We start from the raw sequence: 139,924 nt of genomic DNA on the forward strand, positions 1-139,924 counted from the left end.
AGTTAAACATATAAACCCTGAAATTAAAATTCCAATATGGGACCTGGATAATAGAATAGACGTGACTGAAGACTCCATTAGGGATCCAGAAGACAAATTAAAGAAATCTAGAAAAATGTACAAGAGATTAACAAATATGAGAAGAAAGTTAAAAGATAGTAAAGGATCAATTAAAGAAGTCCAACATCCATCTAAAAAGGAATCCAAGAAGAGGAGAATAGAGAAAATGAAAGGGAAGAAACAGTTAATAAAATCATAGAAGAAAGATGTCCCCAAGTTCAAAAAAGGCATAAGACACTTCTTGGTAAAATTTCACAAATTCAGGTATAAAAAAAAACATAAAAGAAAACATACCAGAGAGAGAGAGAAAACAAACACATATACATTTATTTATATCAGTGACCTTGGACACTGAAAGACAATGAGAGCAAAAACATCAACATTCTGATGAGCAATAATTTGTATAAGAATTCTATACACATCCTGGCTGGTGTTTCTCAGTGGTTAGAGTGTCGGCCCACACACCAAGGGTCGCAGGTTGGATTCCTGGTTAAGGGCACATACCGTGTTTTCAGGTTCAATCCCCAGCCCTGCTTGGGGCTTGTGAGGGAGGCAAACAATCAATGTCTCTCTCACATTGATGTTTCTCTCTCTCTCCCCCTCCTCCCCTCCCTCCAAGGCTCTCTATAATTCAATGGAAAAAAATATCCTCAGGTGAGGATTAACAATAACAAAAAGAATTCTATACACAAGCGAATAAATATTCAAGTGTGAGGACAAAATAAAAGCTTCTTGTATATGTATGTATGCAGAGACACTACCTACCACCCTCTCTAAAGGAATTACTCAAAGACATATTGAATCAAAAGATAAAGGAATCTAAGGATAAGGAGAGTTTGAATATATTAAAGGAATAAAGTCATATGAACATCTCCATAAATGCCAAAAACACATTTGATAAAATTCAACACTCACTCACAATAAAAACTTTCAGTAAGCTAGAAATGGGAGAGAGCTGCCTTGCCTTGATTAACAACATCTCCCAGTAACTACGGCAAATATTTCACTAAATGGGGAGAAATGCACAATCATCCCCATTAAAATAAGAAACACCACAAAAGTACCCATTATAAACACTACTATGAAATGCTATTCTAAACATACAATAAAACTGGGGGGAAAATAAGGTATAAACATTTTTAAAAGAAGGCGTGGCGGATGCTGCGTTTCAAAGTTGGCCCTGATGGTAGCCCCCGTCCCTCACACGATCCACAGAGAGAAGTTGTCACATCACGAGTTGGAGTCCATTTCTCCAACCCTGGAATCTGAGCCTGTCCTGGGACTGCTCTGACCAGTAGAATGATGGTAGAAGTTATGATGGGTCAGAAAAGAATCAGTGAAAAAGCTCTCAGAGCTAATAAGAGCCTTCAAAAAGCTGGTTGAATACAAGAATACAAAATTAGTAGTCTTCCCACATATCAAAATAAACATTTTAAAAGTACATTGAAAACAGTGTGTCTATTCACAATACCCAGAAAAATAAAAAAGTAAAAACATGTAGAAATAAATCCTAAATGTCCAGGATTGTGTTGGAGAGGGTCCCAGCAGGAAACAGATGGTATGTTCAAATGAGCATAACTGGAGTTTAACAAAGGGACCATTTACAAGGAGGGGGCAGGATGCAGAGAAACCAGTAGCAATGATGTAGCAGCAACTGCAAGCTATTACCACCCTCATGAGAGGTACTGGTTGCTGGAATCCCGTAAGAGTCATGGAGAAGAGGCTGCCTTGAAAAGATGAGGGAATTCAGCAGAGACCAGCCCGAGGCAGCCCAATCTCACTTTCCTCCCTTCCTCTCCTCAGGGTTCACCATTGGTCAAACCCAACTGGAGCCAAAGGACAAAGCACCCAGGATGCTGCCCATCAGGTTAGACTTCCTGGGACAGAACAAGCTAGAGAAAGGCAGGGAGTGAACCTGCAGGGGTAAACAGTATCCAGCACACACAGCCTGTATGAACAAAGCCACAAAAGTTTTCTGAAGGTCCTAGCTAGTCTGGCTCAGTGGCTGCTAGAGCAACAGCCTGCGGACTGAAGGGTCCCAGCTTTGATTCCAGGCAAGGGCACATGCCTGGGTTGTGGCCTCGATCCCCAGTCAGGGGCGTGAAGGAGGCAGCCAATCAGTGATTCTCTCTCATCATTGATGTTTCTCTCTCTCTCTCTCTCTCTCTCTCTCTCTCTCTCTCTCTCTCTCTCTCCCTTTCACTCTGAAATCAATAAAAAAATATATATTAAGAAGTTTTCCAAAGAACCCAAAAGAATTCAACCACACCACAACAAAAATAGAAAAAGCTATGTTCCTACAAGAAGCCCCTCAATATTTTATTTGTCAATTCTTCCTAAATTGTTCTATAAAATCTACATAAATATAAATAAATTCATAGTAAGTATTACAAGGTTTATCTGGAAGAGAAAATATCAAAGTAAAACCGTTAAAATTTAGGAGAAAAGACAAATGAGAGAAAACTCCCCCATCAGATAGCAAAGCACAGAATAATGCAATAGATACCAACAAATAAATCCATGGAACAGAATAGACAGTGAAAATATATGCAGACACATGGAAACTTAATAATATAAAGGCAGCATTTTAAATCAGTAGGGCAAAAATGGACTACCAAGTAGTAAGTACTTTGGAGTAACTGACTGTACACTTGGAAAACATAAATTCAGATGTCCACTTGACAAAACAGACGCTCGCACGTGTGCACACTCACGCACACACACAGCATGTAAACAAGTGTGAGGAAAAATGTTGGGAGAGACAAATGCCTAACTCTCAATAGTAGTAACCCTTCAGGAAGAGCAGTGGGATTCTTTTTTGCTGGTGGTGGAAGATTATGTGAATTTTTAGAATGTGAATGTGTTCATGTACTCTTTGTAATATTTTAAACACCTTTGAACTGAAAAAGTGAAAATTTAAGAGGCTGTCAAGTGGGATGCAAGGAATAAGAGGCATTCATATTAAACAAGTAAAAATGAAACTTCAAAAGAGGTATTGTGTGCTACTTCATGAAATAAAGAGGCACAATCAAGGAAATTAATACCCATTCCACAATTTACCATTTCGTCTCTGATCACTGCAATGCCAACTACTTGTTTTGCCACATCAGCTACAAATGCCCGCAGTGGTGTTCCATCCTGAAAAGATGAACATATTTTTAAGACCCTTGAAAATATTGCCATCAATGTTTCTGAAAGCAGTAAATAGTAGGTTTGAACCATGATCACACAATGGTCAGAACCACAATCTATCACCACTTACCTTTGGGCCATGTAGCAAGTTACATGGCCACCCTGTGTTCATTTCATCTTCACTCAACCCTATATGTATTATCATTACTAGTATATCTGCCTCATTTAGGAGAAAAGAGGTGTGAGAGGCTGAGTAACTTTCCAAGCTCTCCCGCTAGTAAAGAATGACTCTACGATTCAAATGGCATTCCCTTGACTCAGAATCTTTCTTTAACTCTACATCAGCGGTTCTCGAATATTGTGACCTCAGGACCCCTATGCCCAGAGGACCCCAGAGAGCTTTGGTTTATATGTATATGTCACTGTTTTTTGTATGAGTAATTAAACCTGAGACCATTTTGAATTTTTGTGTAACCTATTAATCGAAACAATTTTTTTTAATTTGACAAAAATATTTATAGAACAAGAAGTAGCATTGTTTCATATTTTTGCAACTCTCTGATGTCTGGCTTAATGGAAGACAGTTGGAGTCTCATATCTGCTTCTGCATTCAATATGTTACAACATGTTATTTTGGTTGAAATACATGAAAAAAAATAACTATCTTCACAAAGATACATAGTTGGAAAAGGGAGAAGTATTTAAATAATCTTTGCAGATAATTATGGATTTTCTTTTTTGATGCTCTACCCGAACTCAACAAGTGGTAGTGTTTTAAAGAGTAAAATCTTTAAATGTGGAATCTGAAACCGTATCAATGAACTTTGTGTGTACTACTACCTTAACACTACTACCTTGAGGCCATTTTACACTTTGAATGATTCTTTTATATCTACTCATGATTTTGTAGCATCATGTACTGTTTATCTAGAAAATACTGGTTCACACCAAGCTCATTCAGATTTTCCAAATGTTGACCTATTTCATCACAAAATATCAAAACATCACATTTGGTATCATCTCCACCAGGCTTATCAGAAAAAGTCTGTTAAGTATTGGGAAGCTGTCAAAGTCACAATGGCAGAGACTGATTTTTCAAAATTCAAATTTTTTCTTGAAAGCTTGAATTTTAACACAGGGGACAAGTGTTGTCAGTTGTTTTCTTGGAGTGACAAGCTCACCCTTTTTAAAACAAAATGTCTGCCAACTACCTGAGACTGAATAACCGTATTGTGTCTACTAATTGTTCCTTCAAGTACAAATGGTGTTCTGTGAAAATGCTGGCCGGGCCAGCATGCAACTCAGGCTACTGCAGAACTGCCTTTCCCTTGAAACAGCCAACAAACTTCAGTCTGCAGCCAAAGAGCTGTGTGAGCACCTCCCATTTCCCAAACAGAACACTAAAAATACATGCACGCGAGGATGAGGACTTAATAAAGTTAACGGTTTTTACTGTTTCAAGTGAAACTGACTTTCTCTGGGTGTTTTTTTGGGGGGAGTGGTTTCTTTGTGTTTTTTTTTTTTTTAACTGAAATGTCTATTGAGATAGATGTAGACTCACAAGCAGTTGTTTAAGAAAAATACGGAGAGATTCCTTTTACACTTTGCCCAGTATGCCCTACTGGGAACATTTTGCAAAATACTAGTATAATACAACAAGCAGGGAACACACACTTATGCGACTGTGTGCATGTGTGTGTGTTAAGTTCTACCCAATTGTATCCCCTGTATCGGTTCATGCATGTACCACCACAGTCTGGGGGCCACCAGTGAGGAGAACGGCCTCACTTCCTTAAACCTCAGTTTCCTTCTCTTTCTCTTCTTCCTGCCATCTGCCAACACCACGCTGCTCCCCACCACACAATTCTCCCATGGAGGTCCAAGGAAATTTCAGGTTGACCCTCCATGGATCACAATGGTCCCATAACATGATGAAAAGGAAGCCAACCTGGTCATAGCAGGTACTTACAGGGTCTCTGAGAGCCTCATAGTATTGCCTTAAATCGTCCAAGATGCGTTTACTGAGTTTGAGGCTACTGACGAGATTTTGAACACCAGGAGAATCCAATAAATTGGCTAATCTTATCTTAATCGTCCTAGGTAAAGAGAAATACATTTTTTTAGGTAAAGTACCAAACATGTATTCTCCCCCAGATGGACACAGAATTATAACATATTTATGAAAGACAACAGTAGTAAATTATCTTTATATGACATTGGGGTTTGATTAATTATAAAAGTAACTCTTTCACTGTAAGAAACCTGGAAAACACATGAACAAAAAAGTGCAAAGAATAAGGTGAAAATTACTGATAATGTCATTAACCAGAGACCACACAAAGTTACCCTTTAGATTCATAGAATTAAAAATGTTCGCGCCATGCTTTATTTCATATGTAATTCATACACAAAGCCAAATTCTTCTTCAAATTTTTTAAGTACGTTAAGATGTTAATAAATTACTTTGAACCTAGGCTGGCTTCATGAATCTTAATTGTTTTATTTTGTTTTTTGTATTGTTTTGTTAATTCTCACCCAATGGTATTTTTTCCATTGATTTTTAGAGAGCATGAAAGGGAGAAATGATGAAGCCCTTGCTTGCTGGGTCTTGAAAATTCACCCACTTCACAAGAGTTTCTCTCTACCATTTTTGATGGACTCTGCCTCAAAGGGCAGAATTTATAGTATTTACTGAGACTTCACACATAACAAAACAGAAAATTTTATGTAAAAGTAGAAAAAAAAGACTTAACAGTGCAATTTAAACCCCAAATGGAATGAATGAATTGTTTTAGACACCTAGAAGTATATGTATAGTCAGCCTTGCAGAATATAAGGCAATTTTGTTGTAGTTGTTTTGTTAATCCTCACGTGAGGATATTTTCTCCATTGATTTTTTTGAGAAAGTGGAAGGGAGGGAGCGGGAGAGAGAGAGAGGAGAGAGAGAAACATTGATGTAAGAGAGACACATCTATTAGTTGCCTTCCACACTCGCCTTGACTGGGGCCAGGGAACACACATGCAACTCAGGTACGTGCCCTTGACTGGGAATCAAACCCGTAACCTTTTGGTGTGCGGGCTGATGCTCGACCACTGTGCCACACCAGCCAGGGCGATAGGTCAATTTTTTGATGCCCATGAATCAAAACAACATTATGGAAAGAAGAAACGGTAATTTGAGTCTTTCCAAATTCCAAAGGAGTGATCTGTGTAACAGATCGTAACACAATTCAACAGTCACAGTTTAAAAAAAAACAACAAAACAAAACAATAACGATAACATGAAGTGTTCCATCAGGCTCTATTCGAGGAGGCTGATTAAAAGCACCAGAAGGACTGATATCACGAAAACACTCTCAATAATGACACAGGCCTGAAATGGTATAATGGTGACCTGCTAGGAAAAGTGATGCAGGGCATCGGTGACTCACCCTCGGAAAAGCAAACAGAACGCACACACTGAGGGGAGAAACCATTTAGAAGCGAGCTGCCAAAGGGCATTTTTATTTACCAAGCAAAATTGAACATTGGTGGTATGATCTAATGTCGCGGTAAATATTTATTCATAGAAAATAATTTCTAGCACAATACATTTTAGTTGGATAAAAAAAAAAGTTTGAAACATATTCCCCAAAATTAAAAAATGGCAAATTCCAGAAAAGCCTGGTTTGGAAGGGCAGGCAGGTGGACAGAGCGCTCTCCATTCGTGAATAAACAAGAAGGAAAAGCCAGTGTGAAGGTTCAGATGGGCAAGCAGGGCAAAAAGGAAGAATAATAATTGATACCACATCCTAATCTCATATTAAGTTTGAAAGCATCCTAGAAATCATGATATAAAGTAAAAAATGTGAAAACAGCAAGGCCCTGGCCGGTGGCTCAAAGGTTAGAGCCTGCACACCGAGGGGTAGCAGATTAGATTCCCGGTCAAGGGCTGGGGTTTGCTCCCTGCCCTAGGTCGGGGCATGTGCAGGAGGCAACCAGTTGATATGTCTCTCTCACATCGATATTTCTCTCTCCCTCTCTCTCTATTTCCCTTTCTCTCTCCCTCCCTCCCTCCACACTTTGAAAAGCAATGGGAAAAATATCCTCAGGTGAAGATTCAAACAAACAAACAAACAAACAAACAAACAACGAAAAAGTCTTCAGCTTGTACAAATTTAAAATGAACAAGTATTAGAATTTGTCCTTTCCTCAAAGACCAGCAGTGGTAAGTGAAATGAGAGGGAGCCTGGCGGCCTTTGTTGGCAGAAGAGGTAGAGGCAGCTTACAGTTGGATGAATGATGAGTCCCGGCCTCACCAGAACGGCCAGAGGCCAGGTGACAAACACAAATATAATTTCCCCAGGGAAGGAACATAAGAATGGGTGGGAGACCAGAACAGGAGGTCATGAAATTTAAAGTAAGCAAACTTAAGACCAAGGACAATTCATCCCAAATGTCAAGAGAAATGAAGCGAAAAATGGAAGAAAACAGTGTACTTGAAAACCATGGTATAAAAAAAGCAGATGCGGATGTCCTGTGCCCTGGCTGTGCCCATGTGGCTTCCTCCCTCAGCTCTTTCCCCGAGGGGCCTTCCCCTCGCACCCCTGCGTCCCAGCATCTCTTCTCCCCTCACCTGCTGTACTCTTTACATTCCCCCACATCGCTTACACGCTATTATATTTTATCTCTCCCCTTTACTTATGGCTTCCTCCTCTAACTAGAATGCAGGCCCATGAGAGTGAGGATTTCTGTCTGCTTCCCCAGCACCTGGAATGGGGCTGGCACACTCTGCAACGTCAATAGTCTGTATGGGTGTGTGCCGGGCCCTCTGGGAAAGGAAGCCTGTGCCTTCGGCCAGCTCTCCCTCTCTGTAGGGGTGCACGGACTGCAGCCCGGAGGCAGCAATCTCTTGCCAAGATGATGGAAGCCAACACCAGGCTATACTGACACCAGGGAGAGCTGAGTGGAAAAAGGGAAGAGTCCAAGACCCCAAAGATTCAAACCCTAAAGCCCTGCTTACCTCCAAGTTATTTGAGTCAATACATGCCCTGTGGTTTGAAGGTATTGTGAATTGGATTTTCTTTTATTTCCAACTGAAAGCATTCCCACTACTAATCTAAGTTTTAGAAATTTATAAAAATGGCTTTAGAAAACCACAGGTTAAAGGGAGGGTTTGTATGAAAAGACAAAAACTAGAGAGAGATTAGAGAAATTAAGGCATTACTTGGTATAAGTAGATAAAAATCGGTACGACTGCCATAGTTCATATGTGCGTTCTTATAAAATCTAGCCCAGGAGTCTATTTATGCAAAGCAGAAGGAAGGGCCTTAGCACCCCAAGAGATAACAAAAGGCTTAAAGTGGGTGTGGCTCACATGGTTACAGAAAATCTGTATTTGGAGGGGAGATAGAATCACAATTCTTTTTTGTGTATTTTTTTGTTTTTTATTAATCCTCATGGGAGGATATTTTTTTCATTAATTTTTAGAGAAAGTGGAAGGGTAGGGGAGAGACAGAGAGAAACACTGATGTGAGTGAGACACACTAATTGGTTACCTCCCATGTGTGCCCCGGATGGAGCCTACAACCGAGGTACATGCCCTTGACTGGAATCAAACCCGTGACCCTACAGTCTGCGGGCCAATGCTCTAACCACTGAGAAAACTGGCTAGGGCTCACAATCTACTAAAGGATGTACCCATATTCATAAAAATGATATATTCACCTCCAGTGCTTTTCAATCCTCAATGTGCATACAAAGCAAGTGGAGCACTTGTTAATAGCAGAGCTGTGGGGAGTGGCTCAATTGCCCATTTCTCCAGGAATGTCTCCAGATTTGTGTTGGGCAGTACACTCCTCCCCACCCAACCTCCGAGCTTTGGGAACAGACCTAGCTGATGCCAACCAGCAGCCTCTGGTCCAGTGATGAGTTCCAGATCAGCACAGGACCCAATCTGAGCCAATGAGATGCAAATAGGCTTTTGTACTAGGGCTCCTGGAAGGAGGCATACCACCACTCTTTTCCTGTTGGCCTTGGTGTGATTAAAGGTCTAAAGCCACCTCCCCGATCCTGCAACCGCTGAGGAAGCACCAGTCTGAGAAAGGGTCAAGACGGAAGAGACAAATCAAACAGGGTCAGTTTTCTGATTGAGCAGCATTGCCCTTGAATTCTTACTTTGCTCTGGGCACCAATATATTCTCTAGTTACAGAGGCCAATTTGATGGGTTTCTACCACTTGTCAGTGGAAGAATCCTAGCCAATATTCATGTTTGGTGTGGAAAAATTCCAAAATTTAGGCAACATAAAGAAGAACATTAAAAATCATGTATGAAGCTCCTAATAGCACCCAGAGGCAACCACTGACCATCTCTTGTGTTACAAGAGCAGCCTCACACAGAGATCTGCATACTGGGGTCTATTAGGGTGAGCTCATGGCACCCTCCACACGAGGTGGGCCTGGGTGAGCATCACAGCGTCCATTACATCTGCACGTCTTCTTTTCGTCCATTTAATTTACATGTTTTCTCTTTCTTTGAAAATTTAGGTCATATTTAAGTGCTGTTTTACATATTGGTATGTTTCATTGGCTAATATTACATTATGAGCATTTTCATCATTAAATATTCTTTAAATGAATCACAAACATAGTTTTAGATTCCTTCATATAGGTACCATAATGTATTTAAGCACTCTCTTACTATTGGATAAGAGTATTTCCAATATTTTTCCATCTTCATACATAAATTTTTGTTTACATCTCAGCAACAAGTTTCATAGGACATATTTCTGGGAGTGGAATTAAAGAGTAACGGGATATGAACTACTTTAGCATTCTGGCCAAATTGCCCTTTGAAATTTCATGTTAATTTACATTCTGACTGGTGCTATATTTGTCTCATTAAGAACTAAATGTTTCTGCTGAAACCGGTTTGGCTCAGTGGATAGAGCGTTGGCCTGCGGACTCAAGGGTGCCAGGTTCGATTCCGGTCAAGGGCATGTACCTTGGTTGCGGGCACATCCCCAGTGGGAGATGTGCAGGAGGCAGCTGATCGATGTTTCTCTCTCATCGATGTTTCTAACTCTCTATCTCTCTCCCTTCCTCTCTGTAAAAAAATCAATAAAATCTATTAAAAAAAAAGAATTAAATGTTTCTAAATTTTATTTCTTACCAATTGACCAAAATGATCTCATTTTTGCTTTGGTTTCTTCTCCCTAATTACAGATAAGTTCAAAGATTTTAAAACACCCATTGATTTTACTTTTTGTTTTTCTTCATATGCAAATAGTCCGGTCTTTGTTAGTTTTTCTATTCAGATATTAAATTGTCATCTTATTGATTTATTAAAGCTCTTTATATATTAAATATACCAACACTGTGTATGGCATATTCGTTTAAAATATCCTTCTATTAGTCAGTTGCATTTTAATTAAATTAGGGCGATTCAAAAAACATTATATACTAAAAAAAAAAATCTTAATTTTTTTCTTCCATGTTCTAAAAAGAACTTTCCCATCATGTAACATGATAAAGATCCATCTTCACTCACACTACTTATCTAGCACTCAACCTTCTTCCTCAGGAAAGCTTCCTCGGACTGGGCCAAACCTCCCAATGATACATACGTACAGAACCACGTACCCATTGCTGGTACACCCATCACATCTGCAGGTTTACCTTTATGCGAGTGTTTATGGGCTTTGAAAGGATCAGGGACATGTCTGTATGTTGCTCACTGTTGTATTCTCAGAATCTGGCACAGAACCTAGCACTAGATTTATTATCTAATTTTGTATGACTTTAATATTTACATTTAATTCTTCAATCACCTGGGAATCTATTTTCCTGTGGACTATGAAGAACATTTTAATCTTTATTTTGTACCACCATTTATAGAATTAACATTCCTTTTCCCACTGTTTTGACAAAAATGTTGTCATACACCTATGTCTAGACATACCTTTACTAACACACACACACACACACACACACACTCTAAATTCTTACTATATTGTGGCCTATGGTGGAACTTTCTTATGTTACATTGTTTTATCCATAGAATCTACCAACATGGCATCACTTTGATTATTGTAGAGTTACCTATTTTTTAATATCTGACTGGATATGTAACTTCTTGATATGGCTCTGTCCCGAAATGTAGTAGTTAAAATCACTTAATCAAGCCCTCTGCTGCCAATCAGACAATTTTAAAAATAAATCATTAAGTTGAAATGGTAGGGAGCTCCTTATTCCATTCTCTTTTTTTTTAACTTAATGGATATTCTTTTGGCCAAAGGCGCGTGCCCTTACTTGAGCAATCCCGCCCGGTGGAAGACGTAGAGATCCTGGTCCAGGGTGCAGTTGTTGAAGGGGACCACCTTCACAAAGTTCTGGATGAGGACAAACTCAGGGGTGAGATGCGGCAGAGAGATGAGGCAGAAGTTCTTGTCCTAACATGATGGGAGCAGAACACAAGGAAAGACAATCAGAAATCATTTATCACCACACTGAACAAAATTCCTGCTGTAAAACACTAAAGAAAACAGGAGTAAAATGTGTAAAGGAGAGGGTATGCAAATTAAACTTTCCTATTATTTGGAAAGTAATCATATAAAACTGAGCGGGTAAGCAACCGCCAGCGCCTGACTGAACCCTGGATGAATGAATATTATGAACGCTGGAACCCATTCGGCCTGGCTCCTTTGTGGAAGTAGATTGTTAGGACATTTGCCCTTTCAGACTCAACTGCTGCCAGGAATGAACGAGGGAGTGTGGTGTCACAGCAAAGGGCCGGGGCTTACGAGGTGGTATTGTACCAGTCTGGTCCCCTCCTCTGTGAGAGGCCATTTCTCTTCTGAAATCCTGTGATTATACATGAAGAGATGTCTGTGTATGTTATCATGACATGATCCCCTTTGGGTGAACAGATCTAAGGACATGTTTAACCTGGGCAGTGGGCTTAGTTAGTCGACACAGAAGGGTCCACATATCCTGACAGCTGCCACTCACCTTCTAGATCTGCACAGTCCAACATGGTAGCCAGTAGCCACATCTGACCACTGAGCATTTTAAATGTGGCTGCTGAGACCCGGGAACTAAATTTTTAATTGAACTGAATTTTAATTTAAAAACTGATACTGAACTCAGTTATTGGAAACGTTTTATGTATGTTTGCAACAACTTGGTAATCCGAATCTACTATTCAACTGTAAATTTTATAAAATCTAAATGCAGATCAAGTGTTTCTGATGAAAAAATTACTACTTGTATTGAATGGGCTATAAGTGTAAAATATACATTGAATTTCAAAAATGGAGAAAAAGTGTAAAGTATCTCATTCATAACTTTTCATACTGATTACATGTTGAAATGATTAGATTTTGGACATACGGAGTTAAATAAAATACATTGTTAAAGCTGAGTTCACCTGTATCTTTTTATATTTTTTAATGTGTCTGCTGGAACATTTATGCAGCTCGAATTTGCTGTCCCCGACCACCTACCACCAACCCCGGTGCCCTGCATATCCATTTAACCCTCGGCCAGCTGCCTGTAGGAATAGCCTGCTCTTCCCAGAGCTAATTTGTCCCTTTGGGATCTTGCCTCCTCCTGAACTCTGTGAAGGTATTACTTATGTTAATCCAAAACCCTGGGGACATTTGTGCAACCCAAAGGAGTGAACCATTGTTTGACCTAATCTTCCTTTTTTCTAGCAAAATAACACAGCTCCTTTTGGGGACATTACAGTCAAGTTGTTAAATGCGAGGAACTGCAAATAAGCATTGGGTGCCAAGTCTCGGTGGGCTTCCTCCAAGAGGAGGAGACGCTAATGAGTTGCTGTGACTTGGATCTGAAGGACTCAGAATGAAGTAATGAAGGTATCTTATTTCTGTCTCCCCAACTCCTGAAATAAGATAGAATGAAAAAGTAAACATGCCTTGCCCTGGCCAGGTGGCTCGGCTGATTTTAGCGTCATCCCATGTACCCAAAGGCTGAGGGTTCGATTCCCAGTCAGGGCACATACCTAGGTTTCAGGTTTGATCCCTGGTCAGGGTGCATAAGGGAGGCAACCAACTGATGTTTCTCTCTCATCAATGTCTGTCTGTCTCTCTCTCTCTCTCTCTCTCTCTCTCAATAAATACAAACATATCCTCTGGTGGAGGATTAAAAAACCCAAAAAGTAAATATTTCTCTTACCTTTTTAAATCCATCATTGTTTTTGTGATACCAAAACATCTGCCTTTACATGGACTTCAAAATAGGAATGAATTAAGTTTAGTGAAATTACTTTGGGGCACCTGGCTGGTGTGGCTCAATGGTTGAGCACTGACTCATGAACCAAGAGGTCACTAGTTCGATTCCCAGTTAGGGCACATGCCCAGGTTGTGGGCTGGATCCCCAGTAGGAGTTGTGCAGGAGGCAGCCGATCAATTGATGATACTCTTCACCACTAATGTTTCTATCTCTCCCTCTCCCTTTCTCTCTCTTTAAAACTCAATCAAAACAAAGAAAAAAATTATTTTGGGGCATCTCTGAAGCAAACCAACTTTGTAAGTCCTATTTTAGGATAATCTACATTGCTTTATAAGCTTCGAAATGCCTTAAAATTAATTTAAAAAATATATATGGTGGAGAACATTATTGCAAAGCTTCATTATATTAACAAAATGAGGACATACAATACATGATCACAAAGCTTTCAGGCAACATAATCCAACTGTATTTGTTTTTTGCTTCACTATAAAGAATACCAAGGAAAAAATGAAGCAGTAGATACTCTGCTTGTAATTGGCCAACTGAAGAAGTACAGTTGTTAACTTTTCTTAACTTAAAAGCCAGTATGGAAAAAGTCTTTATCAAAACCCATGTGTCCCTCAGTTATCTCCCTTCCCCACTTTCTTTCTCCAATAAAGTGATAAAACGTTGGTTAGAACCTCCGTCCCTGACAAGAATGAAACAAAAACGGAGAAAGAGGCCAGACACCCTGAGGTGCAGCATCTTGTTTGCACTTGGATGTGTGCCTGGGGGAGCCCCTCCCACACGCCAGGCACCCAGTCAGGCAGGACCAAGCTGGAAATGAACCACAAGTACCCACTTTCCTAGCCGCAGAAAAGCAATATAATGGTCTCAGAATTCCTTGAGCTAATGTAAGCTATATAGTAATACAATAGTCTAATCACTTCGGTGTAATTTCTGACATTTGTATGTACATGCCAGCATTCTATTAATGATTTGATTATTTAAAAAAAAAAAAAACACTGGTCATGCTAGCTCTAAAAGAAATTGTGCACTGAAAGAAAAATTATTGAAACAGCATGACAGAAAAAATATCAAAAAATGACAATATTTTCTTTTTTTTTTTTAACACTGTCTAAGTCTATACAATGGCCTGTCTCATAGAGGAGAGCACCGGAATAGGTTAGACTTTGTTGCTGTAGCAAGCTCAATATATTTTCTATTTTTAAGAGTTCATATTATCTCAGTTAACCTTATTATCAGAACACAGAAGCAGCTGAAACCTCTACATTCAGAGCATTTTAAATGTTTGGACAAGAATATGGCATTTCACTTTTCTAACTTACAAAGCCAATTATGGTACTCAAAATTCAGCATGTACTTACAGGAAAAAGGCTGAAAACAAATTCCATAAAGTCCAATGACCTGTAAACAAAACAGCAGCACGGTCACTGGCCTGCAAGCAAACGCAGCCTCGGTGTACCTTTACAGAGACGGAGGCTCTCTCCCCCTCAGGCCGCGATTAGCCAACCACCAGGCAGAATCTGTGTCTAGCTGAACATTAAGCGGTTGCAGAAGCTGTACGCTTCATACATCAGCAATAAAGTGCTTTTCTAGAACTGAAGGTATATTATAGCAATTAATCATCTCTGTACATTCAAAAAGCAAGCTAGTCACTCTTGGACCTGATCCCTTCCCGCCTTTGCGGAAGAGCTGAGGGGAGATGTGGGCATATGATAAGCTACTCTGATCTTTTTCTCTTTTACATGCAAAAGACTTTCTGACCAGCTGCGGGTGACATACATTGACAGGCAAACCATCATGGGGTCATCAGATTTCTGTTTGAAAATTCAAAAATCACATTCCAAGCACAACCGTATATGAATGCACAGGGGGAAATAAACATATGCAACAAATCTAGGAGGGTTTATGGGCTTTTTAGATGCTACAATATAATTAAAATAAAAGGATTTCCCTTTTCAACCTTCCAGATGACCAAAGAGACTGAAAACGTAAGAGGAAAAAAGTGTAAGTAAAAGATAGTTCTAAGCGAGGCTAGGAGACTGGGAATGTGTTAAAATACAATCTTTCAAAAGGAAATGCCCAGCAGTGCTCTTGGTCACCTAAAAGTTATTCCAGAACCTTCCTATCAGAATGGACCAGTCTGTTCCTCTTCGAGATGGTTCTGTGGACCAAACGGTGCCGTAGGTGGGCAGCCTACAGATGCGGAATCTAGGCATCGAGGGCAGGAGCCCACATCCCAACTACAGGGGGCAGCAGGCCCAGGACATGCGGGTGCTCTGGAGGGGCAGGGAGTGGGTGACAGTCGCCTGCGTGGCACCATGACTCCTTCTTCCCACAGCTGCCCTAGATTGTTGTTCCGCGTCCCACTAACCCCCTTCTCAGACTACCACTGGGTGAGGCTCCAGCCCCAGATTCCGGAGAGAGCTTGAAGCAAGGGACTCAGCCGCTCAGCCCAGCCACTCCATCAGCTCAGGAATGAGCACACAGCCCGATGGGGCCAAAGGGGCTTTAGCTGGAGAGCTAGGCCCAGACCAGGCTCCTGCTCACGAGCTTTTGGTGCAGAGCCCGAGCCCACCATCCACTTGTTTAGCCCCCGATGGAGCCACTGCTCTGAGAATGGGGCCAGCAGCAGGGAACCAGAGCCAGGAGGTGGGGAGAGAAAGTTGGCCCTCGATGGGGTGATCTAAGTCCTGAATCAAGGCCCCCTGAGATTCAGTCCTGCCCCTGCACTTACCCTTCATCATGGGAGGCCATTATTCCATATTTTCAAAGCTAGTTTGAGTTGAAGATTCTGTTGCTTGCAACCAAAAAAACTCCAGTCAAGCAGAAACCTAAATCCCAAGTTTCCCCCAAATAAAAACTTTAGAGGATGGGGAGCAGCACAAGGTTACATAAATGATCATTTTCCAGATCCCCAACTGTTACATAGGCGAGCCAGACCCCGGGCCACCTAGCGCTGAGGGCCTTACCCACATTTTATGGACTGGAATCTCTGGGAATGGGGCCAAGGAGTCTGTGCTTTTAAAAGAGCTTGCCAGGAGATCAGGATTAGGTGTGGCCAGGTTTGGAAACCATTGGCTCTGCAAGATTCAAATGTCAGGCCACCAACACGCTAAGAGCATCTTACCATAACAGACAACCTGTGGCTCAGTACTCGCCTTGCTTCATACTTCTCATCAATGCAAAACAGCTGGATGCAGAAGGCGGAAGGGGCTCCCTTGTAGACAGGGCGGAAGAGGGTGGTGTCCCCAAGCAGTGAGGATGCCATGCTCACACGACTGAAGCAGTAACTCTTAGCATCTTCAGGACATGACCCTTCCATCTGAAACACATCCCGAGCCAAGCCTCGTGTCAAGGAGATGTTCTTAATAAGACATTAAAAAAACATTAAAAATGTATAAAAGGACTGAGACAGGTTCTCACATGAAGGCCAGAAAAACAAAGGGTTTCAGTTGGCCGTTGATACAGGAGGCACATTTTAACTGCATCCCTGGGTAGAGGTTAGAGCATGGTCGTACTCCATACATGTTAACTCCATACGCAGAACACCTCTGTCCTCAAAAAAGGAAGTGTTTTCATTGTGATTTTGTGCTACAAGAATTTGTGGATCTTGGGACTATTCAGGTGGCTTGATGGTAAGGTGGAGCCTGGGAGGTCCGACTGCCCATAGGCACCTGGAAGCTTAGCTCTGAGTCCTTCTGGTCTCATTTTAGGGCAGTGATGGAGCACCTTTTGAGCTCGGCGTGTCAGCATTTTGAAAAACCCTAACTTAACTCTGGTGCCCTGTCACATATAGAAATTTTTTGATATATGCAACCATAGTAAAACAAAGACTTATATTTTTGATATTTATTTTATATATTTAAATGCCATTTAACAAAGAAAAATCAACAAAAGAAATGAGTTTGCGTGTCACCTCTGACACGCGTGTCACCTCTGACACATGTGTCACAGGTTCGCCATCACTGTTTTAGGGGATCTAAGAAGGCATGACAACTCAGTTAGTGGGAAAGGATTCCTTCTGAGATCCTTCTCGTAGTTCTTTTAAGTCAAAGTAATACATGCATATAGTAAAAATTAAAATAATACTTATACTAAAGACATAATCAGGAGTCCCCTGTCCCCCCAAGTGCCTCTCCCCTTGGCTAGCATTTCCAAATTTCTCATTTCTTTTGGTATTTACCTCTATATTTCTGAATATGTGCTCACACTGTTATTTCTCAATGTGTCAGTTTTTGAAGTTCCCTTTTTGATATTAGTGTGATGGGTAGATGTAACCCTCTCACACTACCTGCTTCCCTTTATCCTAACCCCTCCCCCATAATTATAGCTTAATTCGTGGTTAAAGCAGTTAGTATTTACATTATAATAAATATGTAGGTATCACTGTTACTGAGTGAGGAATGTAATATGACTGTGCTCGCCTCTGTGTACTTTGATTTGATCCTCTTCGTTTCCTAATGTTTTTCACAGGCTTTGTCAGATTTGCCACATGTTTGTCAATATTTTCCATAACAACCAAGCGTTTGGGATCATCTAAGGCTTCTTCTTTCCTCCTCCTCTGACCTCGCCTTGTGCCGGGAGCCGGTCCATGCTTGCTGTTTCAAGGGACCCGGCATATATGGCATACTGTTCTTAATATGTTTGCTCACCTTCTTGGCACTATGTGTTTTAACCAAGGTCTCCTCTCTGAGAAAGGTTGTTTCCCCAGGTAGGGATTTTCCCCTGAAGTTAGGGAGGGAATAAAACCTCTTAACTAAGTGCCAGGCGGGTAATTAATCACTTTAACTACGAACAATCATGCTTAAGCTACATAATCTTTACTTCCTGGAATGGAGATAAGGAACGCCCTAACCTTTGGAATAGAGATTGATAGGATTGGAATCAACTGGTATAAATACAGATGTAACAACACAGAACTTAGAAGACAGAACCTACACAGAACCTAGAGACAGAAGAACTTTGCTGGAGAGAACATGGCAAAAGATCCTGGACTGAACCTGACTACAGAAATTGGCAAGAGAACCTGACTAGAACCTGGTGACTGAACCCAGCTGGAGAACCTGGACAGAACCTGGCTGGAGAACCTAGCGAGGGAACATGGCTACAGAACCTGGCTGGAGAACCTGGAGAACCTAGCAAGAGAACATGGACACAGAACCTGGCTGGAGATCCTAACCAGAACTTCGCTGGAGATCCTAACCAGAACTTCGCTAGAGATCCTGGCTAGGCTGCTGATCAACTGAACGCTGTCTCTGTGTCATTCCTTCTTCGCCGACTCCGTCTACGCCTTTGGGAACCCCTGGACCTGCTGGGGTTGGACCCCGGCAGCCTTGCTCACCTGCCTGCTGAACCACCTGCTTTCTTGTTTATAGCTCCTGTTCCAGTTGCAGGTCTTTTCGTTGTCTTCTTTGTCATGGTTTACGCCCATTATCCCTGCAGCACTTTCCTAGCTTCCTAAATGCAACGGTTCTTGGTAGGTAGCAAAACTCAACAACTGACTGGGTACTTCGTGGGGTGATCAAGCACAAACCTGGCATTTTATTGGGTGACCACCTCCAGGGACATTACCAGGAGGCCTTTTCTTTGGGCCTGTCAGTTTTTGAGGGGAATTAAATTCTCCAATCGCCTGCATGAAGGACTTGGTAGGCAGAACAGTGGTCCCCAAAGATGTGCATGGCCTAATCCCCAGAACCTGTGGAAGCATGTGGCTCACTGGCCGCGAGTTTGACATGCTTGCTTTACAGGGTAAAAGACACTTTGTACATGTCATTAAGTTAAGGACTTGATACAAGGAGGTTATCTTGGATGATCTGGGTGGGCCCAAATCATAAGAGTCCTTGTAAGAGAAAGTCATGAGGGTCAGAGTAGATGCCATGCTACCAGCTTTGAAGATGGAGGAAGGGCTACATGCCAAGGAACGCAAGTGGGTTTTAGAAGTTGGTAAAGGATGACTTCTCCCCTCCAGCCTCCAGGAGGAATAGGGCCCTGTTTGCACCTGGATCGTAGCACAGGAAGACCTGTTTGGGGTGTCTTAGATCTAGAACTGCAAGATAACACATTTATGTTGTGCATGAAGCCACTAAGTTTGTGGTAATTTGTTGCCGTAGCAATAAAACACTAATACAAAGACCTGACATTTGGGGAAGACAGCAGGAGGAGAATTCAGGGCTTCCTCCATTGGAAATGGAAAAATCCCACTTATTCTTCTATTCTCTGTGTTTCCCGATTCCACAGGCTGAACCTGAATTTGGAGCCGCTTCTGTTCAGTCTCTCCAGAGAGAGGTCATCTGGTCGTTTCGCTTGGGGGCTAGACGACAAGTGAGGTGCTGTCTGCAAGGAGCCTGTGTCCCCGAAACACTATAACAGACCCAGGCCAGTCCTGGCCCCACCTTCCACAGCAGACTAAGCCAGTGTGAACGCCACTGCTGATTTTCCTCATGCCAAACATTTTCAAGTGCTCATCTTCCAACACCTCTCCCAGTCTCATAGTCTTCGTAAATGTGGGCCTTTCTTATTCCTTTACTGTTATTTCAGTGGTTGTGGTTATGTATGTGTGTGTGTGTGTGTGTGTGTGTGTGTGTTTCCCCAAAAGGTAGAGGCAATAAACATGGGAGATCAATCCACCTTGTTGGCCGGATGCCCTCCGGGTTCCAGAACTTCTGAGGCAGTGGGGACCATCCTGTGCCCCACCACACCCTTGTTTGGGTTCCTAAAGGAATGGCTACCCTCTTAGAAACATAGAAGAGAAAATTGCTCCCGGGTGCGGCATGCCTGACTCTCTCCTCCCCAAGGCATGGGGAGCGAGTGCCCTACAGTGGGTCTCCCCAGAAGCAAACTCTGACCTAGGTTTATTTGGGGAGTGAAGCCAGGAGATCCTGGGAGGGGAGTGGGAAAGTGAGGCAAGGAAGGGAAAGGACAACAATGCAGAGTGTTTAATGAGTGGGTTACCTACTCAAGATCCCAGACTGGCAACCAACTGATCTCTCTCTCTCTCTCTCTCTCTCTCTCTCGCTCTCGCTCTCGCTCTCGCTCTCGCTCTCTCTCTCTCTCTCCCCTAGGATGAGGATAAAAAACAACAACACACAAAACACAGCAATAACCTGGCCTCTCCTAGGGACAGCAACTGGCACAAGATGCTACCACCCTTGGCCTGAATCCATCACAGGAAGAAGCAGTTAGGGGAACCTGGGATGCAGATGAATGACCTATACATGTAAGTGTGTATAGGAGCACAGGATTGTATATCTGATGTGGAGAATTGCAGAAAATTCTTACAAATGCTTTGCCCCTACAAAATGTTTTCTTTGTAGACAATGGAAAAAAAGAGAAAATCGCTAATTACTGAAATTGTTGCAAATAATTGATGTAGAAAGTGTAATTTCTCGGTCTGAGCTGTGCAAGAGATAGAGAATAGAAGATTAATCGCAGTAAAGTAAAAATCAATCGAGGGAAGTGTTGTGGAGTAGACCCTAATGGAGGTGGCAGGTAGAAACCTGTAGAGAGAGGCAGGGAGCCTGGAGGAGAAAAGGTCAGGGACTCAGGAGGCGAGGAGTGAACCACGTGGAGCCACCCAGACAGCACACAAAGCCCTGCGCAAGCCCTACCTCCATCACGCTTCCGAGTCTTGTTGTAAGTTCCTCCACTGAGGCTTCTTCTGCAATTTTCTCCTGCAAATGACAATGGCAAAACATGGGGATTCATCAACGGCCCAGTGGCTCAGAGCCCGAGCTCTGAAGCAAACCGCCTGGGTTCAGGTCCACTGCTTGCTGGCTGTGTGGCAGTGAGAATGTTTCGGGGCCTCAGTTTCCTCATCTGGAAAAGGGGGCTAAGAGCAGCACCTACCGCTTAAGGTTGTTATGAGAATAAAATAAGGATAAGTAGGTAAGATAGATGAGAGAGAGATAAGACAGATAGATGTTTAGCACAATGCTGGCAATTCCTAATTCTCTGTAAATGTTAGTAATAATAACTAGCATAAGATACTTTTCTTCTTTATGCTGTTAAACTAAAGGCTGCCCTAGGTTTTTAAAACTGCTTTGCTTTATTGAGGTACAACTGACATATAATAAACTGCATATATTTGAAGTTTATACCTTTTGAAAAGTTTTGACCTATGCATGCACCCATAAAAAAATCACCGTAAAAATAATGAGCATACACATCACAACTAAAAGCTTCTGTGTTTCTACATGCCCCTCAGCCCCACCCCGTGCCATTCTGCAACCCAGGCAAACAATGGCCTGTTTTTTGTCATTATAGATTGCTAGAGGCCCGCTGCATGAAAATTAGTGCAAGAGTAGGCCTGCCTTCCCCCAGCTGCCAGCACCGGCTTCCCTCCAGCACCTGGGACCGGGGCTTCCATCCCTCTGCCTGCCCGCAGGCACCTGGGACCCAGGCCGGCTTCTCCCGGGCCACCAACAGGCACCCAGGACCTGGGCTTCCCTCCCTTGGGTTGGCCACAGGCACCTGAGACTGCAGGCAGCTTCTCCCAGGCCAGGCCTCAGCTTTGTCAGGAAGGACATCCGGAATGACGTCCAGAAGACATCCAGTCTATCCAGTCTAATTAGCATATTACCCTTTTATTAGTATTGATATTCAGAGTCTATGGATCTTCTGTTCTGTTCCATTAATCTATGTGTTGACCTTGACACCATTACTACATGGTCTTAATTCCAAGAACTTAATTGTAAGTCTTGAAATCAGAAGCATTAGTCCTACAACGTTGTTCTTTTTCCAGAACAACATTGTGTTGGCTACTCTAGATCCTTTCCACTTCTATTTGAATTTTGGAATCAATTTTTCAATTTATATAAAAATTCCTCCTGGAATCTTGACTGGGACTGCATTAACCAATTTGGGAAGAATTAACATCTTGGCAATACTGAGTCTCCAACCATTAACATGGGATATCAGGATATCTCTTCAACTATCTAAGTCTTTTTACATTCTTTCAGAATTATTTTGTAGTTTTCAGTGTATACAGTCTTAAGCATCTTTTGTCAGATTTATCTCTAAGTATTTTGTATATTTGTACTATTATGGATGATATTTAACTCAATTTCTAACTGTTCATTGCTATTCTATAGAGGTAAAATTAAACTTTGCATATTAATTTTGTGTATATGTAGCAACTTGCCAAAGTACATATTAGTTCCAGTAGCTGTTTTGTAGATTCTAGATGATTGTCTTCAAATAAAAGAGAGTTTTAATTCTTCCTTTCCAATCTAGATGCCTATTATTTCTTTCCTTGTCTTTCTGTACCATCCGTAGGCAGCCTCCAGTATAAATTTTGAATGGACGTGGTGAGAGGAGACATTCTTGCCTGGTTCCTCACTTCAACGGAAAGCATTCAGTCTTTTACCATTAGGTGTGATGTTAGCTATATAGGCTTTTCAAAAATAACCACTGTCTAACTGAAAAAGTTATCTTTATCACTACCTTCTCACTATTTGATTATCACAGTATGGCATATTTTCTTCATGTTCCCTGTGCTTGCTATTTGTTGAGCTTGTGGGTTTATTATTTTTATAAAATTTAGAATTTTTTTAGTTATTACTTCTTCAAATCTTTTTTATTCCAACCTCTCTCTCCTCTTTTTTATGGACTCCAATTACATACATATTAGGTACCTGAAGTCATCCCACAGTGATCATTTTTTCAAACTCTCATTCCTGTTTCAAGTTCACTAATCTTTTTTATTGTGATATCTGATCTGTGATTAATCTTCCAGTGTATTTTTTAGCCCATGAATTATAGTTTTATTTCTACCAGTTTTATTAGGGGTGCTTTTACGTCTCTCCTTAATCTTTAGAACGTATATCGTTATCATAACTGTTTTAATGTTGTGTCCACTAATTCGAACATCTGCTTCAGATCTGGTTTGGCTTCAACGGAGTCGTCTCCACTTTATGCAGCATGTCTTCCCAGTTTTTGCGGCCCTGGTCATTTTTTACTGGATTCTGAACATTATGATGTAACCGAACTGGACGATGATAATTTCGTATTACTACAGACAGATATTCTTGAGCTGTGTTCTGGGACTCAGCTAAGGTACTTGGAAAAAAGTTTGATCCTATCGGTCTTGCTTTAAAACTGTGTTAGGCCTGGAGCCGTGCTCTCTCTCGAGGTCACTGTTCCTACTGATGCAGGGCCCTTCTGCGCACTCTCCCAGTGCCTTGTGTCGTGACGGTCTCCCGCCGGGCTGATGGGGTCAGGCAGCGCGAGCACTGGGCACTGGAACTCTGATCCTTTGGGGAGGTGCGCTCACCCTGACCTTCAGGAGTTTCCTCACATGCATGAGCTGGTCACTCCGCAGCTGAGTACTCGAGAGTGACCCTCTGCTGGCGTGGAACCTCTTTGTGAAGCTCTCTGCCCTCAGGCACTCTGTCCTGCAAACCTGAGTGGCTTTAGTCTCCAGGGACCCACAGATCTGTCCCCACAGCCCAGGAACTCCCCGGGCTCCCCGGGTTCCTGCCACCCTGCGCTGTGGCCGGGAACTCTCCCCAGGCAGCAGTCTGGCCATCAGAGGACTCGCCCGGCTCCTTGCCCATCACTCAGAGGTCACTCTCCATCGTTACCCGAGGAGCAGTGTCTTAAAAACTGCGATTGCATGTATTTTGGCCAGTTTTTAGTTGTTTCAGGCAGGACAGTAAATCCAGTTTCTGTTACTCAATTTTTGCCAGAATAGAGTTCCCTTGCACAGAGTTTGTTTTCCTTGTTTTTACATTCCATTCATCAGCGTCATGTCCCTCAATCTAATCCATGTCATACGACCTTTAAAAGATTCGGGTATCCCATATGTTCACAGCAGCCCAATTCACCATAGCTAAGATCTGGAAACAGCCTAAGTGCCCATCAGTAGATGAATGGATTAGAAAACTGTGGTACATCTACACGATGGAATACTATGCTGCTGTAAAAAAGAAGGAACTCTTACCATTTGCAACGGCATGGATGGAACTGGAGAGCATTATGCTAAGTGAAATAAGCCAGTCAATGAAGGAAAAATACCACGTGATCTCACTCATTCATGGATAATAAAGACCATTATAAACTTATGAACAAAAATAGATATAGAGGCAGAGCTGCCTCAACCAGACTGTCAAACTGCAGCGGGAAGGCCGGGGAGAGTAGGGGGGCAGAAGCGGGGGTAAGAAATCAACCGAAGGACTTATATGCATGCATATAAGCATAACCAATGGACATAAGACACTGGGGGGTAGGGGAGGCCAGGGGATTGTCAAGGGCAGGGGGAAAAAGGAGACATATGTAATACCCTTTGTAATACTTTAAGCAATAAGACAATTTAAAAAAAAAAGATTCAGGTTTCCCTCCGTCCCTTCTTCTGGGAGATTTCCCACCGTCTTTCCCACACTGAGTTAGGGTGCTTTCCTCTCCCCCAGCCTGTCACCACCTCTTGGAGGCCGAGGCTGCTTTGGTGGCTTTCAGCACCTGGGCGAGTGCCAGAGCCATTGGAGGGCCCAACCTCTGTGCAGAGACTAAATCAGCACTGGAAACGCAACACCCAGCCAGCTACGGACTGGGTCCCTTTGTGGTCTGTGGGAGAAGAATGCATTTTCCACAGAGACAATATGAAAATCAGGAGGAGAAGCCCGGTGGCCTAGTGCTAAGATAAACATCCTCCCGCTTCTCCCAAGATATTCTTTGCATGAGCTGATGGGCAAGGGCATGTTGCTTTGTTCGAGGGTGGAAAGGAGAAGTAAAAGAGTTGGGCACTACCCCTGCCCCCATCCTGGGCTCAGGGTGGGTTCTGTCCCTCCTGGGATGACGGAGTCGGCAGGACAGAGCTGAAGGAGCTGTGTGAGGACACGCGCCTTGAGATCCTGGCCACATGGCACTGGTGAGAAATCAGGCTGAAAGTGTTGGCCGCGAGGCGAGCCTGGCTGACTGGCCTCCTCTGTTCCAGGTCCCCCTTCTTCAGGTGAGGGCGGCAGGAGCAGCACAGGCGAGCTCCATCAGGGGCACCCATTAGGCAGCAGGAGGCGGCCGGGCTCCTGCTGGGGCCAGGCCAGGACAACGCAGCCAACAGCTCTCCAGGGAGCCGTGGTGGATGCTTCTGTAGTTTGCACGAAGGAAAATGCTGCTTCGTTTGCATATGTGGACAGTGTGCAAGTCTCCTCAGACAGTCTGGACTGTTTAACTGGCTTTCAATGAACAGCGGCACCCACCTCAGCCTCCTGAGCTCAGGGGAGGGGTGCGAGGGAAGGCAGAGCCGTATTCCTGGAGAAAGCAGTGAGGCTCCATGTCCATGACAAACACACCGCCTGCTTCCTCTGGGCTCACTGTCACTGTCCCCTCGCCTTCAGTGCTCTTAGTGATGGTAGGGCCTTTTCCCCATCAGACCTTAGAATTTCCCGGGCACCAGGACCACCCACGACCCGCACCAGCAGCCCCTAGGACCACCCGCACCCAGGCATGCGTGAATGGTCTCTCTTACCTGGATACTTTCCCTTCTCTCTGGAGTATCAGGTTCCTGTGACTCGAGTGTTTGCTGGGAATCCAGGCTGCTATGCCGGCAATAAGTATCTGAAAAAGAGAGAGAGAGGGAGAGAGAGAGAGAGAGAGAGAGAGAGAGAGAGAGAGAGAGAGAGAGAGGTATAAGGACAGAAAACAGATGATAAATATCTGCAGAGCCACAGGAAATTGGAGACGGCATAGTAGTGTGTCTAAACTGCAGCATGTCTGGAGAATTGTATTGCAGAGGCCAGCACCATGAGGTGGGAAGAACAGGCTCTTCACAGCCGACCCCAATTCTCACCTCTCTGTGCCCTCGAGGATGCCAGTGATGGGCCTGGCCTGGCACCAGGAGGCCTTCAGCCTCTGCCAGTTACTGAGCTATGTGATCCTTCCAGAGAAGCCACCAACCGCCCCCTCTCCCCCCCCCCCCCCCCCGCCACCCCACTTTGAAGTTCATAACACTGATTATCAACTTCCTGGATGGCAGGCTTTCAAATGATTTTAAGAAAGACCATGGCCCAGCTGGCTTGGCTCAGTGGTTGAGCGTCGACCTATGAACCTCCACAATTCAATTCCCGGTCAGGGCACATGCCTGGGTTGTGGGCTTGATCCCCAGTGGGGAGCATGCAGGAAGCAGCCAATCAATGATTCTTTCTCATCATTGATGTTTCTATCACTCTCTCCCTCTCCCTTCCTTTCTAATATATATATATATATATATATATATATATATATATATATATATATATATGGTTTTTTATTTGTTTATTTATTTAAAGACCGTGGAAAAGACCACAATTAGCTGTATCTGAACGCCAAAGATTAGCACCAGGGCTGTTTGTCCTCTGACAATACTGCGAGCATGCAGTCTGACAGGTACCCTTCACTTTTCTACTTTCTAAGCAAGAAGAACTGGAACTCAGCATTATTGCTGTAATAGGCTTTGGAAAGTCAATAATCAGGGCAATTTCATGTATTTAACCGTCACTAAAATTATAGTAAAAAACATTTTTCCCATCTTCTCAAAAAAGCCCTCTTTTTCTCTTTCTCCTCCGTTTTTTTTTTTTTTTAAAATATATTTTATTGATTTTTTTACAGAGAGGAAGGGAGAGAGATAGATAGTTAGAAACATCGATGAGAGAGAAACATCGATCAGCTGCCTCCTGCACATCCCCCACTGGGGATGTGCCCGCAACCCAGGTACATGCCCTTGACCGGAATCGAACCCGGGACCTTTAGGTCCGCAGGCCGACGCTCTATCCACTGAGCCAAACCGGTTTCGGCACCTCCGTTTTTTCCTTCCTTCCTTCCTTCCTTCCTTCCTTCCTTCCTTCCTTCCTTCCTTCCTTTCTTTCTACTTTCCTGTGTCTTTCTTCCTGCCTTTCTTCCTGTTGGTCTCTCTTTCTTCCCTCCCCCCTTTCCCCTCCCTCTCCCCCTCTCTTTAACTCTATCTCCCCCCCCCCCCCCCGCTCCCCTTTTTTCTCTCCCTCTCTCTCCTATCTCCCACTCCCATGCCTCCTCTCTGGCTCACCCTGTGCCTACTCTGCTGGGAATTCTCAGCCATGACATCTGCTCTCAGCCTGTGCGCCTTGGCTCAGAGCAGCCCTAGGACACTGCCCAAGGGCTGGCCCTGCCTGGAATGCTGCCACAGATGCAGAAGGGACCCGGCCCTGCTGAAGGCCCCAGAGACACCGCTGCCAGTGTGGGCCTGCTGCTCTGTCTTCTTGTTTCTAACCTTTCCAACGGCCAAGTCAGACGCTGCACAGCCAGAGGCAGCCCAGATCCTCACTGCTTCCTCCTCTCCCACTGTTTCCTTCTAGCGCCAGCCAGGGCAACTGCCCCTGCAGATGCCTCACAACCCCAAGTCCCAGGTCACTCACGCCCTCTCCCTCAGTGACTCTCAACCTTCCTAACGCCGCGACCCTTTAATGCAGTTCCTCATGTTGTGGTGACCCCGATTTCATTGTTACAAATTGAACATAAGTAAAGCATAGTGATTAATCACAAAAACAATATGTAATTATATATGTGTTTTCCGATGGTTTTAGGCGACCCCTGTGAAAGGGTCGTTCGACCCACAAAGGGATCGTGACCCACAGGTTGAGAACCGCTGCTCTACCTGCTTCTGGCAAAGATGTAGGTGAATAAAGTAGAATCGAATTCTAAGAGGAAAATCCCATGCCCTGGGGGTGTAAGGAGCACATACAAGGAGATATACATCAGGTTGCAGGGGCAGTGAGAGAACTGCATCCCGCGTAACAAGTAGCTCCTTTGGGGGGAAAAATGAGAGGTAAGTGAAGGACTCAGAATCCCTCTTCTGACATAGATACTTTGGGGAGAATAAAACAAAGTATGATTCCAGTTCCTGCATATGTCCTGCTTCCCGCGAAACTTTCTAGACAGTCCACATGGAGTTTGCAGCACTCTCATGGCAACAAGGGCAGCATGACACGCATATGGTAAAATGTGTGAATTTCTATGTATCTGCTTCCATGTAACAACCACCCAAATGAAATCTAAAGCATTTCTAGGGCCAGAAACTCCCCCACCCATAATCCTGTCCAGCTAATCTACCTCTTAGAGGGAGCTGCTATTCTGAGTCCTATCATTGATTCCTTTTGCTCAGCAGCAAACTTTTTTGTTGTTAATCCTCACTCGAGGATATTTTTTTCCATTGATTTTTTTTTTTTAAGAGAAAGTGGAAGAGAGGGAAGTGGAGAGGTAGAAAGAGAAAGATCAATGTGAGACACATCAGTTGGTTTCCTCCCGCATGCACCCTGACTGGGGCTGGTGATCAAACCTGCAACCCAGGAATCCTTGCCCTTGACCAGGAATCAAACCCATGACCCTTTGGTTCCTGGGCCAATGCTTTAACCACCGAGCAACACTGACTAGGGTGCAAACTTTTTGAATTAAAACAAAACAAAACACAAAGAAAACATATAGATAACTCTCTATTCTTAAGCTGCACTTTATTTTTTAAAATCTTTTCCTATTTTAAGTTTTAAATTTGAAGAACCACATAAAAACACAACTGAAAGAAAATCAGACTTTCACTGTGCATACATTTCTTTTCTAATTAGGACAAAATTACTAAGAAGTTAGAAATCGTGAAGAATGGATTAGATTTGCAGTGAACTAATAATCCCAGTGACTGCCCTGCTTCACGAGACAATTACCAACTACAACAACTAATTGTCTTGGCTGAACCGTCCTGGGGTGTTGCAGGTTATTATTAAGCAGCTACCACGCTCGTCCCCAGAGGTGGCTGCATTTCAGAATGGGGTGAGGTGATGCTCTATCTCTCTTTCCTGTGTCTCTGGGGTTTTGTGAGGTTGAATTACTTAATTTTCACAGTGTGCCCTGAGATCCTCAGATGTGACACACAACTAAAAACCCACTCGGGCTGCAAATTTAATTGTTATTTTATCGCTTATATCACCTGTGCAGCTTAGAAGTCATGCACTAGCGCTTTATCCTAGTGAGAGTGGAGGCACAATTTGCTGGGACTTTCTAAGTGAGGCTGCTCATCTGAAGTGGGTTCATCACAAAGCTAATGAGGTTGTAGGTTCAGGCCCCTCCCTAGATCGGCCCCTCCCAGGCACAGCTACTCCTGCATTCATAATTTTTCATTCTTTTTCTGTAAGAGAGCTCCCAGAATTGTACAGACTTTAGGTTCCTCAAAACCTGGCTCTGTCCTGCTCTTTACTAATAGGACTAACACATAGGGAAAGCCAAATAATACATTTTAAAAGGCATTAGGAAAAAATAAAAGTATACAATCTGGGGCTTTTTTACATTTATTTTAAATATCAATAAAAAGGTTTATCAGTGCAATAAAATAAGCTAATTATAAAAACGTAAATATGGAAGAACAGGTAGTAAACAAAATTTTAAGAAATAAGAACAAAGAGTGGGCCAAATGTCCTAATGAATATTAAGACATTATAAAGCCATATTATTAAAAGCTTTACTGGAGTAGAAATAGAACAAAATGAAATCTAGAAAAGAACCAGACAATTACAAAATGTTGATATATGTTAAAGGTGGCATTTTGGATTGGTGGGAAAATAATAAACTACACAATCAACAGTACTAAACATATGAGAAAAAGTTAATTTGAGCCCCTATTTCATACAATACACAGAAATATTTTGCAGATAAATTAACAGCCTAAATATTTTTAAATAGTTTGAAATTACAAGAAAAAACATAAGAGAATATCTCTATAACCTTGGGGGTGGAAAATTTCTTCCTTAAATGCAAAAGGCAGCCCTGGCTGGTGTGGCTCAGTTGTTTGAGCATCATCCCATGCACTGAAAGGTTGCTGGTTCGATTCCCAGTTAGGGCACATACACAGATTGTGGGTTCAATCCCCAGTTGGGTTGCATGCAGGAGGCAACTGATTGCTGTTTCTCTCTTTCTCTCCCTCTCTCTCTAAAACAAACAAACAAACAAACAAAAGCAATAAAAACGTATTTTTTTTTAAATGCCAAAGGCAGAAGTCATATAACTATTGATCTATCTAACCACATCAAATCTAAGAGTTCTGTCAAAAGTTCCTAAAAATGTTTTTTGTTGTTGTTAAAGTAGAGATACAGAGGGGGAGGGCTCAGCAAAGGAGTAATGGCTTCCTACCACCACTCTGTCTGGGAGAAAGCTGCCCCTCCAGCTCTTGACCTGCAGCCAGACAGTTCAGTTCCTCCTCGTGTGTCCCTGGCACCTTTCGAGATTCTGCCCCAACACGGGAGCTCACAACCAGTGAGTCCTTTACCAGGGCCAGAATGGAAATAAAACTAAACTGAGGAACATTTATCCGGAATTACCAACAGAAGTCCAGCTGAGGAGGAGACTTATATCAAGGAAGGACAGAAAACACCTGGAGACCAGGAGGAAGGGCAAGATAGTGAGAGGGGTGACCCAGCTTCCACAGGCAGCAGGCCGAGAGTAAAGAGGGATCTCTGGGATTGGGGAAGGTGTTTCCCCTGAGTAGATCGTGGACCAGGGCCCAGGCTGGGCTCCACAGCCTGGAGTACCAGGGCCGAGACCAGCGGCCCACCTAACACCCAGTGTGCAAGGTGAACTGATTAAATTCTGAAGCTAGTTCTTTGAAAATACAAATTAAACAGACTCTGGTGATATTTTTTTAAAAGACACAAATAAATAACTCCAGAAATGAAACATAGAAACATAAGGAAAACATATAAAGTAAGATGGTAGCTATCCTATCTAATAATAGACAAACATGGTAATTAACCATAACTTCGCTATCCTTCCCATTGGCTAATCAGCAAGATATGCAAATTAACTGCCAACCAAGATGGTGGCTGGCAGCCAGGCAGCTAAAGCGAACAGGAGGCTTGCTTGCTTTCTCCACTGATAGAGGAAGCCAACGTTCCCCGCCTGCTGCTGCCAGCCTCTGAACTGCACTCTAAGCAACTATGTTGCAATTATAGAAGCTAAACAAGCTCCAGAAACCTGCTTTCAGTGAGCTTCGGCCTCAGAGTGTAGAGTGGCAGTGATGGAAACAATGTCTCAATTATAGAAGCTAAAAAAACCCAGATACCTGCTTTCAGCCAGCCACAGCCTCAGAGCTGGAGCCGGGCCTCTGAGCTGGAGCCGGCTCTCAGCTCCAGTGACAGCCATAGAAGGTAAATAAATCCCAGAATAAAAAGAAAAAAAGAAAAAAATGAGAGGTTGGGAGCTTCTGTCACCCACCAGCCTGAAAACGGCCCTCAGCCCCTCACCCAGACTGGCCAGGCACCCCAGTGGGGACCCCCACCCTGAAGAGGGTGTGACCAGCTGCAAATAGCCATCATCCCCTCATCCAGGCTGGCCAGGCACCCAAGCGGGACCCCCACCCTGATCCAGGACACCCTTCTGGGCAAACCGGCCGGCCCCCACCCGTGCACCAGGCCTCTATCCTATATAGTAAAAGGGTAATATGCAAACTGACCCTAACAGCAGAAAGACTGGGAATGAATGGTCACTATGACACACACTGACCACCAGGGGGCAGACGCTCAATGCAGGAGCTGCCCTCTGGTGGTCAGGGTGCTCTCACATGGGAGGAGCTCTGCTCAGCCACAAGCCAGGCTGATGGCTGCCAGTACAGCGATGGTGGTGGGAGCCTCTCCTGCCTCGTCAGCAGCGCTAAGGATGTCCGACTGCAGTTTAGGCCTGCTCCCCGCTGGCAAGTGGACATCCCCTGAGGGCTGCCGGGCTGCCAGAGGGATGTCTGATTGCCATCTTAGGCCCAATCCCCGGGAAGCGGGCCTCAGCCAGAAGATGGTCATCCCCCGAGGGGTCCCAGACTGTGAGAGGGCACAGGCCGGGCTGAGGGACCCCCCCTTCCCCCAGTGCACAAATTTTTGTGCACTGGGCCTCTAGTAAGAATATAAAAAGCAAACAGACCAAATACTCTAATTAAAAGATAACAGTTGTCACACTAAATTGAAAACAACAACCCACTCTATGCTGTTTACAAGAGACATATCTAAAATGCAAGGAAGGATGAAAACAAAAGAATCAAAGAAAGATATGACATACAAACATGAATCAAAAAAAGCAAGTGTGGCCATGTTAAAATCAGAAAAAGTAGACTTTAAAGCACAAGAGATCACTAGAGATAAAGAACACTTCATAATTGATTTTTAAAAGTTCAAGGAAGATTTATAATGATTTAAAAATTATGCACCTAATAACAAAGACACAAAATATATAATGAAAAAAGGATAGACTACAAGTAAAAATCAATATATCCATAACCACATTTTCTTTACCTATTTGGAATGTTTTAGTAATTGCATTGAAGTCAGATAACCTACTCTGTATGATTTTAATCCTTTAAAGTTTGTTAAGCATGTGGTCAATTTTGTAAATGTTCCTTCCTTGAGTCCATGAAATGAGTATATATCCTATTGCAGGGCTCTATATGAATCAGTTACACTTGTTAACGTTGTCAAACATTTTATCTTTATTGACTTCATTACTGGTTTGGTTAATTCATCTATATATATAAGAGCCTAATATACAAAGTGTTCCCTTGGGAGTTCGACCTACCTGGAGTTTGATCGTTTGCTATGAAGTGTGCTGACCACCAGGAGGTGACACGGAATGAAGGGAGGCCCCGGCCAGCAGCTGGCAGCCAGGAGAGGGAGGCCCTCGCCAAAAGCCAGCAGCTGCTAGGGATCCTATTCGTGCACGAATTTCATGCACTGGGCCTCTAGTAAGAGATATGTTCAAATGAAAGGTAATATGACAACTACGTGCAGTTTGCCATTCTGGACCAAGTCATTCTGCTATGAAGCACATTATTGGCACAAATGGGGAAACTTGAACGAGGTCTGTGGATTGCGAGTTAGACGGTAGTAACATATTCAAGTGAATTCTTTGATCTCAATGGCTGTTTGAAGGTTGTAAAGGACAATGGTCCTCTGTAGGAAACACTAAATAACGTATTCATCGATGACTCAGCATAAATGGCGGCAACTAATTTTCAAATGGATTAGGGGGAAAAAAAAGTACCTGCAACTTTTCTATGAATTTAAGATTGTTTTCACGTTTTAAAAAAGAGAAAGTAAATTTTTAAAAAGCATTGCCTTGATGTCCTTTCTGTGACAGCCAATTTTGTCATTTTAAATGATTACCCCCTAGTACTCTTCATAGCACAAGTTTCTTAGGTAGTTTTACTTGTACTTCAATTCATTTTGCGTGGACTTTTTCCACATAAGATTTATTGTAACCATGTCCCCTCACTACTGGTAACCTTCTTAAAGGCTACTGCACATCTGTCCAGTGGACACTTAAAAATTCAGCAATGCCTCTCTTGTGAGAAACTTTGGGTTTTTTAATTTGTTTATTTATTTGGATATTTTTTGCTTGTTCATTTATAGTGTTATAATTATGCTTAATGAATAGTCTTGAATATGTATATTTTTACAGATTTAATATTATTTTCTCAGATTTGCCACAGTTGAGGTAAAAGAATATGAACATCTAATGGGTTCTGATAATCATTTCCAAATTGTATTCCAGAGTGTTGAATTAATCAACCTTCATAGCAGTCAGAAACTCTGAGTTAGGAATCTCCTAGCCCAGAATGGACTATCTTAATTACAACACGTATTTATAACTTAGTAGGCAGAAAAGGGGAGCAAAAGATCTTGGGTTTTAATGTGCAGTTCAGTTTTAGAGAAGCTGAAAATTTCCCCAAATTTATTATAAATAAATATATTTTTGTGTAGTTAATTTTGTGCAAAAATATGTATGTGTGTGTGTGTATACATATATATCTATACTAATAAAAGGGTAATATGCTAATTAGGCCAGACATCTTCTGGACATCCTTCTGGACGTCCTTCTAGACAAAGCCACAGTGATGGGGGCTGAGGCAGAGGCGGTTAAGGGATCAGGCCAGCAGGGGAGAGCAGTTAGGGGCAATCAGGCAGGCAGGCAGAGTGGAGAGGCAATCAAGCAGGCAGGCAGGCAGGTGAGTGGTTAGGAGCCAGCAGTTCCAGATTGCAAGAGGGATGTCCAACTGCTGGTTTAGGCCTGAAACCAGCAGTCAGACATCCCCCAAGGGGTCCCAGATTGGAGAGGGTGCAGACTGGGCTGAGGGACACCCCTGACCCCGTGCATGAATTTCATGCAATGGGTCTCTAGTTTTTTCAATAACTGCTAGGCTCCAGATAGAGCTGCTCCTCTTGGAGTGCCACATCAGCAAATGGAAACAGATCTAACCTTTGTGTTCCTGTAAATGTGCCTCTTGACCAAGAAATGCAGCATATCCAGTAATCCAATCCCCAAACAGCAAACCGACTCTGGGCTTTATGCTTATTTCCTTACTCTTTCTCACCCAAACAAGGTTGATTTTGTAGCTCCAGCTAATCGGATATTTTCTATTTTTCTCGTCCTTGTTCTTTATTCTGTATCCCCTAAAAGCTTCCAGCCTTCTGCCCCATTCTGCAATTGTCCGAAAGGAGTCTATTCACTTTATGAAGTATTAAATAAAGCTTGTTTACATCACCTATATTGTCTTCTTTAATCATTTTTAACAGTATGTATGCATGCGTGTATATATATATATATATATGTGTGTGTGTGTGTGTGTGTGTGTGTGTGTGTGTGTGCGCACATATATTTATATATACATACCTACACATTGAAAAATAGAAAAATCTGAACATATATTAATAACCTTGAATGAAAATGGAATGTCGCCAAAGAGGAACCTGAAGTCAGAGCCAGCTTCCAAGGTAACTGCTCCATGTCTTGCACTGAACTAACCTGTTCTCTCCTGAAAGTGTGCAGACACCAACAGCCAGAGGACTCTGCAGTGTAGAAAGGGTTGCAATCCAGCAGCAAAATAAATGGCTTCATGTTGGGCTTAGAATTAATACATTTTCCTTTGTTGGCTGCCATGTGCAAAGACTATGATTCTTAGTAATTACTTCCTTAGTTGCTTTGCTCAGATTAAATTAGGTAGATCCGTGATATTTTAAGAGTCTCACAAACACTGTGTAAACAGACACAGAACTCACAGTGACCCCAGTGCAATGGGTGCAGCCCACAGACAGCCAATTTCATCACAGGGACATTCAGAGTATTCACTCACAAGCAATTGATTTTCAACAGAAAAGTCAGTAGGATCAAGCAGCCTGTTGGGATGAAAATCCCCTGAATCACCTCTATCACCATGTTTTCTAGTAACTAACTCCTGACACCATATAGTGTAATGGCCAAATTACTATAATTATCCAGCAACACAAGTGGCATATCAACATTATTTTAAACATGGATTTTTTTTGCATAATCTTTCATTATCATCATTCAGCCTACCATTTGGAAATGGAAAACAACAACAAACTGTGATCTCCAACCAGAAGAAGAGAGGTCACCAAAGAGAACAAATAAAAGGGCTATTTACATGTGAATATACTGAGTGAGATGTGTTTTACAGTTAAATACACTCTTGAAATTCATTAAATGCCTTCTCCCCTGCTTCATAAATGTGGGCAAAAAAGACATTGCCTACTGAGAAAATAATCCCAGCACATAATGATCATAACGAATATAAATAAAGCCACTTTCCTTTCAAAGACCTCAAGGCTCTATGTAAAAATGTATTTGCATTTCTACCATTGTGAAATGAATGTCAGGTGATTAGCACAGCCTAGCCAGAGGCCATTCCCAGAGCTTAGGAGGAGAGTCGGAATGCGCTTTCTAGTCATCTTGCTCTCTGCAAAATAACAAATTCTTAAGTGGGTGCCTTAAGAATCATATGGTGCTGCTGTTTTAATATTTTGAAGTTTTCCCCCTCTTTGTACCTGATCCATCGTCCCCTCCACCTAGACCAGTGGTTCTCAACCTTCTGGCCCTTTAAATACAGTTCCTCATGTTGTGACCCAACCATAAAATTATTTTCACTGCTACTTCATAACTGTAATGTTGCTACTGTTATGAATCGTAATGTCAATATCTGATATGCATGACGGTCTTAGGCGACCCCTGTGAAACGGACGTTCGACCGCCAAAGGGGTCGCGACCCACAGGTTGAGAACCGCTGACCTAGACCCTCCCCTTCCTCTGGCCCTCTCCATGTTATTTTCTGTGTCCAGGGGCTATGCATGCATATATGTTCTTTGGCTATTTTCTTCACTTTCTTTCTTCCCATCCAACCCTCTCACCTCCCCTCTGATATCTGTTAGACTATACCAGGTGTCCATGATTCTAGTTCTACTTTGTTCGTCACTTTATTTTTTTGCCATGGAAGCATTTACTGTCAACCTTGGAGAGAAACACATTAGTCTGGGCATAGATCTGGTATTACTTGTTTGTCAACATCTCCAGCAAAGCATTAGTTAATTCTAGAATATCAAAGTTGACAAGAGTAGCTAAAGTTTTGGAAGAATGAAATTTTGTCACCTTTCTATACTAAAAAGATATTTAGTGGTTAAAAAAAGGACAAAATTTGAACTATAACAGAGCATGTATGAGCATTAAGTAGAGTGGACTCTGTTACCAATGTAATAGGCATTTCGACAGACGTGAGCAGAGCAAGGACGATGGGTCAGGTACAGAAGGTCATCAGGGCGGAAAGCCCCATGTGCCTAGCAAGGGGCAAAATTGGGAAAACAAGGACCTCGCCCCCAGGGTAACCTTTCCTCCCCTAGCCTATCACTGGTCATGAGGTTTGGAACTCCTGACCTTTCTTCCCCAAAGATAACGTCCCGTCCTCAGTTGTGTTTCGGCTCCAGGCCCAGAAAAGCAGCAAAACCAGACAAACTATGCCATGGCTGCCTCAGGACCAGCTGCACTGACTAATGACACCCTCCCCTGGCGCTGACCAATCAGTGGAGACCACTACCCTGAAAGGACACACCTGGAAAGCTGATGGATATTCTATTGAGATCTTCCCCTGACCCCTCCTCTAAGATTCCCATCTGCAAGAGAGAGAGATAAATACCTTCAACACAAGGGACCCAGCTCTCTCCAGGGGGGCAAGCCCATGCCATTCCCTCCCCACCTTACCCCCTCTAAGGGACCCCATGAGACTTGCAACCAGGGGAGCAATGGGCAGTGGCAGCTCTTCCTGGCTAACCCCCTGAACCTGTCTCCAAGGCCCCTTTTTCTCTGACTTCCCAGTGAGCTAAAGCAGCCCAGCCTAGGCCCGTGGTTGGCAAACTGCGACTCGCGAGCCACATGCGGCTCTTTGGCCCCTTGAGTGTGGCTCTTCCTAAGCCTTAGGAGTACCCTAATTAAGTTAATAACAATGTACCTACCTATATAGTTTAAGTTTAAAAAATTTGGCTCTCAAAAGAAATTTCAATCATTGTACTGTTGATACTTGGCTCTGTTGACTAATGAGTTTGCCGACCACTGGCCTAGGCCCTCCTGTTGCTTCTCCTCTGTGGAGCCCTCTCTTGTTTCACTGTCCTGTGTGCATTTGCTGCGGCCAATAAATTTTTGCTTGCTCTGCTGCACTTTGTCTCTTGACTGAAATCCTTCCTTCAAGAAGACAAGAACCGAGGTCTTGGTGTCTCACAGGTACCACCACCGCCTGCATTACTGCCATAGCCTTGCAGACATGGCCACAGGGCTCCAGACAACCATTGGCACAGGATCCTAGGTGGTTATGGGCTAAATTATGCCCCCACAAAATTCATGTTTAGGTCCCACACCCAGCACCTCAGAACGTGTCTACATTTGGAGATAGCGCTTTTAAAGAGATAATGAAAGTAAAATGAGGTCATATGGTGGCCTTTAAGCCAATATGACTGTCTCCCTATAACAAGAGGAGCTTAGGACATGGACAGGGACAGAGGGAAGACCACACGAAGACACAGGGAGAGAGCAGCCATCTAGAAGCCACAGAGAGAGGCCTCAGAAGAAACCAACCCTGCCAACGCACGGATCTCAGACTTCTAGCTTTCAGAACTGTGAGAAAATAAATTTGTTGTTTAAGCTCCCCAGTCTATGATACTCTGTTATGCCAGCCTGAACAACGTAATACAGAGTCCTTGTGGGTCACTAGTTAAATAACTACAGAACATACTGGACATTAAAATAGATATTCTGAGATACATAATGCAAATATTTTGGCAGAAACACCGCTATTCTCTGTAGACGAGTGCTTCACCCATATTTGGAATCTATAAAGTAATCTAGAAGGCAACCGGGCATATAAAACAGAACCTTGGGAAGATGGACTAAAAGACCCGTCTTTTATTTTATTGACACACAATAAATGGTTTGATTTAGCCATTGTTTCTTAGATCTGGCACATGGAGTGATTCCAGATGTTTCCTACCCCTACAGCGGAGAGAATCTGAGGTCAGAAGCAAATGTAAGTTTGATGAAAATTAAGATACAAAGAAACATTTCATGACAAAGAGTGATTTCCTTTTTAATTTAAAGGGCAGCATGGCTATGTTTTATGTAGATTTGCTATAAAATTATATTTCGAAGGATCTTCTAAATGTATAGTAAGCAGCACTTTTCCTAGGTGAGTTGGTTATATTCGTGAGGGGCTATATTGGTTATTCTTTTGAAAGCTCACCATTCTGTTATATAAAATTATATTTCTCCCTGCCAATGGCACATTATGTTCCACAGGGATCCTGTATGCTAGGCCCCAGTGGTATGTTGAGATTCACAGATCTGAACCTTGCAGGCCTCATTTAAAACAGATCCCTGCTCCCCAGGTCATACATGACAAACAAAAGTTTTGCTTCTTGCTTCTTTTTTTATTTTTAAGTAGAAAATGTGGCAATGCCAATACAGCTATGGAAACACACAGGCTGTGACCTATTTTGCCTTATGCATTATCAAGAAAATTTCTAGCTCAATTCTGATTCTAAAGTCTTTATTGTGCGATACAGTGAACAAGACACAGCTTGATTTGCAAAGGCTGGGCAGAGCCAGTGGTGGGGTCAACTGGAAAAAAAAATTATTTTGAGCCATTGTATTGTCACTGAAGGAATATATTCATAAACTGCCAGGCATATGGACTATGTTGATATGTGCTCACTAAGTATTCAGAGACTCTTAGCATCTGTGTTTCTTTATGAATTCTTCCAATATTCAGAGAACTTGCTATTTCTATACTAGGTACTCCACTAAATAAAATCATACACTTTTATCAGAGTTTCCTTACACTGGGACAAAATCTGTATCTTTAGACATTTTTCCCATTGGTCCCAAGATTTAATAATTATAAACCATAACTTTCAAGTCTGTGATAGGTTATATATGCAAAACGAATGGCTAAAAATGAAAACATATACAAATTAGTCAAGTAAAATGCAAATTGAAAGTGCTCAGTAAACTTTTTAAATGCAATGTTAACTTCGGATATGGCGGATAGGATGGACAGCAGGATGATCAGAATGTGTGTGAATAGCTAACGGGGAGCCACGGTATTAGCTTAGGAAGGCTGAGCTGGGACGTTACTCTGCTTGGAAGGGTTCAGGCTGGTGTGAAATTGCAAGTTTCACAGCTGGTGGAAAAAGACGTGACCCTGAGTCCAGGATGTGAGAAGCAGCAGTTTATTTGAGAGGTGATCCCAGGAAGCACCAGGAGGGTGGTGAGGAAGAGAGAAAGGGAAGGTGAAGTATGTGTCATTGCTCAGCTCACCACTGGACAGCTGGAACCTATCTCTGTGGAGGAACTGCGGGAAACAGTTTAAAACTCCTGTCTCCCAGTACTCCCGCCAGAAGCATGGGGATTTATTCCCTGACCACTATCACTTGTGTATGTTTCACAGCAGCATCTTGGTGTGGGTTCCCTGAGAAGCAGACGTGGAGTCAAGGATTCCAGTTCAACCATTTACCTGGGAGCTGACAGAGAAAAGAGTAGTCAGGGGGCAGTGATGTGAGGCAGGCAAAGAGAGCCTGCGCTCAGAGTGTTAATTCCTGGCGATCTGGCCTGCCTCTGGCACAGGGGAGAGTGGCCGGCCAGTTCCAAATCCCACAGACGCAGAGGTGAAGCGTCCACAGGTGGAATCTGTTCAGAGCACACACACAATAGTGTTGAGTCAGGATAGAAAGAAGTTAGGGAAAACTCCCGACAAGTGGGAGGAGGAAGTAGGAACGGGCTTCGCAGGCCAGTGAACCCTTTCATCAGAGCCCCCACCTCCACATTTGACACCCCTGCCATGGTCACGGAAGTCACGAACAACAGGAATGAGCTACTGTCAGGTCATTCCAAGGTGGAGATAAAAAACTGACCAGAGGCCAAGCCCAAAACTCATTATATCAGCCTTATAATGAAAATCAACACCTCAAGTAGAAGGGGGTGGCCAAGGAGGACCAACACAAGAAGAGACCATATTAGGAGCAAGACCCCCACCCAACCCGAAGGTGGAGACAGAATTTGGTGCCACAAAGTTTAAAAGCCGAGATCACGTAAAATCCCGGGAACTGACCGCGTGCACAACATACTCCAGCTGGACTGCATCCACTTGGACATGCACTCTTGCTTCTTTCAGAGCAGCACCCGCACCCTGGAATCTCTTTCTCTACCTGAATAAAACTTGCTTTTGTTCTTACTCCGACTCGATATTGAAACCTTTCCTGCATGAGTCAAGAGCCTGGAGGTCGCCTGACGAGTGAAAGGTCTGGGACCATGCCAGGCAGGGCCGGTCCCCCATATGGCCGGTCTGGTGACAATCTTAGGGATATGCCACTGTGAACTCATTAAAGTGCTAATCAAATACCTCGTTGAAGTAAAAAAAAACGGATCATGTATCTAGTGTAGTAAAACCCACTGGAGTTTTCAGTCAAAGCCATCTTACATAAGTTACACCAGCCAAGCAGAGAGGGCGGGAGCCGGGTGCTGGGTCAGCCCCTGATGAGCTTTAAAGCCTTGCATGAGCTTGGGCAGGGGTAAAAAGGAAACCATGTCACCTATCCTAGCTCTCCTATCAACTTATAGGAACAAAATGAGATGATATATATGAAGATCCTTTGAAAAAAAGCACTAAACAAAATACAAGGTACAAGGCATAATGATGTATGCCCATCTGAACCAAGAATTTTAGTTCATATTTTAGAGAAATTATATTTCCTTTAACTTGAGACTTTCATCAGAAAAAACATGAACAGGAGATCATAGAATTTTCTCTGGAGCCTCATTCTTTGTTGTTGATAGGAAGATGGCAGCAAATGTGGTGATGACTCTTTTCTTAGACATAATGAGCTGTTGATTATTTGTGGATCCATCCCTGAGTTATTTGGAAGGCTACAATAGTGCTCCCTGGTGAAAATTTCATAATCATCTTTGTGTCAGTGAACACAAAACTGGATTTTCAAAAATAAATAAGGCACAGAAGATAACACAAGTTTCCTCATTTCCTTAATGTACCATCCTTTTTTGAGACCAACTAATTTTAAGTAAAAAAATTAAAGGCCATAGAGAGAAATAGAACTTCTTTCAGTTTCCGTATCTCTGTGGGCTTTTGCTAAACAGGGATATACTAGATTATGTGTGTTTTTAAGTCTAAATTTTAAATTTTGTTCTCCCTATAAGTTTCCAGAATAGGAATTTTCCATTCATTCTACATATATCTGGCACGATCATCAGTAGCCTCAAAGCTTCTCAGGAACACACTGGAAAAGACGCTATCATTTCAACTTGTTTTTTAAAAATATTTTTATTGATCTCAGAGAGGAAGGGAGAGGGAGAGAGGGATAGAAACATCAATGATGAGAGAGAATCATTGATCGGCTGCCTCCTTCACGTCCCACACTGAGGATCGAACTCGCAACCTGGGCATGTGCCCCAACCAGGAATCAAGCCATGACCTCCTGGTTCATAGGTTGACACTCAACCACTGAGGCAAAGGGGGGGAGGGGGAACAACTTAAAATTTTTTTAGGACTTACTCTGTACTTGGCACTGAGTTAAGTACATCATGTACATTCTAACATTTAATCTTCCCAACAATTCTTTGGGTTAGAGACTATTTTTTTAATCTCCATTTTACACATGAGAAAATTGATCTATAAAACCTATTTAATGCCACCTTTGATAAGAATTTATACATATGAAAATGACAATGATAACTTATGACTGAAGATTGTCTCATGCTGAAAAGTTCCTTCAGTGCACGCCAACATCTCTTTGCTAAAAAGCACGGGCGAGTCAGCCTTCACTATTAAAAAACAGTGACCTCCAATCTCTCTTTTGGGAAGAGAGCAGTCATCAGTACCAAAAGGAAACCGCCTCTGCATCCATGGCTGCGCTCCTCCTCTGCACTGAGTGGACATTCAGATGAGCTCTGTACATCCAGGCACTTGGCCTCCCATCGAGGGAATGACGGCACGCGCCATTGTTTAGATTAACAGGAACTTTGCCACCACCCAGTGTGTTTCTCTTTCTATTTTTTTTTTTTAACAATCTTGATATATAATTTTGCAGAGACAAGAAAGTGGAACAATTCAAAATGCCCAGATTTTAACTTGGGAAGATTCAAGTGGGTGAAAGGCCAATCACAAAGAAATAACAATTGCTAACAAAAATGACCAACGTTTATTGAGCACTAGAGTAAAGCACTTGACATGAGTAATCTCAGTGAAACTTCACAACTCCTCTATGTGTGAGGTATCACTGGTTTTCCTATTTTAGAAATGAAGAAACCCTGGTGTAGAGAAATGAATTAACATACCTTACCTGCATCTGTCTGATTTTAAGAACTGAAACATTAAACTGCAAAGATACCCAGGAATGCAGTAAGATCTCGTTCGTAAATTAAAATACCAAAGTTTGAGATTACCTAATTTCACTTGATGAAAATCCTGATACAATGTTTTAAAATCAATTTTGTTATTTCAGATGGGTAGGAATAAATTAAACAAGTTAAAAATTACTATTTGCAATAGGCCAGCACTACATAAGAATTTGCTAATGACATAAACACAGGAGCACTAACTGGTGGGATTAAAACTTAAAGGCATATAGAACTTCTTGAGTTACTGATTTGAAAAATTCACTCATTATAATTACGCTTGCATGTGTACGTAAAATCATCAAATACTACCAATTATTTCACCATGAACAATCTGAAGGCAGACATTCTGAGTTTAGAAAACCTTAAACTGCAAGGCCACTATGTTTAACTAAACTAAAATTTAAAGTTTAGACTATCTGAGCTCATGGAGATGTGCACGAGGATTTGGTTAACCAGAGGAAGAACCTATAGCTTAAAGAGAATTCCAGAAGGAGCTATAAAATTAGTTCCGTCACTTAGTAAAACACAGTTGTGTACAGACATGGATTTAATTCCTGACATGTTCCTGTGATAGCCCCTGTACCTTGACTTTCTTGAAAGCTTAGGTCTCGTGGCAGCTCCAGAACGTCATCGGGATGTGGGACGCAGAATCCGTGGAAGGGCCCCAAGTCAAAGCACTCATGCAGGAGCTCCATGTTCACTCCTGAGCACACGCTCATGAACCCAACAGCTACACCTTCCACCTGAAACATCCAAAATATCTGGTTACTCTATCAAACCTCCAATGGATTCTCAGCATGAAACTTTCAGGCGTCCATAGCATAGTGGGTGATTGGACCAACGTAGTTTGGCGAGTACTTTGAGGCATTTGAGGGAGGGAGCAGTGCTTTCTTTCAGCAGCTCTAGTGTCCAGCACAATGCATGGCACACACAACACACTCAAAACAATCCTATATAATAAAAGCCTAATATGCAAATTGTCCCTCGACTGGGAGTTCAACCGGGAGTTCCACCAGGGGGCGGGGCCGGCAGCCACCGGAGAAAGGGAGGTCCCGGCCAGCAGCTGGCAGCAGGCAGCCGCTAGGGATCCTAACTGTGCACAAATTTCGTGCACTGGGCCTCTAGTGTTCAACATGAGACCATGGTCAACAATCCTAGAAATGGATACCTAACATAAAGAAGCTGCCAGAGAGTTCTTGAAGAAAATCTATTTGGAACTTAACATGTGCCCTCGTGGCCCAGGCAGTGCCCTGGCCTGCCCCATATCCTTTGCATCATCCCACTGCAAGCCTAGCCTTCTGTCCACTCTCCTCCCTGGTACCATGCACAGTTCTCAGTAAGACCAGCCATTGTTCCTGTGTCCATCTGATTGACTCCTGATTCAGAGAAAGTTCATGGTCACTCACTCCTCACCAGGTTGGAACTCTTTGATTTTCTTGAATTCATTTATTTGCTTAGATCAGTGGTTCTCAACCTTCCTAATGCCGCAACCCTTTAATACAGTTCCTCATGTTGTGGTGACCCCCAACCATAAAATTATTTTCGTTGCTACTTCATAACTATAATTTTGCTACTGTTATGAATCGTAATGTAAATATCTGATATGCAGGATGTATTTTCATTGTTACAAATCGAACATAATTAAAGCATAGTGATTAATCACAAAAACAATATGCAATTATATATGTGTTTTCCGATGGTCTTAGGCAACCCCTGTGAAAGGGTCGTTCGACCCCCAAAGGGGTCACAATCCACAGGTTGAGAACCTCTGGCTTAGATGGTCTCATAGGGAGGAGATGTGAGGAAAGAGGTTTGGTGGAAACATCTGAGCAAAGTAAACTCATGGGTCTAATCTATCACCTTCCAGCATCATAACAGCTACCTGTTTGAACCTCTAACAATGGTCCCCATGATTTTAGGCCTTTGATGAGAAAGACACAGTTAGGATTAAGAATGTGATAGTGTGATATAATAAGAAATTTATATTTGGTCTTCATCCCTGATCCAAGAGCAAGCTCCTAAAACATTTGCAATTTCCTAAAAGGCGCATCTTTTGTTTTTCATAATAGCCCTTTTCAAGGATATCTGAGTTTATGCTAATAAGGTGACTCTCTGAAAATTGGGGCTAGTTGTCAGAGGAACGAAACCTGTGATTTGAGGGTTGGAACTTTCAGTCCTACCCCTGACCTCAAGGGAGGGGAGAGGGGCCAGAGATTAAGTTCAATCACCAATGGCCAATAATATAATCAACCATTCACGGAACCACCATAAAAACCCCTAAACAACTGGATTAGGGAGTTTTTGGTTTAGTGAACTCATTGAGGTGCTGGAAGCTGATGTGCCCAAAGAGGGCATGAAAACTCACGCCCCTCTTCCCCCCCCCCCGCCCCCCCCACACACACCTTGCTCTATGTCTCTTTTGCTTTTGACTATTCCTGAGCTGTAACTTTTTAAAAAAATTTTTGTTTTGAGAGAGAGAGAGAGAGAGAGAGAGAGAGAGGGAGAGGGAGAGAGAGAGAGAGAGAAAGAGAAACATCAATGATAGGTTGCCTCGTGCATGCCCCCTACCAGGGAGGGAGCCTGAAACTCAGGCTGGAATTGAATCGGCAACATTTTGGTAAATGGGATAACGCCCAACCAACCAAGCCACATTGGCCAGGGCCTGAGTTGTATCTTTTATAATGAACTGATAGTAGTAATTAAAACATTTCCCTGAGTTCTGTGAGCTGTACTATTAAATTAGTGAACCCAAGGAGAGGGCTGTGGGAACTCCTGATTTATCGCCAGTCAGTCAGGAGTACAGGTGGCAATCTGGGGCTTGTGACTAGTGTCTGAAGTGGGAGCAGTCTTGTGGGTGTGAGCTCTACATGTGTGGGTCTGTGCGGACTCCAGGTAGTGTCAGAACAGAGCTGCAGGACACCCAGTGGTGTCTGAGAGCTGAAGAACTAGTTGGTGTAGAAAGAAAACGCTACACATTTGTTGTCAGAAGTGCTGTGATTAGAGGAAACAAGTTATCTTTTAATGAGTAACTAGCTAATCTGCACCTATGACTGGTACTAAAATATAAATTAACAAATTTAATTCTATCATATTCCACATTAAGAGATGACTGTGATTGAAATTCTTTATTATGTCCATTCAATAATTCTATATTTCATTCTTCTCCATAAGATAAGCATTTAAAATTTTAAAAGAGAGTGAGAGAAAATGTATAGTTCCTTGATTAACTAATCTTATTGTGGTAATTATTTTGCAATACGTACATATATCAAAACATTATGTTGTACAACTTAAATTTATAGAATGTTATATGTCAATTATATCAGTAAAAGTGGAAAAAAATAAATTTCACATGAATAATTCCTGCTGATTATTACATAGGTTTGAAGCAAATTCTGATTGACTGGTTTGACTGCCAGCTCTTAATAGAAACTAGCATTTATACCTCAAGGGTTTAGCCTATTTTGGGGGACAACCATTCCACTTAAAAAGTAGAACTCGCCGAACCGGTTTGGCTCAGTGGATAGAGCGTCGGCCTACGGACTGAAGGGTCCCAGGTTCGATTCCGGTCAAGGGCATGTACCTTGGTTGCGGGCACAGCCCCGGTGGGGGGCGTGCAGGAGGCAGCTGATCGATCTCTCTCATCGATGTTTCTAGCTCTCTGTCCCTCTCCCTTCTTCTCTGTGAAAAATCAATAAAATATTTAAAAAAAAAAGTAGAACTCAATAATCATAGGCATTCCCTAGTCCCCAAAATGTAGCATCATTCCATAAATGCCCATTTGGAGAAAATGATTAATATTTTAACTCACAATTTTCAACTGGTGTGCCACAAGAATTTTTAAAAAATGCAATACTTGGCTATTTAATCAGGGGCACTGACCTCTTTTCCTTTAGATTGACAAATGAAAAAAAAAGACAACAGCCCTGATCGGTGTGGCTTAGTTGGTTGAGTATTGACCAGTATACCAAAAAGTCATGGGTTCGATTCCCGGTCTGGGCACATACCCTGGTTGCAGGCTTGATCCCGGGTAGGGAGTGTGCAGGAGGCAGCCAATCAATGTTTCTATCTCTCCCTCTCTCTTCCTCTCTCTCTAAAATAAATAAAAGCACTTTTTAAAAAATGACAACAGCCAACACAGCAAAAGTGCACTGTTGTGAATGCTCTGTCCCGAACCATAAATATATAGGTCATATAATAGAATCACATCTTATTGGTCACGTTGCATAATAAGATTGCATCTGATTAGTTAGTTCTTGGTATCAGAACTCCTTATATACAAGTATTGGCACCCAATTTTTTCAAAAGTCACTTTGGAGCAAAAAGGGTAGGTAATTACTATTATTATTTTTTTTTGGTAAATCATTCAAAATTATACCTATAGTTTTGGTCAGATTAGCAAAAAGTATATTTTTTGATGTGCCACAGAATTTTAGTAGTTTATGTGTGCCATGAGATGAAAAAGTTGAAAATCACTGTTTTAACCTACTAAAGCAGAAAATTAAGCTACAATAATGCTCAGTCTTTTAAATGGCACAGAAAAATTAGGTATTAAACTAATGTTCTCAAATGTGCCTTCTAGTTTAAAACCATTTGTTTTCAAACATATGTTTGAAAAATACATGTGAGATTTCCTTTATTTTCTCTTCAATGCTAAAATATAAGGGGATGATTTAAAAATTAATTTTTCCATGCACATTCTTTTACCGTCTCCCCAAAATGATACTAGCTAGCTGTAAAAGGCTGAATTTACACAGCTGTTTTATAAAGCCATTGACACTTTAATAAAAGTCCAAAATAAACATTTTAATTTTTTCCCCAAATAACAAGCGATTGTTTGTCTTGTTTGCACTCATGAACAAAGGCTGAGTAGCTGCAGTTGTCTGGCTTCTCTGTAATTGTAGGCCCAAGACTCAGCAGACGCTGATTAACCAATCCATCTACCATATGTGCAGAAAGAGACGGCCAGCCTCCCTCTCGGCAGGGAAAATTGGCATCCATCTTGGTTCACATGGAGATGTCCTTCTAATCTACAGCCACACTGGCACAAAGAAACTTCGATGGCCTGAAATACCTTTTGCTGGCTTCATGGCGAGCTGCATGCGCATGATAAGAATGTATTATTTATAAGACTGCTGTTAGTAATGAGCTATTACACTAATGGCTCATTGTGTTTGGAATTTGATTTCAAATGGCATGGATCACACATTCTGATGAAAATGAGAAAAACATGTTTTGCCATTCGGAACAAAGATTTAACATTCTCCAATTCTACAACCTGTTATATTCCCATCATTCATCCCGGGTTGTGACAATTCACAAAAGTTCACAATTATGGACTGCTACCGAGCAAGGACATATTGTGGACGGGTCTGCTATTTCCTTTGAGTTTCTTTCAAATAACTATTTTGATTTGAGAAACACTGTTCTGAATTATGAATTTGTGGAAGTGTTCAAATGCATCTTTTTGTGTGTATGTTTTCCAAAAACAATAAATGGATGTAATGGACTATTTCACCTGTACAATGAAAAGGCATTGATTGCTGGCTGCTATCTACCCTCCAGGTGACCGGGATATTCCTACCACAAAGGCGTCTTCAATTTTCTTATACTGAAGAGTGAAACTGTGAGTTTTGTTGTTGTTGTGATGATCTACATGATGGTACATAGGCTCAGGTTACTAGAAAATCAGATGTGCAGTGGTCTTGTCCTCACAAGCAGGTCCATTTATAGACACTGTGCACTATATCGTACATGCTTCCATCGAAAAGGCCTTATGGTCATCCTTCCCTGTTGGGTGGCAAGACTCCACTATTAGGTAGCCCTCACTGTGAACAGTGCCAGCTTTGATCCTCTCTTCCTTCTGCCAAGGGCATGGCTGAGTTGGCAGGCTCTGTCTACCCACAGGTCAGCGGTGCCTACGCCAAAGCAGACACTCTGCCATCTGTCTCTAGGAGCTGCCCTTGGCCTCTAACTTTCCTTCCCTGAAATCTCAGTTTGGAGTAAACACCAGATGACAAGGTAAGCCAGGGCAAAGTTATGAAAAGCAACTTGCAGCAAAGTGATAACTGCAAAGTAGCTATCAAGCCAAAGAATGTCCTCACAGCTAAAAACCTTTAATTAAGGGCTTTGCACACATACAGGCATAACTCTCAGACATTCTACATGCATGGCCTGTAACTACTGTGAGCTGGGTTGGTAAGAGACAGACTTGATGTACTGTGTTCTATTATCTATTGTCAACTGAAGTCACATATAAGCAAGTAAATGCCTAATTGTCATTTTAGGGAGAAAAGCCCTGACTTGTAGCAAATTCCAATTTCTGTGATATAGATAATTGTGGCCAATTGTAAACTACCAATGTGATGTCACTGAACAGGAAGCTGGAAAGGGATGCCCAGCAGCCACCATTATATGGTATTTCCACTACACAGAGACCATGGATGGAAACCTAAAGAGCACAAGAATTAGTAAAATAATCAGGAAGTGATGATGGGTATTGAGCATTTATTAATTTTGTTTTTAATATAACTTATTACACTGTAAGTTTATATAACTTATTTTTTAATAATGGCTGTTTTTAACAACCAGCTTGCAAAACTACTGAAGACTTGGAAGACATAAACAAATGGAAGAACATACCATGTTCATGGATTAGTAGAATCAACATCATTAAAATGTCCATACTATCTAAAGCAATCTATAGATTGAATGCAATACCTATTAAAATACCAACTGCATCATATTTCAAAGATCTAGAACAAACTCTCCAAAAATTCATCTGGAATGAAAAAAGACCCTGATAATGGGGGGATGAGGACACACTTGTAATACCTTAACCAATAAAGAAATTAAAGATAAAACAAAAAGAAGAAGAAAAAGACCCCGAATAGCCACAGCTATCCTGAGAAAGAAGAACAAAGTTGGAGGGATCACAATACCAGACATCAAACTATATTACCAACCCACAGTTCTCAAAACTGCCTGGTACTGGCACAAGAACAGACATATAGACCAATGGAACAGAATAGAGGACCCAGAAATTGACCCAAGCCATTATACTCAATTAATATTTGACAAAGGAGGCAAGAGCATACAATGGAATCAAAACAGCCTTTTTAATAAATGGTGCTGGGAAATTTGGTCAGATACATGCAAAAAAAAATGAAACTAGGTCACCAACTTACACCATACACAAAAACAAACTCAAAATGGCTAAAGGACTTGAATGTAAGACAGGAAACCATAAAAATCCTACATGACTCCATAGGCAGCAAAATTGCAGACATATATTGTAGCAATATCTTTACAGACACAGATCCTAGGGCAAGAGAGACTAAGGAGAAAATAAACAAATGGGATTACATCAAAATAAAAAGCTTCTGCACAACAAAAGAAACCATCAACAAAGAAAACCATCAACAAGAAAACCCACTGTATGGGAGAACATATTTGCCAATGTTATCACTGATAAGGGTTTAATCTCCAACATTTACAGGGAACTCATACAACTTAACAAAAGGAAGATAAACAATACAATCAAAAAATGGGCAAGAGACCTAAGTAAACTCTTTTCAAAAGAGGACATACATAAGGCCAAGAGACATATGAAAATATGCTCAAAGTCACTAATCATCCAAGAGATGCAAATCAAAACAACAATGAGGTACCACCTCACACCTGTCAGATGGCTATCATCAACAAATCAACAAATGACAAGTGCTGGAGAGGATGCGGAGAAAAGGAACCCTCCTTCATTGCTGGTGGGAATGCAAACTGGTGCAGCCATTGTGGAAAACAGTATGGCGTTTCCTCAAAAATTTAAAAATGGAACTGCCATTTGACCCAGTAATACCACTTCTAGGAATATATCCCAAGAAAACAGAAACACCAATCAGAAAGGATATATGCACCCCTATGTTCATAGCAGCACAATTTACAATAGCCAAGATTTGGAAACAGCCTAAATGCCCATCAGTAGATGAATGGATTAGAAAACTATGGTACATATACACAATGGAATACTATGCTGCTATAAAAAAGAAGGAATTCTTAGCATTTGCAGCAGCATGGATGGAACTGGAGAGCATTATGCTAAGTGAAATAAGGCAGGAAGTGAAATAAAAACACCACATGATCTCACTCATTTATAGATAATAAAGAACATTATAACCTGATGAACCAAAAGATAGATACAGAGGCAGAGAAGCATTGAACAGACTGTCAAATTACAATGGGACGGCTGGGGAGTGTTGTGGAGTGGGGGAGGTAAGAGATCAACCAAAGGACTTGTAAGCATGCGTATAAGCATAACCAATAGACACAAGACACTGGCAGGGTGGGGTGAAGGCATGTGCCGGGGGGTAAGGGAGGCCGAGGGAAGGTCAATGGAGGGGGGGGCGGGGCAAGGAGACATATGTACTACTATCTGTAATACTTTAAACAATAAAATAAAATTTTTAAAAATACTACTGAAGACTTCACAATTGGCTCTTGTAAGCCAGAGAGAGAGCTAATTCCAGCATCCCACTGCCTAAGGGCCAACCTGAGGAAGTCTAGGTGATTGGGAGAATGACACAGGGAGACAGGTGGGAGGACAGTGACAGCACTGATTTTGAACCTGAAGAGGCTTAATTCCCTGGATACAGCTTGGTACAGACTGAAGGTCTGCTCCCATATCCTAAAATGGTTTCCTCCCTATTGAGGGGTCCTGTTTCTGCCTTCCCATTTGAGACGGAGTCTGTGGTCTCATCTCCAAAGAACACAAAGCTTCTGATGTCTGTGGCAGCATGACCTCTTGGAGATTGGCTCTTTAGACCAGGGGTCCTCAAACTACGGCCCGCGGGCCACATGCAAATACAAATATTGTATTTGTTCCCGTTTTGGTTTTTTACTTCAAAATAAGATATGTGCAGTGTGCATAGGAATTTGTTCATAGTTTTTTTTTAAACTATAGTCCGGCCCTCCAACGGTCTGAGGGACAGTGAACTGGCCCCCTGTTTAAAAAGTTTGAGGACCCCTGCTCTAGACACACCAAAGGGTGCTTGCAGGGTTGGGATTGCAATTTTAAGCCTGTAAGTTTCCTCTGATGTTTACACACAGTAAAAATGTGTAACATACAACTAGAGAAAGAACGAATGTGAGGGTCTTCCCACTGCAGCTGCTCTTCAGGAGCACTAACTCAAGTGATTTAGGTTGAAGCTAGCACCTTGGAAGCAAAAAATTAAAAGCCTTCTACAGAGTGATGTCAGCATCAAGGCAGCTTAAAGATATCCATCATTTTGTCCCCCAATTCAACAGCAAATATTCAGCATCTATCCATGAATAAAAGTGCCTATGAAATCCAGTACCATATGCAACGGGACCTGGAAGGAGTCTTGCCTACCTGTGCATCAGGAAATAGGCAGACAGTCATAAGCCCTGGCTATGGACCATGCGCGGCCTATGAACTGGCTCCAGCACCTCTTGGTGTGGTGTGAGAGCCACTGACTTAATCACTCGCAGAGGAGAGAGTCTTTGTGAAAGAACATGTTTCTAGAGAACTTCTGGGACTTCATTGAATTTGGATACACTAGAGTGGGTAAAAGAAACAGTTTGACTTTAACCATGTCACCCCTTACCAAGGAGACACAGATTAGTGCCAAGATAGATCTTCCTTGGGGCGGGGAAAGGGATAGCATATGAACAAATACCAGCATTCCCAGCTGTGTGAATGCTTCCTAAGGGATTCATTTATCTTCACCCCATTCAGCCTACTAAATCAGGGGCTCCAAAACGGGGGTGGGGTAGGTGGGTGAAAAGAGTCTAGGAAAACAGCAGATAGAACTCTTGGAGAACATTAAAGACACACAGACCATAAATATGTTGCAAATTCTACCCAGAAGTCCACCCATGACCTACTGGTAATGTCTCACCCATGAGTCCCTCCAACTGGCCATGAGCACTCCCCGCTCTCTGTGTGCCTCACCCATATACCACCCTACTACCATGGCTAGCTCCCTTGCATATTTCCAGCAGCAGCATGAGCAGGCTTTGGCAGATGGCTAATGAGCACATGCAGAAAATCAGTTAAAGCAGTGGGCCAGAGAGAGACCACAAACTTGAGCTGTAGTGCCATCTTTGGGAAAAGAAGCCATCTGTACTCAGTCTGCTGCTTCTCAAGATTCAGAGATTACATATGCGCTTACGAATTCTGCCACAAGAGAAAGCAAGTAGCATGGAGCAGATGTATTCACAGGATATCCAAGAAAGCCTCAGAATTCCTTGTAGGGCTAATGGGAGATATTTCACTTATGATGGAGATGATTGCTACTTCAAAAGTGAAGCCAGTAACACAAAATTCCAAGGAACATTTAAAAAGCAAGGAAATATGCAAGGAAATAAATACAGTAACCCAACTCAAAAAGATAACTAAAGAACTAAAAATAGCTACTTTAAAGAAACTTAATGAACTACATTAAGCACAGAAAGACAGTTTAAGGAAATTAGGGAAACAATACACACACACACACTCACATTGAGAAGTTTAATAAAGAGACAGAAATCATAAAAAATTGAAAAGAAATTTTGTTGCTGAATAATACAATGAATGAAACAAAACAAAATGTAATAGAGAGCATCAACACAAGACTTGATCAAGTAGAAGTAATCAGTGAGATCAAAGATAGGATCTTTGAAATTATCCAGTCATAGGAAAACAAGGAAGAATGAAAAAGAGAGGAAAAAGTCTACATGACCTAGGAATATTATCAAAAAGATCAATTTGCAAATCATTGTATTTCCAGAAGGAGAAAGAGGGAAAGGGAGACAGAAAGCTTATTTAAGAAGAGCTGAGAACATCTTAAATCTAGGGAGAGATTTGTATATCAAAGTTCATAAAAGTCCTAAGTCACCAAAGTCAACTTAAAAAGATCCCCTCCAAGGCACATTTAATAAAACTGTAAAAAATAAAAGACAAATAGAGAATCTTAAAAGTAGCAAGAGACAAGAAGCTGCAATTTATTTTAAGGCTATCTTAGCAGAAACCTTACAGGGCAAGAGAGCATGAATGATATATTCAAAGTGCTGGAATAAAACCCTGCCAACCAAGAACACTTTACCCAGCACTGCTATCCTTCCAAAATGAAAGGTAGATAAAGACTTTCCCAGACAAACAAAAGCTGAGGGAGTTCATCACCACTAGACCTACCATACAAGAAATATTGAAAGGAGTTCTTTAAATTGAACATGAGAACATATGAAAATATACAACACACTGATAAAGGTAAGTATATAGTCAAATTCAGAATTCTCTAATACTGTAATATGGTGGAATGTTAAACACTTAACTCTAGTATAAAGGTTAAAGTCCAAAAGTATTAAAAATAAAATATCTATAATTTATTAATAAATACACAATATTAAAAAAGGTAAATAGTGACATTGAAAAAAAAGACTAAAATTTTTGTATGTGATCGAAGGTAAGTTGTTATTAGCATAAAATAGACTACTACATGTATAAAATTTTATGTAAGCCTCATTGTAACAACAAAGCAAAAACCTGCAGTAGATCCCCAAAATATAAACAAAAAAGAATATAAGCATAATACTACAGGAAATCAATAATTAATAAAAGATGGTAGAAAGAGATAATGAAAGGAACAGGGTACTACAAAAAAGAAAACAATAACTTCTTACCTATCAATAATTACTCTAAATGTAAATGGATTATATTCTCCAATCAAAAGATATAGAGTGGCTGAATGAATAAGAAAGCAAGACCCAACTATATGCTGCCTACAAGAGACTCACTTCATTCAGTTCTAATGCTAAAGTGGAGATAGAGGGGGAAAAATGATATTCCATGCAAGTGGACACCAAAAGAAAGCAGGGGTACTTATATCAGAGAAAATAGACTCTAAGCCAAAAATGGTAACAAGAAACAAAGAAGGTCATTATATAATTATAAAGGGTTCAATTCATCAAGAAGATATAACAATCATAAATATAAATATAAGCATATATATACACATATATATGTATATGTACATATATATATATATATATGTATAAATATATATATATATATGTCTCCAACATATCAGGCTACTTAAATATATTAAGCAAATACTAAAGGATATTAAGGGAAAAACAAAAAGCAGAGCATGAACAATGAGATAAAGACTAGAAAAATGATCAGAAAAGATCAGTAAACTAAGAACTGGTTCTTTAAAAAGATAAATAAACCTTGATCGACAAACCTTTAGCTAGAATAAGGAAAATAGAAGACTCAAATAAAATCAGAAATGAAAGAGGATATATTATAACTAGTAACAAAAATACAAAGGATCATAAGGGACTACTATGAATAATTATAGGGTAAAAAATTAGACAGACCAATAGAAAATATGAACAGACCAATAAAAAATATGGAGATTGAATTAATAATCAAAAACCTCCCAACAACAAAAAGCCCCAGATCAGATAGATTCACTGGTGATTTCTACTAAATATTTAAAGAATTAAAATCAATCCTTCTCAAACTCTTTCAAAAAAACTGAAGGGGAGGGTACACTCCCAAATTCATTTTATGAGTCCAGCAATAAATATCCTGATACCCAAATCAGACACTACCAGAAAAGAAAACTACAGACCAATATCCACAATGACTATAGTTGCAAAAATTCTCAACAATATATTAGCAAGCCAAATTCAATAGCACATTAGAAGAATCATATACCATGACCAACCAGAATTTTTCCTTGGATAAAAGTTCCTTGGCTGGTTCAACATACACACATCAACAAATGTGATGCACCACATTAATTAATAGATGTTAAAGACAAAAATCATATTATATCAATAGAAGCAGATAAATCATTTGACAAAATGCAACATCCTTTCATGATAGAAATGCTCAAAAAATGGGGTATAGAAGAAACACGCGTCAGCACAAGGAAGGCCATACATAACAAGTTCACAGAGAGCATCATACTCAACCCTGAGTGGTTAAAAGATTTTCCTCTAAGATCAGGAACACATACAAATGGCCATCAGGTACATGAAAAAATGCTCAACATCGTTAGTCATCAGAGAAATGCAATCAAAATTACAAGGAGATATCACCTCACACCTGTTAGAGCAGCTATCATCAAAAAGATAAAGGATAGCAAGTGTTGGCAAGAATATGGAGAAAAAGAAACCCTGGCGTGCTATTGGTAGGAATGTAAACTGGTACAGCCACTATATAAAACAGTAGGGAGGTTTCTCAAAAAATTAAAAGTAGAGTTACTATATGACCTAACACTCCCACTTCTGGGTGTATAGCCATCCATTCATCAGTAGATGAACATTTGAGCTATTTCTACTTTTTGGCTATCCTATATAATAAGAGAGAAACATGCAAATTAACCATCCCTCCGCTATGCTCAAGCCACGCCCACAAGCCATGCCCACCGCCAATCAGGAGCGAGTAAGCAAATTAATTCAACTAAGATGGCAGTGGCCATGGAGCTGGAGCGAGCAGGAGGCTTGGGTTGCCCCCAGCGATGGAGGAAGCCAAGCTTCCCGCCTGCCCTGGCCAGCTCTGGGCTACACTCAAGGCTACAAAGTTTCAATTATAGAAGATAAATAAATCCCAGAAAAAAAGGGAGAGGCTGGGAGCTTGGGTCGCTGGGGGGCATGGCCAGCCTGAAAATGGCCATCAGCTCCTCACCCAGGCTGGCCAGGCACCCCAGTGGGGACCCCCACCCTGAAGGGGGTGTGACCAGCTTGAAAACAGCCATCAGCCACTCACCCAGGCTGGCCACACCCCTATGGGGTGAGGGTCCCTGCTGGGGGGCTTGGTCAGCCTGCAAACAGCCATCAGCCCCTCACCGAGGCTGGCCAGGCACCTCAGTGGGGACCCCTACCCTGAAGGGGGTGTGGCCAGCCAGAAAATGGCCCTGAGCCCCTCACCCAGGCTGGCCAGGCATCCCAGCAGGACCCCCACCCTGATCTGGGACACCCTTCAGGGCAAATCAGCCAGCCCCTACCCATGCACTAGGCCTCTATCCTATATAATAAAAGGGTAATATGCAAATTGACCCTAACAGCAGAATGACTGGGAATGACCGGTCACTATGACACACACTGATCACCAGGGGGCCGACGCTCAATACAGGAGCTGCCCCCCGGTGGTCAATGCACTCCCACAGGGGGAGCTCTGCTCAGCCACAAACCAGGCTGACGGCTGCCAGCACAGCGGTGGTGGTGGGAGCCTCTCCCGCCTCCTCAGCAGCCCTAAGGATGTCCGACTGCTGCTTAGGCCTACTCCCACTGGCAAGTGGACATCTCCTGAGGGCTCCCGGGCTGCCAGAGGGATGTCTGACCGCCAGCTTAGGCCTGATCCCCCGAGGAGGGAGCCTAAGCCAGCAGGTGGACATCCCCTAAGGTCCCAGAGTGCAAGAGGGCACAGGCTGGGCTGAGGGAACCCCCGAGTGCACAAATTTTTGTGCACTGGGCCTCTAGTTTTGAATAATGCTGCTACAAACAATTCTGTACGTGTTATTGTGTATATGTGTGTTTTTAATTCTAGGGGTGGAACTGCTGGGTCAAATAGTATTTCTATATTTAACTTAAAAAATTTTTTTAATCCTCACCTGAGAACGTTTTTGTTTGTTTGTTTTTTGTTGTGTTTTGTTTTTTTTAGGGAAAGAGAAACATCAATTGGTTGCCTCCTGTACATACCTCAACCGGGGATCAAACTTGCAACCAAGGTATGTGCCCTGACCAGGAATCGAACTTGCAAACTTGGTGTCTGGGATGCCACTTCAACCAACTGAGCCACCTGGCCAGGGATATATTTAATTTTTGATAAAATGCCAAACTGAATGGACATAAGACACTGGGGGATAGGGGACGCTAGGAGACTGTCTAGGGCGGGGGGATAAAATGGATACATATGTAATACCCTTTGTAATACTTCAAGCAATAAAAAAAAAAAAATGCCAAACTGTTTTCCAAAGTGGCTATACCAGCCATGGGCAAACTACGGCCCGCGGGCTGGATCCGCCCGTTTGAAATGAATAAAACAAACAAAAAAAAAGACCGTACCCTTTTCTGTAATGATGTTTACTTTGAATTTATATTAGTTCACACAAACACTCCATCCATGCTTTTGTTCCGGCCCTCCGGTCCAGTTTAAGAACCCATTGTGGCCCTCGAGTCAAAAAGTTTGCCCACCCCTGGGCTATACCATTTTATAATCCCACTAGCAATATATGAAGGTTACAATTTCTCCACATCTTTACCCACACTTGTTACTGTCCCCTTTTATTATTACCATCCTAGCAGGTATAAAGTGGCATCTTGTTGTGGTTTCGATTTGCATTTCCCTACTGACCAATGATGTTTTATAAGTACCGCACACTAACCGATTGCACCACTGGAGCTCCAAAACCAATGATGTTGAACATTTCACAGGCTTATTGGCCTTTGGCTATCTTTTTCAGAGAAATGTCTATTCAAATTCTTTGCCCACATTTTGGCTTGGATTATTTATCTCTTTATTCCTGTTGGAGTTCTTTATACATGCTGGATACAAGTTCTTTGGCATAGTATTCTAAAAAGCCTCTACGGCGATTGTTGTACACACCACGCTTGAGAATCATTGATCATATTATCAAAAGCCTCAGACTCATCATAATTATCAAAATAAGAGAACTTTTGATTATATGGTTTTTAAGAAAAGTAATATTCTTTAAATAGTTTTTACAGTTTTGGCAAATAATGAGAAGTGAGTATGAAGAATAATGAATCCCTAAACAAATCATCCTAGAAGTAAAACTGCTAAATCCCTACCTTTGAATGCTTTTCAATAAACTGGCACAAAGTCTTTCTTTTTAAAATAAAAGTCAAATATTGTTCGTTCTCTTTATTGTCCTTCTCACCCTTTCCTTGGGTGTGGACTTCTAGGTCTACAGCTGGCACAGCTGAGGGTGTGGGTTTCATCTTTTTAAATTCCCATCCCTACCTCTGCTCTCAGTAAAGCCCTCCTGGATAGACACTGCAGAATCAGGACACTCGTAGGGCATATCCCAAGTGATGGGGTCACAGGGAAAGGCTGGTACAAAGTGGGGAAGACAGCCGGAGGGGTCATGAAGCCCCAGGGTGCAGTGGGGACAGTGCTGGGCTGGCGGGCACCAGGACTGCCTGCAGTGAGAGCTGCTCCAGAGCTCCAAACACTGGGGCCCTGCAGAAGAGCAGACCCGACAGGCAGGCCTTGTGATTTTCCCAGAAAAGCTACCCATTCAAATTGTTATAGACACTTTCCTAATTTTTAAATGTTAGCCATTAATACAACAAATTTGGTCATAATAACCTAAATCACATCATGGGAAAACACTGGACAAATCCAAATTGAGAGTATTCCCCCAAATAACTGACCTGTGCTTTTCAAAACTGTCATTGTGATGACAGACAGACAGACAGACTGGGACACTGTTCCAGATGACAAGAGACTGAAGACACGTGACATGTGAGCTCACTGAATGATCTGCATTTCCATCCGCTCTGAAGGGCATCATGGGGCCTATCAGTAAAATCTGAGCAAGGGCTGTGGTCAGATAACAGGACTGAGCTCGACTCAACCACTGTGCTAGTTACAGAAGACAACATCCTTGTTTTGAGGAAATGTACGCTGAAGTATTTAGTGGTGAAGGGGAATTACATCTGTATCTTATGCTTAAATGGTTCATAAAAAATACATAACATATATGCAATATATACGTATCTGTAGAGAGACATAGAAAAAGAGCAAGCAAAGAGAATAATACAGAAAATGTGGTAAAATGTTAACATTTATGGAATTGGGGTACTTATAAGTTTTCTTTAAGTGTGAAAGATTATTAAAATAAAAAGTTAAGCCGAACCGGTTTGGCTCAGTGGATAGAGCGTCGGCCTGCGGACTCAAGGGTCCCGGGTTCGATTCCGGTCAAGGGCATGTACCCTGGTTGCGGGCCCATCCCCAATGGGGGCTGTGCAGGAGGCAGCTGATCAATCTCTCTCATGGATGTTTCTAACTCTCTATCCCTCTCCCTTCTTCTCTGTGGAAAATCAATAAAAAATGTATTAATAAAATAAATAGATAAATAGGTGGGAATGCAGACTGGTGCAGCCACTATGGAAGACAGTATGGAGTTTCCTTAAAAAACTGAAAATGGAACTCCCATTTGACCCTGTGATCCCACTTCTAGGAATATAGCCCAAGAAACCAGAAACACCAATCAGAAAGGATATATGCATCCCTATGTTCATAGCAGCACAATTCACCATAGCTAAGATCTGGAAACAGCCTAAGTGCCCATCAGTAGATGAATGGATTAGAAAACTGTGGTACATCTACACGATGGAATACTATGCTGCTCTAAAAAGGAAGGAACTCTTACCATTTGCAACGTCATGGATGGAACTGGAGAGCATTATGCTAAGTGAAATAAGCCAGTCAATGAAGGAAAAATACCACATGATCTCACTCATTCATGGATAATAGAGACCATTATAAACTTTTGAACAATAAAAGATACAGAGGCAGAGCTGCCTCAAACAGATTGTCAAACTGTAGCGGGAAGGCCGGGGAGGGTTGGGGGGCAGGAGGTAGGGGGGCAAGAGATCAACTAAAGGACTTGTATGCATGCATATAAGCATAACCAATGGACATAAGACACTGGGGGATAGGGGAGGCTAGGGGACTGTCTAGGGCGGGGGGGGGGGGGGTAAAATGGACACATATGTAATACCCTTTGTAATACTTTAAGCAATAAATTAAAAATAAATAAATAAAAGTGAAGAAAAAAAAAGAAATAAAAAATAAAATAAATAGATAAATAAATAAATAAAGAGTTAAAAATTATTTTCCAAGTCAAACAAAATGCATCTGCCTGTAGGATACTGGTTTCTAACATCTGGCCTCTGGGAACTTAGGGTCTCAGAAATCCCCTCCCCCCCAGCCCAACTGGCATGCCTCAGTGGTTGAGCCTCGACCTATGAACCAGGAGGTCATGGTTAAATTCCCCATCAGGGCACATGCCCAGGTTGCAGGCTTGATCCCCAGTAGGGGGCATGCAGGAGACAGCCAGTCAATGATTCTCTCATCATTGATGTTTCTATCTTTCTCTCCCTCTCCGTTCTTCTCTGAAATCAATAAAAATATTTTTGAAAAAAAGACGCCTAAAAAAAGAAGAAGAAAAGAAATGCCCCCTACATACTACTGGAGGATCTTCTCCTCTCACCCTAATTTTCACCCCTACCTCTAGAGACAGAGCAAAGAATCCACAGCAGCCTGGGCATCTGGAAGGGCCTCACAAAAACCTAAAATCCTAGAGCCAATTAACACGGGAAGGGGTGTGATGCCACAGCCCGGAAGCTGGCGTGGCATGCCACCTGGAAGGGCATGGAGGAGGAGGAGGGTATGACAGCTCCAGGACGGCCTGGCGAAACCTGGAACAGCAACGCTTATTTCTCCCATTTCTGTCACTAAGCGTATCCCTAGGTGGATTGATCACCAACCTCACACACGACAGCATGATTCTCCTCGTCTTGGGCCTCTATTAGTTCAGCCAGAAAGTATTCGCCATAAGTTGCTCTCAGAATTGTGTCATGTTGCATAAATATTGGCATGAGGTCATCATGATCTTCCACCCTGTTTAACAGAAAGACTTAGGTTCAGTGTTCTTTCTTAAAAAGGAGTACCTGTGTGCCAGACCCTGTTCTAAATGCCAGGAATACAACAACATGCAGGTGAAATGAACTTTCATTCTAACAGGAGAAACAGACGATGAAAATGTAACAAACACAGCACTTCACACATGTCAACAATGATAGTGCTTTGGGGTGGAGAGTGATGGGGTCGAGTGGTCAGGGAAGACCTACCTCTTGAGGAGGGACGTCAGAGTTGGGACCTGAATGAGGAGAAGGAGAGGAAGCAATGTTGAGACCTGGGGGTAGAAACTTCCAGCAGAGGGAACACACTCAGCATGTCTGGCTATGAAAGGTAGAGCAGCTTGTCATGAGCCAAAGGACAAGATGCTGGGAATAGCATTGCCCAAATGTTTTCCAAAGAACACTACTTCTATGGCATTGTCCCCAGAAACCTCTTCCTCCCCCCAAAAGAATTCCTGCGATATCTCAACACTTCACATGAAGGGGGAAATGCTGATTTAAAGGCAACGAAGTTCTGCTCACCATCCATTCTCAGGACCCTCTACAGTGACCTTGACAACCAATGTGTGCGTGTGTGTGGGGGGGGGGGGGGGAGGGGGGTTGGGTAGAGGGAGGACCCAAGAACCAGATTTATGGCAGCATAGTGATGCTAGCCTTGGACCCATTTTGCTGCCATATTTAACATTCTTTCCTTTTTAGTACATTCTTAGTTATATTTAGTGTTCTATTTTATTCTCTAGGATGTTCTTATACTTTTATCCTGATGCTTTTCTTGTTAAAAATATACACATTTGCATTATTTTTTTTTGTATGTATCTCATTTGGCTACTAACCTCCCCCCATTCATTTCTTTACTATGGCATCTTCATTATCCCACTTTATCTTCTACATGTTCTTTTTGATATTAATAGTAGCTCCACCTATGGAGTGATTAGTATGTATATAAAGCTCAGGGCTTTATCCAGATTATCATGGCAACCGCAGGAGGTGGGCACCATACTCACTCCTCAGATGGAGGAGAGCAAGGCTCATGGGGATGATGGAATGCTTTGCCTGAGACCACAGAAACAGGTGGCAGCTGAGCTATGCTAAGAACTCAGGTCAGCTGATCTGGACCCAGTCATCACATGCTACACTAAGCCAACAATGCACTTCAAAAACCTTCCTTTAAATCGGCATTCCTTTTGAAAACTGGCAGCAAGAAGCACAAGCAGTTGAGAGACTTTGGCTCAAGGGCAAGAGATCAACACTGTGGATCATCCTGCCAGCCCTGCCACAGCTCCTCCAACCCTTGCTGGAAAAAATCCCCCCAATCCTGCCACAGCTCACCCCACAAATCTAAAGGCTCTAAACTGGAACACCCTATGCACTCGGGATAAAAATCTCCACCCCCCTCGCAGGATGAAACCTTTACCTCTTGTGACACAGGCTTAACTTTTGGAATGATGATGGTTTTCCATCAATAATAAGCATCTTGATGGAAGAAATACATATTTGAAAAACTAGGTCTCTGCCCTATAATACCCGAGAGCTAAAGAGAGAGCCAGTCAACAGACCACGGCACAAGAAGGAAAAATACAACCTCATCAACTCTTCCCGGAAGGAGAGACAGCAGGGGGTCCTTACCCAGGCAACCAGGATATTGGCTTGTTATGCTATCAACCTGGGTATGATGTCACCCAACCATCTCCTTCCACATGCCAGGGCATCAGGATTCTCTAGTGGTGAGTGGAAAACCGAGAACCAGAAACAAACACCAACGGTGTTTGTAGGACACACGACCATTTCACGAACTATTTTAGCCCTGCACTCATTTTATTAAAGTAGTTCTTGACCTCCCGCCCATTTATTTTTGTGTGTATGTCACCTTTGGCTGGGATGTACTAAGGCCCTATAATAAATGTGTCAAAGGCTTATGGAGCGCTTTTGAAAAGATTGGAGAACAAACCATACAGTGTGGTGGTCACAGCCTGGGCTGGGAAGCCAGAGTGCCTGAGTCTGGATTTAATAGCTGTGACCTTGGGCAAGTCACTTAACCTATGTCACAGTTTTTTCACCTGTCATAAAGACAGTAAATGTTAAAATAATAATAATAACAGGTTATTATCATTAACACTATTATTACTTAGGCAGGAAGGGTCAATAAGAACAGTTGTAGAACGTTGGTTAATGCATGGAAGAGGTTATCACTACAAAAGCTTGAGTTATTGCACTAGCTGCCCCTTGGCCATGGTAGGAATAAACTCATCCATTCCATCCACTGTCACTAATATGCTTAAAATCCCACTTTCTTCACCTCACTCCCTTACTCAAAAGCATCCTCCCTCCTTCCGCCTCCTTTCCTCTCCAGCACTTTGACCCCTCACTTATTCCAAATTCCAGCATCTTTCAAGGCTCACCTACACCTCACACCCTCCAGCCTTCTGTCCTAGAAACCCAGTGACAGGGTCACCACTGGGTACTCATTGGCCCAGGAACATGCTTCTTCGGGGACAAGGCGGAGCTCTGTGTTGGTTGCTTTGTGACGAAGACTCTCCTTGACCCAACTCTGGCCAGGACACTCTGAGCCCCCTTCTCAACAGGCCTCAACCTTGGCCTGTAAAGACCTGAATAAACACTAACATATTTTCTAACAGCTTATGGCTACATCCCTAGGATGACCCTAGCCCCCCCTTAAAGTGTCTCCCGGAGAATGCTTAAGGCCGCCCAAAAATGTCCTGTTTGTTCCAGCAGACACCTGTGGATAGGACGCCTGTCTCTGTGAGAGGGGGGGAGTCTAACTTCAATACGTGCCAGTTAGCAAACTCAGATGGTTTTCACTTGGACCAATCCCCCCTTCCCACTTTATATTTTTTAAATTTTTTAAAATATATTTTTATTGATTTCAGAGAGGAAGGGAGAGAGAGATAGAAACATCAATGATGAGAGAGAATCATTGATTGGCTGCCTCCTGCATGCCCCACACTGGGGATCGAGCCCGCAACCCAGGCATGTGCCCTTGGCCAGAATTGAACCCGGGACCCTTCAGTCCGCAGGCCGACGCTCTACTCACTGAGCCAAACTAGCTAGGGCGGCCCCCCTTCCCACTTTATATAATTTTTCCCTTCCCTGATCCTATTGGGCCCCTATCGACTCCTCCTTCTCCATTTAAAACTCCTACTTACCTCTGTACAAATTGAAGTTGAATTCAGTTTATGTTGAACTCCTTTCCCTATGGCAATAGTTATTACTGATTAAAATCTGTCCTTACCACTTTAACCAGTGTCTGGCTTCGCTTACATTTCACATCTGCACGCACTGTAGCCTGCAGCACAGGTGCAGCAACGATGGCCAATATGGATGGGATCCTTATCACATGCCAGGACCTTGTCCAGTGTTCCGCGGGCACTGAAGTGCCGTAGCTAAGCCTGCATTTCAGGTGAGAGACATGTGGCCTGAGAGGGCGTATCTGGGAGTGAGCCCACAGCCCCACGCTGGCAGCTCCACAGCCCTTCCACTCAGCCTCTGGCTCCACTTGCTGAGAAACCTGCCCAGTCACTTCAACATTATGCATCTACAGAAGGGCCAGGGGCAAGGATAGAGGGGAGATGCAATGTGGTGATGCAAGGGTGAACTGGACACCCTCACATTCAGTCTCCGGCAGGCAGTAAGCCCCCGGCAGCGTTTGCTCCTGGGAGACTTCACACACCCCTATTCCGTGCCAGGAATCACTGTTAGCTGACTCTACCTGAGCACCCGGGACCTCAGCTGGAAGAGGTCCACTGTGTTCCAGAAACCACTTGCTTCCCCGCTTAGCAACCTGCCGAGAGGGTGCTAGCAGCTCTAGCCTTGTTGGCTCAGTGGCTAGAGCATCAGCCTCTGGACTGAAGGGTCTTGGATTCAATTCTGCTCAAGGGCACGTACCTCAGTTGCCGGCTCGATCCCTGGCCCCCAGTCGGGCGCCTGCTGGAGGCAACCAATTGATGTGTCTCTCTCACATCAATGTTTCGCTCTCTCTGTGTCTCTCCTCCTCCCTAGCACTCTAAAAATCAATGGAAAATATCCTTGGGTGAAGATTAATAACAAAAAAAGGATGCTAACAGAAGTGGCTTTACTCTGTAACGAGTCCTGGATGATATTAGTTTTTTAAAAAGATTCTAAGAGAGAATAGCCAACAAATCTATTTTCAAACATTATGAGAATCTGCATCAATATTTAGTAAAGAGACAATTATTTTAAATTATGGGAAAATAACCCAATATCCTAATAATTTTCACTTTAAGTTGATCAAGACTGCTACAACCCAGGGAACTCCAAAACAAACTGTGCACAGGGCCTTATCTATATGATGCACACAAAAATATTAACCCATGGATATAAAAATCAGGAATAAAAGTTCAGAGAGACCCAGGGCTGTAAGACTAATCAGGAGCCCTCAATAGCCCATTAACAACGTTATCCATAATCATACCTCAATACTAGTTCTTCTGGGAAAAATAAGAGGAATCACCTAAATTGTGGCGCTCTAAAGACTCTCTCCCTTAGCCCTTCCCCAAAATGGGTACAGAGGAACTTGTTCTGCTAAATGTATTCCTTGGGGTAATTGATAATTTATGAGCTTGCATCAGCCCCCAGTGCTAATGATAAAGTATGACATCAGCCTCACAGAGTCTCAAATGGCACATGACAAAGTCTAGCCCCACAGAAACAAAGCGCCCTGGCTACCAAAAACAATCCATCCATCAACTCCGCAGTGAGCACCGCCTGCCATCAGGAGCAGAGCCAGGGCTTCCTGTGAATTCCTTCCACACAGGAGAGCCAGGTGCCCCTCACCTGAGGCGCAGCGTGTCACAGTGATGACTGGAGACTGTGGAAGGCCGCAGTTCACCGGCATCAAGTACAATGGGAATGGCACCCTTCTCTGAGTGAAAAGCGGCACTCCTTATTTCTTCTGTTCAGGACAAGGCTTGGAGGAGGCAACCATGTGCTTGTTAACGTAATCCGTTAGAGGAGATTTCATTTTAACTTGTTTGGAAGAAACAAAAGGCCCATCCCATAGAGTAGAGACTAATTGATTGCTCAGGCACCTAAATGTCCATCAGACTCTGAGAAACATGCCAGATGAAAATGGAGTGAAAATCCAAAGCTTAAGAAAATCAACAGCCTCTCAAGGATACCATGCCTCATTTGGGGTATGGATGTCCCTTAAACCCAGAAGGCCAGGTGAAAAGTGACAGGGACCTGATGGCTCTCCCTGGCTCCCTGGGAGGTAGGGACAAGAAAGAACACACTCACTCGTCATTCCCACTGCGACGGTTAGCTGGGCTTGCAGGAGCACTGTGCTGCCTGGACTCCACAGACCTTCCCCAGGCGGCTGGCACAGTCTCTCAGTGACAGGCAGACCAAGATTGCTTCAAAGCCTCAGCATCCTGTCCACTCTGCTGTGTAATCACAACCCTGGAGGAAAACCTACAGGCAACCCTCCCTCCAGTGCAGGAGGTGCAGGAGGTGCAGGTATTCTTGCCAGCAAAGAAACCGTTGCAAATTCACAGATAGAAGGTTCCCTCTGAAGGACTAGGACAGCAGCCGCAGCAGCAGCAGCAGCAGCAGGCCATCTTTGCATTCAGACTGTTGGCAGGGCCTCCTCTCTCCTATCTGATGGTATTTTGCACATCCAGAGAGGATTTGCATTTCATTAGCTAGACTTAAAAGTGTAGCATTGAAGAAGGGCTTCTGATATCACTTTAAACGCCATGAATATCATATTTCTTCAAGCCTGAGTGCGTGTGCGCATATGTATATTTTAAGAAATCAATGAATGGCCCTGGCCGGTGTGGCTCAGTTCGTTGGAGCGTCGTCCCATACACTGAAAGGTTGCTGGTTCGATTCCCAGTCAGGGCACATACCTAGGTTGAGGGTTTGGTTCCCCATTGGGGTGCATGTGAGAGGCAAGGATCAATGTCTCTCTCTCACATCAATGTTTCTCTTTCTCTCTCTCCCTCTCTCTAAAATCAATAAACATACCCCAGGGTGAGGATTTAAAAAAAAAAAGAAATCAATGAATGAGCAAAATAATTTGTAGAAGATCCAATTTAGTGGTAGTGCTAAACAACTGTATATTTTAGCTAAACCAACCTTTTACCATGAATACGGTCTGAACTTGGGGAAGGAGAAACTCTAGTTGACACATTTTTTCTTAGATGTGCAAAACAAAGCACCTTTTTCTTCCCAAGATCTCTTATGACCTCTAGTGGTCTTTCAAAAAATCAAATCCACCATTCCTAAACTTATTCCACTTCACTTTAAAATGGATTTTTATTAGTTTAATAAAATGAATTGTATAACAATTTAGCTTCTACCCCTTGGAAAACGTCATTTTTTAAAAAATTACAAAGAATTTGAAACCTTACATGACTTCAGAGCATATTCAAGGCCAATGAGAGGCCCCTGCACTGTTAACCAATCCTATTGGCTGGGTGCCAGGCCTCCCAAAGACGGATGGTGAAATTCCCAACTGCTCTAGCCCTCCTTTTTGAAGGCTTGAGGGATATTCATGACGTAAACACCAGAATGTCCATTTATATGAAATTGCTCAGAAGTCAAGCTTAGGTAGATTCCTAAAAAGCATGAGGCCATCAAATGCTTAATAAAAACAGATGCTTTGGGAGGTAAAAAGTTAGTATTTAAAACCCACCAACCTTATGTTTTAAAAGTCCTAAGTTTTATTTCATCTATTTTAAGCAGTAACGATGTTGACCTAATTTGGTTAATCAGTGTCATCAAAAAAGGAGTGAGCCATTTTGGTGACAGTGGTACCCCTCACCCTTTACTAGCATCTGTGGCTGTGCTTTCCATGGTTTGTTAAACTGCAGTCAACTGGGGCCCCAAAATATTAAATGAAAATTTCCAGAAATAAGCAATTCATTAATTTTAAACTTTGAGTGACAGAATGAAATCGCCCCGCCCCGGATGGGAGTCATCCTGGATCCAGCGTATCCACACTGTACATGCTAACCCGTCCGACAGTCCCTTAGTTTCAGTTATTAGACTGGTGGCCAGAGAAAGACCCCACTCACACAGCTTTTCTTAACAGCGTATTGTTGCAGCCGCTCTATTTCATTATGTTACTGTTGTCAACTCTTACTTGCCTACTTTATAAATTAAACTTCACAATAGGTATGTATGTATAGGAAAACATAGCATAGAGTTTTGTACTATCACGGTCTTAGGCAGGGGGTTTTGTCTTGGACTGTATGCCCCGGGGATAAGGGGAGGGGACCACTGTACTTACAATGCTGACAGACAGCACATAATCCTTTCCTGGTGAGTCCTTCCCTACCCCCATGATCATATGTTCTTAAATTATACTTCCCTGAAGGGCAGGAGGGTCTAATTTACCTGTGCTGACACTAACAAGAGAAACTTCATAGATCAGAAAGGAGGGTTTGTAAGGTGTGAGCAAACCAATTAAAAATGTTATTTCACTCACAAAATTCCTTTTCCTCAGAATGTGTTTGGCTTGTATTAATTAGCATTTATATCATAGTCCAAAGGATTTTATAAAGAGAGAATTACAATGTAAGTAATTAGCTATGAATAAGAAAGAAAAATAATTTTCTATGAGGAATTTTCTTCTTGTTCTAAATTAAGTGAATAACTTGTATCTGAACTTATTCTCCTCGGTAATCTTATTTTAGACACACACTGTCTGGATCTCAGAATGCAAAGTAAATGCTTTACAGGAAGAGTAAAAATGGAATCACTTTACATTGTGTGCAAAACATTCAACATCTGCCTCCCTCCTTTTGCTTCCCTTCATCACCAAACTTCTCTAAAGAGCAGTGAGTATGACCTTGTCTTAACTTTCTTACCTCTATTCAGCTCACTGACATTTGAATAACAGTATCCAACCCTGCCCTTCAGGGAGGGGCAAGATGAGTCCCCAAACCAAGTAAGTGGTCAGAAGTAGGGCACTGAGTGGGCAAGGCTGGCACAGGGGAGCCAAGGGGATGAGCTTGGAAGGAAGACCTTGGGGAAGGCAGAGTTCAGAGCCATAAGAATAAGACAAAAAGAGAAGCAAATTAGGATGAGGTGGGGTTGGGGCTGCAGTCTGGGGGAGAGGCCAGTGTCAGGGCAGGCAGCCACCCTCCCTCTCATCCCAAGTTCGCCTGACTTCTCTTTAATAGATATGGAATTATCCAAGTTATTAATTTATCTCAAATGAGTTTTGGTAGTTGGTGTTTTTCAGGGATTTGGCCCATTTTCTCTAAATTGTTGAAGTTATACAGCTGTTGCAGCGCTCCCCAACCCTTTAATGTCTGTGGAGCCTGGAGTGGTGTCCCCTCTTTTATTCTCGGTATTGATGGTTTGTCTTCTTTTTCTTTTCCTTGATCAGTCTGGCTAGAAATCCACCAATTTTACTCAACTCATCTGTGCCTTTTTAAATTTTCAAATCCAATGGCCTCTCTTTTATACTCAAATGATTTAATTGCCCTTCACTGTTTGCCACTTCAAGAGTCTGACTTCTGCCACACTCCTTCCCCTCTCTTCCAGTTTTCTTTCTTATTATCAGTAGCAGTTCATTTTCATCTTTCAATATCCTGCACTTTTCACTTTAAAATCTCCCCCTCAACTGGACAATCTCCTTTTCTCTCATGATATCCTCACTCATGAGAGGACCTGTATTTCCAACTCTCTCCTGTCCATCTAATGCTATTATTTCTACTTTCAGCTAATGAACCCTGACAGCAGCTCCCCGAAACCCTGAGTTATCATTAACTCATTTTCACTCTTGAACTTCTCCATCCAAATTGCATTTTTACTGATCTATCCCCATCCCCCCCCGCCCCCCCCCGCCCCGCCCGGATTTCTTTGACTTGTCAAGGCCTAAATTCCAGCCGGCTGCTCTGTGCTCCTCCTCTATAAGCCATTGACCACATGGAAAGCAGTTACCTAGTAACATAGAGAGCATATCCTGCCTTTCTTCTTCAGTGCTCCCTGCTGGCTCCAAGATAAAGCCTTCCCATTACAGTACTTCTATCCAGAACCGGCTCTTTCTCCCCAGACGTTGAGCAGTAGCTGTACCTGCCAACCTGCCTGGTAATAGACCATGCGCTTTCCTGTCTCCATGCCTTTGCTCATTCTGTCACTCTGACTGAACTCTGACTCAGCCTTCCCGACCAGATTCAGAGGTCGGTTCCTTTTTTAAGTGAACCCATCAGTTAGTATCAGAACCAAGATCAGAATCTATATCTACCTCACGTCATTATTACAGAGTCTTAACAATTATGCTGTAATACTACATGCCTGGTAAATAGTAGGTCTCAGGTTTTTAAGATTTTAATTCAATACTTTCTACAGAAATGGAGCACTTATCAAGTATGACAACAGCTGACCTAAGAAGATCCAATTTATTCTTCACTGATAAAAGCCAACTACTCTTGTGAAATGGTTTCATATACACTCGTAATAACATTTACTAAAATGCATAGATATTAAGAATGCAGTTTGGCCCGGCCAACCTGGCTCAGTGGTTGAGCGTTGATCTATGAACCAGAAGGTCACGGTTCGATTCCCGGTCAGGGCACTTGCCTGGGCTGAGAGATCGATCCCCCGTGTGGGGCATGCAGAAGGCAGACAATCAATGATTCTCTCTCATCATTGATGTTTCTCTCTCTCTCTCTCCCTTCCTCTCTGAAAGCAATAAAAATATATTTTTGAAAAGAATACAGTTTGATGACTTTTGACAACTGTCTAAACCACAATCAATATACAGAACATTGGCATCACCCCAGAATTCCATCATGTCTCTCCCTGTCTCACTCTTCCCGCCACTGGAGGCAACCACTGGCCTGATTTCTCTCTGTACAGTTAGTCTTGCCTGTTTTGTACATCGTAAAAGTGGGATCAACAGTATATGGCCTTTGTCTCCATGTTTGCCTTCTTTCACTCAGCATAACCTTTCTGAGATTGATCCATGCTATCATTGTGTGATAAGTACTTCAATCCATGTCACTGCTGAGTAATATCTACTGTATGGATGTTCCAGTTTGAAAATGTAAAGATTTAACTGTTGAGGGACATTTAGCCTTTTTTTGTGGGTGTGGGAAGGTTGTATGAAGCTGTCTTCACCCCTTTCTGTTTTACCTCTTCCAAGCTACATAGCACAGTTTATTGTGGGTGGATCTCTCTCCCCCCACATAACTATAATAGTAATAATAATAATAATAATAATAATAATAATATTTAATTTCCTTAAGCATTTACAGGTGACTGGAAGTGTGCTAAGGAACTGATTTTCATCAGCTCACCCAGTCAACACAGTGGGCACTATGCTTGCACCCACTGGCAGAGAGGAAATTGAGGCCTGGAGAGGCTGGTTCCTTTTTTAAGTGAACCCATCAGTTAGTATCAGAACCAAGATCAGAATCTATATCTACCTCACGTCATTATTACAGAGTCTTAACAATTATGCTGTAATACTACATGCCTGGTAAAAAAGTAGGTCTCAGGTTTTTAAGATTTTAATTCAATACCTTCTACAGAAATGGAGCACTTATCAAATATGACAACAACTGACACAAGAAGATCCAATTTATTCTTCACTGATAAAAGCGAGGCAACCACTCTAGTGAAATGGTTTCATATGCACTCTTATCTCAAAGCAGCCCTTCTATTTTGCTCACAACTTTGTGAGTCAAAACTCTGAGGGGACACAGCCGGGCAGTCCTTGCTTGGGGTCTCTCAGGGCCCCACCATCACATGTTGGCTGGGCTGCAGATGCAGGGGGGCTCTCCTTGCCTGGATGTCCTTGCTGGCTTCCTCACACGGCTGTCAGCCAATGCTGTCAGCAGGAGCCCCGCTGGGCAACATGTGGCCTTTCCGGCATGTTGGTCTCAGGGCAGTCGGACGTCTACACCCCATTCCCTCCAGAATGAGAGTCCCAAGAGAACTCCCAAGAGACCTAGCCTCAGAAATCACAGAGCCTCCCTTCCACCATGCTGCATGGGTTGAAAAAGTCACAACCTGGCCCTAGCCAGTTTGGCTCAGTGGATAGAGCACCAGCATGCAGACCGAAGGGTCCTGGGTTTGATTCTGGTCAAGGGCACATACCTCAGTTGCAGGCTTCTCCCCAGCCTGGGACCCTGGTCAGGATGTGTGTAGGAGGCAACCAATTGATGCGTTTCACTGACATCGATATTTATATCTTTCCCTCTCTCTTCCACTCTCTCTAAAAATCAATGGAAAAATATCCTCGGGTGAGGATTAAAAAAAAAAAGTCACAATCTGGCCCAGATAAAGAGGGCCACAGGCCCCACCTCTTGATGAGAGGATGGTAAGGCCACAGCGCAGGAGCGCTTGCAGGATGGGAGATGGGGTTGCAGCCCTCTTTGGCAAACAGACTCGGGAATAGCCACCTCCTTAAGATTGCTGAGCTTGGGGGCATGTCTTGTGGGCCACTGATGGCACAGACCTTCGACTTAGACACCCCTCTTTGGGGTCAACAGAATCGTCATCCACTGAATGCCAGAAAATAAGTGGGCTCTACTAGGAAAACCAAATAGGTAGATTCATTTTTATTTATTTTTATTTACTTTATTTATGTATTTATTTTTAGGCAGATTCATTTTTAGATTTGTTTTATTTTAAAGTGATTTCACTCAGTATGGGACAAAAAAACTATGTGTTTTCAGAAACCCATAAGTAGTAAATCTACAACTTTGCCGGCCACACAGCACCAAATGAGTCTCATCAGACATTTAGTTCCACAAATATGTCATCAAGAGGCACTGTAGACATCTTCAAATGAAGTCATGCTCATGGGTGTTCCAAAACAATTTAATCCAAGCTGTACCTACTTACAGTAAAATTGACAATTTAAAAACTCTCCACAAGGGAGCTGTCAGGGTGAAGCTTAGGTGACCAAAGGCACTGCTCCCGCCTTACCTGGCTTTGCGAATGTGCAGCTGAGGGTAATGGCTGTGCCTGTGACATATGTGCACAGCAAAGTCCTCGTTAAAGGTCAGATTCGGAATGCTCCCCACTTGGTCAAACACAGTTATCAGAGATGTGCCTGAATCACAAGAGACAGAGAAATGTGGCCTCGTTTTACCAGGGAATAACTAGAACTTCCAAACACAATGCAGTTCCCATTCTCAACGGTGTTTCAAGCGCTATAGGCACAGAGGCATGGTGTACATTGTGGACCTGGAGATCACCCTTATTTCCCATTCTCCACGGCCCCATTCAAACATGAATTCCCTGTTCCCGACCAGGCACAGGTAGTCGAGCAGACCTTACCGAGGCTCATGTAGGCCGGCACAATGAGAAAGATGAAGTGCAGCTCTGGCACCGCCTTAAACACAGACCTGGCGAGGGAAAGAGAGGGCGGGTGAGTGTTAGTAACCAAGCAATCCCCTCAGCTGGCACCTGATTGAGACAAATGCCTTCACTAAACGGATGAGGTGTTCCAACCTCCCTCTGCCCTCCTTTGCTCCCTGCCTGCCAAGGCAAGAACATCTTCCAGGTAGTTTCTCCTTCTTCTCGACTTTTCCTTGGGCTCCCCAGCCCTTTCCTATCTGCTCCATGGAGGCAGAAAGAATAAAGGCTGCCATGTTCACGCAGCACACCAGATTTCTGCGAATATTAACCTTTGACCTGGCATCTGGAAGGTCTGGTGTGACATTTCAAGTGTGACTTGAAAGCTGAGCCCCGCTCCCAGTGTCTGTGCAGGCTGTCAGCGACACATCACGTCACCCGGGAGCCCCGCTGATCGTATTTCAGCATGTCTATTATTCAGGATGCTTCCACAGTCTGTCATGTTAATCAACATTTCTAAAGATGCGACTGAGGAAAACTTTAGGAACATCCTAACCTGTGGTTTTCTTTCAGCAATATCACTGCTATTCCATAAATGCTACACCTCAGAGAGTGTCATGCCCTTGAAAGATACTTTGAAACTTACAGGCCCTCCATATCCACAGGTTCTACAGCTGTGGATTCAATCAACCACAGATCAAAAATATTTTTAAAAAAATGCTACATTGCTGCTGACGTGTACTATGTGGTTAGGCCTACAATGGTTGCATCTGTACTGAACATGTACAGACTTTTTTTCCTTGTCATTACTCCCTAAGCAATATAGTATAACAATAGTCACATAAGCATTTCCATTGTATTAGGTATAATAAGTAACATAGGGATGATTTAAAGCAGCCGTCGCCAACCAGTGGTCCGTGGACCACTGGTGGCCTGTGAGGTCCGAATGGCTGGCGACCGCTGATATAAAGTATGCAGGGAGATTGTGTAGAATACATGTAAATACTGTGCCAGTTTATATAAGGGACTTGAGCACAGCAGCCTTAGGTATCCTCAGAAGTTCTAGAACCAGTCCCTCTCGAGGGATGACTGTGTCCACATGGTCTCTTTCATGTCATTTTGGCATTAATGTGTCTCATCTATGGTGCTGCTGCCACGCCCCCAAGTCACCGTCCGCAAGGCTCCAGCCACCTACCGAATTATCTCTTTGCAGCAGCCAGTAGAAAACTCGTCCACGGCCACAAAGAGGTGCATGAACAATGTGTTCAGAGGCTGCAGAAGAAAAGAGAACATGACTAAGGCTGAGTGAGCATCTGGGCTATGCTAGAAAAGGGTGGGAGGTGGGAGGCGGGAGGCGGGAGGTGGGAGGTATTGGGGGGGGGGGGTTGGTCACAGACACAGAGCAGCACTGTGTTTGTGGATATTTTATGTCTAAAGTGATGAGACGCCCAGGCAGTGCTGGAGTGTTCTCCCGTACTCTGCTCACGGCCTTCTGTCCTCCTAGCTCAGAATTATTCAAGGTAACAGGGATCCTAAATGAGTCCAGTGCAACTGGCTCTTATTCCTGCCCCCGCAAACAGGCTGTGGGCAGGGAGGTGCCTGCAGGGGAGTGAAATCCATTATTAACTCAGTAGTCTTGTCCTCGGGGGTGTCAATGCCAAGTGAAAGACAATCACCCTTTCCCCGGGGCTCTTGAGTAAGCAGCTGCTGCTCTATTCAAGTGACACGAGGGAAAGTCTCTTATGAATTTGAAGGATGGAAGGCAGATGCCACTTATGAATCCAATGGCTTTTGTTCAACATTCCCAGAGTCAGAATCAAATATTACTCTTGGGATTCAGAAAACATGGGATCTGAAAACTCAAAGTAGCCAGATCCTAACAGGACTTTCAGGTTAAATCTGTCAAGTTTTTAAAGAGCTATGTCTTAGAACTTCTGAAGACTTCTTACGTGGCCTAAATAATGAGTAGTTGGTCTATATATCCACGGGTTAGTCTGCTCAACTCAGTTCTCCTGTGTTTATGGGCAAATCTTCAAATCGGGAGATGATGTGCGGTGGCTGGTCGGGGAGGGTAGTGCTTGTGCTAAGGTCAGGACAACAGAAGCACTGTCTGTGTTCCTTGTTCCCTGAGCAAGTTTATGGGTGGCCTGGGGCCACCTACACATCACATGCCTGGGTCTCCCCTGCTGTTGGATGGCGTATGCCTTAGAACACTAGGGCATAAATGGCTTGAGAAGGACCGTGAATTTGGTTTATCATCTCAATGGTCACCTCATTAGTTTATGGGTGACCACTGACATGATAAAAAATGATTCGTTGCACTTGAGATGCTGGTTACTTTAGGCAAAGTTAATGAGAGAATATTTTTAAAATATTGCTGGGTATGATATAAAATAGTAAATGTCCTACTGGGCCACAGCCGAAACCTTTGAGATTCTCTCTTCTTCCACCAGATAGAAATGATTTACATCTCAAATGGATAAACATCCATATGCTAACCACTGTTCTTACAGAATTGTAAAATAGCCCAGTCAATAGAAAGGCCATCAAAGATACAAGCATTCAATGAAAGAATCTTTCTGCACTAGTTCAAAGTTTGAGATAATTTTTCTGACCATGGTAACTGGGTGCACAGGGTAGTGAGGTAGAGAAGAGGACAAGGGAAGATACCAACTAGCTGAATATGTGCTGGATAATGTGCCGAGTGTGCATGTGTGTGCATAGTTGTGTGTGTGTGTGTGTGTGTGTGTGTGTATGCATGCATTTGTGGGAGGTGAACTCACTCATGCACTCAAGTGACACTCCCCAGGGCTCTGGGGACATGCTATTGAATTCCACTGACAGGCAAGTGTGCTGCCCACAGAAATGGGGGCCAGATGCAGGCCTGGCTCTGGCAGGTGGAGGGCAGGAAGGGCTCAGATGTGGCACCAGTCACCTGGGCCCAACTCCGTGGGAACCGCTGACCTGGCCCCTATTTGCCAACAGGTTGTCAGATGCCCGCAGCTAGAAGACATCACATGAGTCGTAGTCCACATAGGCACTTTGAAAATTATAGTGTGACAGCAATCTGAGGCTGTTATCATTATTACAGAGGCAAATATGCAGATGGAAGGTGCCCTTCCATTACATCAAAAACTTTGGATACAGACACACGGAGCACAGGGTGGAGACCAGAAAGCAGATGTTCTGACACTCCCACTAATTCCTTGCTCCCAGTCCTCATCAGCAGAGTATGGCCTGGGCCTGGCCAGAAGCTGTCTGATCTGGCTATTATCTACCTTTTTTTTACCCACAGACCCACCCTTCCTCCCACCAGCTATCTTCATACCTAATTGTCATGATGTCACGTACTTTCTGTTGTGTGTTTTGAACTGCTCAGTCCAAGACGGAAAAGACATATATGTAAGCACAGGGCCTCCCTTCAAAGTGAAGACTGTTCTAATAAGCATGTGCATGATTGCTTACTGTGCACGGGAGTTCCTTGTCGAGCTCCCGGAACACGTGCACCCACTCATCCTGCTTGGCCACATTCCAGTTGGGATAGTCCACGAAGGTGGCGTGGGCCATGATCTCCTCCTTCTCATTACAGAGAGTGATGGCAAGGTTGGCTTTCTCCCTGTGGAAATGATTAAAATTGCACACACATGTAAGATTACGGAAAATGAGATGAGGATGTCATTTTCTCAAACCCGTTTGGCTACTGGAGCTCAGCAACCACTGCATAAGGTATGATAACCATTGAAAGAGGTGGAAGCAATGTGACAGCCAGCTTCGGGAATAGATCTTTCAGGACATCTGGCACTATCGACTACATTTTTACTGAAAATTATATTTCATTAGAAAGCCATTACCTTTATGAACTGAACTGTCCAATACCCTTCCCTTGGAGATTGGCTGGGAAAATTGGTTGACTGTAAAGTTTCTCCTGTCCATTCCATGTGGCCAACACCCGTGTTAGCCTAAACACGTGCAGTCAGTGTGGCCAGCTGTCCCAGTTTAACCAGGACTGATGTGTCCAAAACATGGGACTGTTACTGCTTCAACCAGAAAAGTCTTGGCAAACTGGGATGAGTTGGTCGCCTGTGTGCAGCAGCATTCTGAACAATTTCTCCAAACTCTGAGCTAACTGCTTCTTACGGAATCCGAGCATTAGCAATATACCTGAGCTACCTGCAGAAACGGAACCCCACAAGTTAGCAAAGACAAGGGAGGAGAAGCAGGTCTTCCGATTCCTCTGGTGGCTGCCCCAAAGGGACGTTTTGATGGTCCCTCCCCACAGCTACCCTGGCCTGTGGCCCGTCATGGCAGCAAGAGCTATGACTTACAGACAGGATACACTTTACTTCATGGTGAACCATTTGTATATAAATTGAAATGCAATTTTCACTTTCTTAGCTAAGTGAAATCGACTGGTATCTTAAGTTGGAGGGGGAAATTTTTTTTTCATGTTCCTTCAAAAAACAAAGAAGGCAGACGCTACCCATTCCTTATTAAGGGGAATAAATGAGAAGACAGCATATAGCTGAAGGAGGAGAAGAGACAAGGGGGATAATAGAGAGAAAATTATATATACTCTCCAGTTACACAGTTATCACCCAAACACTGTATTGTCAGTTCAGTAAAAAATTAGAAAGTACTCACAGGCAAAAAGAGAAAAGATAATTTGAAAGCTCATCCTTGATACCACCCCCCATAGATAATCAACATTTGTGAACATTTTGGTGTCAATTTCTCCAGATTTGCCTCGTTTTCAGGGCAGCCATACATTGAAATGTACTCTGTGTGTTTTTTAAAATGAAATACCACAACCCATCCTGTTTGCTTTCCCCCCTCCTGACAGCACATTATTTTCCCAGAGCGGCTCACCAAAGAGCAGGCTCACACACACACATGTACTTCTTGTTCCAATTTTGTGTCTTTAAACCTGTTCATTTTGGCTTAAATACAAATATTTTCAATAAAAAATTTACATCACTATCATAAATGAAAAACCAGAGCCCTTACTAGAAAGAAAGAATAACTACAAAAATAAAGACATAACATTTAAAACAAAAATGTCTTGTGTGTGTATCAAGTCAAATCATCTTGGGTACCACCAGAGGTAGGGGCATTTTTGGGAAACATTTTACTAGGGATGCTGATCTCAGCGCCTACAGCCACCATCCCCTCTCATAGGAAGTCACATCACACAGCCACAGGGGACTCTACTAAGGGTGCACCCAGCCCAAGAGCCCCACCAAAGCACTGGCTATCATCGAGAAGAGGTAGCAGGCTACTCTCAGGTCCTAAGATTATAGCATTCACACAAAGGACTTCTCAGCAGAAGAATGCACCCCCCAACTTCTCCAGGTGACTCATTGAAGCCCTGCAGGGGCTCCCTCCAGCTCCCGGTCTTCTGGGCTCCCCTGCCCCAGGCTCCCAGAGCTTCATGCTGAGAGTTCTCACTCTAATTCGGGTGAGAAAATGCGCAGGGCATAGGACCCCTGGCATGTCAGCCATGACGGTGGTGGTGGTGGGGAAGGAGGAGGAAGTGGGTAAGAGCTGAGACAGGGCAACCGCCATCCTTTCAGGGAAGCGAGGGAAATGTGTTCCTGGAATCCCAATTTGAACTTAAAATGCATTTATCCATGGGAACCCAGGATGGTGGTTGGGTTCAATAATACAATTAGCACAGTACTATACGACACAGACATTATTGATGAAATAGGATTTTGTAGGTTGGCCTGGGAGGCCAGCCATGAATAACTTGGTTACATTGGGAAAACGTACTGCAATTTCTAAATGGCTGACTGCAAAACGTAACTTCTGCAGCATTATCCTTTGTATGTATAATTTCCACTTCTTTTTTTTTTAATATCTTTTATTGATTTTTTACAGAAAGGAAGGGAGAGAGATAGAGAGCCAGAAACATCGATGGGAGAGAAACATCGATCAGCCGCCTCCTGCACATCTCCCACTGGGGATGTGCTCGCAACCCAGGTACATGCCCTTGACCGGAATCGAACCTGGGACCCCTCAGTCCGCAGGCCGACGCTCTGTCCACTGAGCCAAACCGGTTTTGGCAATTTCCACTTCTTGCTCTATGAACAGAATTCTGATTTCTATCAGTGAATAATATCTTTGAACTTTAACATATTTTGTGTAAAATATGTGTGTGTGTGTGTGTGTGTGTGTGTTTAAAAGGCCTCCTTTGGTTATGATTTGTCTTATTATAAAAAATAATTTTTAAACCAGTTTTAAAAACACATCTTCTCCCTCTACTTTTTTTCCTTCTCTCCCTTCTTTGCTCCCACAATGATTTTTACCTGTCCTACAGGTGATATCATAAATGATTTTTTGTTTACTCGAACTCCCATTTATTAAGAAAGGTATTTTAAAATCTCCAATTATGAAAGTGGGTATGTCTATTTCATCTTTTGGTTCTATTACTTCCTGCTTTATTTTAGGACGGTGTCATTAGTAGCATACAAGTTTAAAGCTGTCACACCTCTCTAAAGAACGAAACCCTCTTTAGCGGTATGATGCTTTTTGCCCTAAAGTTTATGTTGTCTACTACTTATATAATAACACTAGCCTTTTTAAAGTGAGATTTTGGCTGGCAGTCTTTTTCCCCCAGTACTTTGACTTTAAACACTTCTGTGCCCTTGTATCTTAGGTGTTTCTCAAACACAAAAATATGACTGAATTTTATTTTGTTCTATTTCAGCCAATCTGCCCAACTTTAGCTTTTAACTAAAGACTTTTCCCCCAAATACAATTATTGAGATTAGTGATATAGTTGAATTTTTTTTCTATCTTCCTATTATGTGATTAACATGTCCCACATTTTATTTCATTTTTCTTCTTCCCATCTTGCCTTCTTTATTCAGAGTTTGTTTAAAAGTTTTTATTCCATTTCCCTCTATAGGTCAGAAGTTATCATCTCACTGCCTAGCCTTTTAATGATTATCCTAGACCAGTGATGGTGAACCTTTTGAGCTTGGCAGGTCAGCATTTTGAAAAACCCTAACTTAACTCTGGTGCCGTGTCACATATAGAAATTTTTTTACATTTGCAACCATAGTAAAACAAAGACTTATATTTTTGATATTTATTTTATATATTTGAATGCCATTTAACAAAGAAAAATCAACCAAAAAAAATGAGTTCACGCATCACCTCTGACACGCGTGTCACAGGTTCGCCATCACTGTCCTATACATAACATACATTCCTAACAAAGTCTTTACCCTTTGTTCCAGTTACCAGTTAACATGTAAACACCACCCCAAGCTTAGTGGCTTAACACAATTTATTATTATCTCCCATGATTCTGTGTTGAGTGTGTTTAGCTGAGCAGTTTTTGCTTGGGGTCTCTGAAGGGGCTCGCAGTCACACTGTGGCTGTGGCTGGAGTCACCTCACTGTATTCAGTATCTAAAATGCTTTAGTCACATGGCCAGTAGTTGATGCTGGTTTCCGGCTGGGAGCTCAGCGGCAGCTGTCACATGCAGCACCTGCAGGTGGCCATGTGACTGGATCGTTGAACAATATGGCATTTGGGTTCTGAGAAAGAGCATTCCCAGTGGCCCGCTGGAAGTTGTAAGACTTCTTATGACCTAGACTTGAAGTTACAGAGAAATCACTTCTGTAGGTTTCTATTGGTTACACAGGGCTGGCCCTGATTCAGTGTGAGAAGGGCCTACACAAGGGCATAAACGCTGGACACGTGGTTCACGGGAGAGAGGGAAGGCACCTTTGTGTACTAGCTACCACTCCCCCCCCTGCATAATACCTTAAGAGTACTTTCATTATAAACATGTACCTTCCAGTTTATATACAATTGTCCAGTATTTTAATCTAAGTTATTTGTATCTTATAAGATATTTAAATTGAATATCTAGATGAGGTTAGTTCTTATTGCTATTGCTTTATATAAATTAAATTAACCCACATATTTGCTCATATTTTTGTTTACTTTTCTTCTTGTATCTTGGGCTTTTCCAGCTGAACTATCCTTCCTCCTGCCTATAATATATTTGAGGCATTTGTGTTTGTCTGAAAATGAATTCATTTCTCCTATGTATTAAAAAATTGTTTCACTGGGCATATATCATTCTAGGTTGATATTATTTCCCATTATCTTCTGGCTACCATTGTTGCTAGTGAGAAATCATCTATTAGTCTAATCTTCAGCTCTTTGCAGGTAATTTGTCTCTTTTTTGTCTGATTATTTTTCAGATCTCTTTAGCATTGGCATTTTGCTGTTTTATTATAATTTGCTTAGCTGTAGATTTCTCTGTGTATTTATCTTGTTTAGGATTCACTGAGTTTTCTGGATAGAAGAATTTATGCTTTCAACAATTCTGGGAAAGTTCTGTCATTATCTCCTCAAATAGGGACTGTTCCACTACCTTTTATCTCCTTCTAGAAGTTTACTAGTCTTGTCAAATAGCCCACTCACATTTTTTATCTCTTTCTGCTGAATTCTGGATAATTTTTTGGTATTAATCTTCCACCTCACTACTTCTGTCTTCAACTGTATCTATTATATTTGATTCATCCACTGAACTTTCACCATTTGTATGCCGTAAGTGTCTATAGACGCAAGCGGCGGACCTTTTTAAATTAAATTCAAAATATCGTGGCAGTTACTCGTTAATTTTGACTATACAGGGGTGGGCAAAAGTAGAGTTATAATTGCTCATGTGGAAAAAGACATGCAGGTTATGACTACTATAATAGCTTTATGAACACAAAATAATAAACTCTATGTTTTGCATACTCACAACTGTAAACCTACTTTTGTTCACCTCTGTGTTTGCATTTCTAGATGGTCTATTTGACTTTTTTTTTCAAATCTCATTATTCATTTATATGATCTTTTAAGACCTATTCAGTTTAGACATAGTAAGCATAGTTATTTTATATTCTTTGTCTGACAATATATCAACCTTTGAGAATCTGATTCTGCTGGATATTTTGTTGTTGTTGGTTCTCAAAAAATGGTGCATGTTTCCTTGTATAATTGTGATTTTTTTTTTACTGTGAGCTCATGTTCCTTGAGCTCATTATTTCTAGTCTGAGTTGAAGCTCCATCCCTTCACACCTGACCTGTGTTTATTACAGCCAGTCTCCTGGAAACACATTGGTAAACTAACTCAGCTTTTGTGTGTCCGAAAATGCAGTCATTATTTGGGATCTTCTGAAGCCTTTGGGGACCCCAGATATAATCAATGTGGACCTCAAATCAATATGTGCTTATGAATCCTTGGGGGAGGCTGAGGTTGAAACAGGCTAGTGTGCTTACTGTCCACTTTTATCTAGTGGGCTTATATCTCATTCATCCTTGCAATGAACAAGCCAGTTTTATACAAAAGAATCTAATACTTCCGTCCTTAGGTGGAGGGAGTATTTATTTTTTGTTCTTTGCAAAGCTGTCAAATACAGAATCATGAGGTTTCTAGAATATAGCATAAAATACTCAAGGAGAAAGTGGCATTAAGACCTACTGTTCTTGCCCTAGCCAGTTTGGCTCCGTGGATAGAGCATCAGCCTGCAGACGGAAGGGTCCCGGGTCCAATTCCGGTCAAGGGCACATGCCTGGGTTGCAGGCTCGATCTCCAGTAGGGGACGTGTAGGGGGAAGCCAATCAATGATTCTCTCTCATCATTATTTCTATCTCCCTCCCTCCCTCTCCCTTTCTCTCAGAAATCAATAATAATAATTTTTTAAAAAGACATACTGTTTTTTATTTCACTCTAATGTTCTCTGCATAGTTCTTGTGTATGTTAGTGCATGAGTGCATGTGTGTGTGTGTGTGTATCAACATACTTTTTCCATCCAGAGGACATCATTAAGGTATTTAATCCACAATAATACCAAAAAAATGAAATAATTTCATTGGTGCATACATTTTAAAGTCTTTTATACATATTGCCCTACTGTTCTCTAACAAAATTGTACCAGTTTCCATTATATTCAGCAGTGTGCTAATCAGAAACTACAAATTTTAATGTCTTAGGTTGGCCTTAGTTTAAACATTTCAAGTGTATTTAATATGAAGCTTTATGAAATCCACAATACTGAGCTATCTCTTATCTTTTTCAATAAAATTATGAAGAAAGATTACAGGATATTTATATTCTGGTATCCAAAAAAGCAAAACAGGGGGAAAAAGAACTTTTAAGAAAAAAAAATCTATACAGATTTCGAAATTTAGAAGACTATTTTCACAGCAGTGGATAAGAGCATAACCAGGCTTTGTCACCTACGAGTTCTAACTGGTTGACTTTGGCAGGCCTCCATTTTCTCATCTTTAAAATGGACATGATAGTGGCTAGCTCAGAGAGGTGTCAGTGTATTAAATACGATCATGTTGGCAAAGCACAGAGCCTGATAGAAAATAAATTCTCACAACTGGTAGCTAATATTACTAACTTGCCCCAAGTGAATCTACCAGTGGGTGGGGCAGTTGAGATTTGAACCCAAGTTTGTCTGAATCCAAAACCCATGAGAAATCCTTCTGACCTGCATGTTGTTACAGGTCTTAGAGACTGGCTGTTCCCAAAGATCTCCTGCTCAGTACGGTAGATTTTCTTGCTGCCCATTTCCTCGCCAAAGGCCCCATAAAGACAGAGGAGTGGGGTCTGGGGTCCCCTCCTATTGTGTGATAAAACTGATAAACATAGTTAAGCTTCCTTGGCTACGTACTTACAGAAGGTAGATGAGATTAAGCCTCCCAAACAGATTCTTAGTAAATTTTCTAATGAGGTTTTTGATACAAAAAATATCCTGGGACTCTGTTCTTCGGCAGTGAACGACTTCTACCTTTCCTCTTGGAGAAGTGAGTATTGACATTTTTTATCCTGTCCCCAAAAGAGAGAAAACAGCCCACTGTTAATCTGAGATGACAAGCTAGTCCAGTTATAGTACTAACAAAATTGGACGTTAATTCAATTTCCATATGGTCAGAGTGAACATGGTATTAGAGTGCTGGTGGGACATATTTTCCCCTGGGGGCAGGCTGCAATGATTGACCATCACCACATACCAGTTGACATGTTTCTCTCCAGGACAATGATGTTTCTGAGAATTGGCCTGTCTAGAAATTTCTGCAACCGTGCTCTTTGTTTCCATTGAAGCTGCTTTAGAGGATCCTAACAGTAGGCTTGAAAAACAGTGAAAGGAATTATTTACTGATTCAGGGTCCTCTTATATTTAATTAGTCACCACTGCAGGTGGCCAAGAGTTACACCCCTGTATGGACAGCTGCTGCCCTTGTTCCAAATGAGTTCCCCAAACTGGAGTCCTGAAGGGCAGCGATCCTGAGAGAGATTTTGAGACAAAACATCTCATGGTCAAATAAGTATAGGAAATGCTGCTTGTGATAGCATTCCTGACAGGCCATCACACTCATTAAAGAGTCTGAGAAGTTCCATGAGAAAGTACCTGCTTTGTTTGTATAACCAAGCCTTTCTGAGGAGAATCGCTAATGACAACAGTGGAGAGTCTAATGTTTCAGAAAGACATATAATAGAGCGTACAGCACCAAGAGTGACCCTAATATAGACTATGGACTTTGTGAGATAATATGTCAATGTAGGTTTATCAAGTGTAACTAATGTACCACTTTGGTGGGGGATGTTGATAGTGGGGAGGCTGGGGGAGGGGTGGAGGAATAGGCATTCTCTGCATCTTTCTCTCAACTTTGCTGTGAACCTAAAACTGTTCCAAGAAATAAAGTCTTTTAAAAAATTCTTAACCATTTGCTTGCTTATAAGTATTTTTTCTGTTTTTAAAGGCATGTCAAGAATTATACCAGCCAACATTTACTAAGCGCTACATAGATTTTCTCTTTAATCCTACTGAACTAGATATTATCCTCGTCTTTTTAAAGACATGGAGGCCAAGATGATGCATGTAATTAAGGCAGACTAAGAGAATTTAAACATCTGCCTACCTGAGAACAAGGCTGGCTGGTTTGCTAGTCTACTCATTTATTTTTGTTTTGTATTATCTAGATTTAAAATACTTTCAGTTATTTTTAATAAACTTTTAATAACCTTGGAGTTAGTTATTTGGGCACTACTGTCCAGAAACGAAAGTAGTGGGTCTCAGAAACTACAAAATCTAGAATGCAACGCAGCTCCGGGCTGCCCAGGAGCGCAGCGGCTCGCCCCGTGGCATGCTGGGAGTAGTAGTTTTTCGGCCTGCCTCTCTTCCCCTAACCTCGAGCATCCAGATTGGCGTTGGTTCCTACTCCCCTTGCTGGGCGCCAAAGCTAGACAGGCCCAGCGGTTCTCGCGCTGTCACCCAGTCCCGGACACTGACCTGGATGTGTCCTTGACGCCCTGGACCCAGTCCTTGCGTCCCTGCTGGGAAGGCCAGCTCTATCCACCTCAACCGCAGCTCCTGGACGCCGCGCTCCACACCCGGCTCTAAGGAGGACGCGCAGCCAGGTTACCACAGAAACGGCGCTCCCTGGGTCACGGCGCGTGCTGGAGGTTAAAGGTCAAGCGCAGTTCCGTTTCCGGTTCCGGGATCCCGCTTGTTATTAGAAAGTTTGCGGCGTCTGTGAGCCTTCGGGCCGATATTTGGGACTCAGGGTTCGCCGAACGAATTCTGCTGCAGCCATGGCGGCCTCCACCGCTGCCGGGAAGCAGAGAATTCCCAAAGTGGCCAAGGTAGGCGATAGCGGGGGCGCTTTGTGGGGAGGGCCCGGGGAGAGGGGCTCGCCATGGGCTCCGTGGTACCTGCGGCGAGAGAGTGTTGTCCGAGTTTGCAGGCCCACCCCGTGCGGGGCCTCGGGTGATAAAGAGGGAAAGAGGTGGGCGGTAGTGGGGTGCAAGTTCTTGTCCCCCGAAGCACAGCCCGCACGTCGGGTGCAGGAGCGGAGAAGGTTCGTTCAGCAGAGGGAACAGCCGGGCAGGGCGCTAGGCACTGCGGAGCTGCACTAATGCTGGCGAGGAGCCCTACTCAGGTGAGACACGTGTGAAGCTGCCGCCCTGCCAGATGCTACGGAGGCAAAGCAGAATGTGCCAAGGCATAACGGGGGTTGTAGGAGGAGGTCCCCAGAGTCAGCGGTGCTGAGAGGTAACGGGCAAAGGAGTTAGCCCCGCTGAGAGTGGACAGAATGAGAGGAGGTGACAACAGTTGTGTCGTGGTGTAATTTAAGTTAATAAATTTGATATCTAATATTTCCTTCGGTGGCTGATACTCGCCCGTGACTTATGATGTAACAGGCTTTGTTCTACGCCTTTACGGATACTCTCCCTCCCGTCTGTGCTTCTGCCCAGATGACTCTCTTGAGCCTTCCTTTACATGCCCACGTAGGTGACTTCCAGAGATAACGTATATAAAGCATACAGCACAGTACCTAGTACTTACTGCGCATTAGGTATGAGCTATCATCAGCATCATCATTGTACAGCACTAAATAATGAGGGTTTCTTATCATCCCATTCCATGAACTTTTACTGGGCCAGTAGAAGTAACAGGAGCCCCATATGTAACTTAAGTTTTCTCATAGTGACGTTAAACAGTCAAAGCAGGTGACATTAATTTTAGTTTTATATATTTTATTTAACAACTTAGTGTGTCCGTGATACTGTCATGTCAACATGTAGCCAGTATAAAAACTTAATTAGGTAGCTTGTTCTTTATTCATGCCAAGTCTTCAAAATCCACTGTGTATTTTACACTTAGAGCCCATCTCTGTTGGGACTTGCCTCATGTGGCTCATGGCTGTCGTGTTGGACTGCACAGCTCTAAGACCTGAAGAAGCTTATATTCTAATGATGGCAACTCACCGAATATTGTCTTGGACTTGAAATGCCATCAGAAATCAAACACAGTTTCCCACCTGGGGCGTTATCACCCACCTGGGGCCTACATGGAAGAATTACCCAAATAGAGATTGTAATGCTAGATAATCTATGGTCTGCATCTTGATAAACAAAACCTCTGGTGAGAGTTTTACCTGGGCATCCTCAGAGTTTTTTATTTTACTAATCTAAAAGGAAAATTTGCTACTTTTGCTACCTTTTTCTCTTGAGACCTTTATCTATGGCTAGATAATAGCTATTATACATAAGCTAGAATACATATTTTTTTTGCTGTTTAGTTGCCCAGAGAAATGGGAAGATGTCATTCAAAGGGGGCATCTTGTGATATGTAAAGTTCACATTCTAAAAAATGTTTGTTTATTAAACCTTGTGTGCAGAGCATCTACTAAAAATAGAAATGTCTTGTCTTAAAAGGTGAAAAACAAAGCCCCAGCTGAGGTACAGATCACTGCGGAACAGCTTTTAAGAGAAGCTAAAGAAAGAGAACTTGAGCTTCTTCCACCTCCACCTCAACAGAAGATCACAGATGAAGAAGAGTTAAATGATTACAAACTAAGGAAAAGGAAGGTCAGTCAATGCGATATCTTTCAGTATGTCAGTATTATTAAGGATTTATAGGTCAGAGTTTGAAACATTCCTCATTATTTATATTCTAGAGGCCTGTTGCACAAAATTTGTGCACGGGTAGGGTCCCTAGGCCTGGCCAGCGATCAAGGCCAATCAGGACCTTCCAGCTGCCAGCTGGGGCCTTCCTTCCCTGGCTGCCGGCTGCTGGCTGGCGGCTTCATTCTGCACCACCCCTGGTGGTCTCGCATGTCATAGCGAGAAATCGAACTCCCAGTCTCCAGTTGAACTCCCAAGGAGCATATTAGCCTTTTATATAAGTAGATATAAAAGGCTAAGTGACTGACCGGGCTGGTGGGTATGATGCGCACTGACCACCAGGGAGCAGAAGCTCAATACAGGGGCCGCTAAGCGACAGCAACGTTGCAGAGTGACCTCTCGCACTCCGGGACCCCTCGGGAGATGTCGGATAGCTGGTTTGGGCCCGATTCCTGCAGGCCAGGCTAAGGGACCCCACCTGCTGGAGGGACCCTGCTCACTCTGCAGATGCCCTTCGAGCCCCGGTGCCGCCCCAGTTGCAGCCAGCTGGGGAGGGACCACGGGAGGTTGGCTCCGGGCCGTGTCTGGCCTGTCTTACCCAGTCCTGCCCCATCGGCCACCTTCTAATTAATTTCCTTTCAGTGTGCATGAATCTGTGCACCAGGCTTCTAGTAAGACTATAAAATGAGAAGACGTTAGTGTTTCTAGCCACATAAATAATACAACTTTCGGTTACCAGATAACTGCATTTATTGAACTTTATGAAGTATGCCATGAATTATCTGTTTTAGAGTATAAAGAAATTAAGTCCACAAGAGACATAATTTTTGGTGCTCAACTCAAGATTGGTAGAAGTTTAACAAGTGGAACAAGTGACAGAAGAGAGGTGGACTTAGCAAGGCTGTGTTATGTGCTTCTTCTGGCCGTACCACCCCCTGTGCTGAGTTAAGATGTGGGAAAGAGCCATAAGAAGACTAGAGATCTGGTCTGACCTTCTTACTCAAGAGTGTGGGATTATTTTAAACCACTAACTTTGTTGTTCCTACTTAGTAGTTATCCTCATTGAGTTATGTATGAAATTCTGTGGCATTACCAAAACGACCTAGTCAAAACACATTTTTGTTAGAAACAAGTATATTACAGTATCAGTTGTTATGGGCAATAAAAGAAAATATCAGCAATTGTGCAATAATTCTTTATATCTAAAGTTTTCCTTTTGCTTGCATGTAAGACACCTGTGATTGTAACCTTCTGTAGTGGGTTTCTTATTTCTCAGAGTTTCCAGGATGCAGTTTCTCTTACATAAGAATAAAATGAGTAAGTATCCTTTTTAGTATAGGATTAATAGAAAAAAGATAATGTTATTTTTAGTTATTTTCTCTTTAATTTGATCCATTTTATCTTCCTAGACTTTTGAAGATAACATAAGAAAAAACAGGACTGTGATTAGTAACTGGATAAAATACGCACAATGGGAAGAGAGTCTAAAGGAGATTCAAAGGTAAAATTGTTGAGCATGTAATTTTTTTTCAGTTTTATTTATTTTTTCTTTTATTTTCTTTATTAAGGTATTACATATGTGTCCTTATTCCCCCCTTGCTCATGCCCTCACCCCTGTAGTGTCTGTGTCCATTGGTTATGCTTATAGTCATACATACAAGTCCTTTGGTTGATCTCTCCCCTTCACCCCCACCCTCCCCTACCTTCCCTCTGAGATTTGATGGTCTGACCAGTGCTGTAATTTTATACATAAAGATGTTATAAGTTAACAGATACAAAAAAAAAATAGAAGAAGTACAAGTAGAAGATTGTGTCTTTGTTAGTAATTTTCAGTTTCTTTCATAGAACCCTGGGATTCCTTTGAGGGCTTCAGCGGCCCTGTGGTAGGCTAGTGCTGGGGGGAGGAAAGCAGGAGGCTGTACAGGTGGGTCTCTCCACCAGCACACACCCTGTAGCCAGAGAAGTGTAGTTTCATCTGCTTTCTCTATATTGGGATTTTTTTTTAATCTTTATTGTTGAGATTATTACAGATGTGCCTCTTCCCTCCCCCCCCCCCCCATCACCCCTCTCTACCCAGTTCCTGCCCCACTCTAGGCCTTAGACACCCTATTACCTGTATCCTTAGGTAATGCATATATGCATATAAGATCTTTGTTTAATCTCTTCCCACCCCCCTTTCCTCTGAGAATCATCATCTGTTACATTTCCATGCCTCTGATTCTATTTTATTCACCAGTTTATTCTGTTTTTTAGATTTCTTATTCATTTATTTTGATTTTTAGATTCAATTGTTGGTAGGTTTGTATTTGTTGCCATTTTGTTCATATTTTGATCTTTTTTTTTCTTCTTCCTCTTCTTAAAGAATACCCTTCAACATTTCATATAATAGTAGTTTGGTGGTGATGAACTCCTTTAGCTGCTTCTTGTCTGTGAAGTTCTTTATCTGACCTTCCATTCTAAATGATAGCTTTGGTGGGTAGAGTAATCTTGGTTGTAGGTCCTTGCTATTCATCACTTTGAATATTCGTTGCCACTCCCTTCTGGCCTTCATAGTTTCTGTTGAGAAATCAGCTGACAGTTGTATGGGCATTCCCTTGTAGGTAACTAACTGTTTTTTTCTTGCTGCTTTTAAGATTCTCTCTTTGTCTTTAGCCCTTGGCATTTTAATTATGATGTGTCTTGGTGTGGTCCTCTTTGTGTTCCTCTTGTTTGGGACTCTTTGTGCTTCTTGGATTTGTAAGTCTGTTTCTTTCACCAGGTAGGGGAAGTTTTCTGTCATTATTTCTTCAAATATATAGTGGGATTTTATTAAAATAAAAATTGTTTCACTGAAAACCAGTGGCCAATAAGATTAAAATCATGACCTGTTGTTCAGTCTTTCTGCACTCTCCCAGCATACCCCCTGCCCCATCGTGCCTGCATAGTTGCCATTACCTGAATATATGATGTCTTTTTTTTTAAATCCTCACCCAAGGATATTTTTCCACTGATTTGTCTTTTTTAGAGAAAGTGGAAAGGAGGGGGAGAGACAGAGAGAGAGAGAGAAACATCGATGTGAGAGAAACACGTCAATTGGTTGCTTCCCACACAAGCCCTGCCCAAAGTCTGGGATTGATCCTGCAACTGAGGTACACGCCCTTGACCAGAATCAAACCCAGGACCCTTCAATCCACTGGCCAACGCTCTATCCACTGAACCAAACCAGCATGAGCTGGGGCTCATGTCTCCGGACTGTTCTCTCTGCCTAGAATGAGTACCCCTCCCCACCCACTTTCCTCAAGTTCCAAATTAGTTTTCAGTTCTGGAGTAATATGCTTAGCCTTTAACACCAGACATTTTTCTTTCTTTTCCTTTGCTTCTTTGTACAGATCTTGACTATGATGTTTATCGCATTGCATTGTAATTACATGCAAAGACTTTAAGTCTTTGTAAGGTTTCTGAGAATAGCATCATATCTTTTCACCTTTTTATGCCTAGACAATGACTCATGATGGACACCTGATAAAATGGCAGGGCACTGCAAATGGTTTGAAATAGTTGCTATGTGTGATGTATGTACTGCTTTTAATGCCCCCCAATTCTTGCTTCTTAAGGGCTCGATCCATATACGAACGTGCTTTAGATGTGGACTATCGAAATATTACACTCTGGCTGAAATATGCGGAAATGGAAATGAAGAATCGCCAGGTCAACCATGCCCGAAATATCTGGGACCGGGCCATAACAACTCTGCCCCGAGTCAACCAATTCTGGTAAGTTTCTTATCTAATGAAATGGCTTTTTGTAGACTAGAAAAGTTCTACATTTGCATACTTATTTCATTTACATAGTTGGAATCATATAGATGTATTTAATTTTACACATGTTAAATATGTATAAGTGTTTTTGAATGTCTTATAATCTATCTTACCTAAGAATAGGCAAACATGTAAATTGACCGTACCTTTGCTATGCTACCCAGCCAATCAGGAGAATATGCAAATTAACCTAACAAAGATGGCAGTTAATTTGCATACATAGGCTCCAAGCGGTGGAGTGAAGCCTGACGACCCCGGGGTCAGCGGAGCAGCAAAAGCCTCAAGGCTGCGGGTCCGCGGAGCAGCAAAAGCCTCACGGCCGCGGGGCCCACAGAGCAGGGAAAGCCTCACGGCCGCGGGGCCCACAGAGCAGGGAAAGCCTCATGGCTGCGGGTCCGCGGAGCAGGGAAAGCCTCACGGCCACGGGGCCCACAGAGCAGGGAAAGCCTCACGGCCGTGGGGCCCACAGAGCAGGGAAAGCCTCACGGCTGCGGGGCCCACAGAGCAGCAAAAGCCTCACGGCCGTGGGGCCCACAGAGCAGGGAAAGCCTCATGGCCGTGGGGCCCACAGAGCAGCAAAAGCCTCACGGCCGCGGGGCCCACAGAGCAGCAAAAGTCTCACGGCCGCGGGGCCCACAGAGCAGCAAAAGTCTCACGGCCGTGGGGCCCACAGAGCAGGGAAAGCCTCACGGCCGTGGGGCCCGCGGAGCAGGGAAAGCCTCACGGCCGCGGGGCCCGTGCCGCAGGGAAAGCCTCATGGCCGCGGGGCCCACAGAGCAGGGAAAGCCTCACGGCCGTGGGGCCGGTGGAGCAGCGAAGCCGCATGGCCATGGGGCCGGCTCCGGCTAGAGCCCGGCCGGAGCGAAGGACTGGTTGCCATTTGCCAGAGGAAAACTGGTGCCAGCAGCCAGGGAAAGGAAGGCCTACTGCACGACTCTCCTTGTGCAACAGCCTCTAGTCTGTTATGTAAAAGGCTAAGTGGCTGGCCTACTGGCCGGTAGTATGACATGCACTGACCACCAGGGGTCAGATGCTCATCGTAGGAGCTGCTGAGCGACAGCAACTTTGCAGAGTGCCCTCTCGCACTGCGGGACCCCGCAGGGGATGTCAGACTGCTGGTTTCAGCCCAATCCCCACAGGCCAGGCCGAGGGACCCCACCGGTGCACGAATCCATGCACCGGACTTCTGTCTGTTATAATAATGTATAATAGGTGCGTAATCAAAACTAAAATTTTGATTGCAGTCTTTTATGTATAAGAAAATTCTTGTTGAACTAAGCAATTTTTAAGAAAAATATATTTCTAATGGTTCATTCTTTTCAGACTTATATATATATTTATAAGTATATTTTTATTGATTTCAAAGAGAGGGAAGGAGAGAGAGAGAGAGGTACATCAGTGATGAGAGAGAATCATTGATTGGCTGCCTCCTGCACTCCACATACTGGGGATCAAGCCTGCAACCCAGGCATGTGCCCTGACTAAGAATCGAACCGTGACCTCCTGCTTCATAGGTCGACACTCAACCACTGAGCGATGCCAGCTGGGCCAGACTTATATTTTAATAAGAAAACATGTTTAATTTAACCTTTAGGGAAGATAAGGTCTTAAATCTTCTTCACATTTAACAAAGTTAAAACTAGAAATTGCCAAAGAACATTTTTTCCCTAAGTTATTTAAAATATTTTTTATTTTTTAATTACAGTTGACATAAAATATTATATTAGTTTCAGTTACACATTCCAGTGAAGAGACATTACATAACTTAATATATGATCATTTCAATAAATCCTGCAATATAAATCCCCATTTAGTACCACAACCTAGTTATTAGAATATTATTGTCTATTCCCTATGCTGTACTTTACATCCCCATGACTATTTCTGTAACTGCCAATTTGTACTTCTTAATCCCTTCCCCTTTTCATCCAGCCCCCCAAATTCTCTTTCTTCTGGCAACTGTCAAAATGTTCTCTGTATCTATGAGTCTGTTTTGCTTGTTCATTTATTTTGTTCTTTATATTCTGCATTTAAGTGAAATCATATAGTATTTATCTTTGTTTGACTTATTTCACTCAGCACCATCCCCTCTAGGTTTATCCATGTTGAGTTCACAAACGACAGGATTTCATTCTTTTTTATGGCTGTTAGTTATATTACATTGTATAGATGTACCACTTCTTTATACATTCATCTGTTGATAGACAATTAGGTTGCTTCCATATCTTGGATACTATAAATAATGTAGCAAGAAACATACAGATGCATGTCTTTTTGAGTTAGTGTTTTGGGTTTCTTCAGATAAATACCCAGAGGTGGAATTGCTGGGTCCTACTTTCTCTCTTATTACAGCCTTTGTTTTAAAGTCTATTTTGTCTGGTATAAGTATTGCTATCCCTACTTTTCTTTTTTTCATTTCCATTTTTATGAAATAGCTTTTTCCATCCCTCTACTTTCAGTCTATGTGTGTCTTTCAATCTGAAGTGAGTCTCTCGTAGACAGCAGCATATCTATGGATCTTGTTCTCTCATCCATTCAGCCACCGGTCATTTTGACCATGACAGATAACTTCGGATGATTTTATTAAAGGTACAAATACACGTACATGGAGGAGATGCTGGGAAATGTGGCTGGTGCCCGGCAGGTGTTTGAGCGCTGGATGGAATGGCAGCCTGAGGAGCAAGCCTGGCACTCCTACATCAACTTTGAGCTGCGATACAAAGAAGTGGATCGAGCCCGCACCATTTATGAGAGATATATCCTTTGGATGAGGTCTGAGTGATGCCATTATTGTCTTGGTCCTGCTCCTGTGGAAATGTCATCGTGGTCAGGACACAGCATTAGTGTTGGCCTGGAAGTCAAGGATGCAAATTTCATCTTCATAAGCTACATAGCAATTTTCTAGGGACATAGGTTGGTCAGAAAAAAGTCTGTGGTCTGGGTAATTGTTTGAGTTTTTTCCATTGAGATTTTGGATTTGTTTATATTTTGACAACAATGCAATGGTTCCTTTTGGAAAATGACACACTAAGGCCCTGGCTGCTACAGCCAGTCCTGTTTTTCTAGGGTTCAAGTTTAAGGTTATTAGCACCATTATTGGAGTCCATCCAAAGGATTACCAATTACTAATGATATGATTGCAATGAGTCAGTTAATTTATTTGAGACTTGGTGTCCTCATCTTTAAAAGAGAATAAAGGTTTATACTACGGGCTGGTTGTAAAGATTAAATGATAACATGTGAAAGCACTCATAGCAGCTGAAATAATTGATCCTCATTATGCACTGTTACCATATTTATGACTTCTACTTGCTAAAATTTGTAACCCCACTGTCAATATTTGTGGCCCTTTCAGTCATTTGCAAGCATAGAGTGATGAAAAATTTGAGTCACCCAAGGCATAGGCCCCACCTTAGGCGACATTCTGCCTTCTTGTCTCTGCTCTGATACAGAGATGATCAGAGGATGGACACTGGAGACAGGATAAGGCAGTGCAGTGGATTGTAAGAAGCTCTGGCTCTCGGGCCAGTGAGACATGTTTGAATCCCTTTTCTGGCTCTGGTTTATGGGCAGCTTCTGGCAAGTCACTTAATACTTCTGAACCTTTTTTTCTCTGTTATGAAATACCAAAACTAGAATCTACGGATTGGTCATTTTTAGGATTTAAGATTATACTCTTTATGAGATATGTATATAAATACATACATGTTTCCCCTAGCAGCAATGATTTGGTATTTGCTAATTAAGCAGTTACAGTGACTTCATAGGATATAACTAACACAAATAATGAGAATCAACTATTGTGCAATTTAAGCTCTCAATTACCTCTACTGTTTTTAATATTATTAGTTTAACAAAAGCTTTTAATAGCATTTCCTTTGTGTCAGGCATTGCTCTCTAAGCACTTTACAAATATTGTTATTTAATCCTTATGACAACCCTGTGATACAGGAACTGCTTCATTCTACAGATGTGGAAACAGGGATGAGAGATTAAGTAGCTTGACAAGGGTCTCTCAGGTAGTGATGTAGGAGGACTTGAACCCAGTAGCAGATTCAGAGCCAACGCTCTTAACATCATTGCCTTATTTGAAGTGTTACTAATGGAAACAAATGGTTTTCTCATAGATTAAAAATAGGTATATAGATCCTATTAAGAAATAAAATGGTAATTTAAAACTTTCTCTTTTAGCTCTAGTTAGCCGTTTTTTTTTTCTTTTCCCTTTTTTTTTATTTTTTTTATTTTTTATTTATTGCTTAAAGTATTACAAAGGGTATTACATATGTGTCCTCTAGTTAGCCGTTTTCTTTTTGTGACTTGTTTTTTCTCCATCATTAATGCAAGTACTAATGCTATTGAGCATATAGTATAATAGATGCCCTGTATTAAGCGTGCTCTTTTGGCCAGAAACAGCTAAGAGGTTTACATAGATTCTCTCATTTAAAGACAGCAGTCATCCAGTGCGGTCAGTATTGTTTTTAATACTGTGTTTACAGATGATAAAACTGAGGCTTAGATACGTTAAATGACTTGTTCAGGTCACATTGCTAATTACTGTGGTTAACCTTTGATGCCTCTAGACTCCTGTTTGTACCACTACCAACAATGTGTCCCAGTGCTAAAATACTGACTAAGCGCTGGAGGCAGACACAGCTCCCTCACACAGGTCACAGTCTAGTGGCTCTCCACCTTTGTACGTGTTTTATCATCCCCGTAGGCGTAGTGTGTTTTGTAGTGGATTTGGGTGTTGGGTTTTGTTTGTTCTTTAAGCCACGTTGTCTTGCTGGTATTTCTTTAATTCCTCTGCACTTGTACTTGTGCACCCTGATGTTAAGAACTGGATCAAGTATGCCCGCTTTGAGGAAAAACATGGTTATTTTGCCCATGCACGAAAAGTGTACGAGAGAGCTGTGGAATTCTTTGGAGATGAACATATGGATGAACGCCTTTATGTTGCCTTTGCCAAATTTGAAGAAAATCAGAAAGAAGTAAGTAAACTTCACTCAGTTACATTGCAAAACAGCTTAGAAAACATGACTTCTTGTCACATCAAGTTCATTTCCATTTTTTTATGCACTTAACTGGAGAAAATGTTTTCAAAATGTACATTTGTGGCTAAGCTGCATATTGGGAGCTGAGTGATTATAGATTGTATCATAACTATCTTAATTTTGTTGGTCTGTGCTTGACATATAAGCCTTTAAGTCTGGAGTGAGAATATTAACTATAAACTGAGAATGAGTCACTTGGTATCCTGATTAGAAGACTTTACAAATCATAAACCTGGGAAACAAAAAACCCAGAGCCCTCAGAACAGAGAATATAATTTTTAATGAAAACAGATTGTCCCACAAGTCAGTTCTTCCAGAGTATGTATGGAAAATAACCCATTTATTTATTTACTTATTGTTGACAGTATTACAGATGCCCCCCCCCCCCAATCCCCTTTTACTCCTCCTACCCATCCCCTGCCTGAATGCAAGGACTTAGGTCATATTTGGGAATTCAGATTCTATTCTAAGGGCAGCCGGAAGTATTGAAGGGTTTTAGTAGGAGAAAACCATGGTAGGATATAATTTATATTGCAAGGAGTGCCTCTAGCTAACTTACAGAGATTGTGTTGGGGGGAGGGTAGCAAAAGTAGAGGAGACTTGAAATGATCCAGGGAAGAAATGGAGATGGTTTGGCAGTGGGGTGGGGAGAAGTGAAGGGCTGTGTTGAAGAGGTAAAAATGGCGAGGCTTGAAACAGTGAATGTGGGGAAAGAAAGGAGAGGACTCACGGAGGGTTCCAGGGAATTTTAGCTTGAGCAACTGTGTAGCAGTAGGTTATTGCTTAATCAAGATTGGGAAGACGGGTTTGGTGGGGAGAAACAGGAGGTCAGTTTCAGACCTTTTAGTTTGAGATACACAGATGACATCCAGCTTTAAATGTGGAGCTCAAAGGAAAGCGTCAGTCCTTCCTGACTGAAAGATCTCATTGAAAGGGAGAAGAAAAATCTCATTTTTGACATTGTGAGGCCTTAAAATCTAATTTACAAGTAATGTTTTATGTCATAACTACTTTCCTAATCATGACTAGAATGAGAATGTTATGTAAGGACAGATGAAATCATCTTGTCTGCTTTCAGTTTGAAAGGGTACGAGTGATATACAAGTATGCCCTGGATAGAATTTCAAAACAAGAGGCCCAAGAGCTCTTTAAAAATTATACCATCTTTGAGAAGAAGTTTGGTGATAGGCGGGGTATTGAAGACATCATTGTGAGCAAACGGAGATTCCAATATGAAGAAGAAGTGAAGGTGAGTGCTGATGTATATGCTTAATTCTGCAAGTAAGTAAGGTGTGCCAGTCAATACTAGCTACAATAAAATGAATAAGCGAGTTAGGGCTACCAGTTGTTACGCTCTTGATGATGTGTCTGCAGTAAATGGACAGCTATTTCAGACAGATCAAGTAATTGAGGCTGATAAGAAGGCGAGCAAACAACACCTGGACTTGCTCTGCCACTCACAGGTTGAAAGTCACTTTGATTGCTGATTGTGTGCTGTAGAAATTGAGCAAGATAAATCTGGAATCCATTTGAGCTTTTAAAAATATACATATTTTTATTGATTTCAGAGAGGAAAGGAGGAGAGAGAGAGAAAAACATCAGTGATGAGAGAGGATCATTGATTAGCTGCCTCCTGCACTCCCCCCACTGGGGATCGAGCCCACAACCCGGGCATGAGCCCTGACTGGAAATTAACCATGACCTCCTGGTTCATAGGCTGCCACTCAGCCACAGGGTCACACTGGCCAGGCATTTGAGCTTATTTTTGAAAGAAGGTAGAAGAGTCAGGGACTGATAAAAAACAACCACAAAAACACCAGTTTTTATACATTACCTTTTAGATTAACTGTTTGAATGTAAGATGTACTGTAGATAGGGTTTTTTTTTTATCATCTCTTTACCTGTAATGGACTGTTTTGATTTGAATTTAAAGACAGTAGCATTTCAAGATGCCTACCAAAGATGTAAGTCTAGTGTTAAATGAGGTCAGCAAGATATGTTAAAGATAAATTACTATTAATTGAAAAATCAGGTTTCACAATTGTGAGCATGGCTTAATTCTATTGTAATTTTAAATCTAGATGTAAGGACATATACATATTTAAACAAATACATTTGCAAAAATAGGCATCGAATTATTGAATAATTGTCTTGGCGATGGTGATGCAAGGAGCCTTGCTGTGGGACACCTGGCAATCATCTGTCCTCTATACGGTAGTTTCCCCCACTCCTCTGAAGTTTCGCTTTCCACTGTCTTAATTACCCACAGTCAGCCATGGTCCAAAAATATTAAGTGGAAAATTCCAGAAATAAATAATTCACAAGTTTTAAATTGTGCCTTATTCTGCCTAGTGTGATGATATCTCAAGCCATCCCGCTCTGTTCTGCCTGGAACATGAATGATCCTTTTGTTCAGAGTCTCCACACTGTGCACTACCCACCTGTTAGTCAGTTAGTAGCAGTCTTGGTTATCAGATAACTATCACAGTAACACAGTGCTTGTGTTCAAGTAGCCCTTATTTTACTGAATAATTGCCCAAAAACACAAGAGTAGTTTACCTTTTATCATAGATATGTATGTATAGGAAAAAAACATTGTGTGTGTGTGTGTGTGTGTGTGTGTGTGTGTGTGTGTATTATATGGTTCAGTACTATCTAGGGTTTTGGGCATCCACTGGGGTCTTGGAACATATCCCCCACAGATAAGGGGGGACTACTGATTTTTGTATTTTTTTTCTATTTATAAAATCTCAGTAATGATATGTTTTTAAATGCCATAGCATGTAAAATCTAGAGAAAAAGTTGCTAAAATATAGAAAGTCAGTCTGGTGCTCTCTTTTAGCTCACACAATCCAGCAAATATGGCTTTTGGTTTTGTTTTTATTTATTAAATTTACTGTCTTTCTAGGCTAATCCACACAATTATGATGCCTGGTTTGATTACCTGCGCTTGGTGGAAAGTGATGCAGAAGCAGAAACTGTACGAGAAGTCTATGAAAGAGCTATTGCCAATGTCCCACCCATTCAGGAGAAGAGACATTGGAAGCGTTACATCTATCTTTGGGTCAACTATGCACTCTATGAAGAACTGGAGGCAAAGGTAAGAATGTGGAATTATGTGTCAAATAATAGTGATTTCCTCACCACGGTGCTTAAAGCTTGCTATTGTGGGCAGTAACGGATATTTACAATCGTTGAAGCAGAGGAATTTAGTTTTAAATTCTAATAGGCCTTATAATTCTAATAGTCACATAATTATATATTCTCTCTCTAACATTTTTAATTCTCTATATGTTGTGGGCACAGGTGAGGTGTGTTTCTTGTTTTGCTTTTTAAACCTTGAGGCACAATGTGATTATCACTTGGAAGTTGAGAGGGAACAATGAACCAGACCTTAGTTGAATTATACATAGTTTCCTGGGCTTTCTCATAAATAGGGATCAGGCTAGATTGCACATCCTTGCTTTTATAAAGACCAAGAGGGATTTTCAGAAGTTGGTCATGTATAAGTTAAGAGACAAAGATAAATTTTATGCTGTTGATCTGAAACCGTGAAGCATTTTTGCGTCTGCTGTCAGGCTGAAAAGCCTTTCTGTAGAGACGCTTTCAGAATTTGACAGGTATGTTGTTTGATTCTTAAACCAAAGTTTGATGGCCACTTTTTAAAAATTATATTTTTATTGATTTCAGAGAGGAAGTGAGAGAAAGATAGAAACATCAATGATGAGAGAGAATCATTGATTGGCTGCCCCTGCACGCCCTGTACTGGGGACCTAGCCCACAACCCAGTCATGTGCTCTGACCGGGAATTGAACCTTGACCTCCTGGTTAAACACTCAACCAGTGAGTCATGTCGGTTGGGTGGTAGTTCACACTTTTAATCATAAATTATAATCAGGGTTTGAAAATTGCAACTTGTGAAAAAATATTTCATGTTGGGAGTGTCCATTTTTTTACTAGTATTAATAAAATTAGTAATATTTTGTGAAAATTTCTTATCCTAATATAGGATCCTGAAAGGACAAGACAGGTGTATCAAGCCTCTTTGGAACTAATTCCTCATAAAAAGGTACATTTGCTCTTAGTGTTCTGTTTCAAAAGTTAAAACCCTGCTTCTGTTACTTGTGAAATAGTGCAGTGAAATATTTATTGATTGACTATTTTCCTGTGTAGGCACCATGAAAAACATAAATAAGAATGAAATGTGCTCTTTGCCTCTGAAAATAGCTTATAATCTAGTTGAGAGGACAGCCTGTGACAAATGACTATAACAGTAGAAATTCAGAGGGTGGGTAATCTGTAATAATAAAAGTGTAATATGCTAATTAGACTAGACAGCCGAACGACCTTCTGGACATCCTTCCTGATGAAGTCTGCTGCGGCTGGGGCCAAGGCAGAGGCGGTTAGGGGTGATCAGGCAGGCAGGCAAGCAGGGGCAATCAGACAGGCAGATGAGCAGTTAGGGGTGACCAGGCAGGTGAGTGGTTAGGGGTGATCAGGCAGGCAGAGTTGTTAGGGGCAATCAGGCAGGCAGGTGAGTGGTGAGGGGTGATGAGGCAGGCAAGCAGAGTGGTTAGGGCGATGAGGCAGGCAGGCAGGGAGCAGTTAGGAGCCAGTGGTCCTGGATTGTGAGAGGGATGTCTGACTGCCGGTTCAGACATCCGGCAGTCAGACATCCCCTGAGAGGTGCCGGATTGCGAGGGTGCAGGCCAGGCTGAGGGACCCCCCCCCCCCCAATGCACCAGTTTTGTGCACCGGGCCACTAGTTGGAATAGACTGAGTGGAAGGGGGAAGATGCACATCCAGAGAGTACACAGCATGTGCCGGACACAGGGAGCAGGTGTTTGTAGGTAACTGAGTGGATGTATGCATGCAAGGGTGAGCACAAGTGTATTCTGGAAGTGGGTGAGACGTTATCTCTGGATGTTTTTGTTGTTTTTTAACTCATGAAAAAAATATTGTCGTTTTTGCTTATAAACAAGAAAATACATCTGTCCTAGCTCTGAAATTTTAGGGAAATCTTAATTCAATTTAATTTAAATGAGTCTCTTAAGTTAGATGTTGTGCTTTTGTTTTCTAGTTCACATTTGCCAAAATGTGGCTACTATATGCACAATTTGAAATAAGACAGAAAAATTTACCATTTGCCCGAAGAGCTTTGGTAAGTAAAGAAAGGATCAAGACGCATCAAGTTCTGTGAGAAGGAAATGAAAGTCTTGTGCTTACAGTTCCTATTAGAAATAGAAATATGCCTTTAAACACTGAGACATGTTAGAGTACACATGGCCTTTGAAGGAAGATTGGGTGAGAATGCTTAAATTATTTTATTTCAACATTGGAAAGTTATAGATAACAGTTACCAGATCTTTTCTCACACTGGAAAGATCTGCTCTTAGGTCATATCTGATCTTTAGTCTGATCCTGTGCAAAATTTTTGTTGTATCAAATGTACCTCCTCTTAACAGTTACTCTGAAATTTCTTAATAGGATCAAATACTCTATTTCTGCAGTTGTCCTCTGATAAGCTACTCTCACCCTGGCTGTGGACAGCAAAGTAGAGTTCATTCTTTGACTACCTTTTTACTTCTGGGAGATTTTATACATCTGACATCCATATTTCCTAGGAAATCCTGAGGAACTAAGTAAGCGCCAAAATAGTGTCGATATAATTCTGGAACACTCTCCTGCTGAACAGGCACCAGTGAACACAGGCTCTCTTGACAGCTGAGTGAATTAGAGGGTTAGGGTTACTTTGGCCTTTTGTCAAAAACCATCATGGTCAGTGTGCTATCACAGAAGGAAAGGGTGGCTTGCCAGGTTGACTCTTCATGGTTCCTGCTCAGCAGAGAACATTTTCTGTTTGACATGTCTCTGCACGAGTCAAACCCACCAGGGTATTACAGCAGTTGGTCATTTTCTTTTCTAGGGGACTTCCATAGGCAAATGTCCAAAGAACAAGTTATTTAAAGGTTACATAGAATTGGAGCTACAGCTTCGAGAATTTGACAGATGCCGGAAGCTTTATGAAAAGTTCCTGGAATTTGGACCTGAAAATTGTACCTCTTGGATTAAATTTGCAGAATTGGAAACAATCCTTGGCGATATTGAGAGAGCCCGAGCAATCTACGAGTTAGCCATCAGCCAGCCACGTTTAGACATGCCAGAGGTGAGGATCCCAAGTTGAATATAAATTTGCTTTAGTCAGCTCTGTAGTATTACTTTAGATGACCATCTAAATGTGCATTTTAGAGCATAAAGAAGATCTGATTTTCAGTCTTTTCCACTCAAATGAGGACTTTTCTGTTTTGGAGATAGATAGCAAGGCCAGAGGAGCAGCCCTCTAGGAGAGCGGTCGCCAACTGATGGTCCGCAAGGTCCGAGAGGTTGGCAACCGCTGCTCTAGGTGGCTACCAGAGCACAGTAGTGCCTCATTATGACACCCAACTGAATTGGGATATAATGGGTGGGTGACTGGCTCTCTTCCTCTCATTCTCAAGCAGGAAGCTAAAGGGGACGGGAAAGTCAAGGAGACAGGCAGCAGATAATCCCACCTGGAGATCAAGGGAGATGGAAGTTGAGACTGCACACCTTTGGATTTTCCTAGCAGTTTACTCTGGATTGGGCTATCGGAAGAGGGTCTAAGTAAACCAGGATACTCCTGGAATTATTGCTACTGTACTGGAAGTCCTGTCTAGAGCAGGATCTGAAATCATCCCTTCAATATTTAAGCTAGAGCCACAAGGTGGCGCCAAACCACAGCTAGAACGAATTTGAATCTAATAAGAGCCACCGAACTCAGCCTTTTTGTTAATCTTGCGCTAATATTACCTTCCATTTAATAGTTCACTGGGCCCCACCACTGCCTTGGGGCAGGGCTTTTTGTAGTACTAGGTCCATCTATTGGCCTCAGCTCCTGCACAGACTGCCAGCTCCCAGGAATCCAGACCACATCTTGTTTAGCCTTGTGCTCTCGACAGGCTATAGATACTAGCAGATGGGCAGCTGTTCACTGCATGCTTGTTGAGTTGAACTCAGACATATCAAGAACTTACAGTGGAGGTAAAACGGTATACACTGGCTAATCTAGGCCTGTTTCTCCCTGCAAGTTCAGTTGTATGTGACTCGATCATGACTGCCTGGGAGATAGGCAGGTTTCTCAGCTCCTCTTGATAGTCCAGCATTTGAAAAATTCTAAGATAATCCAAGCCTTTTTTTCTCATAATGTAGAATTCTAGCCAAGTTGGGCAGCTTGTAAATGCTAGTATTATTTATTTATCCATATGCCTTCTGTTCTTTAATTGTTCATAAAAGTCCTAGGTTTCTGGATGTCCTGGGTTGGAATGGTAGTTAAGTTGTGCTTTGGATAGGGCATATTGCTTTTAAATGTCAAGACTGACCTATTAAGTTATCTCCCTCAGGTGCTCTGGAAATCATACATTGATTTTGAAATTGAGCAGGAAGAAACTGAAAGAACACGCAATCTTTACCGACGATTGCTTCAACGGACACAACATGTCAAGGTATTCTGTGCTTTATATGTTATCTGGTTTTGCATTATTGTATTCTAGGTGACATGGTTAATTTGGTTCTATAATAATTGTTTTTAAGGTATGGATCAGTTTTGCACAGTTTGAGTTGTCTTCAGGGAAAGAAGGAAGTTTGCCTAAATGCAGACAGATTTATGAAGAGGCCAACAAAACCATGCGAAACTGTGAGGAAAAAGAAGAGAGACTTATGTTGCTGGAATCTTGGAGAAGCTTTGAAGATGAATTTGGAACTACGTCAGATAAGGAAAGAGTAGACAAACTCATGCCAGAGAAAGTCAAAAAGAGAAGAAAGGTCCAGGCTGATGATGGGGTAAGAACTTGTTAAATGAGCAGAAATGCATTCTGACTTAGAAATCTGTGCTTTTATGCGGCATATGTACATCTGAGAATGGGAGCAGGCCTTGGTAGGTGACAATTGCAGTCGGGCTAATCAACTTTTAGGTAGGACCTAATCCAGGGAAGGCTATAGGAAGGCTCTTCTGCACAACATGGCATGACCCAGTCGTTGGCACCTTCTGCAGGAGACCCACGGGGCTTAGATTGCAAGAGCCCCTATCGGGAGGCTGTGGTAAGCAAAGCAAATGGAGGTGGAAGCTGGAACTAGAGTGATCTTTAGGACGTGAAATCAGTGGACCCACTGGAGGTGGGGATGTTAGGGCAGGGATTCGGAATAATTATGCAGATAGAGGGCTTTCACTACTGGGTAAATACTATGTAAATCTTTACATTTTTAAAATCTTAGACTACAAGATGGAGTTAGAGATACTGTCTCCTTGGTTGATTATAGAGGAGCTGCGCTTAGATTTGTAGAATATTTTCCACCAGGTTTTTAGCTCTCACTGAGCTTCACTTGCAACACCACCAATCCAACAGCTACTCATCTGCTCCCAGTATTCAAGGCCTGGCCCTTGCTCTTTCTGTATCAGACTTTGATGATGTTGTATAAAATGAAGATAAGTTGATTTTGAATTCTGGTTTTTCCAGTTAATATTTTCCACTTTAAAGTAACTGAAATAAATGTATTTCAGCCACGTTTGCTTATCCTTTAATTGTTTACCTTTTTCCTGCAGTCTGATGCAGGCTGGGAAGAATACTATGATTACATCTTTCCGGAAGATGCTGCCAACCAACCGAATCTCAAGCTCCTGGCCATGGCCAAACTTTGGAAGAAACAGCAACAGGAAAAGGAGGCTGCCGAGCAAGACCCAGATAAGGACATTGATGAGAGTGAATCCTGATCTTGTTCATACTGATGTTTTATTATTTTTATAAATTAAGTTGGGAACTCTGTGGCTCCTGTAAGTTTTTATATATTTCACCAGTAATGAAGTGATTGAAATCTTTGGCAGCTATTTTTTTAGTTCTTTTAAAAATGCTCTTGGGCTCATTAGGTGGGTGGGGGTTGTAACTGCTGGATTTCTTTGATGGAATCCAAACATTTTTTATCCACCTAATGCATTAGGAAATCTAACTGAGGTAACATTTAGCATTGATTTTAGATGAAATGCAGGCTTTTGAAGGAATCTTTTTCTAGAAGTTTTCAAGTTACATTCTATAGTAACTTTTAAGGTGTAGTTTTTTCATAAAGATATTTTATGCGTTCATCTGAAATCTTTAACTTTTTCATGTCTTCTGTCACACTAACTTAATTCTATTGCCAGCTGTGCCACTTAGTGATATATAACAACCTTTGTTTTCATTTCTTCACTCATAAGATGGGCTAATACTTGCCAACTCATTTTGAAGATTAAATACGGACCATACCTAATGCATAGTAAGGGCTCAATAAAATGTTCATTCCTGGCCACTTGCTTAAATATGTTCATTCCTTATAGAATTGAATGTGCTTGGATTAAGTTAACTTCTAAAATCCTTACTTTCATGGCCATTTATGCTAAGTACTTTTCAAAACATTAATTGGAAAATAATTTACAGTGACTATATTTCTAAACGATCTTTTTTATCAAGAACATATTAGTCAAGTTCCAGTTATGCCCTAATAAATTTCCCGGACTGGTTGAACTCTGTAATGGCTTGTTTAAAAAACAGTAATAGGTGTGCCATGAAAAACAATATCCCATACTCAAGTTTGGGAAACCCTAGATTAAGGGTTAAGCCTTATTAATAACTAAATCTCTTTATAGGCTGCTCAGAGCCTTTGATATGCTACCATATATATATGAATTAACAGCAACAATGCTGGCATGTTCCCCAAACTCGCTGGACGAGGGAGTCATTTCTACCTAGAGTACCAGTAAGTATCTCTCAGTGTTCTACTCAGCGCAATGAAACTTAATAGCACAAGGAGAATAATAATACACAAGGAGAATAATAATAGCATTTGGATAATACATTGCTTATATTCTCAAGCAAAAAATAATTGCCTTAATTAACTGATCTGAAATTGTTTCCTTTAACTTGGCGTATATTTCTTAAGCCTATCTTTTTTTGCTCTGTTGACTGCCCAAGTTATAGAACTATTTATCTCTAAGACTATTTTTCACTTATAAGAAGAATTAGCAAATTTATTATCTGCAAATTTATTAAGTTTGCAAATATGTTACCCACAGGATTAAAAGCTAGTTAATGTTACTAAATTGTATCTTGAAAATAAGATAGTTTGTGATTTTTTAAGGGCAGAATAAAATAGGACTGTTAGGATAAAAGGCAACTGTTTTCAGTCTCACTGGTTCACTGGACCAGTATCAGCTGCTGGGTGTCAGGTTCTGACTATTGAGTATGAGGTCTGCCTGGTCAGTGAGGAGTATTTGCGATTTTGATATCCTTTGGCAAAGAGCGCAGTGTCAAAGGGTGAGATGAAAACAGGCCAAAATGCTAATAAAAGTGACTGATCATAGAGTCTTGCTAAAATTATGTTTACGTTGCATGTATGCATAAGAAAAAAAAAATCTGATCAATGCAAAGTCAACACTTCCTGGGAAGTACCAGAGTGTAATGCATGAAGGAAAAAGTTATTCTCTAACGGTAGAACATAAAGGATTCATTTCTTGTTCACTCTTTCAACGCTACCAAAGTAAGTCCTTTCAAAAGTAACAGCTTTTTAGTAATCATTTCTGTGGGATTTTCTTTACTTCTTTTACTCCATGTTTTCAGATATTACAGGTGATGAAAACTACACATGAAAGTATGTTGTTGGTCTATTATCTAGTTACATGACCTTTAGGATTTAGGTTCTTTTTCCCCTTTAAATAAACCTCAACATCTTTTTATAATTTAAAAGGCATGATTTAAGTAAAATATATATGAGATACGGAAAGGATCTAGAACTAACAGTATGAAAACAATAACTGGGAAGAATTTATTTTGAAATAAGGAAGCTTAAGTATGCTGGTCAGAAACTATTTCAAGTATGCATTTTAAAAATGTTCTATATATAAATAAATAAGCATATCCTAAATGATGCTTTCTCAATCTTAATTCAGTTTTACAAACTTCCAAAAAACATTTATAGAGTCAACAGTGCACTTTATTATACATCTTAGATTTAACATTTCATATACGGTTTTAAAGCTTCAATCAATAGTTCAATACAAAATAAAAAATATATATATATATATGCAGCAGTGGTTCTCAGGCATAGAATTTATGAGGAGATTGGAGCTTTTTTCCCCCTAGCATATAATGAATATTATGAACTCTGATAGAATGTTTCCATCTGACTTAGCTGCCTTTCTGATTGAATTTTATTACAGTGGACCGCTTCAGTAGGTATGATGTTGCTACCTGGAAACAGTAAAATTTAAAACATTTTCTTGAAGTCTTTAAGATCTAAATAAGCACTTTTCTCTAACAGAACTCTAATGCCATCCAATAAAAATAATATTGTCCATAAAATATCTGGACTTGATGACCGTTCCTCCTCCTGCCTGCAGGCCTGGCACTAGGATTTCAGGTCATCGTAAATTGAAAGTGATTTTCTTCAGTCAGAGAATATCAGGATAATGGGATTATCTGTTTGTTCTCCGAAAACAAACAAAACAACCAAAACAAAACAAAAATATCTGGAGCATCAACCTAAGAACCACTGCCCATGGTTATTCAATGTCTTCAGGTCTCACAGGATGAGGTAATGGTATGATGGATTTCTTCTCAGTGTCCCTGGAAAGTGCTTTCCTCATATCTGTTAGGAAGCAAAATTTAATTAAAGTACCCAAATTTCAATAATTTTATATTAAATTTAAAGTGTACAGGAAAAGTTCCCATAAGAGGTTTTGCCCCTTATCTCCCCTTTCACCATAATCTAAGGCATCGGTTCTCAACCTGTGGGTTGCGGCCCCTTTGGGGATTGAACGACCCTTTCACAGGGGTTGCCTAAGACCATCGGAAAACACATATGTAGTTACATATTGTTTTTGGGGGTCATCACAACATGAGGAACTGTATTAAAGGGTCACGGCATTAGGAAGGTTGAGAACCACTGATCTAAGGGAAATGTCTTTATACAAGTGAGACTCAATCACCAGTAACCAGAGGGTAATAACCAAAGCCCAACTGGGATTCAGCTCTTCATACAAATGTTCTTTTGACAGAATCTTAGTAAAGTAATGTAGTAAGACAATAACATAGTAACTAGTCATTGGTCAGTTAATATAAGCTAATTAGTGGTAGGTTCCTAAAGGCAGGTTAAAGGAAATTTAAATATTATATATTGAATTTAAAATATTAAGTTTATTAAAATAATTAGATATTTCAGTCTGTAGAATGAATGTAAATGTTCAGCTTCCTCTTTGGGATTTTGCCAAAGACAGCTTACCATAAGCATCCTCGTCGGGCTCCCCGTTGCTGGCTGAATAGTACTCTATGACCGTCCTGTATACACTGTAGCCCAGCTGCTTGTACATGTTGACTGCAACCTGGTTAGATACTCTTACAAAGAGATCAACAAAAAATCCACCTTTTCTTTTTTTAAAAAAAGAAAGGAAAATGTTACCATGTGAGAAACCATAGGAAAAAAATAGGTACATGTATTTTTAAAAACAATACTTGCTTTTACTTTGACTACTTTTAATAGAATGGCAGTAATAGGACCTTGCAGGTGATTACATCATAAACCAATTTAAAAAAACATATATTGCTGAGGATTTATAACAACTATTTCACTGTATAAAAAGATGACTTTCTGTCTGCATACTAATATTTCAAAACCTATAGTACATATTCTCTTAAAATATAAAATTTAAAACATTTTTTCCACAATTCTGCTAACTGGCTTAAAAAATTACTGTGTATTTTATGTCATAGTAATTGACATGCCCATTTTACCAGTTAGTCATACAATACTCAAGTCTATTGCTGGCTTGTCGGGGTGCACACTTCTTCAACTTGTTAATGTCTGTTTCTCAACTTGCTGTGCCCCTTAAACTCCCACAGAAATGGGTAAGACTCCAGTACCATACTACCAAGGCTTTTTGCATCAGACTTTTTGCTTGAAAATCTTACAGTATCATAGTACCTCAGGGATATTAATTGGCATTTTGGATTACTAACAAGGCTAAATATATTTTTGCTAGCCATTTAGATTTCTGGTTCTGAAGTCTCTATTAGAGGTCTCTGAAACATTTTTCTTTTTCCTCCCCTATGCTATAGTTTGGTATGCTGGATATTCAACATTGTGTAAAGGATGTAACAAATCTTTGTGTAAAGGATGTAACATCTTTTTTCCAATTTGCTATCTTTTTCCAGTTTGTGGCTAGTATAGTCATTATCTTTATGTATTTTTTGATGAACAGAATTACTTCATTTCAATGAACTTGAATACAGACAGTCCTCAGGTTACATCGGACTCAACGTACGTCGTTTCGTGGTTACGTCACCATCTCCCATTTATTTATTTTAAAAAAAGTCATTTTGACGTATGTACATATGTGCTTTATGTTTTTTATTTATTTGCCACAAGTAAAGGTCAGGAATTGTTATCTTTAAATTTTTTTTACTGTTTCACTTCATTCCTGCTGTGTATGTGCTCCATGTGAGTGACGTAGGTGGGTTCCGACTTATGGTGAAAATCACGTTACGTGGTGCCGTAGGAACCGATCTCCGACATACCCAAGGACCTACTGTATATGAACTTTTCCTTTACAGTTAGCATTTTTTATGGCTTGTTTCAGAAGTTCTTTTCTACCTTGAACTTAGGGAGACGCTCTCCTGTATTAACTTCAAAGGGCTTGTTAATTTTGCTTTTCACATCCAGGTTTTTAATAAATGTGAAACTGATTTGTATATAGTAAGATGGCAAGCTGGGAAAATTTTTTTCCCCATATGGATATCCTATTGTGCCACCACTTTTCACTGAAAAGTGTATCCTTTCATCACTCAAGACAACTGCCTCCTCTGAGGGATGTAAAAATTCATGTATTCCTGGATCTGTTTCTCAAATTCTGTTCCATACTCTAGACAACTACACCAGTCCGAACACAGCCTTATTCATTACAGCTTTACTCCAGCCTGAACACACGTGAGTCTGACTCATTACAGGTTAATATCTATGATATCTAAAGGGGCAAACCCACCCATTTTGTTGTTCAGGAATATATTGTCTCTTTTAGGCTCTTAACCATTCCTCTATTCCAGTGATTCTCAACCTTCCTAATGCTGCGACCCTTTAATACAGTTCCTCATGTTGTGGTGACCCCTAATTTCATTGTTACAAATTGAACATAATTAAAGCATAGTGATTAATCACAAAAACAGTATGTAATTATATATGTGTTTTCCGATGGTCTTAGGCGACCCGTGTGAAGGGGTCGCGACCCACAGGTTGAGAACCGCTGCACTAAACCTTTAGGGAAAAAAATCTAACAAAAGCTGCAAGATCTCTAAAGTTGATAAAACTTTGAGAGACATTAAAGATGATCCATTAAATAAGTGGTTCCCAACATGGGGCAATTTGATTTTTAAGGAAGACAATTCGAGAATGAGTTATTAACACTGAATTTTTTGCATTTTTTATGGTTCTAGGGTCCTCATATACAGTATATAAATATAGTGACATTTATGCATTTCAGTTCTCTATTATATGTTTTGAAACTTGGCTATTTTTTAATATCACTTCATATTTTTTTAACAATTTCTTAGTGATTTCTTCCTCAGTACTTCAACTGTCCGTTTGTTCTTTTATTTTTCTTTCATGGATGCAAGTTAATGGCCTTTTAGGCTTCCTCCACATGAGTAAGAGTTCACTTTTAATATAATAAGAATTATATGTCACAGAAGGGGCATCAGGATTTTAGAGATGCTTAGGTGGGGTTTGGCCAAAAAAAGGTTGGAAACCACTGATCTAAATGCAGAGATAAACCACAGTGCATAAGGAATTAATATAGTAAACTGGTAATTGGTTCAAGAGCCCATGTAATTGCAGTAAAAATATCTCAGGTATTTTTTGTATGACTTAACATTGATTCTGAAACGTATAGAGCGTGTTTCAACCTGTGGGTCGCGACCCCTTTGGGGGTCGAATGACCCTTTCACAGGGGTCGCCTAAGACCATCGGAAAACACATATATAATTACATATTGTTTTTGTGATTAATCACTATGCTTTAATTATGTTCAATTTGTAACAATGAAATTGGGGGTCACCACAACATGAGGAACTGTATTAAAGGGTCGCAGCATTAGGAAGGTTGAGAACCACTGGGGAAAAGATGTTAGTGTCCCTAAAAGTCAGGGATTGCATGTTTTAAAAATTCTTTGAGCACACCAGTGTGCCATTTTTAACAGTATAAAGTTCAATTGATTTCTATACAAATGATAAGATTTAGAAAAAGATGCCATTTGCAATGGCATCAAAATGCACTTGTCAAAAAACAACAGCCAACACAACAATAGCCATTGTGTAAATGAAAAAAAATTACACTTTTTTTGTCAGATTGGCAAAATTATTTTGGTGTGCCACAGAATTTTAGTAATTAATGTGTGCCACGAAATGAAAAAGGTTGAAAATCACTGGTCTAAACATTTACTTGTAGCTTCTTAATGAGTTTCCTATCTGCCCAATCTTATTTTTGCAAAGTAAGTTTGTTTTTTCCAATCCTCTTATTTTTTCTTGGTTTACTGGTGCTGTCTAGTATTTTCAATATGTTACTAAAAAGGGGCTAACTATAGGTGTCTTTATCTTGTCCCAGATTTTAAAAGGAAAGCATGCATCGCCACCAATATTTACCACAGGTTTTTCGCAGATACTCTTCAGTTTAAGGAAGTTCTCTCCTATTTCCTAGTTTGATCAAGTTTTTAATGACGAATGAATACTGAATTTTATCAATGCATTTTTTGCATTTACTTAAATAATAGTTCTCCTTTAATCTATTACAGTGGTGGAATATACTTACAGATTTTCTAATGTTAAAATAACCTTCCTTTGATATAGCATCCTCTTTATGAATTGCTGAATCCATTTTACTAAGATTTTACTGGGATTTCCCTCAAATTTCCTTTCTAATTCTTGTCAGATTTTATTATCAAGGTTATCCTAGCCTTAAGTTAAAGAATATTCCCTCTTTGTGGAAAATTGAACCTACAGTTATTTCTTAATTAGAATGGTAAAAATTTTTGCCAGAAAAGCCAGTATTCTATGTGGAAAGATTTTTGGCTGATTGAAATTCTTGAAGTCAGAGGTCAGCTCACAACTTATTTTTGTTGCTCTCGAACTAAGAATGTTTTTTATAATTTTAAAGGATTGTTACACACACACACACACACACACAGTAGAGACCTTAGGTAGCCCACAACACCTAAATATTTACTATTTGGCCCAGAAAAAAATTGTTGACCCCTGTTATTTGTCTGATTGGCCTAGTAATTAGAAAGACACACCTCCCATTATGGTGATGATTTGTCTATTTCTCAGTATATTTTTGCCAAGTGGTGCATTTTTACATTGAATATGTCATTGAGTATGTAAATTTTTTTATTATTACATCTTCCTGATGGACTAAATCTTTTATCAATATGCAATGACTCTTTTTAAGCTGGTAATTATTGAACTATACTGTGACAATTGTTCATATAAGTATATCAACTGTCTTGATTAGAATTTGTATAATTTTAAAAATTACTTTCAATCTTTCTATATCTAATCTTTACACATATTTCCTGTAAATAGTCCTAATAGTCTCCTTATTTTTAAATTTTATTTTACTTTTCAATTTTATTTCATAACACAACATGAGATCTTAATAAATTGTAAATGTACAATACATTATTGCTGACTACAGGTACAATGCTGTATAGCAGACTTGAGCTTTTTCATCTTGTTTAACTGAAACTTTATGCTGATTATTAACTCGCCACTTCCTAGGCCACCACCATTCCACTCTTTGATTCTATGAATTTATTTTAGACTAGTGGCCCGGTACATGAAATTCGTGCATGAGGGGAGGGGTTGTTCCTCAGCCCGGCCTGCACCCTCTCCAATCTGGGACCCCTCGAAGGATGTCCTACTGCTGGTTTACAGGGATTGGGCCTAAACCAGCAGTTGGACATCCCTCTCGCAATCTAGGACTGCTGGCTCCTAACCGCTCACCTGCCTGCCTGCCTGATTGTCCCTAACCACTCTGCCTGCTGGCCTGCTCGCCCCCAACTGCCCCCCGCTGCCGGCCTCTTTGCCCCCAAATGCCCCCCCGCCATCCTAATCACCCCCAACTGCCCTCCCCCCCGCTGGCCTGCTTGCCCCCACTTTCCCTCCCCACTGGCCTGCTTGCCCCCAACTGCCCCCCTGCCGGTCTGCTCACTCCAAACTGCCCACCCCCGCTGTCCTGATCACCTCCAACTGACCCCCACTGATGGCCTGCTTACCCCTAACTGGCCCCCCTGCTGGTCTGCTTACCCCCAACGGCTCCGCCCCCCCACCAGCCTGATCACCCACAACTACCCTCCCCTCTTGGCCTCTAACCGCCTCTACCTCAGCCCAGCCACCATGGCTTTGTCCAGAAGAACGCCTGGAAGGTCTCCTGAAAGATCTCCCAGTGTAATTAGCATATTACCCTTTTACCAGTAGATAGAGGCCTGGTGCACAGGTGGGGGCCGGCTGGTTTGCCCTGAAGGTGTCCCGGATCAGGGTGGGGGTTCCCTTGGGGCATAGGGTGGCCTGAGCGAGGGGCCTGTGGTGTTCTGCAGGCCAGCCATGCCCCCATGGGATGAGGGTCCCTGCTGGGGGAACATGGCCAGCCTGGGTGAGGGGCTGAGGGCTGTGTTCAGGCTGGCCACACCCCCTTCAGGATGGGGGGTCCCGCTGGGGTGCCTGGCCAGCCTGGGTGAGGAGCTGATGGCTGTTTGCAGACTGGCCAAGCCCCCCAGCAGGGACCCTCACCCCATGAGGGTGTGGCCAGCCTGGGTGAGTGGCTGATGGCTGTTTGCCAGCTGGCCACAGCCCTGGGCAACCCAGGCCCCAGACCTTCCTTGAGCAGAGGCCACAGCGGCTGGAAGCAGGTATCTGGGATTTATTTATCTTCTATAATTGAAACTTTGTAGCCTTGAGCAGAGCCCACAACCAGCCAGGGCAGACGGGAAGCTTGGCTTCCTCCATCGCCATGGGCACCCCAAGCCTCCTATTCGCTCCAGTCTGTAGCTGCCACCGTCTTGGTTGGGTTTATTTGCATACTCACTCCTGATTGGCTGGTGGGCATGGCTTGTGGGTGTTGCTGAGGTATGGTCAATTTGCATGTTTCTTTTATTAGATAAGATACCTTATGTAAGTGGGATCATGCAGTATTTGTCTTTCTGTAACTAGCTTATTTCACTTAGCATAATGTCCTCAAGTCTATCTTTTAATTGGACTCATTAGTCTATTGAAGTTTACTGTTGTAATTAGTGAAAATATTTGATTCACAGCTATCATCTTAATTCATGCTTATTTTGTCATTTTAATTTCCTTTTTCTTTCTTCTTTTAAAATGATTTGTCATTCTGTTTTTTTCCCTACTTGTTTGTTTTAAAGTTACATACTGTTTATATTTTTTTTAAATATATTTTTATTGATTTTTTACAGAGAGGAAGGGAGAGAGAGAGAAACATCAATGAGAGAGAAACATCGATCAGCTGCCTCCTGCACATCTCCTACTGGGAATGTGCCCGCAACCCAGGTACATGCCCCTGACCGGAATCGAACCCAGGACCCTTCAGTCCGCAGGCCGACGCTCTATCCACTGAGCCAAACCGGTTTCAGCTGTTTCTATTTTTAATGTATACATGTATACACATGTATAGATGTATGGGTGGATATTGGTATATACACACACATCCATACAAATAAAGATCACTTAAATCTTAGGTATTCTTAAGGACTAGAGTTCATTTCCTTTTTGGCTAACACCATTTCCTCTCTTCTCTGAATGAGCTTGAGTTCCTCTTGCTACCACTTTGGCTAGGAGCATTTTAAGCCTGGGTTATTTTAAGACTTATATTTATTAATTCCATTAATTAAGTGTAAAGCCTCAAGTGCTTCTCAGTAGCTGTTCCCTTTCCTATATACTTTTAAGTATTTACAGTAAAGGAAAAAATGGCAGCTTGGCAACTGGTTAAACTTTATACACACATCTCATATCTATTCTAGAATGGGCTGGCAGGAGGGGTTTTCTCTTTATTACTTTAATCTAACTTAATGAGGATGTTTAACATATATAATAGGTCTTTTTTAAAAAGCCATAATGTTGGCAGTTCCCCAAACTGCTCCAGGGTGTCCCAGGGTGCCCAAAACTCAAAGGTGCTGCGGGATATTTCAAATGTTTGAGGAAAACACAGACAAACCTTACATATCAAGACACTAACAAACCACTATTTTGATGTAATCGAGAATACATTACATCATGTTATATCCCTTTTGATGACTACCTTTATGAAGCCAGATTTTGGGCAGTTCCTATGATTAAAAAAATAAAGTACCACATGAAAACCAATGTGAAACAGGAATGCAGGTGGTTGTATCAATCCATTTCCAGGGTTTGAAAAGGAATACCCAACAAGAGCACACATCTCATTAGTCAATAACCACAATTATTTAACAATGAAATAAAAATATTTTTTCTTTCAGTTTACTTTTTTTCTAAATATCTACTAGGTTGTTAGGCCATAAATACTTATTAATCAGAGCATAACTGCTTAAGACTAAACTGTTTTCCATTTGGTCAAGGGGCACTGTGAAAAAAATCATTAAGATACCAAGGGCAATGTTAACAAAGAATATGGGAATATCTCCCATAGTGGCAAGAATAGTAAAAAAAACACACACAAAACTTTGAGGGCTAGTATTTGATTCCACGAATTACCCAGGTTGTAAGCCTGTGGCAAGTCACTTATTTCTCTTTAATGTTCCTCAGTGGCAAAATAGGGACAATGCCATTCTGAATGTTACAGAATTGTTGTAAGGACTACTGGAGGCTAAAAATGAAACTTCTGTAAATTGTAATGCATTATATTTACTCAGCCTGAAGGGAAAAAGTCTTATAAATGTTCACAGAGAAAAATCAAATGATCAGGGTTCATAAATTATTAGAAAAATAGGATCTCACCTTTCTGAGATTTCCTCTAATAACTCCATAAGTTTAGCAGCCAAACCAAGGCGTCGAAATTCTGGGGCAACAGACAGAGCTGTGACATGCCCATGCCATTCTTCCCTAGCAACTGAGCCTTCTGCTTTACCCATAACTGCCAACAAAAGATTGCATTCATTAATAAACACAGGGGTTTACACATAAATATAGAATTACTGTTTGATACATTTTTATTATAAAGGAAACTAATGACAAACCTTTAGTATTTAAATCTTAAAGTCATCTACTTAATGGTTAATGGTGCTTTTATCTGAATTTCACTTATAAATGTCATGTTAAATCTAGTTGTAGAATCAGAATTAGAAAGTTTTTTTAAAGGAATGATATACTAAAAACATAACTAATTTTGAACACAGAATCAGAATATGTATTTTTAAAAATATCTATATTTCACATAGGTATATGTGTGGGTATGTGTACATGTATACATAACTGTGACAATCAATAGCTAAGTTTTTGTTAATAATGCTACTCAATGAAGATGCTACAATCCTTGTATTATGTACCAAATAAACTATGTAGAAACTTAACATATATATAGTTTGAAAGATCCAAGAAGACTGAGACCCTGTTTGGCTGGTTCACTGCTGTAACAGCTGGACCTAGCACAATGCCTAACGTAGAAGGGATCACTGAGTTTCTAATGGTTAAAAGGAAATAAATTATAGACATCGTGATTACACTTTCAATTCTTTATCATTCTAAACCAGTTTAAACCCATATTAAAATCTTAACTCCTATCCAAAACAGTACTGGTGGCATTATACTTACTATAGCCCATTAACTCTCCACCAGGTGCCTCTGCAACAATGAAATACTCTGGCCAATGGGCAAGATACTGTAAATAAAAAGGAATCCCATACTAGAGTCTTGTTAAGGAGTGTGAAGAACGACGGGCAGTAACAAGTTCTTCATAAAAGGGATAAAGAAAGTTCCCCTTAATAAGTATGTTGTTGCTTTATCCCCAGCTCTATATATGTATGTTTTCTATAATCATATCATTACAGTAAATATTTAATTTAGGTTAGCACTAATTTTTTAACAATGTACCTGAACATACCACCTCAAATGTGAATGGAAACTGCACCATCCAACAGAAAACTGAACTAGGACTCACTGTATCTAAATCTCTGCATAGCACTTAGCCTCACCGGATATTCTTATTTGTTTACAATCTGTCTCCCCTTAAAACTATGAGTAATGTTTACTCTATCCCTGGCACTTCGTACATAGATGCTCAGTATGTTTACTTTCCCATAATTGCACTGGAAAATTAATGACTACTTTAGCTTCAGCTAAGAGACTGTGAAAGTAACTTTAAGACGAAGTACTTTCTAGTTGTTTTTTATTTGGTAATTTCTGAACTGGTGTAAGTTTATACAGTTCATATGTATCAATTGTGGCAGAGGTGTACAGATTTCTATATTTTGGGATGAGAAATTTCTTCTCTATAATAAACTGTTTCTTATCCTGGAAAACAAAACAAAAACTAAGTACTTCCAGAGGCAACTTAACAATTAACCAGTTTTCCCTTCCACTGATTTAAATTCTCCATTTCTAGCTATGCAAATAAAAGCTGACTTAAGAGTGAGTGCTCATTACTTAACTCTTCAACCCTGTTGTCCTTACTAATACGTACTCATTCCTATATTTCTCCTTAATGTCAGCTTGCTGATGCAATTCCATGAAGGGACATCATCAATCATATATATATATATATATATATATAATTTTTTTTTTTTAAGTTCCTGGAAAACCTGTTTAGTAAATTCTTCAAACTCTCCTCTGAAAGACAAGCTTTATTTTCAATATTCCTCAAATTTAACCCCTAAAATGACAGGCCAGTCAGTCTTCCTACCATGCAGCCTTAAAACACACCATAACTGTCTCCTCCAATGTGCCCACTCATCAACCACTAGGAGCTGGTAGGTTCCTTTCAAATATGGCTTCACCTGGATTATGAGACTTTTACTGTAAACTTTGCAGGTAACTGGAAACAAACCATGTAAGTTGATATGAATCCTAATACTTCCCTTATTTTATGGTGAAAATTTGTGTCATTCAAAATTCTTCAAAATCCTTTTACTATTTTTAAACATGGAAAGATCTTTAATAGGTCATAGTTTTTAAAATATAAATGAAAACTTCAGAGTTTCTTTTTTTGGTTTTCCCACTCAACTCTGTTTTTGATACGTAGCCCATTAAAACTAAAAATAGTAAAACTACCTACCATTAGTTTTTACTGCTGTATAGTGTTCCACTGTTGTGAAAAGACAATTTAAATATACTATCTCTTGACAGTGGATGTCTGGGTTGTTTCCACTTTCTCAAACTTTTTAAAATACTTTATGAATAGAGATTAATTTATTTAGTCATTTTCTTGCTGTGAATGAATGTTATCCCCAATTTTTCATAACAGCAATACATATTTTTGTAATGACATAACTAAGGAGTTAAGCTTTTTCTGTAAAGGGCCCGATAGTAAATATTCTAGGCTGTGCGGTCCATATGGTCCCTGTTCAACTACTCCAACTGTGAAGGCCATGGAAAAGACCATACATAACAGAAAATTACTCAGCATGTCTGTGTCCCAGTGAAACTATTTATAAAAACAGGCAGTGTGCAAACTTGGCTCTTGCACCTTAGTTCGTCATGCCCTGACATAAGTGCCTCTGTTGCTTATTATTTTCTGCTTCAGGAACTGGAATTACTAAGAATTACATTGCCACCCTAGCCGTTTTGGCTCCATGGATAGAGCATCGGCCTGTGGACTGAAGGGTCCTGGGTTTGATTCGGGTCAAGGGCACATGCCAGGATTGAGGGCTCGATCCCCAGTGTGGGGCATGCAGGAGGCAGCCAGTCAATGATTCTCTCTCATCATTGATGTTTCTCTCCCTTCCTCTCTGAAATCAATAAAATAAATTACATTGCCAAAGTGACTTCCAAAAAATTATTGCAGTTTATGCCATCATTAGCAATCTATGAGAATGTTCCTATAACCACACCCTCATCAGCACTGAGTTTTATCTTTTTTTTTTTTTAATTCTAGATATTTTGATAAGTAAAACATCACATTTTATTTTGGTTGTAATTCACGTCTTCTGACTGGTAAGACTGAACTAATATGTTCACTAGCCTCTTATATTGAATTATCAGTTAATATTACCCCCCCCACCCCCCCTCCACCTGCCCCTCACCCTGCAATGGACATGGATAACCCAGAAATCCAACTTTGTGTTTTTAAGCCACTCGGGATGTGGGGGTTGTTTGTTAGTGCAACATGATCCAGATAGATACTGCTCATTGTTACCCCAAATCCTCTCTTCACTTTAGTAATAAGCCCCAATTTAAAGTAGGCACATTCTGGGACTCTTACAGCTACCTAAGTGAGGCAGGTGCTGATCAACGAGATACAGCAAAAAATATTTTTACCTTCCCCTCTATTGATCCTCCTGCCAGAAACATGGATGTGATGCTGTCTGCTCTGGCAGCCATGGAATAGGAAGGACAAAGTCACCCTGGGAATGGCAGAGTGGTTCAAGTGCAGAACCTGGTCACTGGTGACTACATGGAACCACCACCTGCCCTAGACTGCTCATCATTTCCAGACTTCATTCAGAACACACAGAAATAACCCATCTTGCTGAACTCACTACTTTCTGTTGTGTACACCCATACTACTGAGGGAAAGCTGGGCAGGGTAGCTGTATTGTTATGGATTTATGAGGTCACTATATTAGCAACTTGTTAGGCAGGTTTAAGACAAATCTTCCCAGTTTATTTAAATTGCTTTCAATGTTGTTTATGATGTTTCCTGATCTAAACGTTTTAAAGTTTTTCAGTACTGGTCTATTTTTTTTCCTTTGTTTCTCTATTTTCCTTTTAGTAAGCCTTCATTTAACTTTTTTTTTAAAAAAAGGATACAGTTTCTGTAAGTGGATCCAAGTTACTGAAAGAAATGAGGAAAAGACAGTAGTAAGCAGTGTTTACAAAACCAGTTTAAATAAGCCCATTAAACATTAAAACTAAAAATAATATGCACAAGGAAATCAAAACATGCAAAATCCACTTTAAAACCAACTTTAGGGCTCAGGAGGATGGTTTAAATTACCTAATGGCCATATTGCAAAATGACAGTTGCAAAAATGTTATTGTGGTGAGAACTTTTAAGATCTACTCGCTTAGCAATTTTTAAGTATGCAATACAGTATCATTAGTTATACTCACCATACTATCCATTATATACCCATGACTTATTTATTTTATAACTGGAAGTTTGTACCTTTTAACCCTTTTCACCCATTTCACGTGAATAAACGTTTTTAAAAATTTGTTTGTAACCACAAAAGACCCCAAATAGCTAAAGTAATCCTGTGACAAATTAACAAAGCTGAAAGTATCACACTTTCTGACTTCAAACAATACTATGAAACTACAATAATCAAAATAGTATGGTATGTGCGGAAACACAGATACATAGACCAATGGAAGAGAACTGAGAGCTCAGAAATAGACCCAGACAGACAGAGACACACACACACACACACACTAGAGGCCCAGTGCACGAAATTCATGCACTGAGGGGGGGGGGGTAGGGGGGGTTCGCATCCCTCAACCTGGCCTGCACCCTCTCACAGTCCGGGAGCCCTCGGGGGATGTCCAACTGCTGTGGAAGTGGAAGAGGCTCCCACCACTGCCGCTGTGCTTGCCAGCCGTGAGCCTGGCTTCTGGCTGAGCGCAATGACCACCAGGGGGCAGCTCCTGCATTGAGTGTCTGCCCTCTGGTGGTCAGTGCATGTCATAGCGACCGCTCGTTCCGCCACTGGGCTGAAACCGGATCTCCTGACATCCCCCAAGGGGTCCTGGATTGTGAGAGGGCACAGGCCAGGCCAAGCAACCCCACCAGTGCACAATTGGGGTTGGGGAAGGACGCAGGAGGCTGCCCAGGTGGGGAGGGATGGTGGGAGGTCTCCAGGCCATGTCCAGCCCATCTTTCTGAGTCCCAATCAGCCGGACCCCAGCAGCAAGCTAACCTACCGGTCGGAGCGTCTCCCCCAAGTAGTCAGTGCACGACACAGCGACTGGTCGACCGGTCGATTGTATGCCCCCTGGTGGTCAGCGCATGTCATAGCAAGTGGCTGAGCAGCCTTAGCATATCATTAGCATATTATGTTTTGATTGGTTGAACAGCTGACTGGACGGCCGGACACTTAGCATATTAGGCTTTTATTACACACACACACACACACACACACACACACACACACACAACTAATTTTTGACAAAGGAGCCAAGAATATACAATGGAAAAAGAAATGGTGTTGGGAAAACTTGACAGCCTTATGCAAAAGAATGAAAGAAACTAAACTATCTTATACCATACACAAAATTAAAATGGATTAAAGATCTGAATATAATACCTGAAATAATAAAATACATAGAAGAATACATAGGCACTAAATTTATGGACATTGGTCTCAGAAATGTTTTCCTAAATTTGATCCCAAATGCAAGTGAAGTAAAGCAGAAAGAAATTAATGGGACTACATCAAACTAAAAACTTCTGCAAAGCAAAAGAAACCAACCAAATGGGAGAAGATATGAAGAACTTGTAAAACTCAACAACAAAAAGACAATCAATAAAATATGGGCAGAGGACCTGAACAGACACTTTTCCCAGGAAGACAGACATATAACTAGTTATTAGAGAAAGGCAAATTAAAACCACAATGAGATATCACCTCACACCTGTAAGAATGCCTATTATAAAAAAGACAAAAAATATATGTTGGATGATATAGAGAAAAGGAAACCCTTGTATACTGTAGGTGGGAAGGTAAATTAGTATAGCTACTATAGAAAACAAAACCAAAAAAAAATCCTCAAAAAAACTAAGAATAGAACTATCAAATAATCCAGCAATTATTCTTCTGGGTATTTATCAAAAAAATATAAAAATACTTCTGCAGTAAGATATATGTGCCTCTATTTTCAATGCAGCATTATTTACAATAGCTAAGTATCCACTGATGAATGATTGGACAAAGGTGATGTGATATATATGTAAAATGGAATACTATTCATCTTAAAGAAATGAAATACTGCCATTTGTGACAACATAGATGAACTCCTGAGAGTATTATGGTAAATGAAGTAAGTCAGAATATCACAGATATAAATAACAGAATGGTGGTTATCAGGAGAAGTGGGATGGGGTGATGGTGAAGTGGATAAAGGAGGTCAAACATATGGTTAACAGAAGGAAACTAGACTTCAGATGGGGAGCACACCATAGAATACACAGGTGTCAAATGCTGTACACCTGAAAGTTATGGAATGTTATTAACCAATGTTACCCCAATAAATTTAATTTTTTTTAAAGTAAAATCAAGTTAAAATGAACACCAAAGCCTAAAAGTAGAAAAGAGGTCTTTCAGGCATGATCAGTCCCCCTCTTGGTGGGAGGGTGAATAAAAACACTGACCACTTTGGTTTTGCTGCTGTGTAGACAGACCCTTGTTATAAGTATGAACACTGCTTATGGGAAAGGGAGAGTAATGCCAACTGCCTGTTATGGGCTGACACTGTGCTCAGCACTTTCTCTGAAAGGTGACAATGAACTTTTTCATTAAAAACCATCAATGAGAAGACAGACATTTATTATACTGATAATAGACTTAATGATCAAATTACTAGAGCAATAAATTTTTAAAAGCCATTTTTCTTGTTTTTTTTTTGTATGAACTTGCCAATATCATTAACACAGAGAGAGAACTGTAAAGGAGGAAGAAAGTGATGCTCAGTTGTGGTGTTACTGAACTAGCAGTGTGAAGGCAAGTACCATCAGCCAAACTCTAGGGACTAGGATGGTGTTGCTTCGGGAGCATCCACACTTACATTCTGCATATATAATTATATTGCTAAAGATAAATTATTTCACCATTTATTATCAATAATGCATTTCCCCAGACCTAACATAAAGTTGTGTGATGTATTTGAAAAAAATAAAAGGTCGTGATAAGAATGGCATTGTTTTAACAATTTTACAGATCTTTTTAATGTCTGGCCTAATAGAAGACAGGATTCTCCTATCTGTCTGTTATACTTGCTGTTGTAAGATCACACATCTGGAAAACTCCACTATGCACCTGTGAGAGAATGAGTGTGCCAAAGGCAAAAAACCATCTTAGTGTTATCATGAAAATAGCTCTGACCTTGTAGAGCCCCAAAACAATCTTGAGGGGCCCCGGTGCACACCTGGAGAATCACTTGCTCTAACATATTCTCTCCTCTTGCTTCAACTCTCCAACAGGCCACCCCCCTCCTGGATCTCAGCTGCTTCCTATTTCACAAAGAAAATACAACAGCAAGAAAAAAGCTTCAGCAAGTTCCCTCCACTGAACTCTTACTCTGCTTGTTCTCCTGTGACCATGCTTAGAGGTCTGTTAAGCAGACCCCACTACCTCGCACTTCCCGGGACCCTGCTCCTGCAGGTCCCCACTCCCTCTGGAAGAAGTGTACAAACCTACTTCACAATTAGCCATCAGCAGCTCTTGACATAGTCCCCCACTCCCTCCACCTGAAGTACTCCCCTTGCTCAGCTTCTACAATCCCACCATCAGGCTTTCCTCCCACCGCACTGGGCCACTAGGTCTGCACTCGTAACACCTGATGCCCCAGGGCACCATCCTTTTTCTATCTACACTCACTCCAGCACTTACATCACTAGCCTCCTGGTTTCAATATCATCTACAGAGTGTTAACCTCCCAAATTTCTATCTTTAGACCAAATCTAAACTTGAGACTTGCATGCCCAGCTGCCTGCCTAAGTTCTCCACCTGGTATCTCAGTGCACTTGACAGAGCATCCGAAGTCCTATGACGGCCTCTCCAAGATGTAGCCCTTTGCCTGTGACCGCGTCCCCTCACCCTCCCACTCACTCTGCTCCAGCCACCCTGGACCCTTCTGTCGGAAACGTATCTGTGCACTTACTATTCTCTCTGCCTGCAAGTTCCCCCGACCCTAGCATCCACGTGCCTCACCGCCTCTCCCCTAGGTATTTCTCAGGGACACCTTCCCTAACAGGCTACCTAAAGCTGAACCTCACTCCCCTATTTCCCTTTACTGCTCTCCTATCTCCTTAGTACTGAACACTAAGTTCTGCATGTATTTTATTTTGTTTTCCCCCCTAAAATGTAAATTCCCTAAAGACAGTATCTTATCCTGTTTCATTCGCTAGTATGGTTCCATAAGTAGGTATGTAGATAATTTTCTAAGGATAAACTGTTTGTTAAGTTAATTCGAATGTTTCTACATCCACTGCTTCTTTGTTCTTCCTGCAACACCTAATCCTGTGATTCTCAGAGTTCTCCAGCCAAGTGCTGTAATCAAAGTGAGAAAGAGGAGAAAATGGGAAGGAAGGGGAGCTCCTCTAGTGACATACAATGAAGGGCCATATTAAACTGAATGATTCTTTGAAATCTAATGTCTTATTGCACATCTCATGCTTATTTATAACAATGAACTTTTTCATTAAAAACCAATTAGGAGACATTTATTATATTAATAATAGACTTAATGATCAAATTACTTTACTAGAGCAATACAGTTTGTAAAATGGAATACTATTCCTCTTAAAGAAATGAAATACTGCCATTTGTGACAACCTAGATGAACTCTTGAGAATATTACGCTAAATGAAATAAAAGTCAGAATATCACAGATACAGATAACAGAACGATGGTTATCAGAGGATAACCATCCCTTCTCCTCAACTCATCTTCACAGAAAACAGTGTTGTCCCTTCCCAGATTTCCAGTTAAAACTGATTCTCCAAGAGGCGTTGCCTTTGCTATTTTTGAAGTTTCAAGGCACACTGTCACCTCCCAGGCCCGAACCACCCAAACCCACGCCTTTGTTGAGCTGTCACCTCTGGGCCATTGCCAAGCCCTCCTATATGGCTTACCTGCCTGGTATGCCTCCTCTACTCACCTCCTATGCCACACAGCTCTGTGTTACGGGCTCCGGCTTCAGAGCAGTGGTTCTCAAACACCCGAGAATTTGCATTTCCAAAACGCTCCCAACGGTCAGAGGCCACTCTTTAAGAACCACGGCTGTTGCCAATCTCCTTGGATTAATCAGACTCCCTGTTTGACTCGCTCTCACTGCAAGGCCCTCACACCTGGGACAATTCGCTTGCTCTCCGTACCTCAGTTTGCTCATACATACAATGGGGGTAATGAGACCATCTACTCAGAGAGCTGTGAGGATTAAATGCTACTGCAGTGCCAGCGCTGGGATCAGCGAGAGCTCCGCACAAACTGCCTCCGTTCTGCCGCTTCAGACAGAACCTCCTCCAGCGGGATCAAGTGTAAGCCCTTCGACAACGGAGAAGTCCCTTCACCCTCTCTCTCTGGCTACTGAGTTACAGGCCCACCGCTGCAGGCCCGGCACACTCGTCTCCACGGCGACCCGCCACGCCTCAGCTTCCCCACCTTAACTCCCCCTCCCTCCTCCGGAGCTTCCTTCTTCCTCATCATCAACATTCTGTCCACCTTTCACACGTGGATGGGGGTTAGGGGGTGGAGGGATGGGTGAATGTGGGATAAACGGAGAGATGACGGGGTGGATGTCGCAAATGGAGCCAAGGTAGCACCATGTTCACTGCAGAATCCTGCTGATGTGCCCACACAGGTGTTCGAGGTAAAATTGTCAACAGTTTACATGTTCACAAATTCAAAAATAACAAACATGTTTTGTTCGGGGGGGGGGGGGGATGGTACCTGCAAGTCGCCTATCCTGACAACTCGACTGAAAGAAACTGCCACAAAGGGGCCTGCACCAGCGTGCCCCGCCCCGGCGCTGCACAGCAGAGTAAGGTGCCCCGGCTGGGGGCGCCGCTCCGGGAACCCGGGCAAAACCAAGCCCCGCCCGCACTGCGGGAGGAACCGCGGCGGGGCCTGGTCACCTCCTCTTTCATCCTTTACAGTTACCCGCCTCCACCCGGGGGGCCGCATCGGACACTTCGCTCTCAGCTGCTGACCTCGCCGCGACCTCCAGGCCAGGACTTTTGGGGTGTCCAGGACAAGGGGAGGCCGGTCCCAGGCCCGGAGGCAGCAGGGCTCCCAGGCCGCCGCCACCTCCGCCCTCCCAGCGCAGCCTGACAGCCGCCGGAGGGCGCGGGGCGGCGGGATGAAGTTAGAGCGCCGCGGCCACGGTCAGCAGGGCAGCCCGTGCGGCCGCCCCCGCCCTGGCCTCGGCCTGCAGCCCCCCGGGAGGCACCAGCGGCGGCCGGGCGGGGTTGACTCCTCGGACCCCGGCCCGGGGGAGGGGGAGCGCCACCAGGCTCGCCCAGCGCGCATCTCACTCACATGTTGTTGAAGCGGAACAGGTCGTCGCAGGTGAAGGCCCGGAGCGTGGTCATTACGCCGCCGCCGCCGCCAAAGCAGAATCGCCGCGACTTCGCCCGCCCCGCCGGAAGTCATCCAGCGAGCGCCCGCCCCTCCGGAAGTCATCCAGCGAACTACCGCCCCTCTGGAAGGCGGAGAACTTCTTCCGGGTCACCAGTTGCTCGGCAACCACGCAGAGACGCAGCTCCCTCTAGCGGCAAGTCAGGAATTGCCAGCCCACCGCTGTAAGGGCAGGAGGGTTATCCTTCAGAAGCTGGAAACCCCTTCATGGGAACGACTGTAAAAAGTAGATAAAGCCATCACCGAGGAAGGAGACACAAAGCTGCAGGGATTAGGAAACCAAAGCAGAAAAGCGGGGTTCAGGATCACTTGGGTGCCCTCAGTAAATAAGGAAAGAAGTGGACGGGAAATGGGAAGATCCTCATGGTCCAGAGAGTCCTATCCCAAAGATGCAAACCTAGTATAGAATCTCACATCTCATAATACGATGTTTAAAAAAAAAAAAAAGGTGAATTCAATTGTAATAATATATTTTATTTTACCCAGTATATTAAAAATATTATCATTTCACATGTAATCAACAGAAAAACTATTAATGGAATGCTTTACCTTTTTTTAACAAGCCTTTTAAATCATGTGTGTATTTTACATTTGCAACATATTGCAATCCAGGAGCTAAATTGTCATAAGAAATGCATGTTCTGGCCCTGGCCAGTGTGGCTCAGTTGGTTGACATCGTCCCATGCACCAAGAGAACACTGGTTTGATTCCCTGTAAGGGCTCAGGTCCAGGTTGTGGAGGGCTGGATCCAGTGAGGGGTGCGTGGCAGCCAATGCATGTTTCTCCCTGTCTTTCCCTCTCCCTTCCTCTCTCTGAAAAAAAGAAATAAAAGTAAAAATAAAAGAAATACTTGTTCGGTATTTAGATTTCATAAAATTTATATGTAAAATGTATGGTTAAAAAATAGATCACATACCCAAACAGTTCCAATCATGCTGAGTTTTCAAAGAATAGCACATCAGTTTTTAAATTTAAAGTTAAAAATGTCATTCATCAGTGGCACTAGCCACATTTCCAGTACTCACACAATAGCCCCATGGGTAGTGGTTGTCACCATGTTGATTTCCCAGGTCCAGAGGCTAAGAAAAGAACATGTTCTACCCATTCTTGAGAGTTTTTTCTCCTCACCCCCTTTCTAAGCAACTACTGAGGTTGTTTTGAGGGGCAGGTTGCACAAGTCAAACCAACCAAAGGGACTCCTCAAGAATAAATCTCATTTCTAAGGCCCTAAAGTCTCTAACTGCTCTGGGGCCCAAGTTGGTTCTTAGGAATCTCTTCAGCAGGCCCCTGCCCAGACATGTGGCCCAGGCATGGAAGGAGGAGAGAGAGCAGACAGTTGGGGAAGTAGGTAGGCTCATAAGAAGGATGTCCCAGGGTCCAAGGTCAGCTCCAGACATTGTTTCCAAAACCTCAACAATATAGGTATGTGAGTGTAAGCATATGTGTAAAAGTTCCGGGACTACAGACTCATGCCCACAGGCACTACAGATGCACCAGGAGGGCAGAATGTGGCATTATGAGCTCAGCTTATGCCTGCCAGGTGTTTAAACAGGGGAAAAATAGAGGCAATTTCATATCCGCAAAGCTGAAGGTGCCTCAATAAATGAAGGTTAAAGGATAATGTTTAGAAAAGGTAAAATTATTATTCTCATGAAAATATAAAATGAACATTTGTCAAAGATTTTAACTCTTTATTCAATGAAAGGACCAGTAAGTTGTCACAGCCTGTTTAAAGGAGAATTTAAAATGCACAAGGCAATAGGATTGCTGTCGTATATTTAGAAATAGTGTAAAGCTTGTCAGTATCCACATAGTAGTAATCTATTGCATCTAATGGACACACATGAAGCATTTATATTTCTAAGTCATTTTCATTACTATCAATTTTTATAGCTTACAGTTTTGTAAAATACGCCAAAAATAATAAAAGGCAGAGTTACCCAGTCATCTTTTTTTTTTTTTTTTTGTCATTTCAAAATGTGTCAACAATTTTTTCCTGGCATGAACTAATATTAATTTGAATTTTGTTATTTGTGAAGTTTTGATGATTTTTATATTTTTAATTTATTAGCACTATAAAATGGAAATTTATGACTATTCTGTTTGTACCTATTTAAGTAATGGTATCATAAGAGCAATTTTGATTTTTAAAAACCACTGTGGATTCAATACAAAGGCAACTCTCAGCCCCTTCAGGAAATGGATGCTGTGGGCTACCAGTTTGCAAACCACTGATAGAAATTTTGATTCAGAATCATCATTTCCAGCCACAGATCAAAACTCTACAGTAGCTCTATGCGATGGCAATGTGTGCCAGGCCATGGGAAACGTGGAGGAAGTTAGAACATCCTGGAAACACAAGCTGGATCCCCTTTCTCTCCCTGTTTATATCATTACTTTTAAGCTCTTATCAGTTCCCACTGCTGAACACCTGAACACCTCAGAGAAATTAGCATCTTGAAGGGTGCCTGGCAGGTGCACAGTAAATATCAGTTGAATGAAAGGTGACATACAGGTTACACAGAAAATCACGCCAGCCTTAGTAGTTTATACACAGGTATTCACGTGATCAGCTAACTTATTTCACTGTGCCTCCGTTTCTGAAAATGGTACATAATAATAATATTCCTCTCATTGTGTTGTTATGAGGACTAGATAAGCTAATGTGTGTAAAGCACTCGGAACAGGGCTTGCCATTTAAGTGTTTGTAAAAGAAAATAAATAAAATGAAGTATTTTGCATTTTGAAAGATTGAAACTTTGAAATGTAGAGAGTGGGAGAGACGAACCCCTGGGCACCCTTGGCAGTCAATGCAGGAGTGCTGGCACATCGTCCCGGCCTGGTGAGCAGCTCTTTCGAGATGGACAGGTCCTTGGAAGCCACCTCCCTTTCTCTTATTGTCTTGCTCCACCCAGAAAAGCCTACATGTCAGCATGATTCATTTATTTTTTTTAAAGACTTCATAGGGCCCTACATTTTTAAAAATGTATTTGTTGTTTAATGAAAGTGATATAGGAACATTATTTAGAAAATTGAAGACTTGTAGAAATGTACAAAGAAGAAAGCAACAAATCACTAAAAATTCTACCACCCAGGAATAAACCATGTTAACACTGGAAGAATTTCAGACATATTTTTATGTAGTTTTAGGGGAGTAAGAAAAATACTCTTATTTAAAAGAGGCTCAGATTATACATGTTAATATTAAGTATAACTGTATTTAATCTTGTAAAATAACAGAATAAAAGAGAACTGGCTTAATAATAAAGCGATTGTTGAGAACTAGATGGGTACCTAAAGCTTTCCTTTAAAGTTTAAGTATGTATTTCATTACCTCATATATATTAAATATTATTTCAACATTTTAAGGAAAATCATTGAGATTGGAATTGTATTTTTTAAAAAATATTTTTATTGATTTCAGAGAGGAAGGGAGAGGGGGAGGGAGATAGAAACATCAATGATGAGAGAGACTCATTGATCGGTTGCCTCCTGCACACCCCCCACTGGGGATGGAGCCTGCAACCCAGGCATGTGACCTGGCTGGGAATCGAACCCAGGACCTCTTGGTCCATGGGACAATGCTCAATCCACTGAGCCACCACAGCCGGGCCGGAATTGTATTTTTTATTATAAATTTAAATTTAGTTACTGATACAGCTCCTAGGGCAATGGAAACTAAGGAGAAAATAAACAAATGGGACTACATCAAAATAAAAAGCTTCTGCACAGCAAAAGAAACCAACAACAAAACAACAAGAAAACTCACTGCTTGGGAGAACATATTTGCCAATGTTATCTCCGATAAGGGTTTAATCTCCAACATTTACAGGGAACTCATACAACTTAACAAAAGGAAGATAACCCAGTCAAATAATGGGCAAAGGACCTAAATAGACTCTTTTCTAAAGAGGACCCTCAGAAAGCCAAGAGACACATGAAAACACTAATCATCTGAGAGATGCAAATCAAAACAACAATGAGGTACCATCTCACACCTGTCAGACTGGCTATCATCAACAAATTAACAAACGATAAGTGCTGGAGAGGATGCAGAGAAAAAGGAACCCTTGTGCACTGCTGGTGGGAATGCAGACTGGTGCAACCACTATGGAAGACAGTACAGAGTTTCCTCAAAAAACTAAAAATGGAACTCCCATTTGACCCAGTTATCCCACTTCTAGGAATATATCCCAAGAAACCAGAAACACCAATCAGAAAGGACACATGCACCCCTATGTTCATGGCAGCACAATTTACAATAGCTAGAATCTGGAAACAGCCTAAGAGCCCATCAGTAGATGAATGGATTAGAAAACTGTGGTACATCTACACAATGGAATACTACGCTGCTATAAAAAGAAGGAACTCTTACCATTTGCAACAGCATGGATGGACCTGGAGAGCATTACACTAAGTGAAATAAGCCAGTTGGAGAAAGATAAACATCATATGATCTCACTCATATGTGGGATATAATGATCAACATAAACTGACGAACAAAAATAGATCCAGAGACAAGGAAATACTGAAGAGATCATCCAACCTCAGAGAGAATGTGGGGGTGGGGAGAGGAAGGGAGTAAGAGATCAACCAAAGGACTTGTATGCGTGCATATTAGCATAACCAATGGAAATGGACAATGAGGCAGCGGGGTCTTGTCCTGGGGGGTGGGAATGGTGGGGGGGGGGAATCAATCGGGGGAAAAGTAGACATATGTAATACTTTAAACCAGTGGCTCTCAACCTTCCTAATGCCACGACCCTTTAATACAGTTCCTCATGTTGTGGTGACCCCCAGCCATAAAATTATTTTCGTTGCTACTTCATAACTGTAATGTTGCTACTGTTATGAATCATAATGTAAATATCTGAGATGCAGGATGTATTTAGGCGACCCCTGTGAAAGGGTCATTCAACCCCCAAAGGGGTCGCAACCCACAGGTTGAGAACCGTTTAAACCATTAAAAAATTTTAATTTAGGACCCTATTTACAGTCTCTTTATAATGAAAGATGAACTGCTTATAATTTTTGCCTATTCTACCCTATCCTGTTGATTATGTTGCGTGTATTATTACTTTTCAGAATGGATATATACATCTGTGTTAGAGCTACGCATCCCCCAGGTGTTTGCCTTTAAGTATTATTTGCTGGGGTCCAACCCCAGCAGGTCCAGGGGTCCCCAAAGGTGTGGACGGAGTCGGCAAAGAAGGAATGACACAGAGGCAGTGTTCAGTTGATCAGCATGGTTGGGTTCTCCAGCCAGGTTCTATAGCCATGTTCCCTCGCTAGGTTCTCCAGCCAGGTTCTGTCCAGGTTCTCCAGCCAGGTTCAGTCACCAGATTCTGTAGCCAGGTTCGGTTGCCATGTTCTATAGCCAGGTTCTGTCTCTAGGTTCTTCAGCCAGGTTCTCTCGCTAGGTTCTGTCTCTAGGTTCTGTGGCCAGTTTCTGTCCAGGATCTTTTGCCATGTTCTCTCCAGCGAAGTTCTTCTGTCTCTAGGTTCTGTGTAGGTTCTGTGTCTAGGTTCTGTGTGTAGGTTCTGGGTGTAGGTTCTGAGTCTAGGTTCTGTGTCCTGTTGTCTTGTTACATCTGTATTTATACCAGTTGATTCCAATCCTATCAATCTCTATTCCAAAGGTTAGTGCGTTTCTTATCTCCATTCCAGGGAGTAAAGATTATGTAGCTTAAGCATGATTGTTCGTAGTTAAAGTGATTAATTACCCGCCTGGCACTTAGTTAAGGGGTTTTATTCCCTCCCTAACTTCAGGGGAAAATCCCTACCTGGGGAAACAACCTTTCTCAGAGAGGTGACCTTGGTTAAAACACATAGTGCCAAGAAGGTGAGCAAACATATTAAGAACAGTATGCCATATATGCCAGGTCCTTTGAAACAGCAAGGATGGACCGGCTCCCGGCAATTATTGAGTGAAAGAAATTCTCGCCACTATATTTTATTACAGTTTTCCCATTCCGTTCTTCCTTTTGATTCTTTTATGGGTTGCCTGGATTTTATTACAGTCTTTTTCCTTCCTTTGTTTTGCTTTGCTTTGTTTTCCTGGGGTTGTCCTCCACTTCAGAGCTCCCTGATTGGAATATTGGCTGGAGACCCATGCGTCCCATGCTCTCTCTCCAGGAGAACTCTGTAAACATCGTTACTCCATTGTTTTTGTGGGTTTCACGTTGCTGGGAGAAAAGAATAAGGCCAGCATGATTTTTGTTTTCCCTTTTGTGGGTGACTTGGTTTTTACTGGAGGGTCATAGCACTTCCAGAAATTAAATATTCTTAACAGGTAAGTGTAGTGAATCTCTGACAATTTCAGCATTTAACACTGAAATTTATTTTTATTTTTTTAAATTAGTTTTTCTTTATTGTGTGTGTGTTTTTTTTAATCCTCATCTGAGGATATTTTTTTCATTGATTTTTAGAGAGAATGGAAGAGAGAGGGAAAGACAGAAAAATATTATGTGTGAGAAACACATCCATCGGTTGCCTCCTGCAGGAGCCCTGATCAAGGCCCCGGCCGGGGAGGAGCCTGCAACCTAGGTACGTGCCCTTGACTGGAATCCAACCCGGGACGCTGTAGTCTGCAGGCTGATGCTCTATCCACTCAGCCAAATCAGCTAGGGCTGAAATTTATTTTTAAAAATCAAAGCTGGATCATTCTCACATTGCCAGTGGCAATATAATACGGCACAGCCTCTCTGAAAAGGGGTTTGTGGTTTCTTCACAAACTAAAATTCAACTACCATATAACCTAGCATTTGCACTCCTGGGCATTTCTCCCAGAATCAAAAGTCTGTGTACTGTATGAATCCATTTATATGACATTTTGGAAAGGGAAGAATTACAGATCAGAGGTTGACGGGTTTGATGGCACTGACCATGATGGCGACTCCATGGCGGAATGTATCTGCCCAAAGCATAGAATAGTACACTAAATAGAGTGAACTGTACCGTATGCAAGTTATGCCTTAATAACCTGGACTTTTAAAAAAGTAGAATCAGCCCAGCCCCTGTGGCAGAGTGATTGAGCATCTATCTATGAACCAGGAGGTCACAGTTCAATTCTGGTCAGGGCACATGCCTAGGTTGCAGGCTCCACCCCCGTATGGGGTGTGCAGGAGGCGGCTGATGGATGTTTCCCTCTAACATCGATGTTTCTCTCTCTCTCCCTCTCCCTTCCTCTTAAAGCCAATAAAAATATTTTTTAAATCTTTAAAAATAATTAAAATAAAAAAGTAGAATCAACATAGCCTTTACATCATTGTCCCCACCATTTCAATAAACTTATTTGAAAAGCATGAACTACATTAAGGCCCTTAGAGTCCCACAGTGATTTGGGCTTCTAAGACATGCTGTTATTGATTTCTATTTCAGTTCATTAGAGTTTATTTTTAACATGCAGAAAAACACAGTTTCTGTCCTGGCTGCACAATTTCCCTGCATTAAGAGTGACTCATAGAACTTTTATTTATTATTTCACATTGCATAATTCCTTTTACTGCTTAGTTGGAAAATACTCCAAGCTTTTACCACATTTTATGACAAAAACATTTTCCTGCTCATTGAGACAAAATACCATGTGCTCTTCTGTAAATAGCGCTGACCAAGTATCACATCCATCATGGCAAAATCCCACATTTAAGCAAGCAAACAGCTTGGCATTTCATCTGCTGCGGCTCCGTTTTTTGTTTTGTTTTTCTTCAGATCACGTGCAAATGACAACGTGCACAGTAAATAAACATTTTTATAAATCCTAGGCAATGTGATTAACAATCAAGCCGCTTGGATGGGTGGCTGCCTCCAAACAACAACAAAAAATGTATTTTTTACAAAATAATGATAACACTGTAGATACGTTGACTCTGCACATCAATATCATAATCTATTTTCAGTTTTCCTAACTAGTTGTACAAATGCACTCAACCATTCATATTAAGGGTGACCACAAGTTTCAACTAAATAAGACGGGTGGTACACATCTGCCGCCTTCACTAAAATGAGAACAAAAGAAAATTATTTTTTTCTTAAAGGTATAAATCCGTAAGAACAAAGACAATGAAGGAGATAATAGCCAAGGAGAATTGGCAACAAAATCATGGGTGCTGGTAAACTCATTTAGCAGACAGAAGCAAGCAGAACGTTCAGCTACTGCTAGAGGAAAAGTCAAGAAGCAAGGCAACTGATTCCTAGTGCAGGATCTGGTGAGGCTCAGGGGTTAGGTAAGCCAGGTACAATAAAGGGGGAACACAGAGCTTTTCTCCCTGGAGAGGCACAGGTAGCTGGGTCCCTGAGCTCAGAGCACAGGCAGTGAAGAGCGTGGGGGAGGCACTGCATCGAAAACTGGGAGTAAGTAGAAGTTGGCATTCTGCAAGATGACCCCCTGCACATCCATTGCCTGTTTGCTGGCAGCTGGACTTACCCCACTCTGCAACCCGCAGTAGGATGTTGGAGAATTGTTTGCAGGGAAACTGCCTGACCTAAGAAAAAGTCCCACAGATAGTCACATTTTGCAGCTCTCCAATAAAGTGAATGGGCTGCCACATGGTCACCCAAAGGGGAAGACCATCAACTCACAAACTCTGCCCAATATACACAGCTTTCAATAAGCTTTGTGGTGCTTTACATTTAATTATCAATAGTTAAAATTATACATATTTAAAAGAATATTTTAGTAGTGCCTATAACCCAAAAGGCAGAGATCAAAGCAATCAAACAGAAAAACAGGATTCGGATAAACAGTAAAAAATAATCCTATTATAACTAATATCCACAGAAAGATAGGAAAATATGACATTCATGGGGAAAACTAACATTATGTAATTGAATGTCATTATTAAAATGATATTCAGAGACAAAAACAAATTCTTGGAACTTATAAATACGTTATTATAAATAAAAAAATTTAATAATTGAAGCAATGCCCCCAAAGAATAAGAAATAAAGAGGAAGTAGAAATTAAAGCTCAATAAAAGGATGTGAGGGAAGTTCAATCTAGCAGGTCCAATATTCAAATAAAAGGAATTTCAGAAAGAGAAAACAAAGAAAATGAAGAGGAAGAAATGTTAATTTAAAAAATATAAGAAATGTTCTCAGAATTAAAGACTATGAGTCTCACTCATAAACTAGAGTGAGAAAGACCACTGAGTCTTCAATACAACTGCTGAAAAAAAATTCATATTGAGGCACATCACTGAAATTTGAGAACAGTAGGGATAAGGAGAAAATTCTAAAATGTTCTGCAAAGTGGAAGGGAGGTGTATCTGTTAGTTTCTGCTGTGTAACAAATCATCCAAACTTAGTGACTTAAAATAAGTTATAGGTGACTCAGTAGTTCTTCTGGTCTGAGCTGGAATCCTGATGTTTGTATGGTCTAAGACTGGCTCGCTTACTGTCTGGGACTTCCTGGGATGGCTGGGACTCTCTCCACAGTCTCTTATCTTCTAGGAAACCAGTTTGAATTTGTACACAAGGGTGATGGAAGGGTTCTCAGAAGCAAGCGAAGGCTAGCCCAATACACACACACTTTTCAAACCTCCACTGGCATCATGTTTGCTATTGTCCTTTTTACAAAAAAAGATAGAACAAAATCATGTGACTGAACCAATGCCATACAGAAAAGCATTGGAGGGCTCAGTATTGTTCAGGATTATTGCCTGGATAAATAGAAGAGTCTATAGGAGCTACCACCCCTCCCCTTTGCAGTTGCTGGCTAGTGAGTCCAAAGGAGCTCGCTTCTCCAAATATGTGTTAACCAATTCATTCCTTGGTCATCATTTTCCAGAAGTTTTTAGGATCTGTTCACCATTCAAAATGATTATTTCTTCCTCTCCATTTTTTGTTTTCTCTTTCTGGGATTCCTAATATTTAAATATTGGATTTACTAGATTCAGCTCTCCCCACCCCCTTACTTTGAGATTTAATTTCTACTTCCTGTCTCTTTGTCTTATTCCTTATACTTTTTGGGACATTGCTTCAATTATTACATTTTTTACTTATAATAGCATATTTGCAATTTACAAGAATTTGTTTTTGCCTCTGAATGTAATTTTTATAAGATTTTGTTCTTTTTTTTTTCCATACATGCAAGTCACATTGCAAAGGGTGTGGACATAGGGAGACTGACTTATTATAACAATCTGCCATGCCAATATACTGTTTCCATAAATACAATTATTCTCATGGCCTTAACAGCCTGGATTTTAAATGTTGTGTTAAATGAAGAGGAGTTTATACTACTAGCTAAAAACTCAAACTATCTCTCTGTAGGTATTATAGTATGATCTGCGGTGGGTTTTTTTTTTTTTTCCTGTTTATCACAGTTCTATTTTTCTATTTTATTGTTTATCTCTGCCTTTTGGGTTGCAGCCGTGGGCAAACTACAGCCCGCGGGCCGGATCCGGCCCGTTTGAAATGAATAAAACTAAAAAAAAAAAAAAAAAGACCGTAACCTTTTATGTAATGATGTTTACTTTGAATTTATATTAGTTCACACAAACACTCCATCCATGCTTTTGTTCCGGCCCTCCGGTCCAGTTTAAGAATCCATTGTGGCCCTCGAGTCAAAAAGTTTGCCCTCCCCTGGGTTAGAAACTCTACTTAACTGTTCAGTGATTTTTAACTATTGGTAAGTAAATGTAAAGCACCACAAATCCTATTGGAAGCTGTGCATATACATTTATACATTTCATTAAATATATCTTCCATGTTTCTCAAAATTGATGAATAAAATGGCCCTATAACAAATAGATTCCCTGGGAATGAAATGCCTTTAAAAGGAAGTCAGCTGTCCTTTCAGAAAATAAAAAAGCTCATAAACTTTATGACATATAGACAGTGTGACTAAGTATGCAGACTACATGATGATGTCCCTGTGGGCGTACGCATACAACCACGCACAGATGTGCAAGCAGCCGGCCAAGACAGAAAGAACCGTCTGACTCAGCCTGTGGTAACACAGCACACCTACATTTGTTTAATTATAGCAGCTACACAAGTGCCATTGACCCCAATATGCCAGGACTAATTAATACTTCTCAATGACACTGTAACGTGCACGTGGATTACCTGGGGATGCTGTTAAGATGCACATTCTGATTCAGCAGTTCTGGGAGGGGCCTGAGGTCTCACCAGCCCCCAGGAAGTGTGATGTTTGGTCCATGGACTATATTTTCAGCAACAAAATTTTAAACTGTGCACAATCTGAAAAGAAATTTGAAATTTTCCAAGTGTCATATTTCCACGTGCTTGTAAAACATAGAAGGTATCCAATACCCTAGTTAGTTCAATTATATATGGTTAGTCTTTGGTAGTTTATCGTTCTTTGCAGTTTTTTTTTTCATTAGGTTCACAATAGATGCCTAAGTCGGTTATGCATGAGATTGTACATTGATAGACTGCTGAGAAAAGAAAGTGAGAAAGATAAAATTTAATGAACCTGCAATCTGATATACGAGTCCACTCTCATAATCTGAAGACTTGGCAAGAAATTGGAAGCAAGGACATCAAAGACAAAGGAAACCATATCAAGTACCTATTTTTGGTAAAGCACAATGCTTTAAAAGTAAGCCTGTTAACTGTTATACATGTATATGTAAATATCTAAATAAATAAGTGAATATAATAAAAAAGAGGAAAAGTTGTCAGAATTATCACTGACTATAGTTACGCTTTTCCAGAACTAGTATTTAATGTGCTCATGGTGTCTAGGTAGTGTTCGAAGACTTCACATGGATTCATTCATGCTGGCCTTATGGCATGCTGATGAGCCAAGATAAGAAGTACATGCTTGACAGTGTGCATGCGTTTTTTGAGGGTGTAAGCTGTGGATGTAATTTTATTTACACATTAGAGGCTCAGTGCACGGATTCGTGCACCAGTGGGGCCCCTCAGCCTGGCCTGCACCCTCTCGCAATCCGGGACCGTTTAAGAAACCAAGGAATGTAGCCG

The 139,924-nt window shown here is 41.7% G+C and overlaps 3 protein-coding genes across 3 annotated transcripts; 1 reads left to right on the forward strand and 2 right to left on the reverse strand.

Annotated features, from left to right (window-relative positions):
- Positions 1–19,365: 19,365 nt before the first annotated feature.
- On the reverse strand, positions 19,366–84,954 carry LOC308523683 (cilia- and flagella-associated protein 61-like; the record flags this gene model as incomplete). Its single annotated transcript, XM_081097695.1, has 9 exons — positions 19,366–19,478; positions 21,040–21,102; positions 43,725–43,884; positions 61,667–61,799; positions 73,745–73,871; positions 74,099–74,166; positions 75,312–75,388; positions 77,582–77,732; positions 84,812–84,954. 9 exons carry the CDS (start codon positions 84,952–84,954, stop codon positions 19,366–19,368), a joined length of 1,035 nt encoding a protein of 344 aa, XP_080953821.1.
- Positions 84,955–86,626: 1,672 nt separating this feature from the next.
- On the forward strand, positions 86,627–106,225 carry CRNKL1 (crooked neck pre-mRNA splicing factor 1). Its single transcript, XM_081097214.1, has 14 exons — positions 86,627–86,780; positions 88,356–88,508; positions 89,954–90,045; positions 92,138–92,296; positions 94,931–95,097; positions 97,151–97,329; positions 98,471–98,641; positions 100,301–100,492; positions 101,402–101,461; positions 102,473–102,553; positions 103,319–103,558; positions 104,811–104,912; positions 105,001–105,249; positions 106,010–106,225. Exons 1-14 carry the CDS (start codon positions 86,730–86,732, stop codon positions 106,175–106,177), a joined length of 2,064 nt encoding a protein of 687 aa, XP_080953340.1. The 5' UTR covers positions 86,627–86,729; the 3' UTR covers positions 106,178–106,225.
- A 2,179-nt stretch (positions 106,226–108,404) lies between these two features.
- NAA20 (N-alpha-acetyltransferase 20, NatB catalytic subunit) lies at positions 108,405–128,005 on the reverse strand. The gene is made up of 6 exons (XM_081097215.1): positions 127,874–128,005; positions 121,428–121,452; positions 118,275–118,365; positions 117,462–117,597; positions 109,714–109,859; positions 108,405–109,080 (listed from the first exon to the last, which is right to left on the reverse strand). The coding sequence occupies exons 1-6, from the start codon at positions 127,924–127,926 to the stop codon at positions 108,995–108,997; spliced, it is 537 nt and encodes a 178-aa protein (XP_080953341.1). The 5' UTR covers positions 127,927–128,005; the 3' UTR covers positions 108,405–108,994.
- Positions 128,006–139,924: the final 11,919 nt, after the last annotated feature.

Source organism: Myotis nattereri (genome assembly GCF_964212035.1).
Source record: "Myotis nattereri genome assembly, chromosome: 8".
Classification (NCBI taxonomy): Eukaryota; Metazoa; Chordata; class Mammalia; order Chiroptera; family Vespertilionidae; genus Myotis; species Myotis nattereri.

What these genes read in the sequence shown, in the direction of transcription:
- CRNKL1 (XM_081097214.1), top strand. Translation starts at nt 86,730, where the DNA reads ATGGCGGCCTCCACCGCTGCCGGGAAGCAGAGAATTCCCAAAGTGGCC. An exon ending in CATTTGCCCGAAGAGCTTTG is followed by an intron (nt 102,554 to 103,318) that starts GTAAGTAAAGAA and finishes TTTCTTTTCTAG; the next exon opens with GGGACTTCCATAGGCAAATG. An exon ending in AACGGACACAACATGTCAAG is followed by an intron (nt 104,913 to 105,000) that starts GTATTCTGTGCT and finishes ATTGTTTTTAAG; the next exon opens with GTATGGATCAGTTTTGCACA.
- NAA20 (XM_081097215.1), bottom strand. Translation starts at nt 127,926, where the DNA reads ATGACCACGCTCCGGGCCTTCACCTGCGACGACCTGTTCCGCTTCAAC. An exon ending in CTGTTCCGCTTCAACAACAT is followed by an intron (nt 121,453 to 127,873) that starts GTGAGTGAGATG and finishes CATTTCTTTCAG; the next exon opens with TAACTTGGATCCACTTACAG. An exon ending in TGGAGAGTTAATGGGCTATA is followed by an intron (nt 117,598 to 118,274) that starts GTAAGTATAATG and finishes TTTTGTTGGCAG; the next exon opens with TTATGGGTAAAGCAGAAGGC.